General features: G+C 43.8%; 1 long non-coding RNA gene across 1 annotated transcript; it reads left to right on the top strand.

Annotated features, from left to right (window-relative positions):
- The first annotated feature begins 33,875 nt into the window (after positions 1-33,875).
- Positions 33,876-112,991, top strand: LOC141095918 (uncharacterized). Its single transcript, XR_012233500.1, has 2 exons — positions 33,876-34,066; positions 112,453-112,991. It is a non-coding gene; the product is annotated as an uncharacterized lncRNA (long non-coding RNA).
- Positions 112,992-144,179: the final 31,188 nt, after the last annotated feature.

The following is a 144,179-nucleotide window of genomic DNA, read 5'->3' as shown; positions in this document are numbered from 1 at the left end:
CCACATTACGCTGCTCTCAATTACAAAGCAAAAACCTGGTGACAAATTCCCTTTATGAAAACATTCTAGCATTTTAGGTTTACATTGATAGTTTTGCCCAAAGCATGTCAGGATGCATAAGCTCTTCTTTCGATGATCATTTAACAATTTGAGCTTTCCCCCTTAATTAAAGAAAATATAAAACTTACAGAGTTTCAGGCCTTGTAAAGAAATGTCAGAATATTGCCAATGATGTCTGTTTACACTTTACAAGGAATCTACAATTGTTTTATGGCTACTAGAGCATTGTTATACCGGCCTTGAATCTGTAATATATTATGTAGCAGCTCATAAAAGAGTCGTTTCTTTGTTAGAATGTTGTAAAATGGCTGAAAACTGTGATTCACATTGCTCGGTTCTTATTTATAGAGCTCAGAATGGCCTAAGGTCATTTAGATTATTACGTGTTGGTTATTTATATGTGCAGTATTGCTATGCTGGGGGGGAGCTATTTATGGGAACTTTGGTGTCAGATCAATGCTCTAAAGTAACTGCTTTTAGGAAGCATCTTACAGGATGCAGGCAGAATGCTGCACAGGGTATCCCCCGTATACAGTACCGGATACGGGGAGGGGGGGGAGTGTAATGCTACCCTCTGTAAAAATAATGCTGACAGCAGCAGACACGTACGCCATAGGATTATGCACTCTGCACACTGGGTTGTAGGACATTTCACCTGCATTCACTCGCAGAATCTGCTGCATAATACCGATATATGAAAATGTTAGGACTGATTGATAGATTGGCTGTGACCATTTTTAAGGTCCACTGTTTATAATTTGGAAACACTATGATCTCCTTGAGACGAGTGTATAATTGATTCACGCGCTGTCCGTATGCAAAACTGATACCCTACGGCCAGCACAAGGACCAATGCAAGCCAATGTAGCAGTTCGCATCAATGTTTTTATACCCTAATCGATTTTCTACCTGCAATAAATCGCAGCATGCACTATTTTGATCCGTTTTGCAGAACAGACTCAACAATTATAAATCAATGAATCACATACTGGTTGCCATCCGCATCATGTCACGGATCCCTTACAATTATTAAACTAGGAAACTGCAGTAGACCCTTAATATTTATAAGTTGTTCTTGAAAAACCTGAACTTCAAATGTTTGTAAAAAAAAATGGCCATACGGGTTGTATGTGGATGACAATATCGATAAAAAATCCATTATAATTTTGTATAACCTCGTGTGAACCTGGCATTTGTCAGACATATTGTTCTAATATCTAGATATAGAAAACAAAAGTTTTCGTCTTTTACTGTATGATTTGTGAATTTTTGGACTAGAAAACCAACAAAGCTGCTCATGGCACAAAGGAAAACAAAATAGCATTAATGCTTCGTGTGGAATCCATGTCTGCAACGTTGATCCTGTCTGATCGCCAATTGTAATCAGGAAGGGATTTTTCACTTTTAGGGCAAATTGGCTCATTTCTTTTAACATTTTATTCTTTTTTTGGCTCAACAGTGAAACCATAGTCCTAAAGTTTTACCCATAGCACAATAATAACATTGATAACTATACGTGGATACTTTCAGGCATGCGCTCAACCGCATAGGTAACCTTTGCTTTCCAGCGCTGGGGTCCTGGGTTCAAATCCCACCAAGGACAACATCTGCAAGGAGTTTGTATGTTCTCCCCGTGATTGCATGGGTCTCCTCTGGGTTCTCCAGTTTCCTCCCACACGCCAAAGACATACTGATAGGGAAACTAGATTGTGAACCCCAATGGGGACAGTGAAGAAACATGTCTGTAAAGCGCTGTGGAATTAATAACACTATATAAGTGAATAAAATAATAATATTACAGCAATTGTATAATAGCGCCCCATAAGAGAGACCAATTACTATTACTACTTTGAAGAAGTGAATCCAGCATTGATCATCCATATTCAGAGGCAGAATAACCAACTCCAGTGACTTACATTTGATGTCTTTTCGTGTTCCAGTTTTTACTTTCCTTTTATTTGCCATCTGACCGAGGCTGGTCTATAGACTTCTCTGCAGAATTTGCCCAACAGACATATTCCTTATGCATTGCTCGTCATAGACTAACTATTACTTTTTTTTGTTGTTGTTTCTATCTTCCAGGATAGAAAGCGCAGCAGAAGATGCTAGTTGGTCTTGATTGAAAACTAATACCGTTCTGCTAGTCATGGGATACACCCAGATAAAGGACTGACACCTCTGTAGATGCTTCACATAGTGACAGATTGGTGTCATGTAAGCTCCGTGTTTTCTTAATAAGTCTTTTCTTCCAGAAGAAAAATCTTTGTATAGGTTTTTTTGGTAGCACCAATTATTTGAAGGTAAATATTGCAAATGAAGCTCTTCTTCAACTAGAAGTCATTGCTACAAATTTGTATAAGCTTCTTAAAGGCAAACCAAAAAGAAAACCTGCATTTTGAGCCCTTTGTGTTCTAAAACATCACATGGCTATTGCCTTTAATAGGAGGTTTAGGCCATTTCAGAAGAGTCACAGGTGCCATTTTTTAATCCCTTTCCGACATTGGGCGTAATAGTACCCTGATGACGGACTCTGTCTGTTTGGTGCGGGCTCCGGCACTGAGTCCGCACCTTTCCGGGCACATGACAGCTGATCTATACAGCTGACATGTGCCCTCAACAGCCGCAGGTGGAATCGTGATCCACCTGCTGCTGTTAACTAGTTAAATGCCGCTGTCAATCTCTGACAGTGGCATTTAACTCGCACTTACCAGACGTGCATTGTAAATCCCGCCCATCCGTGAACCCGTTATATGGTCGCAGGTCACCAATGGGTCGGCATAACAACCAGAGGTTTCCAGCAGACCTCTATGGCTGACATTGTCAGATTGCTATGAGCTCCACTCCGTGGTTGGCACTCATAGCAAGTGAGCATTTCTGCTACACAGGCAATCTGATTATCACCTGTGTGTAGCAGAACCTATCAGACAACTGCAGCTTCTAGTCTCCCATGGAGACAATTGAAGCATGCAAAAAGTAAAAAATTTTTAAAAAATATAAAAAAGGTAAACAAATATAAAAGTTCAAAACACCCCCATTCAAAATAAAAAAAATTAATAAAAATCAAATATACACATATTCGATATCGCCGTATTCAGAATTGCTCAATCAATATAAAAAAAAGAATTAACCCAATCACTAAACGGCGCAATGAGAAAAAAATTCTAAACATCAGAATTATGGTTTTTTTGGTCGCCGCTACATTGCAATAAAATGCAATAATGGGCAATCAAAAGATCGTATCTACAGCAAAATGGTATCAATAAAAATGTCAGCTCGGCGGATACAAAATAAGCCCTCACCCAACCACAGATCATGAAAAATGGAGACACTCCAGGTCTCGGAAACTGGTGCCAATTTTTTTTTTTACCAAAGTTTGGAATTTTTTTCTACAACTTAAATAAAAAGGAACCTAAACATGTTTGGTGTCTATGAACTCAGAATGATCTGGAGAATCAAAATGGCAGGTCAGTTTTAGCATTTAGTGAATATGGTAAAAAAAAAGAAAAAACAACTGTGGAATTGCACTTTTTTTTGCAATTTCACCGCACTTGGATTTTATTTCCGGTTTTCCAGTACATGATATGTTAAAACCAATGGTGTCGCTCAAAAGCACAACTTTTCCGCAAAAAACAAGCCCTCACATGGCCATTTTGACTGAAAAATAAAAAAAAGTTATGGCTCTATGAAGATGGGGAGCAAAAAACGAAAGCGCCAAAACAGAACTACCTCTCATCGAGAACTGTGAGCATTATAGAGACTGAGCAATATTATGGTTTCGATATAGACATGTTTGATGGACAGTCTAATGTGCATGGGTACGGAGCCTCAGACAACCAGTAAAAGATCTGGCATGTTTGATTTCAGACTGCCGATCTATGCAGTGGCATGTAAAAGTGAGGGCACCCCTGGTCAAAATTACTTTTATTGTGAACAGTTAAGCAAGTAGAAGATGAAGTGATCTCTAAAAGGCCTAAAGTTAAAAATGGTATATTTCCTTTATATTTTAGGCAAAAAAAGTCTTTTTTTTTCATTTTTAAAAATTACAAAAGGGGAAATGGGCCAATTCAAAAGTTTGGGCACCCTTGGAGATTTGTCTGCTCAGATAACTTTGAGGAAGGTATCAAACTTAATTTTCTTGTCAGGGTTATGGCTTGTTCACGATCATCGTAAAGGTACTGTCACACTTAGCGATGCACCAGCGATCCCGACAAAGATATGACCCAGTCAGGATCGCTGGTGCATCGCTAAGTGGTCGCTAGTGAGCTGCCAAACAGGCAGATCTCACCAGCGACATAGCAGCGGTCGGCGGTCGCTACTTACCTGTCAGACGAGGCGATGAAGACGTCCTCCCACCCGCGTCCACGCGTCGCTCGTCGGCGCCAGCAGGAAGCCCAGCAGGAAGCAGCCGACGAGAAACGGCCCAGGACGTTCTCGCGCGATCAGCGATAACCAGCGGGGGAGCTGGTGGGAGGTAAGTATCACACATAGCGATATCGTGACGTTTTAGCGATATTGCTAGCGATATCGCTTAGTGTGACGGGCCCTTTAGGAAAGGCCAGGTGATGCAAATTAACCAGCTTTATAAAAACCCTGCCTCCTGTAACATTATGCCAAAAAAAGCAGCCATAGGTTCTTCTACGCAGCTGTCTATCATGCTGAAAATAAAAATGGTGGAGGCCAACAAAGCAGGAGAAGGCTTAAAGTAGATAGTAAAGCTCTTTCAAGTTGCCCTATCCTGAGTTCAAAATATAATTCAGAAATGGCCGCGAACAGGAACAATGGAGGTCAAGATAAGGTCTGGAAGACCAAGCAAGATCTCAGTGAGAGCTGCTTGTAGAATTGAAGAGAGGCAAATCAGAACCACAGCTTGACTGCAAAAGACCTTCAGAAAGATTTAGCAGACTCTGGAATTGTGGTACATTTTTCTACTGTTCAGAGACACCTGCACAAATGTAAGGGTTAATTACAGTTTACTGTATTGTTGGAGATTTATGATGTAATGTATGATGTATGATCTGGCTGTAGAGGGCAGCGGTGAGAAGCCGGAGTTGGAGCGTGGGAATTTTTGGCGGTTGGATGGAGTCGAAGGGGAGTCAGGGTTGAAGCAAAGCTGGAGATCCTTGGAGAAAGTCTGGAGGGAGGTGCAACTTCTGGGTCTGTTGTTGGTAACTTTAGGACTCGTTCGGCTTGACATGAGCAAAATGGCATTGCTGATCATTTGGGACTCAGCCCAGCAAGCACCCTTCTAAATCAGTTTCAGGGCGTACAAATACCATCTTACATCTGAATTGATATGCACCACTATAAATAGCCTTATAGAAGTCCAGTTAGTTAGGAAAAAAGGCTTCTTCCGTAACAGACACTTAAAAAACTGCTCTGAGTAGGCGTTTACTGGCACAATACTGCTGTTTTATTGATTTAGGCATAGAAAGGGTTATTCGTGTTGTATTTTGCTAGCATATAGCTGTTAATTCTGTTTACGTGTACCTGCACACAAACAGTTTTTTTTCTTCTAAATAATAGTTACAAAGAGGAATAGACCTTTAACACATAGTAGTTAAAGTAAAAGAGTTACACCGCTTTAATCTAGTTTTTACTCTGTTAATTCTCTTCACCTTAGTGTGATTTTCTCTGCTGTGTTTTTCACTGTGTTAACAGTCTGGATTTTATTCGTGATTGTCCAATTTAAAAATGTCCTTTTTGGTACGTGGGTCTCCCGAAAATAAACTGCTCCAAGGTCAACTGAATCACTTGAAGTTCTTGAGCCTCAACGTATTATTTGTGCCATTATAATACTGGTTCCTTTGACCACAGTGGATGCCCTTTAAAGGGAATCTGCCACCTATTTTTTGGCATATAAGATGCAGCCACCACCACCAGGGGCTTATCTACACCATTCTGTAATGCTGTAGATAAGCCCCCGATGTAACCTGAAAGAGAAGAAAAATGAGTTATATTATACTCACCCAGGGGCGGTCCGGTGCGGTCCGGGTCCGATGGGTGTCTTGGTCCAGGTCCGGCGCCTCCCATCTTCTAGTGATGACGTCCTCTTCTTTGCTTCGTGGCTCCGGCGCAGGCGTACTTTATCTGCTCTGTTGAGGGCAGAGCAGAGTACTGCAGTGCGCAGACGCCGGGAAAGATTAGAGAGGTATGGCGCCTGTGCGCTACAGTACTCTGCTCTGCCCTCAATAGGGCAGAGCAGTGCGCCTGCACTGAAGCCACAACGGAAAGCAAAGAAGAGGATGTCATCACTAGAAAATGGGAGGCGCCGAACCCGGACCAAGACACCCATCGGACCCGGACCGCCCCTGGGTGAGTATAATATAACTCATTTTTCTTATCTTTCAGGTAACATCAGGGGCTTATCTACAGCATTACAGAATGCTGTAGATAAGCCCCTGATGGCGGTGGCCGCATCTTATATGCCAAAAAATAAAAATAGGTGACAGGTTCCCTTTAAGTTTTCCCTTTTGTGAAAGTAGTAAAACATAAAAAAGTATCGCTATTACCTTAACCACTGTAAGAAAAATGCCCTAATTTATAACACACAGTAAACGCTATAATACAGTTTCTAAAAATAATTGGTAAATTGTTGCTTTTTCCTCCTTCTTTGAATCCGAAACTTCAACTGATTCCATAAAAAATCCCCTCATATACAGATAAAGAAAATGATGACTTGCTGAATGTTGAGATTAAATAAAAAAGATGGGTCTTCAATGGGTTAAACATTCAGTACTGAAAATGCATTATGTATTATGTAGGATGACTGCTTTTTAGCATATATAAAGAAAAAAAGTAGAAATATGAGCGCTTACATTTCTGGGGGGTTTTTTGGACACAATGTACTTTCTGTTTTACTTCAATGTCCCCGCCTGGCTCGGTTATATTCATTGATCACATTCTTCCTCATTCTTTTCCTATGGCTTTTCTTTCATTTTCTCTCCTTGGCGTGGCTTTCTTGTTCTGTGGCCTTTGCGTTTACTATGGCTCACGTAATTAGCATTATAACAAAGCTTGCAATGTTACGCTGCAGACAATCAGCCGTTTGTTCTTGGGACAGATATATTTCTCCGCAAACATTTTCAGCTGGTGTTTCCTAAACATAACTGTGTCAGGCACTATATCTGTATCACTTATGTACACAAGAGGGAAGAATTAACCAAGGAGATTGTAGGTGGTGTACGTATGACCCGTGGCATGCAAAGCGATGTGTTGGGTTCCGTGCAGCAATTACTTCCATCACATGAGTATTCGGTGTAGTAGATGTCACATCCCGAGACAACAGACGATAAACATATTTAGGATTTCATTTCCTTACTATTCTTGTTATTCTTCGCAGTGTCGTTAACGCTGGATGCATTGTAAAATGTGAATGGTCTGACATTTCCTACTGATCTGTTGATACCTGGAGAATTTGTATGCCTCCACCTTGAACTATTTGTCACATTCCTCAAACCTTTCCAAGAATATTGGAAAAATATATAGAAAAAAGAGGGAGTCAGCTCACCCACATTAGAAGTCCATCGCACGGAAGCCGGCAGTGCCACGGGAAATATCGGTGAACAGATTAAGAAATTCCAGCCAAAGAGTCATCGTAAAAATTCACAGTTTACTGCATATAAAAAGAGACGCATTTCGGATAGAAATCTTTATTCATTGCGATGAATAAGGATTTCTAGCCAAAACACATCCGCCCATAGTTGTGAAGGGTTAAAACTAAAATCAAAGCTGAAGTTTCGTTTTATCCATTCTCTAAAGGTTTCGTTTCTCCATTTTTGTTGCTGTAAGATACATTTTTGTAATTAGCATGAAAAGTTTAGGCTGTCATGAAACCAGACTGTTCCCATCAGGTGCAAGATAAGGGAACCGGGTGTGTAAAACTCTGAAGAATATGTCATTATACTACTTTCTATGCTATTTGGATACGGACATATATGTAGTTTCCGGTTTTCTTGCAATATTATTGGCTTATAAAGTGAAATGATGCTATTTGTAGTTGAGAACTTTGCATAATTAAGCAAAAGATTATAAAAGAAGTGACTAAAATAAAGAGGACTAGTGATCTGTTTCGATCCTCCCGTACAGAGACCCCCGTCTCCGTGTGGTCATTTAAGTTGCTAGCAACACTCTGTGGAATAATTTGGACATCACTGGCTCAACCGTGAAAGGTTAATTTAGCCCTCCCTCAATAGCTACCCCGACATAGTCTCCCTGCGATTGTGACATTCGTCTCTTTTTATACATATTTTGATATTGTGACGCTAGTCTCAACCCACGGAAAGGCCATGAATCAGCGCAGTTAGACGTTCCGGGGTCAATACCAAAAGATCACGTGGTAAACCAAGGGAAAATACGAAGTCGCAAGTCAGGTCACATGCCAGGGTCAGAATGCCAGAAAAATAGTGGATAAGCAAAAGGGGCAATAACAAACGAGTAGTCTGAACACAGTCCAAAGGTCAGCAGCAGAATATCAGATGCAAAGGGGCAAAAACAAACGGGTAGTCTGAACATTGTCCAAACATCAGCAACAGAATATCAGATACAAAGGGACCATAACCAAGAGCAAGGAGCACCTGTGGAAGTCTCTACACCTTCCAGTCAGATAGGTCAACAGAACTGTCAATCAAAGCACCGACAGCTCAGCATGCCCCAGCACAGGCTAGGATGACAGAACTGTCCATCACAGAGTCCCAGACACTCTGAGCAGAGGAATCATGACAGATACTCAATAAACTGTAATTTTTTTATGAAGATACAGTTTCTTCATCTATTCCAGAATATTATGTTACAGCCTGGCACAGAGTATTATCCTTCTGAAAAAGACTGCTGCCATTAGGGGATACTGTTCCCATAAAGGGGTGCACTTAGTAGCTGTCATATTAAAATCCACATAAATGCCAGAGCTTTATTTGCAGAGCAATGCTTGGAGCTCTGCCACCGTAGACCATGCCTGTGCCATCTGCTCCCTAGGTAAGAGATGTACATGCACCCAGACATCTATAAGATGCAAAAAAAAATGTGGTCCATCAGGTGAAGTCAGCTTCTTTTGCTGCTGCAGGGTCCAGTTCTAATGATGAGTATTGAGTTCTGACCAGTCTACATCTAAGCAGAAACAAGCTGTGATGCACTTATTTTCAGCAATTTTTTAAGCTCTTTTTTGCTTCCCATGCACATCTATGGCCTTGGGCACCTATGACCCTGTCGCCATTCACCAGTTAGGCCTCTTTCACACATCAGGTTTTCGCCGTCAGGCGCGATCCGGCGCTTTTGACAGAAACCGGATCCGGCGAAATGCAATGCCGGATCAGGTTCCCCCCCATTGACTTGCATTAGAGCCGGATCGAGCTGGATGGCCATGCGTTTCATCCGATTTTCGCCGGATCCGGCAATGTGACACGATCCGGCGTCTGGAAAAAACGGCTACTGTAACGTTTTTTGTCTCCGGCGAAAAAGCCGGACACGCCGAATCCGGCGTGTCCGGCTTTTTCATACAATGAAAGCCTATGAGCGCCGCAATGCGCCGGATCCGGTGGCCGGATCCGGTTTTTTTGGTCTGAGCATGCTCAGTAGCTCTGCCCACAAGACATATATAAAAGCAAGACAGTGGGACCCTCAGCCACACCCAACATGCCACCCAAGCCAAGAACCAGGAGAAGGAGAAGGCAGCAGACATCTGCAGCAGCACCATCAGCACCACCCCAAATGGAGCAGCATGCTGAACAATGGGAGGGGAGTCCAGCAGCAGATGAGAGACGGTAATTATCAAATCCCCCATTCCTCCAAACTAGGGCTATTGAATATCAAGATATTCATTGGCCCTTTGTTTCTCTTTATTCAACAGCCGCCCAATAGATGCAGCAGCAGCAATGGCAGCAGCTGGAACACCACCCACAGCCATGGAGTCTGGCCACCAGGAAGACAGCACATCATCTTCTGGGAGCCCTCCCTCGCATCGTCAGCGTTTGACGGTAAGTTTTTATTTCCAAAATCCATCATCTCTGTAATATATGTCTATTCATTGCCTTTTATTTCAAAACAGGAAGCACAAGATGAAGAGGAGCTCCCAGAAGAAGAAGAAAGGGGTGGACAGACACTTGGAGTGGGCTCACAATTGGTAAGTTTTTTGCATCAAACGCAGAAACACAACATCACACTACACACAACACATAGAAAACAATGTTCTGCAGACCACACACAGCAAACAAATGCCTATATCCAAAGACATAACATTTTTTGTTTTCTTCTCTAGTCTTCCCAATCTGGTGCTCGGCCAAGAGGTCCTCGCAGTGCCTCCCAGGGTCGTCGGCGACAGCAACGCGGCGGTCACCAGCGTGTAAGTATAAATATTTTTGCTTTGTTTTTTTGCACTTTTTATTTCATTTCTTTTGTGGAGGCTAATTATGTTATTTTTGTCTTTTTCTTTAACAGCCTTCACAGCGTGCTCCCGACTCTGACGGTGAGGATGGAGGACTCGATGTGGACTACCTCATCGATCTCGTCAGAGAAAGGGAGCCGCTCTGGAATATGGCTGACCGCCGCCATGCTGACCTTATCGTTACCCGACGACTCTGGGAGGAAATCTGTTCGCTCCTTGTGGACCGCTGGGAGGACCTCGAAGCTCGGGCCCAGATTAAAGAGCGTAAGTATATACAGTACCGGTTGCTTGATTTAAACCAGTGTTTCCCGAACTCCAGTCCTTGTGGTCCCCACGGATCATGTGTTCAGGATTTCTATTTACTTTGGAAATCCTGAAAACATGACCCCTGGGGACCATGAGGACTGGAGTTTGGGAAACACTGATGTTGTATACTAACCACTCCTTTCTCGTTTCAGGGAACAGAATTGTGAATCGGTGGCGGTCTGTGAGGGATCATTTCAAGAAGGAGTTCAATAAAGAGATGCGGGCCCCGAGTGGATCTGGAGGACGCAGGAGCAAGTACAAGTACGCACGAGCCCTGTCGTTCCTCCGGGAAACAATGCTCACCAGAAGGTAATTATTACACACCACATGTGACAAAAAAATGTTTAGATGTAACTTTTTTTTTTCAGCCAGGGCCATACCATGTCACTATTTTAATTGTTTTTTTTTCTCTTTATTCCACAGCACGGTGAGCAGCACTCGGGAGCCTGCACAATTGGACCCTTCTGAGGCGATCCCTGAGGAGACCAGCACCGAGGGACACTTCGACCGCCCCGATACATCTGCACCTTCCCAGCCTTCCCACACATTCGACCCATCTGTCCCATCCACCAGCACAGGAGCATCGTGGCCGCCTACATTACATGAAGCTGCTGGTGAGGAGATCGCTTTCCCTTTACCCCACCCTTCTGCCCCTGCCACCTCTAGTACACCTGCGGGAACTGGGCGGCAGCGGCAGAGGGGTCAGGAAAAGAGTTATGCGCCAGAGTTCTTGCATCTGAATGCATCTTTCCAGAACTGTCTAAAAGTCTTGTCAGAGCAAATCTCCGCAGGCTTTCAGCAGATCAACTCCAGCATTCTGGAGGTGAAGACACTTCTGCAAACCATGCATTCAGAAGCAAGATCTTCGCCAAACCACACCTTTTTCAGGTCTGTTGTGGAGCGCATGGCAACACTATCTCCTACACAGCAGATGCATGTAATGCATTCGTGCCACGGTGCTCTACAGCAGGTTACCTCCCAACCTCCACCTCCCACCACTGTAGTTCCTCCACCTGCACCCCCTCCAGCCACTTTCCATCCTCCCCCTCCTATTACATCTGCACCCCCTCCAGCCACTTTCCATCCTCCCCCTCCTATTACATACCAGCAACCTCACCAGTACCAGCAACCTCCCCAGTACCAGCAACCTCCCCAGTACCAGACATCTCCCCACTTCCAGCAACCTGCCCCGTACCAAACTCCTTCCCCGTACCAAACTCCTTCCCCGTACCAAACTCCTTCCCCATACAACTTTCCATCAACATCATCTGCTCCTACAGTCCCTGCCCAACCCTCCACTCCACCGCCCACCACCTCTTCTGCCTCCCACATGTCCACCCATTCTGTAGCTTTTTCCACACCATCACCTCTAACTGTTCCTTCCGCACCACGATCCCAGTCCTCTCTCCACACTCCCATTGTCGAAGTGTCCCGCAGCCCCTCCAGCAGTATTTCCACCCCACACTACACCGAGTTATAATGTTTTTTTTGTCCATTTGGTTGGTTTCAAACCTTTATTAAAAAAGTTTTTTTAACTTTAAAAACAGTTTACAAAAAAAAAATATTTTAAATAAAAGTTAAATTATTGTTTACACTGGTTGTCTGTCATTTCTTTCTGCGGCGAAATATGTTTAAAAAAAGGTTAAATACAGGGTATTTAAAAGGTAAAAAGGTATTCAAAACCAGGTATATAACTGTGGGTAAATTTTAGCTTTTTGCCACAGTTGTGTTCCTGGTTGTGTTTGAAGCAAAGTATTTCACCTGAAAAGTTGTGTTTATTGTTGGTGATTTCCTAACAATGTACACAACTTTTGTTAAAAGGTGAAATACTTTGCATAAAACACAACCAGGTACACACCTGTGGCCTAAAGCTAAAAATAGAGACCATGACAAGATAGCCAACTTTGGTTGGCAAAGGTATATACTGTTGGTACAGAAGGTACACAAGTTTGGTTAGGGCACAAATCTTTCACACTCTGTCATCCTGCCAGTGTACTCTGCCTTGAGGTGACATAAAGTATAGTGCAAAATTGTCCCTCATTACTGAAACCGTCACAGAACTTCTAGTGGTAATGTCATGGTAATCTTGCAAGGTGGTTTCTTCAGAGGTGTCCTCAATGGAAATGGGTTCCTTGCAGATAACAAAATTGTGGAGTACCACGCAAGCTTTGATCATCTCGTCCACAGTTTCTGTCTTGAGGTTGATCGCAGTCAATAGGACCCGCCATTTGGCTGTCAGAATACCAAAGGTACATTCAACCATTCTTCTTGCTCTTGTGAGGCGGTAATTAAAAATGCGTTTTGGTCTTGTCAATCCTCTGCTAGAGTACGGTTTCAAAAGGTGTTCTGACAGCTGGAAGGCTTCATCCCCTACACAGACAAATGGCATAGGTGGACCAGATGTTTGCGGCAGCGGTCTAGGTGGTGGGAACTGGAAGGTGTTTCCATACAGTTTACGCCCCATGGCAGACAGTTTGAAAACTTGAGAGTCATTGGAGCGGCCATAGGCCCCAATATCAACCGCAATAAATTTGTATTCCGCGTCAGCGATGGCCATGAGGACAATTGAAAAATATTTCTTGTAATTGAAATATTCCGATCCCGATCCGGCTGGCTTTACAATGCGGATATGTTTCCCGTCCACAGCGCCCAAGCAGTTGGGAAACTGACATATCTGTTGAAACTTGTCAGCAATTTCAATCCACCTCTCTGTTGTGGGCTCTGGTAAAAACTCTTCAGCTAAGGAGTCCCACAGTGCACGGCATGTGTACTTCACAATTCCAGATATGGTGGAAATCCCGAGTCTGTACTGGAAATGCAGTGACGAAAGGGATTCTCCAGTTGCAAGAAATCTGTGGGGAATTAAAAAACAATCAATTAGTTTTAAATCACAGCATTACATACCAAAACTGAGCTATAACACTTGGAGATACAAACTACCACCAACAAGATTGCAGTAAAAGTGTGCTCTGATGCGAGCATATCCAATAAATGTGGCTTACCTTAAAGTCACCATCAGACGCTCTGCGGGTGAAACAGAGAAGCGGCAATAGGTGTCCGCTTTTCTTATGAGGTGTGCAATGCGCTCCACCAAGTAATCAAAATTCTCCATTTTCATCCGAACATATCCAAAAAATTTATCCGGGTTTCGTCGAAGGTCCATGCAGAGTGTAGAATAGACCCCACGCGTCATTCTCTTGGCTGTGATGGGGTGGATCCACAAACGTCGTCTACGATGCCTGATGCGCTGCTGTCTCGCTCTCTCCTTCTCCAGAACAATCACCCTCAAACGATTCGCCTCCGCTATAAAATCCGCCAAATTCTTCAAAATATTTCCAATGACAACATCCATCTTCGCCAGTAACTTGCTCTTCTCTCCAACCTGCACTTTCTCCTCTACAACCTGTCAAATAAGGGCTGTAGGAACATGCTATATATAGTTTTCCAGTAGCCAATCCCGTTCGGAAGGCCACAAGGGTCAATTTTAAAAACCGCATCCGGCGTAATCCGTCGAAAAACGGATAGAAAAACGGATGAACCGGATGAGACGGATCCGGTTTTGTCTGTCAAGAACAAGAGGGATCCGGCAGAAAACCGGATCCGGCACATCAGGTTTTACAAAACATTTGCTGGATCCGGCATTCCGGCACGACGCCGGATCGCGCCTGACGCCGAAAACCTGATGTGTGAAAGTAGCCTTAGTCTTTCTTGGACCACTTTTGTCACTAACCATTGCATACCAGGAACTCTCCATAAGACCTGTCATTCTGGATATGTTCTGGCCCAGTTGTCCTTGAAGCACAATTTTGCCATCAAACAAACTTGTGCTTTCTCATTTTTCATTCTTAAGGCCCCGTCACACACAGCGATCTCGCTGATTTTGTGACGAATCAGCGATCTCGCCAGCAAGATCGCTGTGTGTGACGGGGATCAGCGACCGGCCCCCCTGCTGGGTATCGCTGATCATGCTCGAGCAGCCTGGGCCATTTTTCGATCGCTGGTCTCCCGCTGACCAGCACGCATCACTGCATGTGGCAGCGAGAGACCAGCGATCAGCGACGTTGGACGCTGGTTTCTAATGTAAACATCGGGTATCCAGGAGCTGCGGCTCCTGGATACCCGATGTTTACATTAGAAACCAGCTTGCAGTCTTCATTGGCCCCTATCTCCTGCCTCTCATGTCCTGATTCTGCATTGAAGCATTCCAATGAAACACTTCAAAGTGCCCTGGATGAATTTGCACCCCCTATAAATAGAACACCACAACACAGACGGCGACAACCCTGGCACACGGTGCAAACACGTTTCCTGCAGCGGTGCTCCAGGTGCGCCGAACGTCTGTGGAGAAAATCCAAAATACACGAAGATTTCATCCATTTTAAGTTTATGCTTAGAACATACAACACTGCCCTTCACCTCTCCAAACAAACCTATTTCAACACCCTCATCACCTCACTGTCCAATAACCCGAAACGTCTCTTTGACACTTTTCATTCTCTACTCAATCCAAGAGTACAGGCCCCAACCACGGAGCTCCGAGCTGACGATCTGGCCAATTACTTCAAAGAAAAAATTGACCAGATCCGACAGGAAATTATCTCCCAATCACCTCATACCATGCACTGTCCTCCTTCCCCCACTGCATCTAACTCACTCTCTGATTTTGAACCAGTCACAGAAGAAGAAGTAAGCAGGCTCCTTGCATCTTCTCGCCCAACTACTTGCACCAGTGACCCATTTCCGTCACATCTCCTCCAGTCCCTTTCCCCTGCTGTCACCCCTCACCTAACTAAAATATTTAACCTCTCTCTCTCTTCTGGTATTTTTCCCTCCTCATTTAAGCATGCCATCATACATCCACTACTTAAAAAACCATCCCTCGACCAAAACTGTGCCGCTAACTATAGACCTGTCTCTAATCTTCCCTTCATCTCTAAACTCCTGGAACGCCTGGTCCACTCCCGTCTTATCCGCTATCTCTCAGAAAACTCTGTTCTCGACCCTCTCCAATCCGGTTTCCGCTCTTTACACTCCACTGAAACTGCCCTCACTAAAGTCTCTAATGATCTGCTAACAGCTAAATCAAATGGTCATTACTCCATGCTAATTCTCTTGGATCTCTCTGCAGCATTCGACACTGTGGATCATCAGCTCCTCCTCACTATGCTCCATTCCATTGGCCTCAAGGACACCGTTCTCTCCTGGTTCTCCTCCTATCTCTCCGACCGCTCCTTTACTGTTTCTTTTGCCGGTTCCTCCTCCTCTCACCTTCCCCTTACTGTTGGGGTTCCTCAAGGATCAGTTCTAGGCCCCCTCCTCTTCTCCTTGTACACTGCCCCTATTGGTCAAACAATCAGTAGATTTGGTTTCCAGTACCATCTCTATGCTGATGACACCCAATTATACGCTTCTTCTCCTGACATCACGCCAGCCTTTCTAGAAAACACTGGCGATTGTCTAAACGCTGTGTCTAATATCATGTCCTCACTATATCTGAAACTGAACCTGTCAAAGACTGAACTCCTGGTGTTTCCTCCTGCTACTAATGTACCTATACCCGACATTGCTATTTCTGTGTGTGGTTCCACTATTACTCCCCAGCAACATGCCCGCTGTCTTGGGGTCATACTTGATTCCGAGCGTTCCTTTGCCCCCCACATTCGATCACTGGCTCGCTCTTGTCATCTGCACCTCAAAAACATTTCTAGAATTCGACCTTTTCTTACTTTTGACTCTGCAAAAACTCTTACTGTTTCTCTTATTCATTCTCGTCTCGACTATTGTAACTCTCTTCTAATCGGTCTCCCTCTTACCAAACTCTCCCCTCTCCAATCTGTCTTGAATGCTGCAGCCAGGATCATATTCCTCGCCAATCGTTACACCGATGCCTCTACCTTGTGCCAGTCATTACACTGGCTACCCATCCACTCCAGAATTCAGTATAAACTTATTACCCTCACCCACAAAGCCCTCCATGGCTCAGCACCACCCTACATCTCCTCCCTTGTTTCAGTATACCACCCTACCCGCGCCCTCCGTTCGGCTGATGACCTGAGGTTAGCATCCTCAATAGTCAGAACCTCCCACTCCCGTCTCCAAGACTTTACACGTGCGGCGCCAATTCTTTGGAATGCACTTCCCAGGTCAATACGATTAGTCCCCAATCCCCACAATTTTAAGCGTGTCCTGAAAACGCATTTATTCAGACTGGCCTATCGCCTCAACACATTAACCTAACCTATCCCTGTGTGGCAGAGCCAAAAGTTTTACCATAACCAGGTTCCCAGCATCATGTTCCCACATGCTTTATGCATCCATTAGCCCTCTGTGTCTGTACTGTTACACACTTAACATTATGGCTGGTCCATACAATCAGAGCAACTGTTACCACCCACCTTTCATGTCTCCCTCTTTCCTCATAGACTGTAAGCTTGCGAGCAGGGCCCTCACTCCTCTTGTTATTTGTTATAATCTACTGTATGTGATTATTGTTATGCTGTAATGTCTATTGTCTGTACAAATCCCCTCTGAAATGTAAAGTGCTGCGGAATATGTCGGCACTATAAAAATAAAATTTATTATTATTATTATTATTGCTCGCTGGTCCTGATCGCTGGAGGGGCTGTCTATGTGACAGCTCACCAGCGATCAGCCTAACGATGTCCCAGTGATCCCATCCATGCCGGATCGTTGGTGGGATTGCGGGGACATCGTTATGTGTAACGGGGTCTTTACACACCATTCGCATCAAGAACTGTTTATTCACTTGCTACCTAATAGATTGACAAACTCATTTTTTTCTATGTAATCTAAAGGGCCTGTCACACTAAGCGATATCGCTAGCAATATCGCTATAACTAGTGACGTTATAGCGATATTGCTAGCGATATTGCTGCGTGTGATACTTACCTACGACCGGCTCCCCCGCTGGTTATCGCTGATCGCGCGAGAACGTCCAGGACCGCTTCTCGTCGTCAGCTTCCTGCGGCGCTTCCTGTGGAGAGACGAGCGTGGAGCCGGGCGGGAGGACGCAGGATCGCCTGGTGTGACAGGTAAGTAGCGACCCCCGACCCCAGCGATGTCGCTGGTGAGATCTGCCTGTGTGGCAGCTCACTAGCGACCACTTAGCGATGTACCAGCGATCCTGACCGCGTCATATCGCTGGTCGGGATCGCTGGTACATCGCTAAGTGTGACAGTACCTTAAAGGCAGCAGGAGATAGAGGATGACATATAGATTTCAGGGATGTGCCGCTTATTAGGCTGCTGTTTACATACAATAAGTGTTTTATCATCAGGAGATAAAGTGTTTTTTTCTTATCACTGCCGCACTGACTGCCCCTGTGCCTCCTGGTCCAACCACGGCATCAGCACTATCAGCTTACTATCAATATATAATGTACATAGGAAGCTGTGGTAGGACGGAAGCAGCTTTTGAGCTCTGGTACATCTACAGCAGAGAAGAAAATGGAAACGAAGAGCACCATTAAAACATTAATTAAATTGGGGGTTCTCCTGGAGCATACTGTATAGCAATGGATTAGGCAAAATAAGAAAAATGCTGTAGGGAACACCCAAAAATAAATAACAAAATATTTTAATATTGTATGCAAAAAACACATGCAATGAGACTGAATATTAAAAACATTTAAAAAAAATAAAAACAAAACAATGGTTGAATACCTGATTATGCCCATAATGTGACAATAACCAACCTCCACTGAATTCAGTTAGCAAAATTTCAATATATCAATATATGGCTCCAGTATCAGCATAGGAGAAAAGATTATATAGGAATTAAGATACCAGAGAAAAACATATATGCATGCAATCTAATTATATGGGTAAATCAACAAACCAATGGATATGCAAGGAAAACAGTATTAGACGGCCAAACAACTAAATGTCAGCTATTCACAGCATCATGGTACAACTAAATAAAGTAGACAATTAGTAGTTTGATATACAACAGATAGTGCTCGAGCGCATAAGTGCAGCTGGTGTGGGTTGTACAAAGGTTACCCCGAAAAAAATAATAATGATAGGAATCCCAGATACAGAAAAATATAAGGAATCTTGCATGCAAAAAACATTGCTTGCAAAAAATAGAATCTGTAGGCTCCCTACAGATTCTATTTTTTGCAAGCAATGTTTTTTGCATGCAAGATTCCTCCAATCAGGGTTCAAACCTGCTGCTATAAAGATATAAAAGTTCCTGTCTGGAGCCATGTTGGCCAAAGAGAACTTCAGGGAGGAGCAAATCCCACGCGTTTCGCCACCAACATCCATGGTTTCTTCAGGGGAAATGTCTGAGACAATAGGAATACATTGCTAGAATCAGGGTCTCTTTCCTTACATTATGCTGCTCCCAGATAAGGTAGCAAAAACCTGCTGACAGATTCCCTTTAACTGTCAGTGATTTTAATGTTATGGCTGATTTGTGTGTGTGTATATATTGTATATTCCTATCAATTACACAAGTATCAGATTAATATACAAGCACCTTTTGTACATTTTAAAGGAATTATATATTTCATTAAAAAAAGACTTACAATCAACTCCTATGTTAGTTTAGGTAATTCATTAGTTTCACTTTCCTCTGTAACAATATGTTCACAAGTGTTAGATTTTCTATAGCCTCAGTTCTGCTGTGAATATATCAGTACATCTCCAGGTAAGATTAGCCACATTTTTATTCAACCTGTGAATTTCTGGTGACATCCATAAAATACTGAAAGTTTTAAAATCAGCACAATTTTTCTGTGTGCGAAAGGAGCATGAAATCACTTATTAATTTGCATTAGCTACATTATTTTACTAGAATAGAGGATGAATCTACCAGAATCCTGAATGTGTAAATGTGGCCCAAAGGCCCCATATACAATAGACTAACTTTGACCAAACCTGCTGATATCAGAGTCTAATCTGTATGGCCGCCTCCTTCTGTCCCTCAACAACAAAAGGATCTGCTTTCAATGGATGATCCTCTTGTTTGATCAGCTGTTGATCCTCCAATTTCAATGGTTGATCCTCTTGTTTGGTCGGATTTCTCATAGAGAGCACAGAAGGGCTCAGACAAAACCTAAAAGGGGTTGTCTGGGACTTTAACATTGATGGCCTATCCTTAGGATAGATCATCAATGTATGATAAGCTGGAGTGTGACACCCGGCACCCCCGCCGATCAGCTGTTGTCAGTGTTGGTGGAGGCTCGACTTGCTGAGCTGTCGAGCCGCACAGCTCAGTCGATGGAATAGTGGCCATGACCGGGTACTGCACATCTGCCCCCTATTGATTTGAATAGGTGGCAGATGTGCAGTAACTGGCCGTTGCAATTATACAGTCGACATAGCTGTGTTGTACATTTCCGCAACCGAGCAGTTCTGGACACTGCTGACGCTGGAAACAGCTATTCGGCGGGGGTGCCGGGTGTCGCATCCCCTCCAATCAGACATTGATGACCTATCCTTAGGATAAAAAGTCCCAGACAATCCCTTTAATGTTGCAAAGGAGCTGGAAGAGATAGCTGTGGTTCACATAACACCTACTTAATGTGCATGGGCGCCTTCTATTTTTCAAAAGATATTTCAGCTTTTGATTAGATTCACTTTAAAGTGGAATTTTCTCTAAAATGTTTCCTAATATATTCTATAAATTATTTGGATGATAATATTAGAGTGGAATCCTTATACCCCTAGGCTTCAATGGGCACTCTAATAATGATGGGCTAATGACTATCAGGCCGGGGTCACACTTGTGTGTGTGATGCAAGAAACTTGCACGAGTCTTTCGCATCAACACCCGGCACTTCCACCGGCATTCGGACCGGAGCGTGTGGCTGCATGTATTTCTAGGGTGTTGATGCGAGAGACTCATGCGAGTTTCTCTCATCACACACGCAAGTGTAGACCCCAGACTTACGGGGAATCTTGGGCTGTAGCTCCGGGACCACCACCGACAGTATCTAGGGATGTGATCACGTTTCTCGTGTCTAACGCTTCCTCCTCGTGTCTTTTGCCTTCATGTTTAGCTGAATTACATGTGCATGAAAGTTGTGCGTGCACCTGGTCAAAATCTTCAAACATCTCGGGGCAACATCAGCTTTCGCAGGACTTTCCCTTTAATTGTGTAACGGTTTTTGCTACTGGAAATATCAGTGTTTAAAAAGCTTTCAGTCAGGGATAATAACCTTGACCTTACATTCCGCAGACTCTGTAAAAGTTCCCAACAATATTGAATTGAAAATTTAGCACACAGGACGTGAATACTTTACTGAGCCAAACAGATGCGTGACACAAATTGTGCCAAGCAAACAAGTAGCTGATTGTTACTTCTTAATGCAGAGTATACAACATGTAGAAAACAGCAAAATCCACCTGCAGGCTGCGCGGACGCTCCAATACTGACTCCAATACCCGTACGGGTCCCTTTTATTTACTGCACATTATTGTTATTATTATTATTATTATTATTATTATTATTATTATTATTATTATGTTTTAAATTTCATTTATTATGGTAATAGAATAGCACTACTAGGAATTATATATATTATTATGACTTTATATGTATATATACTGTACATACTGTTTTTTCTTAACCTCTTCTAAGTCCTGAAAACGCATTCCCGTTATATTTTTATTCATTCTTGGGAATAATAAGAAGTCACAGGGGACTAGGTCGGGCGGGTACCCCTTTAATTTGGCAGCATTTTCTAACCAGACGTAAAACCTGGATCCCTTCCAGGGCTACTAAACTAAATCAGAAGCATTTCTGTAACAAAACCTTCAGTAAAATTTACACAATTTGTTGCATATATTGCCAATACACCTTTACTAGAGCTTTTCTGTTGTGTTTGGGCATACCCTAAGTCTATGTTCACATGTCACGGTTTTGCTGTTTTTTTTCTGCAGGCAGAGCCCGCTCTCTTGGCAGTAAAGAAGCTGCTTACAAAAAGCAGGTTTTTGCTGCGTACTTGCTGTTTTTTTGTTGTTGTTGTTGGGTTTTTATCAGGTACATTTGTCTCTTGAGTATGCTGATAAATTTTAGTGCATAAAAAAAATGCTGCAACTTCCCAAACTTTTTGCACCAAAACGTAGCAAAAAAAAGCAGGCATCAGGCTTTGCTGCGTTTTTGCACTTACTCTTTGCTTATTATGGGTGAAAAAACGCTGAAAGAAGTGACATGCTCCAGCTTTAAAAAACGTAGCAATTTTCCAATTCAGTCAGAAAAATAAAACCCAATGTGTGGGCATGAGATTTCTGAAATCTGAAATTTGCATTAAAAAACATAGCAAAAACGCAACATGTGAACATAGCCTAAGATCACCACAGAGTCTTAGGATAGAGCCAGACAGCGCAGTGCAAGTGCATACACAGTGGACCAATAATTGCACCGTTATGAAACAAAATCACGCTGTGAGCAGAGTTTTGTTCACACCATTTGGCCCTACCCTTAGGGTATGTTTCCACTTAGTGCATTCCTTGCGCTTTGGATGGAGCGCCTCCCCCTTCAGTACGCGCGGTGATTCCGAATGTGTTCATTGAACACATCTGGAATCGCCGCATCGTATACATAGAGTAGGCTATTTACCTTGTGGAGACTGAGCGTCTCCGCAAGGTAAACAGACATGCTGCCGTCTAAAAAGACGTGCCGCATGTCCGGAAACGCAGGGCCGCCGGATGCGTGTTTGCACGCATAGTGGAGACGGGATTTTGTAAGATCTCCTCAACTATGCTGTAACATCTGAATGCTGCGGATTGAACGCTGCGGCTGTACACAGCGTTCAACCATCAGGTAATCCGGATGTAATCGGCAAGTGGAAACATACCCTTATACTAACTCCTTATCACCATATGAAACTGGTGGCGCTTGCAAATTTTGGTTTAAAATAATAAGGGTATTTAATAAAATAATCCAAAAATTTGGACCCACTAACAACATTTTTGACCACTATCATTGGACTGTGGAATAGGTTTCAATAGGAGAAATTTTCTGTAAAATTCATTACGTCCTGGTAGAATTTTTTTTGTACGTGAATGTGCAGGTCCGACAATCCCGGTAATGAAGAATTAAACTCTAATGTACTAAGTCTTCCATTTTTTACATCTACGGTAATCATGATTACTGCATAACAGCAGTGTCTGCTCCTCATAGAACAACCAGAAGGAGCATCATTAGGCCATAACACGGGAGGTAATTTTAACTAACCGGGATTATCAACCAGTAAATGCAGTCTGTGTTCAATTACAGCTCATGGAAAACTATTGTGTAAGTGTAGAATTACTACTTGCACCTTCTCGAAATACAAGCTATATTTAGAGCTCCGTTGTAATACGCACTGCTGGCAAATTGCCTTGGATGAGAACCATCTCGCTGTACAGAGCAGAAGGATGAGTTCACAACATGGATGTGGAGTCAAACGCTAAAAACGAGACATGACACACTTTCCGTTCTTTACTCCAAAAAGGGGATGTGGTAAAAGAAAAGAGGTTGTGGAGTAAACTTGTGATGAATATATTCAGATCATGACACCAAATCACTGCGGACACCGTCAGCGTCGGACTAGATTGCCTTGGGCCCAACAGAGAAAATCGTTCTTGGAGCTCGGTGTGTAGCTACATAGAAATAAATATGAGGGTATAATATAAGATAGTACACCTAATGTTATAGAATGAGCTGGTCCCCATATTTTGGTGCAAACTTAATGATAAATGTCCCCTGATGTTTATTAACCACTAAACCAATGTTTTAAAGCCATGGCGCAGTGGTGGGATTTTATGACATCTCATCCATACGCTGAGAAAATCCACAGAGTGAAATGACCGGTGCTGCAGATTTGACATGAACTTTGTGTCAATTCATGCTGCGGATTTTCACCACTGATTTCATCCTTTGCCATATAAAGAATCAGGTCAGTGGTAAAGGTTCGTCATTGCATAGTAGTAAGCGCAGCAACGCCTGCACAGCATCTATGTGGATATGACTGCTGGGAATTTGCAATGAGATTTCCATTGTAGAAATTCTGCAGCAAATACATAATGTTACTGTCCCCACTGATAGTGGTGGGGGCCCAAATCACTTATGTATTACATGATTAGTGATATCGAATAAAAACATTCCCTCACATTCTCCCATACACTTTTTACAGAAATATCTCTGCTGCCTATGGGGCCATAACTTTTTATGAAAAGTCACATTTTCTTAGTGGTGGGTGAAGAAAACTTTTGGTCAGTCAGGGGTGATCAAGGGGAACAAACTCAGTCAATCATTGGTGATACAGGGGGAAAGGGGCTCAGTCAGGTTTGATACTGGGGGAGAGGGGCTCAGTCAGGGGTGATACAGGGGGAGAGGGACCCAGTCAGTCAGGGGTGATATGGGGGAAGGGGCTCAGTCAGGAGCGATATAGGGGGAAGGGGCTCAGTCAGGGGTGATACAGGGAGGGAGTGCAGTCAGGGGTGATATAGGGGAAGGGACTCAGTCAGGGGTGATACAGGGGGAGAGGGACCCAGTCAGTCAGGGGTGATATGGGGAAGGGGGTGCAGTCAGGAGTGATATAGGGAGGGGCTCAGTCAGGGGTGATACAGGGGGAGAGGGACCCAGTCAGTCAGGGGTGATATGAGTGAAGGGGGTGCAGTCAGGAGTGATATAGGGAGGGACTCAGTCAGGGGTGATACAGGGGGAGAGGGACCCAGTCAGTCAGGGGTGATATGGGGGAAGGGGGTGCAGTCAGGAGTGATATAGGGGGAAGGGGCTCAGTCAGGGGTGATACAGGGAGGGAGTGCAGTCAGGGGTGATATAGGGGAAGGGACTCAGGGGTGATACAGGGGGAGAGGGACCCAGTCAGTCAGGGGTGATATGGGGGAAGGGGCTCAGTCAGGGGTGATACAGGGAGGGGCTCAGTCAGGGGTGATACAGGGAGGGGGTGCAGTCCGGGGTGATAAATGGGAGGGTATGCAATCAAGTCAGGGGTGAGAGAGATGAGGGAATGGAGCCCTCATTCATTACCTGAGCTGTGCTGTACAGTTTGGGAGTAGAGGACATAAAGCTAACACTGATTGGCTGCGCTGCTTATTCAATGCAGGGAAGAGCGGGGACATAAAAATTAAATTAAGTACTCACGGCGCAACAACGCTCTGTTACTTAAAAATAGTGAACTGCAGTCTGCAGTAGGCGAGCGTGTCATCAATGCCACGTGCGCACTGCTCCCCCGGGTTTTCTACTTCTGGGAGGAGCCGTGAGGAGTAGCGATGTACACGCTGAGAGAATGCTCAACCATTAAAATTCTAATAGACTATCCCTCCCCTGATATCATGTCAGGAGTTGGGAGGCCCCCATACACGGTCCAATCGAAATTGGTGCGTTCAGACAATTTTCTTCTAATGTGTATTGGGTCTTTAGAATATATTTTCCCCTTGCAAACACTTTACAGATTTTCCTTATAACATTTAACAAACTCCATGAACTTGAAAAAGAATCTGACAAGGATTCTAGGAATACTACAAATTTCCACAGAAATACCCTACCTATTAAAGAAATGCCACAAATTTTTGCTAAATGAAATACGCAGCTCAGTCTGCACCAAAATCAAAAGTAGAATCCGTATGTAAAGCGCGCAGATTTCATTATGTAAGTTGTGGCAGTTTTCTAGGTCAGGTTCTCACTGTTATTTTCATGCAGGGTGTGGGCACAGAACCTTCAGAAATGTTCCTTAGTAGCAATTTTTCTAGATTTTCATTAAATTTCATGCACAAAATGCAGAGAACATAAATTTACCTCCTCTGTGGATTTGGATTCTATCCACTTATGCAGAAGGTGTCAGCGCGCATTCCTGTTCTTGCACTGAAAATGGCATAAATCCACAGCCTTTTTGTATTGACCTGGGTACAAATATTTTAAATGGGTTGTCTCTTGACAGGCTTAAAGGGAATCTGCTACCTCATCTGAGTGCAGCATAATGTAGGAAAAGAAACCCTGATTCCGGCAATGTATCACTTAGATTGCTGGGTGCAGCAGTTGTGATTTTTACACCACAGCTTTCCATTGTCTATTGACACTGAGCTACTTATCAGAGCAGGGGAGGAGTTTGTTTCGAGATGCACATGGGCAGCTAGCCCAGCAGTGATAATCTCCTGTTGATAAAACACTTATTATTGTGTTGGACACAGCACACAGGCTAATAAGTGCCACTTCACTGAAATCAATGTCTGAGCCCCTGCCTCATTCTGCCCTCAGATTACATAACAAAAACCTGCTGATAAATTCATAGATCCAAAAGGATATGCCATGAATGTATAGTAGATGAAAGTCCCACGTCTTAGGCCTGTTTCACACATCCGTCTGTTACCATCAGTCAAAATCCGCCGTTTTGCAAAAAAAACGGATCCGCCATTTTGCTTGGCGGATCCATTTTTTTTCCCATTGAGTTGCATTACCGGCGGATCTTGATGGATGGCCATCCGTTCGGTCCTTTTTTTTGCGTATCTGCCAAAATTTTCGCGTCCGCCGAAATGCCTGGACGGACAATGGACGGCAACGTTTTTTCGGCCGGCCGGATCCGCATTTTACATTGCGCATGCCCGGAGGACTTGCCTCAGCCGCAAATTTAACCCTAAACTCTGTTATGGCGGCTGAAAAATTCTCTCTCTCTCTCTTTATTTAGAAGCGGCCAGAGGTGACCATAAGAAATGGAGAGCAGACCCTGATGACACAGGGGACAGAGAGGCAAGTAAGCTGACAGTGGAGCGTGATTTTTATGTATTGGAAGGCCAAGGCACACAAGGCCCGATGAACTCAGCCACGACTACGGCCCTGGCTGACCTCTACACTCACATTCATCACAAAACATTGCACCTTACAATGTATTAATGTCGATTATTATTATATTACCTATGCCCAATGATACAACATTTTTTTATGAATCGATGTGCACAAAGGAAAATCAGTCACCAACAGATTTATTACATTTTCATTGTGTGACCAGTGACTGAGAAAACTGTCTGCTAATATAGGACAGAAAAAGAAAGCCATATAAAGTATGTGACATAGAAATGAAATAGGATCCACATTTACACACAATCAACATCAAATTATGCCCATTATTGGTTCACTCGGTGCATAGCATCCACCGTCCTGATACAGATTTTACTATCCGCTTTTTGCTTTGGGCTCAAAAATGCCATAAAACATATGCAATTGCATCAAAATGGCAAATCTAGAGCCCCTCATGGTATAGCTCCTCTAAATACAACTGCGACCTCTGTGTTACATTTACACCTGTGTGATGTGTCCATAACATATACCATGAGGAATAGCATTCATAGACCCTCGTCCGTTCACTCCTTCCTATCGTGCAGTTCTTCATCATACACCTTATAATACTGAAAGCCACTGAGGTACACACAGTGTCAGCCAAAGCAAACATAAGCCTGGCTTCGACCCAATGTACCCAGCCAAAATCCAGCAGCACTGAATATGCAGGGCACAGTCCACCTGCTGTACAGGGAGCTGCACCACATCCCACGCAAACGAATATGGCCAGCCAAGTGGCCGGAAGTAACACTATGCCAGAGGATCTCAGAGGGAAAACCATATTCACCTCCTCCTAGCTCCCATGGTATATAGGAATTGTTACCATTTAAATAAACATAATCATTTATAAATATTTACTATTTATTTATTTTAAATTATTACATTTAGGCTGTGTGCCCACGTAGCGATTTTTAAGCGTTTTTGCCGCAATTTTCGGCGCGAAAACGCTGCAAAAATGTTTAAAAATCTTGTACATGACGCACCCCATGCATTCCTATGGCATTCCGCACATGCTGTGCTAATGCTGCGCTTTTTTCCGCGGCGGAATCGTCTCATGTGCGGTTGGTATCCACGGTGTGGAGGAGAGGATACTGTCCTCCAGGCCCTGGGTACCATACCCCTGTAAAAAAAGAATAAAAAATCGGGGTATGTTTACCTTCCGACGTCCCGTGCTGGATTCCCGGGCCTCAGCGTTCCCAGTAATGCCTTGCGGCAAGGTCCTGTGATGACGTAGTCTCGCGTGACTCTAGCGGTCTCGCGAGATCGCTATAGTAACGCGAGACCAGCGTCATCACAGGTCTCGCAAGGCATCGCTGGAAACGCTGAGGCCCGGGATGGCAGCGCGGGACGCCGGAAGGTAAATATACACCGATTTTTTATTTTTTTATCATTTTTAGCATTCTATCTTTTACTATTGAGGCCGCATAGGCGGCCTCAATAGTAAAATCCTGGTCACACTTCTCAAACACAATGTTTGACGAATGTGACCAACCTGTCAATCACTTTCCAAGCAATGCTTCAAATCACTTGGAAAGTGCTTGAGAAAATCGCGGCAAAATCGCAAACAGAATCGCGGTAAAATCGCGGTGAAATCGCGTGGAAAAAGCAGGGCGATTTCTTGGAAGGAGTCCGGTTTTCACTGTGCGTTTTAAAACGTTACATGGGCACATAGCCTTATAAATGTAAATGAAAAAAAATACATTTAGAAATTCATTTATATGATGCATGCACTGTATACAGTTGCCATACTCACCATAACAGTGAGGTGGGAACATCCGGAGAGTTCATGCCCCTGGCGCCGCTATATAATCCCTGAGCCGAGAGATCTCCGCTATTAATGTAAGATTTCATCGCTCCGGCTGAAAACAGCACTGGTCTATCCTCAGTGCATACTGTATGGCGTCTTAGTCAGTTTGTATCCATAAGGTCAAGTTATTCTTACATAAAATGACAGTATCGGTCGCCAAATAATTGTGCCACCTGCCGTGTTACACCGATTTAACCCCTATAACATAAGTGTTAGATGCCCTGGTTATAGTTCTTTTATTTATTTTAGTTGAGACCTCCAAATATCCTCCTCCACTGTAGACGAAATCTACATTCTGCTTTGGATACTGTAGTCTCTTCATTCAACTGTACGGTTGTAAGAAAAGTAAGTGAACCCTCATCACCTCACTGTCCAATAACCCTAAACGTCTCTTTGACACTTTTCATTCTCTACTCAACCCAAGAGTACAGACCCCAACCACGGAGCTTCGAGCTGATGATCTGGCCAATTACTTCAAAGAAAAAATTGACCAGATCCGACAGGAAATTATCTCCCAATCACCTCATACTATGCACTGTCCTCCCTCCCCCACTGCATCTAGCTCACTCTCTGATTTTGAACCAGTCACAGAAGAAGAAGCAGGCTCCTTGCATCTTCTCGCCCAACCACTTGCACCAGTGACCCATTTCCATCACGTCTCCTCCCAGTCCCTTTCCCCTGCTGTCACCCCTCACCTAACTAAAATATTTAACCTCTCTCTCTCTTCTGGTGTCTTTCCCTCCTCATTTAAGCATGCCATCATACATCTACTACTTAAAAAAACCATCCCTCCACCTAGCTAACTATAGACCTGTCTCTAATCTTCCCTTCATCTCTAAACTCCTGGAATGCCTGGTCCACTCCCATCTTATCTGCTATCTCTTTGATAACTCTCTTCTCGACCCTCTCCAATATGGTTTCCGCTCTTTACACTCTACTGAAACTGCCCTCACTAAAGTCTCTAATGATCTACTAACAGCTAAATCAAATGGTCATTACTCCATGCTAATTCTCTTGGATCTCTCTGCAGCATTCGACACTGTGGATCATCAGCTCCTCCACACTATGCTCCATTCCATTGGCCTCAAGGACACCGTTCTCTCCTGGTTCTCCTCCTATCTCTCTGACCGCTCCTTTACTGTATCTTTTGCTGGCTCCTCCTCCTCTCATCTTCCCCTTACTGTTGGGGTTCCTCAAGGATCAGTCCTAGGCCCCTCCTCTTCTTTTTGTACACTGCCCCTATTGGTCAAACAATCAGTAGATTTGGTTTCCAGTACCATCTGTATGCTGATGACACCCAATTATACGCTTCTTCTCCTGACATCACGCCTGCCTTTCTAGAAAACACCAGCGATTGTCTAAACACTGTGTCTAACATCATGTCCTCACTATATCTGAAACTGAACCTGTTAAAGACTGAACTCCTTGTGTTTCCTCCCGCTACTAATGTACCTATACCTGACATTGCCATTTCCGTGTGTGGTTCCACTATTACTCCTCAGCAACATGCCCGCTGTCTTGGGGTCATACTTGACTCCGAGCTTTCCTTTGTCCCCCACATACAATCACTGGCTCGCTCTTGTTATCTGCACCTCAAAAACATTTCTAGAATTCGACCTTTTCTTACTTTTGACTCCGCAAAAACTCTTACTGTTTCTCTTATTCATTCTCGTCTCGACTATTGTAACTCTCTTCTAATTGGTCTCCCTCTTACCAAACTCTTCCCCCTCCAATCTGTCTTGAATTCTGCTGCCAGGATCATATTCCTCGCCAATCGTTACACTGATGCCTCTACCTTGTGCCAGTCATTACACTGGCTACCCATCCACTCCAGAATCCAGTACAAACTTATTACCCTCACCCACAAAGCTCTCCATGGCTCAGCACCACCCTACATCTCCTCCCTTGTTTCAGTGTACCATCCTACCCACGCCCTCCATTCTGCTGATGACCTGAGGTTAGCATCCACAATAATCAGAACCTCCCACTCCCGTCTCCAAGACTATACACGTGCTGCACCAATTCTTTGGAATGTACTTCCCAGGTCAATACGATTAGTCCCCATCCCCCACAATTTTAAGCTTGCCCTGAAAACTCATTTATTCAGACTGGCCTGCTGCCTCAACACATTAACCTAACCTATCCCTGTGTGGCACAGCCAAAAGTTTTTACCATAACCAGGTTCCCCGCATCATGTTCCCACATTCTTTATACATCCATTAGCCCTCTGTGTCTGTACTGTTACACACTTAACATTATGGCTGGTCCATACAATCAGGGCAACTGTTACCACCCACCTTTTGTGTCTCCCTTTTTTTTTTTTCCTCATAGATTGTAAGCTTGCGAGCAGGGCCCTCATTCCTCTTGGTATCTGTTATGATCTATGTGATTATTGTTAGGCTGTAATGTCTATTGTCTGTAAATGCCCCCCTGAAATGTAAAGTGCTGCGGAATATGTCGGCGCTATAGAAATAAAATTTATTATTATTATATTATTATTATTTGGATATGTGGCGCCCCTGAGGCTCAGTCGCCACAGAGATACTGCACCTTCTCCTAAGGTGTGGTGCCCCACCAACTAGGTAAGTTGGGAACGCCTTCCACACTCCAACATCTGCATCCCACACACAGGATAGTTCAGTAGATCCACATAGCAGCTTCAGGCTGGGGGTAGCAGAGCACCCTTCGTGGATCCCTGCTTCGTAACACGAGATGTGCTGGGAGGTGGATGGAGTTAGTATAAAAGAGAGGGAAAGTCGAGAATTGTAGGTCAGTCTGGGGTGAGTCCCAGAGAAGGAGAGCAGGCTGACAGAAGGTCAGCCTGACGGGAGGTCAGGCGGGGGGAAGACAGTCAGTCAGGAGAGGCGGAGGACTGGTCTTAGTGGAAAGATCTCCCGTGGAGAGGAATAGAAGAAGGAGTGCTGCAGCTGCCTCAGTGATCTGAGCCAGCTGGCACAGGAAAGAGAAGAGAAGGAGAGAGACGTAGAACTGCAACCTAAGCTTCCATAAGAGAGAGAAGGAACAGCGCGGAACGAAGGAGCAGGAGAACAGAGAGGAGTTGTGGGTTGGAAGAGGAACCCCGCCTATAGGTTCTCAGCGCAAGGCTGGGGCCCGGTCCCAGAGTTCGTATGGACACTTATGGTTCTGCAGCAGACACCGGTGGAGTAGTTGACTGTAAATGCACTACTCCCATCAAAGACTTGGGACACAACTGCAACTGGATAGAGAGCCAGGACTTCTGAGAAGGGAGTCCCCGATAAAGGCTACAGCTGTCTGTCATACAAGTAAGGTTCTAGGAACATCTGACAGGAGGAATTCCAGAGAACTACGGTACTGGAGTTCTTCACACTAAAAGGCGCAATAGAGGAGTCGTTCAGGAAAGGCACATGTTGGCGGAGTGTTGGAGAGGAGAACCCTGACTTGCCCAGGAGGTTGATTGAGTCTCTACCCGGAGGACACGGCACGGAGGCAGGCACCAGTGGGTACCACGAACTGTGAGTAAAGTGTTGAGACTACAAGCCCTGGTGTCCTCCATTCATTCGTCGCTAACACCTCCAGCACCGCTACATCTGGGTAACAGCATCTATACCATTCTGCGCCTCTCCTCGTTCATTGCACCTACACTACCCTGGGACTACAGCTCCACCTGTGGGGAGCTATACCATCTTTGCTGCACCACACCATCAGTCCCAGCGGATCTGCATGCAGCGTTGGCTTACCATCTCCCTTGCCAAACACCACGGGTGGCGTCACGAACTATTCAAATAAACTTTAACACCATTAACATCACCGCCATTGATATTGGGCGCCCAGGGCCACGGACCGGGTCACTGCTGCTGTGACACCTTCCCCCTGACACTGGCCTGGTACCGGGTACCCCGCTGCCCTTGGTGTGAGGGCGACCCAGATACACCAGGATTGCTGCACTTATAAATAATAAAAAAAATGTACTATAAGTCACTGTTAGACCTTGTACACATGACCAATTTTCTCTTCAAAATGCTATTTGTGGTTTTCACGGATAGCACTCGTACCCATGATATTCTATGGGGATGTGCACATGTCCAATATTTTCCTTCAGACTGAGTGGTCCATGGAAAAAATCAGAAACATGTCTGATTTTGAGCCAAGTGGTGGAAGGGCCTGTGAAAAAAATTGGACCTCACATGGATGACATCTAGGAGCGGTCTGTTCACACAACTGTATTAACGGTTCAAGTGCTGACTGTGGAAAAAAACAGGCAACACTCAGACCAATGTAATTCAATGGGACAGTGCCGATGCATGATTTTTTTGTGTGAAAAAAAATCGCAGCATACATTAGTTTCTTCTGTAAGTTGGATGACACTCAATCATTCAAGTCTATGGGTGCTGTAAGCTGGACACCTGGACAGGTCCTGGATGAGAGAAATGTGTCACTGAGATGCCAATCCTCAGTGATGTAGGTTCCGGAAAAGCATTCTTCAGCCCGGATTTTGGGTCTGGGTTTTAGGAAAGGCCATAGAGCTGGAAGGGACTGGCTTGTTCCCATACCTACAGGTTGTAGGCCTTGGAATGGCTTGGCTGTCTCATTCAATGTCTGTGTCTGGGAGTAGAAGTGGAAACACCTCTGGGACTTGGGCCTGTGTGTGGAGATGGGAAGACTTGTGTATATTACTTAATCTCTGACAGAGGTTCAGAACTGAACTTTATTCTGTTCAGGTGAGCCCCATATTGACATACCTATACAGACTGCATGGACTCTTTCTTTTCTATGTGTCTTTCTGCAGGAAAGGCTGTTTTGTTTGGAGTCCTATGGAATCTTATGTCCTTTAATAAATCTCCCTGCTGCACCATGAGACTTTGTACCCAGTTACCTGTTGGTGAGCAAAACCCTACAGTGCGTAAAAAAAAAATACTGAATGCCATACACAGCTATGGAATATCAGATGTCATACAGAGACACCACTTACGCGCGTGACCGTACATACACCAGCAGCATTCAGACAGCATCGCGCTGGAAAGTGGACATTATCAATCAGAAGTGGCGGAAGGACCCCAATATGTAAATGAGGAGGCATAACGGTGCACCAAACTCATATCCACACCAAGGGTGCACCAAAGCCTCCTTTTTTGCATTTGAATTAAGTTATTTTCTCAGGCACTGTACCAGTAACAGAGACAGTGATACTGTATAGCCCAATTAAAAGGCATTTTGGGGGTGACGGACTCCATTTAAATTCAAGGGTTCACTTTCTTTTTGTCTATCCACTGTGGATGTTTACTCAATGTCCTGAATAAAAGAAATGAAGGATATATCCGGAATGGCATTAGTTTAATTGTATTGTATTTGTCTTGAACTGTGACGTAGATAACAATCAGACCACATTTTGTTAGTAATTAGTGCAGGAACAGGAGCCCACGAGCCTCACTTACCTCTTCTTGTGTATATTTATATATCACTAATGTGTCTGTGTTCGTCTCATTGAAGAAGAAGCGAAGTGAAACTGTAATGTGTCTCTTCAGGAATGTGAACCTGCTGCTCCACCTTCACTGATGGATCTGTGTGACTGTCACTGCGGCCATGATTTATGGCTGTCTGTTATTATAACCTTCTAAGTGAGTTATTATAACGTGGATCCAGCGAGGGACAGGATGTCCCATATTTTACTCCTTTTACTTCTCCTCCTCATGTTACCTGAAAGCAGCAACACAGCAAAAAGCTACATTCAGGTATGTACCGAAATGTGATAAAACAGATCAAGTTAACCCCTTAATGACCGCCAATGCATCTTTTCATTGACCTGTGATATAAGAGACTGGCATCCCCGTACAGGTGACAATCCAGCAGCTGTCGGCTGTACACTATAGCTGACAACTTGCTGTATCTGCCACTATCAGTGTTGGCACCGTCCATATCTGTTTAACCCCTTAGATGCTGCTGTCAAAATGGACTACATCATATAAATGGTTAACAGAGTGTGGGGTCTTCCTATTTATAACCTCATCAGCACTCTGCGATCACGATTGTGTGGTCCTGATTTTGCCATGGCAGTTCATAGCCAAATAGGGCCTTAGGCTGGCGTCACACTAGCTAGAAATACAGACGAGTGCTATGGGAAAAGAAATTGCATTGCACTCGTCCCAATGTTAATCTATGGGGCAGCTCCCATCATCCGATTTTTTTCTCGCCCGTTTTATACGGGCTGAAAAAATCGCAGCATGCTGCGATTGTCAGCAATTCTCGGCTGAGACTTGCCAATGCAAGTCTATGGGTGCGAGAAAAAAACGGATTACACACGGACCACAAGTGTGACTTGTGGGAAATACGCACCGGTGGCCTTTAACAAAAGCCGGCAAATTCATTTTGCGATACAGTAAAATCACACTGACATGTTTAATAAAGAATAGAAAGAATTAGATAATAATTAGATTAAGGTATGTGTGTAAAATTTTGGACATGTAGGTGTTAAATTAACAGGTAAATTTGTTGAAAAAAATTGCTTGGGTTCCCGTGGTAATTTCTCCACCATAGAGAGGGAAAGCCAGTGAGTGAGGGCAGATATTAATAGCCTAGAAAGGGACCATTGTTTTTGACCCCCCTGGCTAAAAAAATCTGCCCCCAGCCACCCCAGAAAAGGCGCATAAGATGCACCTTTTCTGGCACTTAGCCTCTCTATTACAATTGCCTTTAGCAGTGGCTCATGGGTAAATAATAATGGGTTAATGTCACCTTGCTATTGAAAGATGACATTAAGCCAGGTTAATAATGGAGAGTTGTCAATAAGACACCTATCCATTATTAATCCTATAGTATTAAGGGGTTAAAAAAGACACACACATTTATAAAAAATTCTTTTAATGAAATAATCACACAAAGTTTTTGACCAAATGTATTATTCTGCTAATCCAACAGAATCCCTTGTTGTCCTGTAAAAAAACAAAAAAATAAAAAGCCAACAATATCCATACCTCTCCGCCGTTCAGTCAGGTCCCCTGCTGCAATCCATCACAAGGAGTTGACTAGTTTACAACAGGGACCGGTGCTAATGCTACCGGCCCTGCTGTAAACCACTGCATAATGAATGAAATCATGTCTGTGCAGGCGCCTCGGCTGACCGGAGATGAACTAATAAGCGTGAGAAAGTTTCTTAACTTTTTCCCACGCTCCTGAGTTCATCTCAGGTCAGCCGGGGACTCCGCGCAGCCTCAGTGATGACAGCTGACGTCTTATTGACATCGCTCCATTATTAACCCGGCTTAATATCACCTTTAAATAGCAAGGTGACATTAACTCGTTATTAACCCATGAGTCACCACTAAAGGCAATGGGAATAGAGAGGCTAAGTACCAGAATAGGCACATCTTATAGATGCGCCTTTTCTGGGGTTGCTGGGGCAGATTTTTTAGCCGGGGGGGGGGAAACAATGGTCCCTCTCACTGGCTTTCCCTGTCTGATGGGAAAATTACCGCGGGAGTCATTTCATGTCGAGTTTTGTATTCTATTGATTTTACAGAATTGATTTAGCGGCTATTACGCTTTGTAGAACGCTATGAAATATAAATATATATATATATGTATGAGTCTCAATCACATGTGTGTATAAATATATGTATTCTATGTGTATATATCTATTCTTTCATTTGTGTTTTAACCTGTCATCAGGCTCCATTATATGTCCATTTTGCAAGCCGGCTAGAAAATCTTGTCATACGGATGTCACATGGATGCTTAGATGCGAGAAAATCGCATCCTCGCATGACAATCAGATGACATACAGATCACTGTTCATGAAACATTTGTGCGATTCTGGTCCGTGAAAAATGGACCGTTTTTATACGTTGTGTGTGACTTCAGCCTTAGAGTCTGCCAGCTATTGTAACATGTTCAAAAGTTAGCGACATTTGGTAAAAATACACTTTTCCGTTTCTGTTATGCCAATTTGCGTTAATTCATGAAAATCACCTGACAGCAGTTTTCAATATATCAGGGGGTGCTGTTTTTCCAATATATAGAACCCCCAAAGCCACTTCAAACATGGAAAGGTGCCTAAAAAAATAAATTTTTTAAATTTCCTTGAAAAAAATGAAAAATTACTGCTACATTTTTAAACCTCCTAAAATGCTAACAAAATAAAATAACATTTTACAAATGGTGCTGTTGTAAAGCAGACATGAGGAAAATGTTATTTATTCATGCTTTTCTGTGGTATGACTATCAGAATTGAAGATATAATCATTCAAAGTTTGAAAATTTGCACTTTTTTACATTTTTGTAATTTTTGGGATATTTTTCATAAATGAATACAAAATACCAAAATTTAGCATTATCATTAGTGTTGAGCGATACCGTCCGATACTTAAAAGTATCGTATCAGATGGTATTGGCCGATCTAAAAAAAATATCGGGTATTGCCGATTCCAATACCGGAAGTCCCATTCAAGTCTATGGGACTTCCGGTATCGGAATAAGAAAAACCCTATTTTTGCCTTGTACAGCCTCTCTGGGGTCTGTACGGGCCTTTCGGGGGGCTGTGCCGGCCTGCCGGGGGGTCTGTGCAGGCTCCGGTGGTCTGTGCAGGCCTGCCGGTGGTCTGTGCAGGCTCCGGTGGTCTGTGCAGGCCTGCCGGGGGGCTGTGCCGGCCTGCCGGTGGTCTGTGCTGGCTCCGGTGGTCTGTGCCGGCCTGCCGGTGGGCTGTGCAGGCTCCGGTGGTCTGTGCCGGCCTGCCGGGGGGCTGTGCCGGCCTGCCGGTGGGCTGTGCAGGCTCCGGGGGTCTGTGCAGGCATCGTCCGATGGGACTACAAGTCCCATCGGACGATGCCTGCTACCATGACAGTGATTGACACATTAGCCAATGATGGGACAACAGTAGTCCCATCATCCGGCTAATGTGTTGAATGTAAAAAAAAAAAAAAAAAATTTACATGCTACATACATGCTACATACATGCTACATACATACTACATACATACTACATGCATACAACATATATACTACATGCATACTACATATATACTATATATACTACATGTAACATACATACTACATATATACTACATGCTACATACATACTACATACATGCTACATACATGCTACATACCACATGCATGCAACATGCATACTACATATATACTGCATATATACTACATGCATGCAACATACATATATACTACATACAATACATACATATAGACATACAGTACATATAACATAGAGTACATACTCACCGTCACTTGTCACTTTGATCCACGAAGCCATTGTCCCCTTGAGGAATAAATATCAAAATAAAAAAACACCAATATACTTACCCCGATCCGCAGAAGTCCACGAGGGTCCCACGTCGATCTTGCGTGGAGAACAGCAGCATCAGCTGATGCTACCGTTCTCTACCAGCTCCAGGAATACAATGACGGAAGGTAGGTATCCTTCCGCACTGTATTCCTCCACCACTGTAAAAAAAAGTCCCTAGTCTCACTTTATGCCATTGCTGCGTGGGAATTTCCCACGCAGCAATGGCATAAAGTGAGACTAGGGACTTTTTTTTTTTTTAAAGTGGTGGAGGAATACAGTGCGGAAGGATACCTACCTTCCGTCATTGTATTCCTGGAGCTGGTAGAGAACGGTAGCATCAGCTGATGCTGCTGTTCTCCACGCAAGATCGACGTGGGACCCTCGTGGACTTCTGCGGATCGGGGTAAGTATATTGGTGTTTTTTTATTTTGATATTTATTCCTCAAGGGGACAATGGCTTCGTGGATCAAAGTGACAAGTGACGGTGAGTATGTACTCTATGTTATATGTACTGTATGTCTATATGTATGTATTGTATGTAGTATATATGTATGTTGCATGCATGTAGTATATATGCAGTATATATGTAGTATGCATGTTGCATGCATGTGGTATGTAGCATGTATGTAGCATGTATGTAGTATGTATGTAGCATGTAGTATGTATGTTACATGTAGTATATATAGTATATATGTAGTATGCATGTTGCATGCATGTAGTATATATGTTGTATGCATGTTGCATGCATGTAGTATATATGTATTATGTATGTAGTATGTATGTAGCATGTATGTAGTATGTATGTTGCATGTATGTAGCATGTAGTATATATGTAGTATGTATGTTACATGTAGTATATATAGTATATATGTAGTATGCATGTAGTATATATAGTATATATGTAGTATGCATGTAGTATATATGTTGTATGTATGTTGCATGCATGTAGTATATATGTATTATGTATGTAGTATGTAGCATGTATGTAGCATGTATGTAGCATGTAGTATATATGTAGTATGTATGTTACATGTAGTATATACAGTATATATGTAGTATGCATGTTGCATGCATGTAGTATATATGTTGTATGTATGTTGCATGCATGTAGTATATATGTATTATGTGTGTAGTATGTAGCATGTATGTAGCATGTATGTAGCATGTATGTAGCATGTAGTATATATGTAGTATGTATGTTACATGTAGTATATATAGTATATATGTAGTATGCATGTTGCATGCATGTAGTATATATGTTGTATGTATGTTGCATGCATGTAGTATATATGTAGTATGTATGTAGCATGTATGTAGTATGTAGCATGTATGTAGCATGCATGTAGTATGTATGTAGTATGCATGTTGCATGTAGTATGTATGTTACATGTAGTATGTATGTAGTATGTATGTAGTATGTATGTAGTATGTAGCATGTATGTAGCATGCATGTTGCATGTAGTATGTATGTTACATGTAGTATGTATGTAGTATGTATGTAGTATGTAGCATGTATGTAGCATGCATGTAGTATATAGCATGTATGTAGTATGCATGTTGCATGTAGTATGTATGTTACATGTAGTATGTATGTAGTATGTATGTAGCATGTATGTAGCATGTACATTTTTTTTTTTTGCATTCAACACATTAGCCGGATGATGGGACTACTACTGTCCCATCATTGGCTAATGTGTCAATCACTGTCATGGTAGCAGGCATCGCCCGATGGGACTTGTAGTCCCATCGGACGATGCCTGCACAGACCCCCGGAGCCTGCACAGCCCACCGGCAGGCCGGCACAGCTCCCCCGGCAGGCCGGCACAGACCCCCGGAGCCTGCACAGCCCACCGGCAGGCCGACACAGCTCCCCCGGCAGGCCGGCACAGACCACCGGCAGGCCGGCACAGCTCCACCGGCAGGCTGGCACAGACCCCCGGAGCCTGCACAGCCCACCGGCAGGCCGGTACAGCTCCCCCGGCAGGCCGGCACAGACCCCCGGAGCCTGCACAGTCCACCGGCAGGCCGGCACAGACCCCCGGACAGTCAGCACAGCCCCCCCGAAGGCCCGAACTGACGGCGCATCATGATGCGCACAGACAGCGCATCATGATGACGTCATTTCGGCAGCCAATCAGAGCCACAAAAGTGGCTCATTGCATTTTGGACTTCCGATTCCGGTATCCGATACGAAAAAAGTATCGGTACTCGGTATCGGAATTCCGATACGGCAAATATCGGCCGATACCCGATACTTGCGGTATCGGAAAGCTCAACACTAATTATCATACATTATAATGTGCCACGAAAAAATCACTGGGTTACGGTGAAGTGTTCAAGAGTTATTACCACATAAAGTGACACTGGTCACATTTCAAAAATTTGGCCCGGTCACTAAGGAGCCCCAATGGGGACAGTGCAATAATGTCTGTAAAGCGCTGTGGAATAAGATAGCGCTATATAAATTAGTAAAATAAATACTTTTTAATAACAGACAGAAAACTAAAATAATATAATTATACTCTGAAATGGATTTTCAAAATAAATACACCAGTTTTACCAGGTTTAATACAGTAGATCTATGTAATACTAAAATATATTATAATAGATTATTATATATTATATTAATATAATATGTTATTTAATTATTATTTATTAATAAATAAAATTTACATATATTATACATACTATATATGTATTTTATTTATTATATTATATTTTATATATAGATAATATATATTAATGTAGTAAATAATTATTTATATTATTTAATGACTGATATTTATTATTGTTTAATTATTCATTAATAATTATATTATTATATATAATATAACATTCATAAAGGAAAAAGTTGTCACAAATGTCAGGGGCCCCCACCATCTCTGTGGAAGCAGCAGTCCAGTCTGGCCTGAGGTCTGTATTCACCTGGGGGCTGTTTAAAAGGTCTGGTGTCTACATCTTTATTTAGGGGTCTGGTGAGTTCTATATTTGTTAAAAGCATTTTTGACAGACTTGTTACATCTGGACTCTATTTGCATTTTGTTCACAAAACAATATTTGACACATTTTTACATATTTATTGTGAGAATATGTACTTTCCTTCTCCAAAAGATCAATAATACACTGCGTTGACTCCACTCATAAGGGTTCTGCAAGAATAGAAAAAATATAAGTAACTAAATATATAAATTCCTATATACCTTTAATTAACAAATCTCAATCGTTTTGTCTAGGGAAGTAATCACTATAGAAATAAAATGACCACTGCCTTTTTATAGGGAAACCTGTTCTGGAATATTAGTAGGACAGGAGCCAGTGCACATGTGCAGTAGGAAGCTCCAATGATGTGACCTGGAAATAATCTACCGTGTATGTTACCGAAATCTCCCTGCTCTAAAATCGGTCCTTAATCCCTTCCCCTATGACTTCCTCCTTTTGCTAACCTATAATCTCCTCTGCTACTTCTGACCTCCATACTACAGCCAGCATTGTTTTCAAGCTGAGTTCAGGTTACTATAAGCTGTCTTCACCTACCTCTCAGCAAGCAAGGTATCAACATTTCGCAACTCTTCTTGGAGCTGTTCACGCCTGGCCTCTCAATCAAGGTAACCATCTCTTCAAGAGAATTTGTCTGTACTTCAGTACTAAAAATCAATACGTACTGACGTTAGTAATGTACTTGTCACCTGCTGTCTCCTGCTCTTCCCAGGGTTGCTCCAGTCCTCTTCTGCCATCTTTTGACTGCAACTTCTGACTGATCGAAAGTCAGAGGTAGCGGCCACAAGTTCTGAGTGTAAGTCTGTGAGGGCCTCGTTCTTGCCTCATTCTAGCTATTATAGACTTACATTGAGTAGTAGCAGTGACTTCCGGCTCGCTCAGCAAACACTGGAGCCATCCAGCAGGTCACAACCTACAGAAGACCAACCAGAGAGGCGCCAATAACAGATGAAGACAGGAGCTGGTCAGTATAATACTAGGGTCAAGGGACTTAGATTAATGACACCGCTCCAGCGGTAAAAGTAAAAAATGCTGGAGTGGAGGTATAATACTATATTGAATCTTGTGAAGCCATCTCCAGGGCACAGCAGCGGAGCTTCTTACTGCACATGCTCAGTTATCTATCAGTGAAACACCGTATTGGCCTATTATTGTATCCCTAGATAAATCGTGTGTGACTTGTAAGTGTGATTAAAGTTATTTTTGGAATTTATTTATAATGACATTTCCTTTAGTTCTTTAAATTTTCATGGAGAACCCCTTTAAGCAGAAGGACATGATTAATCATTGTTTAATAAGACCAATCGGTACATATATAAATGTCAGCACACTAACCTATAGAGTCCTGTGAACACAATGCGCTGCGTCCCAGGCTTTCGTGAATTGCAGACATGGCACTTCCTCTCTCCTAATGCCTGACTTGCGCAGTTTTGCCTTGAGAGCCCATTAATCCAGCTTGTCAATAAAAAAACAAAAAATGCCTCTCTGATTGATCATTATTGCTTACATAAAAATAACTATTCAGTGCCATTAAACAATCCAGAGGTGGTAGAAAAGGCTGAAGTCCATGGGCAGAATTTAATGGAAATAGATATACCATGCAGGCTTTAATGCCAGAAGTAATAGTGGTTAAAATAAGTATGAAGTTACCTGCAGCTAAGCTCCAGAACTACTGGAGTCTTCACTCAATCCTATGACCTACATATTAACAAACGGAAACTGCAAGACCGAATCAATAGATGTCAGGCCACATTAGTTATTATCAAGGGATGGAGAAATTATCCTTTCGAGGGATACAGTTACTATAAGTTTAAGAACAAAAAGAAGAAAACCAAACCCTGAATCAGCTCCATGTTTTATGCCAACTTTCTGTGCCATAGTATGAGCATCAATGTTATGGCTACTTGGCCCAGCCAAGTTATATTACCATCCACTGTTGTGTGCAGGTTGTCACATGGAGAATACGAAGCAGAAACGTACATAGTTGACAATTATCACTTATCAGCTAATGTACCCAAATATCTATGTCCACCACAACAGGGGCTAATCTTGCAGAGAAGCTCTCCATTCTGGCTCATAAATAGGGTCCAGAGCAGAGCTCCTGCTCTATAACAGCCCTAGTATATAGTAGAATTGAAGGAAAAGTTTGGGAAAGACTAAACAGTTTCCCTCATTTGGTGGATCTGTTCAAAGGATCTAATCGGTACAGTCCAAGAATACAAGATGCTAAAATGTATTTGTTGGGCATGAGAACTTTAAAGCCATGAAGTAAAAGGGACCTATTTTAATAAGACAGTGAGGTCAAAGCCTCGCCCTCACCATGGTGTTCCTTATTTCACATAAGTATGTATGGCCAGCTACCAATTAATAATTTATTTCCATTCCCTTATGGACCCACTAATTTCTATACTGGCTTTAGAACCTGCATAAAGGTTGCTCCACTTCATTTTAAAAGCAGTGTTGATGAAGATTGATAGATGTGGTAGATGGCTCAGGCCTTGACAATGTGCCTGTAAATGCTGCCACCTGGATAAATTCAGAAAAATTTGTGGCACCAAGTAATCCTTAAAAAAAAAAAATTGACCTTTATTTCAGTATTTAAAAAGACATCACAAAAGTAAGGAGACAAAAAAATGAGGCAACGTTTGAGCTATATCTGGCTTTTCTCAAGCCTAAAATATACAGCAGTATGTAATATAGACTGCTGTATATTTTAGGCTTGAGAAAAGCCAAATCTGGCCAAAATGTTGCCTCATGTTTTTCGTTTCCTCAGTTTTGGGTTATATTTTTAAATATTGGAATAAAGGTTGATTTTTTTTAAAGAATTAATTTATGGTGCCACGGATTTTTCTGAATTTCTACAGCCTTTGGAACTAGTAGAAGGACCTACCGAGCAAGCACAATTTTATCAATGGTGCATTGCAACAACACATTGGACTGCTGCCACCTGGATAATCTGCCGATTGGCACCCTCAGCAGCTATTTTTTTTTAGGGAAAACTGTGCAACTTCAATGGAAATGTAATATTGCATACTCCACCAAAGTCCACAACAAGGGCTGATCTTAGAAAACAGCTCCCCATTCCAGCTCATAGCGTCTAGAGCAGGAGTGGGCAATTTTCCCGAGGGGCCACATGAGAGACCATGACTGTTGTGGAGGGCTGAACCAATAGTTTGAAATTAATTCTACTCAATATTTATTAATATTAATTGTATCACTTAATATTGCGCACAATTAAGTATGCTGACACCCCCTATATATCTTTACACCCCCCCACCAAGCCCCTTATATACAGTATGAGCCTCACACAACCTTCTACATATGTGGCATGAGCCCCACAAAGCCTCCCAATGTACAGCATGAGCCCCACACAGCCTCTCCCTGTACAGCATGAGCCCGGCACAGCCTCCCCATATACTGCATGAGGCCCCACACAGCCTCCCCATATACTGCATGAGCCCCACATAGCCTTCTTATATACAGCATGAGCCCTACAATCTCTCCACATACTGATTGAGGCCCCACACAGCCTCCCATATACTGATTGAGCCACACAAAGCCTCACAATATATATTGCATGAGCCCCACATGGCCTCCCTATATACTGCATGAGCCCCACACAGCCTTCTCATATACTGCATGACAGTATACAGACTTCCCATAGCCTCCCCATGTGCTGCATGTCACACCCATAGCCTCTCCATGTGCTGCATGTCACCCCCATAGAATCCCCATGTGCTGCATGTCACCCACATTGAATCCCCATATGCTGCACTTCACCCCCATAGGACCCCCATGTGCTGTACGTCACCCCCATAGAATCCCCATATTCACTTCCATAGAATCCCCATGTTCACCCCCATAGAACCCCAATGTTCACCCCCATAGAATCCTCATGTTCACCCCATAGTATCCCCATGTTCACTTCCATAGAATCCCCATGTCCACCCCCATAGAATCCCCATGTTCACTCCCATAGAATCCCCATGTTCACCCCCATATTCACACACATGAAAAAAAAAAAAACACCACATACTCACCTCAGTCCCGTTCCCTGGTGCTCTACTCTCTTTGCCTCCGGTGCGCTGACTCTCCGACGGTACGCAGCTGACGCGAAGAAATGACGTCATCGTGTCAGCTGATTCACACGCTGATTGGTGGAGGAAATGGCCGGAGGCTCCTCCTCCACCAATGCTGACTGCAGGAGACAACGAGCAAGCGGGCGGGCCCAAGTCTGGTCTAGAGCAAAGACCCCATGTTGTCCATATTCCTTAGTAGACCATATGCACATGGTTATACTTATGAAACAACTCCTGTAGGCTTTGTGTCAAATGACACTGGATGAGGTGTTGCCAGATCAGAGGGCATGTAAGGAAAGCAGTGGTAATCTCCCAAATAGAGATGGCTGAGCCTAAACAGTAAAGTTTAACGTCCGCACTGAACACCTACTATTCGGACACGGACATCAAACATGGACTTAATCAGGAAGTCCGTGTTACTATTTGGGTTCGTCCCCAATGGACAGCGGGTGTTCCAGAACAGTACTTGGACCCAAACCCGGACCCCATTCACTTGAAAGGAGGTCCCAAACATCCAGTGTTTACCATGCTGTCATGCACCAGAGCGCTAGATAAATATTTGAATAAAAAAAATGGCGCTGTATTTTTGATAACCAGCCAGACAAAACTGACAGCTGTGGTGCTGCATTAGCAAGGTTGGTTAACAAAAATAGAGGGGTCCCCACACTATTTTTTAATTATTTAAATAATTTTTAAAAAATGGTGTGGGGTCCTCCCATTTTTAACAACCAGCCAAGTTAAAGCAGACAGCTGGGTGCTGGTATTCTCAGGCTGGTAAGGGCCATGGATATTGGCATCACAGCTTAAAAATAGCAGCCCACAGCTGCCAATAAAAGGTGCATTTATTAGATTCACCCATTCCTTTTGCTTTACCCAGTTATTCCCACTTGCTACAGGGCTGGCACCTTTTGTTCATATTTGTGGGGTTGATGTCACCTTTGTATTATCCAGTAATATTAAGCCCATGTGTTAATAATGGGGAGGAGTCTATAAGACACATATCCATTACTAATCCTATAGTTGTATGGTAAATAAACACACAGCAAGTATAAAATATTTTATTTGAAATAAAAACAAAACACAATTTTCTTTTTTATTTAAAAATAACAAGCACAGTAAAGGCCCCTTTACATTTAGCGATGCACCAGTGATCCCGACCACGATACGACCCGGTCAGGATCACTGGTGCATCACTAAATGGTCGCTAGTGAGCTGCCACACAGGCAGATCTCACAGCGACGTAGCGATGCAGCAGCGGTCGTTACTTACCTTTCAGACGCGGCGATCCTGACGTCCTCCCGCTCGCGTCCACGCGTCGCTCGTCGGCGCCAGCAGGAAGCCCAGCAGGGAGCGCCCGATGAGAAATGGAGCTGCACGATCTCGTGCGATCAGCGACAGACAGCGGGGGAGCCGGTCGGAGGTAAGTATCACACAGCGATATCGCTAGCAATATCGCTGCTGCATCACAAAATCGGTGACGCTTTAGCGATATTGCTAGCGATGTCACTATGTGTAAAGCCCCCTATATACTCACCTAACTCCAATTGCATTGAAGCACTTGTCTCCTATAATAAATGTCCATGTCTGAGGATAAACACTTTTCAACCTGGACGGTGCCAAGATGTGATTGTCCAGGCAGAGAACCACTGAGAGAATGAGCGCTGCATCAGTGATTAGCGATGACGTCATCGAGGTTACCGTCGGTCACTGAGGCTGTGTGGGATGGAGGGATGGCTGGCTGGATGGATGGATGAGGGATGGATGGATGGAGGGATGGGCTGGATGAGGGATATATGCAAGTATGGCTGGAAAAGGGATGAATGAGGGGTGCAGGGATGGCGGGATGAGGGATGGATGGAGGGATGGCTGGATAGCTTTATGAGGGATGGTTGAGAAATGGATGAGGGATGGATGGATTATAGATGAGGGATAGACAGATGGATGGATGGCTGGCTGGATGAGAGATGGTTGGAGGAGTGGTTGGATGGAGGGATGGCTGGAATCCACAGTGTCCATTTTATTCCATTTGTGCGACATGTGCTCTTCAGCATGAATGGTGGCATCATGCAACTGTTCATACTGAGAATCAAGGAAGAATAAACTGCAGTGAGTGGGCCCCTTAACTACAGTGATCACCGCTAGAGTTGAGCGAAACGGGTCGAAAAAATTCAAAAGTCGCCGACTTTTGGCAAAGTCGGGTTTCATGAAACGAAACCCGACCCTAGGATGAGGTCGGCCACGAGGTCAGCGACTTACGTGCCAAAGTCGCGTTTCAAAAGTTTGTTTTGCGCTCTTTTTCAGCCAATCAGGATCCACGGACACTGTGGGCAACGTGATGACATAGGCACGGGTCATCACCATCTTTCAGAAGGGCATGCAAGTGATTGGCTTGCTTTGGTGGGCGTCACAGGGGGTATAAAAGGGCGTGCACGCCGACCGCCATCTTACTTCTGCCGATCTTAGTATAGGGAGAGGTTGCTGCTGATTCTGTAGGGAGAGCGTTAGGCAGGGAAGAAGACAAAAAAACTGCTTCTGCTGCTAGCGATTTGGCCTGCACAACACACAAGTCACTGTGTGTGCAGTGCAAGGGGAGGCTATATTGTGGTGTATCAGTGGTGTTGGTTGTTGGGCTGCCTTTTAAGGCTTCCTGACACGCTGGCATTGCTGTTTACCCACTGCTCCGCAAACTGCTTTTTTAAAAGCAATCCAATCTCCCTTATCCTCTCGTCACTTTGGTCACAGGCAGCTGTGCCATCGAGCGTGTCACATAGCGCTCAGATATCAGTGGGCCGCACACAATCCACAAGTGTCCACTGTCCACAAGTGTACGCAGAGATTCAAAATCTCCATTATCCTCTCGTCACTTTGGTCACAGGCAGCTGTGCCATCGAGCGTGTCACATAGCGCTCAGATATCAGTGGGCCGCACACAATCCACAAGTGTCCAGTGTCCAAAAGTGTACGCAGAGATTCAAAATCTCCATTATCCTCTCGTCACTTTGGTCACAGGCAGCTGTGCCATCGAGCGTGTCACATAGCGCTCAGATATCAGTGGGCCGCACACAATCCACAAGTGTCCAGTGTCCAAAAGTGTACGCAGAGATTCAAAATCTCCATTATCCTCTCGTCACTTTGGTCACAGGCAGCTGTGCCATCGAGCGTGTCACATAGCGCTCAGATATCAGTGGGCCGCACACAATCCACAAGTGTCCAGTGTCCAAAAGTGTACGCAGAGATTCAAAATCTCCATTATCCTCTCGTCACTTTGGTCACAGGCAGCTGTGCCATCGAGCGTGTCACATAGCGCTCAGATATCAGTGGGCCGCACACAATCCACAAGTGTCCAGTGTCCAAAAGTGTACGCAGAGATTCAAAATCTCCATTATCCTCTCGTCACTTTGGTCACAGGCAGCTGTGCCATCGAGCGTGTCACATAGCGCTCAGATATCAGTGGGCCGCACACAATCCACAAGTGTCCAGTGTCCAAAAGTGTACGCAGAGATTCAAAATCTCCATTATCCTCTCGTCACTTTGGTCACAGGCAGCTGTGCCATCGAGCGTGTCACATAGCGCTCAGATATCAGTGGGCCGCACACAATCCACAAGTGTCCAGTGTCCAAAAGTGTACGCAGAGATTCAAAATCTCCATTATCCTCTCGTCACTTTGGTCACAGGCAGCTGTGCCATCGAGCGTGTCACATAGCGCTCAGATATCAGTGGGCCGCACACAATCCACAAGTGTCCACTGTCCACAAGTGTGTGCAGAAATTCTAAAACTCCCCTGTCCTATAGACACCTTGTACCTTGTTTTACATTACTATATAGTTTGTTGGATTTTGTCTACATTTCTACCAAAAATGAGGAAGGCTGGTGGAAGAGGCCGTGGAATTGGGCGGGGGTTGGCAGCTGGTAATGATGGTGTTGGTGGTGGATCTGATGGTAGTGGCAAGAGCAAAATAGGACTGAATGCAGGAGGTGCTGACCCTGCGTCATCGTCTGGCTACATAAGGCCTCGAACGCTTAGTTTTCTAGGAGTTGGCAAACCGCTTTTAAAGGCAGAGCATCAGGAAAAAGTTTTGTCTTACATTGCTGACTCAGCCTCCAGCTCTATCGCCTCCTCTTCTTCAGTTGTAAAAAGTAAAAGCACTGAGTCGTCATTGGAGGCTCATGTTCATGAACCACACCTTTCCTTGTGTCCTTCACCCCAACCAAGATTGAAGGATGACGCAGGCCATACTACTGATTACTCCATGGAGCTGTTTTCACATACCAAGCCTGGATTATCAAGTCAAATGGTGAATTACCCAGGCCAAGATGAATCTGACATGGAGTGCACTGATGCACAGCCGCTGATGGATGATTCTGCTGGTACATTCACTCAGAGCACTACATTGTCCTCGCAGTGTACAGAGCCAGATTTTGACCCTGATGAGACTCAGGTGCCCCTTCCCGCACACTATACCACCATACACGGTGACACAGAGAAAGGTGCACATGACATAGAAGAGGAGGTGATGGATGACCCAGTTGTTGACCCAGATTGGCATCCATTGGGGGAAGAGGGTGCTGCTTCCAATAGCTCAGATGAGGAGCATCCACAGCAGACATCGACATCGCAACAGCTGTTATCTGGCAGGCCCGGAGCACTCCAAAGACAGGTTCCAAACATCAAAAGAGTTGCTGGACAGCTTGTCCAGAGGGTCAAAAGATCACAGCGTGCTAGGCCGCAAAATGTCTGCCAAAGTAGGAAGAGTGCAGTGTGGCACTTTTTTGAACAAAATCCTCATGATCAGGCCAAGGTTATCTGTAAGAAGTGCGCAAAGACCTTTAGCCGAGGGAAAAATCAGAAAAATTTGAATACCAGTTGCATGCTTAGACATTTAACCAGCATGCACTTGCAAGCGTGGACACAACACCAAACCTCAAGTGCCACATGTGCAACTGATCACAACGAAGGTAGTCAGCAACGCTACATTGTTTCCCCCACTGTAAGCCCACCGGTTAGCACAGCAGCAAATGTTGAAGTGTCGTTGCAAGGCCACAGCAGTCAGGGAATCCCACTGTTATATCAACGAAAGACTGATTCTAGGCCATCAGAAAGAACACCAACTCCATCACCATCATCAACCCTCTCTCAGTCCGCCCTGTCCACCGCTACTTCCACCATATGCAGCTCTCAAGTCCAGCTCACCCTCCCAGACACTATGAGTAGGTCAAGAAAGTACTCAGTCTCTCATCCGCGTACACTGGGTTTGAACGCCCACATTGCCAAACTAATCTCGTTTGAGATGATGCCCTTTCGGTTGGTGGAAAGCACAGCTTTCCGCGAACTCATGGCCTATGCAGTACCACGCTATGACCTACCCAGTCGCCACTTCTCTCACAAAGCCATCCCAGCCCTCCACCATCATGTGAAAGACCGCATTGTCCATGCACTCAAGCAGTCAGTGAGCGGAAAGGTGCACCTCACAACTGATGCATGGTCCAGTCGGCATGGCCAGGGCCGTTACGTGTCCATCACTGCGCACTGGGTTAATGTGGTGGATGCAGGGTCCACAGGGGACAGCGGTGGTGGGACAGTGCTGCCTAGCCCACGGTATAGGAAACAGTTGGCTGTAGGCGTTCGACCCTCCTCCTCCTCCTCCTCCTCCAGAAGCGACAGCTCGTCCACAGAGCGCAGTCGTACGAGCACTCCATCTGCAGCTGCCACTGTTGCACACGATGTGTCCCCCTATCGAGCAGCTAGTGGAAAGCATCAGCAGGCTGTGTTGCAGATGATGTGTTTGGGCGACAGACACACCGCCGAGGTGCTGGCCGAGTACTTGAAGCGACAAACTGAGTCATGGCTGGGCAGTGTACATCTTGAGGCAGGCAAGGTAGTTAGTGATAACGGCCGTAATTTTGTGGCAGCCATAGCCCTTTCAAAACTCAGCCACATACCTTGCTTGGCTCACACCTTGAACCTGGTGGTGCAGTGCTTCCTCAAAAATTATCCGGAGTTAACAGCCCTGCTCCAGAAGGTGCGAAGACTGTGCGCGCACATCCGCCGGTCGCCTGTACACTCCGTTCGTATGCAGAAGCTGCAGCGATTGCTCCACCTTCCCAACCACTGCCTCATTATCGACATTGCAACAAGGTGGAACTCCACCCTGCACATGGTGGAGCGGCTGTGCGAGCAGAGGCAGGCCATAATGCATTTGTGGGAGGATACACGGCCAGGCACTTTGAGAGCAGACATGGAGTTGACAGGCGTGCAGTGGTCGAAGCTGAAAGACCTTTGTAAAGTCCTTCAGTGTTTTGAGGAATGCACACGGCTGGTAAGCGCAGACGACGCCATCCTAAGCATGAGCATCCCACTTATGCGTCTGCTCATGCAAACTTTGACGCACCTTAAGGAGCAGGCGTCTGCAGCCAATGTTGATGAGGAGGAAGAGGAGGAGGGAATCCTTGATGACATTCAGCCATTGTCTGCTCAGGGACCTCTCCTGGACGAGGTGGAGGAAGAAGAGGAGGAGGAGGAGGAGGATGATGGGGATGATTACTTAGGGGAGGAGGATGCATCTCGTGGGGCAAGTGAAAATGTTGGCGTGGCAAGGTCTGGTACAGGGTTTGTGCGTGACTGGAGGGATGTGGATTTGCCAGAAAGTGCTCCTCCACCCAGCACTCGCAGTGCATCATTGACACCGGGAACATTGGCCCACATGTCAGATTATGCCTTGCGGATCCTAAAAAGGGACCCCCGCGTTGCCAAAATGATGAACGATGACGACTACTGGTTGGCCAGCATCCTGGATCCACGCTATAAAGGCAAATTACAAAACATCATGCCACAGGAGAACCTTGACCTAATATTGGCTAATAAACAAGCAACTCTGGTAAATCGGTTGCTTGAGGCATTCCCAGCACACAGCAGCGGTGATGGTTCTCACACGAGCCGTACGGGCCGGGGGCAGCTTGGCAGAGGTGTTCGTGGTGCACACAGCAGAAGTGGCGTTGGAGACAGGGGTTTCATGACAATGTTGTGGACTGATTTTTCAAATACCGCTCACACAACTGGTAATACTGCATCGATGGAAAGTGACAGGAGACAGCAGTTGTCAACTATGGTTACAAACTACTTTTCCTCCCATATCGATGTTCTCCCACACAGGTCATTCCCCTTTGACTATTGGGCCGCTAAACTGGACACCTGGCCTGAATTGGCCCAATATGCCTTACAGGAGCTCGCTTGCCCAGCTGCAAGTGTGCTATCGGAAAGAGTCTTCAGTGCAGCTGGATCAATCCTGACAGAAAAAAGGACCCGTCTGTCAACCCAAAATGTGGATGATCTAACCTTCATTAAAATGAACCACGCATGGGTTTCCAAGGATTTTGTCCCACCTTCCCCTGATGACACATAGGGTGACAGAAAAATGGCTTGCTTTGGTCCACCTCTTCCTGGTACTTCACCTATTTCGCCTTTTGCATCAGTTGAATGTCCACCATCAACATATGCCACTTTCTAAAACTCCCTAACTGTGCTGCCTCCCCCCCATGGCCGGGGTCACCACCTAGCGCACGACACCGTGCGAGTGCCGTTGCCCTGGACAGGTGGGTAGGCCGACTCTTGGGCGCGGGCACTGGCACAGGGTCCCTCATAGTGCAATCAAGTGTCTCTGACGGCGGTGGTGCACACCCGCCGTCAGACACACCGCTGTACTATGAGGGGCCCAGTGCCAGTACCGACGCCCACGAGTGGGCCCCCCTTGCTTAGCCAGGGCCCCAGCATTTGCAATCTTTACCTCTCCCTGCTACTCTGCTGTGTAATCTGGGCCGTCAAATCCATACTGTGCCTGACACCGTCTGAGCCTGCCTCCTGAGACATATATTTTGAATGTGTACGCTATCCATACATGTTATCCGGGGATTCGGTACCCCTTCTAACCTTTGTGCAATGACGTGCAATCCATACTGGGCCTAACACCGTCTGAGCCTGCCTCATGCTGTATAGACATATATTTTGAATGTGTACGCTATCCATACATGTTATCCGGGGATACGGTACCCTTTCTAACCTTTGTGCAATGACATGCAATCCATACTGGGCCTAACACTGTCTGAGCCTGCCTCATGATGTATAGACATATATTTTGAATGTGTACGCTATCCATACATGTTATCCGGGGATACGGTACCCTTTCTAACCTTTGTGCAATGACGTGCAATCCATACTGGGCCTAACACCGTCTGAGCCTGCCTCATGCTGTATAGACATATATTTTGAATGTGTACGCTATCCATACATGTTATCCGGGGATACGGTACCCCTTCTAACCTTTGTGCAATGACGTGCAATCCATACTGGGCCTAACACCGTCTGAGCCTGCCTCATGCTGTATAGACATATATTTTGAATGTGTACGCTATCCATACATGTTATCCGGGGATACGGTACCCCTTCTAACCTTTGTGCAATGACGTGCAATCCATACTGGGCCTAACACCGTCTGAGCCTGCCTCATGCTGTATAGACATATATTTTGAATGTGTACGCTATCCATACATGTTATCCAGGGATACGGTACCCTTTCTAACCTTTGTGCAATGACGTGCAATCCATACTGGGCCTAACACCGTCTGAGCCTGCCTCATGCTGTATAGACATATATTTTGAATGTGTACACTATCCATACATGTTATCCGGGGATACGGTACCCCTTCTAACCTTTGTGCAATGACGTGCAATCCATACTGGGCCTAACACCGTCTGAGCCTGCCTCATGCTGTATAGACATATATTTTGAATGTGTACGCTATCCATACATGTTATCCGGGGATACGGTACCCCTTCTAACCTTTGTGCAATGACGTGCAATCCATACTGGGCCTAACACCGTCTGAGCCTGCCTCATGCTGTATAGACATATATTTTGAATGTGTACGCTATCCATACATGTTATCCAGGGATACGGTACCCTTTCTAACCTTTGTGCAATCACGTGCAATCCATACTGGGCGTGAGAACGGCTGGCGAGCTGTTAAGCAAGCTACAGCACCTGTCCAGACAAGTACAGGGATTCCCTAGCGAGGAGACTTATTTGATTGTTTTCTATGTTGGGACAGCAATTTTTGGGGAGCACTATACTCTGGAGAATGATAGATGGGGCCCACCATACACTGGAACATTCCAAAGGTGGACATCAGACACTGGAGCAGCATTTACAGGGCCCATTATACACTAGAGCAGTAGAAATGGGGCCCATTATGTTTGGAGCATTATTTGGGCCCATAAGACAGTGAAGCTTCATCCATGGGGACCAACATATACTGTAGCATTATGTGGAGCTCATCATATACTGTTTCAAACATTATATGGGACCAATGATTTTGTATGGAGAAATAGATGGGCCTCGTCATGAGATGTAAAAAGTGAGGTATTTTTCATTGTACTATACCGCTATTTCTCTGCCGTATCGGAGCATGATGAGTTGTGGTATGTGTTAAAGGGGCGCTCTTTCGCCCAGGGCACATGAAAACCTGCAGCCAGCCCTCCCCCCCCACAAATTTAGCCAAATAACCCCCATTTTTCAGTGCGTAACTTGTATTATGAAGTTAATTAAGGTTGACAAGCTTAAGTAAGAAGAATTGATGCTTTTGGCATTCAAATGGGCACTGTAGGTGTGTTTCCTGTCCTCCTCTCACTGCCGACTTTTATTCCCCATTGACTTACATTGGGTTTCGTGTTTCGGGACGACCCCGACTTTTCCCTATAATCGGACGATCTTGCTCGACCCGACTTTTGGAAAAGTCGGGTTTCACGAAACGAAACGCGACCCTAAAAAAGCAAAAGTCGCTCAACTCTAATCACCGCTAGCACAATGAGAAAGTTTCATGGTGCAAGTTGCAGAAATTTCTCCCAACAAACTGGGGTGAACTCACAGCTGCACTGTGAAACTTTTTCTCTGTGTGGGAGTAGTCATCTCACCGAGGTCATCGCAGTTCTTTGTCCCAGCAGGGAACGCAGCCTCAGTGACCTGCGGTAACCTCCATGATGACACCACTAGTAACTGATGCTGTGCTCACAGCCGCTCATTCATCAGTGGTTTTCAGCCTGGACGGTCGCATCTTGGCACTGTCCAGGTTGAAAACTCTTCATCCCCAGACATGGATTACGGTGTGGGATAGAACGACAGATGTTTTTTATTTTTGTTTCATTACAGGAGACGAGGGCTTAAATGGAATGGGAGTTAGGTGAGATGTGCAGTTGTTGGCTGTTTTTTAGGCTGGGGTGGTCAATATCCATGGCCCCTTACCAGCCTGAGAATACCAGCCCTCAGCTATCTTCTTTAGCTTGGCTGGTTGGCTGGTTGTCAAAAAATGTGTGGGACACCACACCGTTTCTTTTAATTATTTAAGTAATTAAAAAAACAGTGTGGAGACCGTTCTGTTCTGGATAACCAGCCTTGCTAATGCTGACAGCTGAGGGTTGCAGCCCCCAGCTGACAGTTTTACCTGGCTGGTTATCAAACCTACAGAGGAACTCAAGTTGATGTTTTTTTTATATAGTTACATAGGTTGAAAAAAGATCTAGGTCCATCAAGTTCAACCTTTCTCCACCAATTGTTTTTTTTTTGTCATTAAATTAACTATAACATGCAATGTTATGTGTATTGAGGAAATCGTCCAGCCCTTTTTTAAAGGCTGTTATAGTGTCTGCCATTACTACCTCTTGTGGTCGGGCATTCCACATTCTGACTGCTGTAACTATAAAGAACCCTTTCCTATTTAGCTATCGGAATCACCTTTCTTCCACTCGCAATGAGTGCCCCCTAGCATTGGAAGGAATAAGTCATGCACCAGTCCTTTGTACTGACCACACATATATTTATACATATAAATGAGATCCCGTCTGAGGGTTTTTTTTTCTAAGCTAAGCAAGTTCAGCTTTTTCAACCTCTCATCATATGAAATGTCTTCCATTCCTTGTAATAGTCTAGTTGCCCGCCTTTGAACTGACTCTAATTTCTGAATGTCCTTTTCTAAATGTGGGGCCCAAAACTTGATCTCATGTTCTAGATGTGGCCTCACAAGCGATTTATAAAGGGGTAACAATACATTTGGATCACTGAATTTAATCTCTTTTTTTCTATACTCTAAAATCTTGTTTGCTTTTGCAGCTGCTGCCTGACATTGAGTACTACTGCTCAGCTTACTTGTAACCAGAATACCCAAGTCCTTTTCCCTGTTCTTTTGTCCCAAGTGTAGTACCATTTAATGTTTATGCAGCAATATGATTACTACGTCCCAGGTGCATTACTCTACATTTATCTACATTAAACGTAATTTGCCAATTGTTTGTCCATTCAGACATCTTATCCAGATCATTTTGCAAAATTGTTATGTCAAGGTCAGATTCTAGTATCCTACATAGTTTTGTGTCATCAGCAAAGACTGACACTTTACTCTCAATCTCTTCCAAAATAAAGAGGTTAAAAAGAATCGGTCCTAGCACAGATCCCTGTGGTCCCCACTGCTGACTATATCCCATTTAGAGAATGTATCATTTATGATGACTCTTTGTTTCCGGTCATTTAGCCAATTCCTCACCCAATCTGCATATAGTTTCCCCCAGTCCATGCCTTTGGATCTTTAGCATAAGTCTGTTATGTGGTACTGTATCAAATACCTTTGTAAGTGGGTTAAGAGTTGCCTCAGGGATAGGAAACAAAGGGTGGTTATTAATGGAGCACACTTGGACTGGGTCACGGTTAGCAGTTGGGTACCACAGGGGTCAGTATTGGGCCCGCTTCTTTTTAACATATTTCTTAAAGACCTTGTAGGGGGCATACAGAGTAGAATTTTAATATTTGCAGATAACACTAAACTCTGCAGGGTAATCAATACAGAGGAGGACAATTTTATATTACAGGAGGATTTATGTAAACTAGAAGCTTGGGCTGATAAATGGCAAATGAGCTTTAATGGGGATAAATGTAAGGTCATACATTTGGGTAGAACAAACAAGATGTATAATTATGTGCTTAATTGTAAAACACTGGGCAAGACTGTCACTGAATAAAACCTCGGTGTATGGGTGGACGACAAACTCACATTTAGTGGCCAGTGTCAGGCAGCTGCTGCAAAGGCAAATAAAATAATGGGGTGCACTTAAAGAGGTATAGATGCTCATGAGAACATAATTTTACCTCTATATAAGTCGCTAGTGCGATCACACTTAGAATACTGTGTATAGTTCTGGTCTCCGGTGTATAAGAAAGACATAGCTGAACTACAGCGGGTGCAGAGAAAAGCGACCAAGGTTATATGAGTACTGGGAGGTCTGCAATACCAAGACAGGTTATTACACTTGGGTTATTTAATTTGGAAAAACGAAGGCTAAGGGGTGATCTTATTTTAATGTTTAAATATATGAGGGGACAGTATAAAGACCTTTCTAATGACCTTTTTACACATAGTCCTGAGACAGGGACAAGGGGATATCCTCTACGTCTGGAGGAAAGAAGGTTTAAGTATAATCACAGATGCAGATTCTTTACTGTAAGAGCAGTGAGACTATGGATCTCTCCATATAATATTGTAATGAGTGATTCCCTACTAAAATTTAAGAGGGGACTGGATGCCTTTCTTGAAAAATATATTACAGGTTATTATATACACTAGTTTCCTTGATATTGCGTTGATCCAGGGAACTAGTCTGATTGCCGTACGTGGAGTCGGGAAGGGATTTTTTTCCCCAATGTGGAGCTTACTGTTTGCCACATGGGTTTTTTTTTTGCCTTCCTCTGGATCATTATGTTAGGGCATGTAGCTTAGGATATGGGTTGAACTAGATGGACTTAAGGGCCTGTCACACTAAGCGATATCGCTAGCAATATCGCTATAACGTCACTGGTTTTTGTGACATTATAGCAATATTGCTAGCGATATCGCTATATCTGATACTTACCTCCGACCGCTCCCCCGCTGGTTATCGCTGATTGCGCGAGAACATCCTCGACCGTTTCTCGTCGTCAGCTTCCTGCTGGGCTTCCTGCTGTGGAGACGAGCGACACATGGACGCGGGCGGGAGGACGTCAGGATCGCCTCGTCTGACAGGTAAGTAGCGACCCCCGACCCCTGCGATGTCGCTGGTGAGAGCTGCCTGTGTGGCAGCTCACTAGCGACCACTTAGTGATGTACCAGTGATCCTGACCGCGTCATATCGCTGGTCGGGATCGCTGGTACGTCGCTAAGTGTGACAGTACCTTTAAATTCTTCCTTCAACCTTAATAACTATGTTACTATGTAAAGTCCAGATAAATCACATCAGCCGTATTACCAACATCCAGACTTGCACTTACCTCCTCATAGAACCCCAGCATGTTAGTAAGACACAACCTAACTTTCATGAATCCATGCTGGTTGTCAGTTATTATATTATTCTCTGCAATATATCTCTGCAGGTCATCTCTTATAATGCCCTCAAAAATTTTGCACACTACTACAGTGATGACACATGGATGTTATCCGTGTGTCATCACTGTGCACATGTGTAGCATGCATTTTGTATGTGCCACGTGGCAATAAAGAACATATCTGTGGGTTTTTCATGCACATGTAAGGAGGTGGCCGGTCCCATCAGTTGTGCCTTTTCCTCCTTCCATATGACCCCCCTATGCACTTCATGTACATATATCCAGCACCTGTATGTACTATGTGTTATTATGCTGTATCTGTATTATAGTATAATGTATTGTGTTGTTTCCCCTTTAATGTATTAGAGTTAGGGCAAGAAATGGTTAATGTGAGGGGTTGGGTCAGCAGCATCAGAGAGAGGAAGCTGCGGTTTCCCTCCAGTTCTGCCTGGATCCTTGCCAAGTGCAGACAGATGGGGCATTGCCAAACCCCCAGATGGGAAAGGTCTGTTGCCCCGGTATTCTGACTCATGGATATGTAGAACGTATGGTGCCTGGATAGACCTCTCTTTCTGGGCCCCTTCCGTATCGACCTGTACTCACGTTCATACCGATTAATCAGACAGCTTAACTCAGCCACGATCTCATGTAAGAAGACTCCAGGAAAAGAGGGATGCTTTAACTGAAATTCTTGTATTATGATGAAAGCAGCAGGTAAAAAGGAATATTCTTCAGAGAACATGTAACAGGATGCATACAGATGGAGGGACGATCACAAAATGGAGAATGAAGGAGGGAACAAACATACATCACAGGACTACAGGGAGAGAGTTGGGACAAAATACAGAGAAAGGCAAACTTCTGCCTAGCAACAGATGATGCAACACAAGTAATGCAAATATTAAATGATTTCCCAAGTCGTGGGACATGACACTCCCCGTCTGAAATCCTTGGATTTCACGATGTCCTTAATTCTTCGAAGTCGTTCGAACCTGAAAAACAAGAGAAAAGAAAAACATGCATGCAATAATAAACATCAAACATTTTTAAAGTCCAACTCGTTGTTGTTGACCCGTAGATCACACCGGAAGATAAGTCCAAGTCTATTAAACCCATCTTCGGATTGGGGAAGCTGCAAACATGCCAACTCTTCCACCAACCCAGCAATCCAATGGCAATGTTCAAAGTTCAATCCAATGGAAAATGTCAATGTTCAATAAAACTGGGGGATGAGGAGGTATGCTCCCCGCCGTGAGCAACGTCCAGGAGCAATGTTCAGTTCATGTGACGTCCTCCTTTGACAGTAGCAGCACGAGATCGGTGACCGGAGGGAGGAAGGTTTGGGTAGAGCCCCCTTTTGTTACCTTAACTTCTGTCTTACGAGTCTTTCCGCCCTCGCTGGGCATGACCTTGGTGATAAGACCCATTGGCCAGTCGTTACGATGTGCCTCTTTGTCTTTTAAGAGGACAAGGTCTCCTTCTTGGAGATTGGGACTGGGTGTCTGCCATTTGTGACGGTTTTGAAGCAGGTGCAAGTATTCGGTCTTCCAATGGTGCCAAAACACGTTAGCTATGTGTTGTACTTGCTTCCACTGACGTTTGTAAATGTCCTTGTTATCGAAATTCCCGGGAGGAACTGTAGCAGCTCCAATCTTCTGTGTAAGAAGTGTAGCTGGGGTAAGCATCATTGGAGAATAACAACGTGGGACTTAGAGCAACTCCAAGAACTTCAAGGACTTCTTCCATGTCTCCCACCTTTGCTGTTTCTGAGTCAGAAGCGGGGTGTCCCAATCAGTGTTCTCGGCAGTGAGCTGTCTTAACAGTATCTTGCCTTGAATAGTGATGGATGCTACAAACCCGAGAGGATCGTAGATGCTGTTTATGACAGATAGGACTCCTCGTTTGGTAAAGGGTTTGTCACAGGGCGACACTTGGAAGGTGAAGGTGTCCTGTTTGATATCCCACAGTAGACCAAGGGTGCGCTGTGTGGGAGGAACATCAGAACCTAGGTTGAGGTCCTTTAGGTTCGTGGCATGGTCCTCAGATGGAAACGCGCTCATTACCTCTTGACTGTTAGAGATGATCTTGTAGAGTCTGAGGTTTGATGTGGATAGCATTTCTGTGTCCTGGAGAGTAGGTCAATTGCCTCTTCACTTGTGGGCAAGGACTTGAGCCCGTCGTCTACGTAGAGGTTCTTCTCTACGAATTGACGAGCATCGGATCCGTACTCTCTCTCACCTTCCTGGGCTGTCCGTCTCAGTCCGTAGATCGCCACAGCAGGTGAAGGACTGTTGCCGAAGACATGGACCTTCATCCGGTAGTCTATGACTTGATTGTTGACATTGTTGTCTTTGTGCCATATGAACCTAAGATAGTTTCTGCTGTCTTCCTTCATGATGAAGCAATGAAACATCTGCTGAATGTCGGCCATTATAGCAACTGGTTCTTGTCTGAAGCGGATCAATACTCCAAGGAGGCTGTTGTTCAGGTTGGGTCCAGTTAATAGCAGGTTGTTGAGAGAGAGGCCTTCATACTGAGCACTGGAGTCAAACACCACTCTGATCTGGTTAGGCTTGTGAGGGTGATAGACACCAAAGGATGGAAGGTACCAACATTCTTCTCCTTCCTTCAGTGGTGGCGCAGGTTCAGCATGATCTCTGTCAAAGATGTTCTGCATAAAGTCAATGAAATGCTTCTCCATCTCTGGTTTCCTCTTTAGGGTACGTTTTAAGGATGAGAACCTTGCAGTTGCTTGCTGCAGGTTGTTTGGCAATCTCGCTCTTGGGAAACGAAAGGGTAAAGGAGCTACCCAACTGTTGGAGTCATCTTGAACAAATTCTTTGTTCATAACCTTTATGAATTCTTTATCTTCCCTTGTGGGTGCTAACTTGTTGTCTTCACTTGTGGAATCGAACACTGTTGACCCGAGGTTTTCGTCCCAGGGCTGGAGCGTGTTCATGTTGTTGAAGGATTCCTGTTGCCTCTTGGTGTTGCTCACTTTCTCTTTCACCCAGTAATGATGTGGGCATGGCTGAAAATGAGTGCTGCGACCATTTGGCAAGATGTGTGTTTTGTAAGAGGAGATGTTACTAGGTCTCTTCATCTTGTGTATGCAAACATCGCCTATAATTACCCAGCCTAGATCAAAGCGTTGGGGAAATGGTGCGTCGTGTGGTCCGTTAATTTGCTGACGTACGTTGTGCAGCCGGAGAATGTCTCTGCCAAGCAGAATCAGGATATCTGCGCTGTTGTTGAGGGCTGGTATCTTGTTTGCTATCCCCTTGAGATGTGGGTGATGAAGAGCAGCCTCTGGCGTTGGGATCTCTTCTCGATTGGATGGAATCTGGTTGCACTCGACAAGTGTAGGTAAGGGTATCTCCACGGTGTTGTCAAGGGATGTCGCTATGAGACCACTGGCCCTTCTCCCAGAGACCTTTGTAACACCGCTGCAGGTACCTAAGGTGTAAGGGTAAGCATTTCCCTTTAAGTTAAACATATCAAAGAGTTCTGACCTTGCAAGTGATCGGTTGCTCTGATCATCCAAGAGGACGTACACCTTCGCGGCTTTCTCTGGGTGACCGTTGGGATATACGCTCACCAGGCAAATCTTCGCACAGGACTTGTCCCAGAGACCTTCTCCGCAGACTTCTGTGCATGAAGAAGATATTGTGGTATGACTTGCAGTTTGAGCTGCGTCCTCCCCGCCATGGCTCGTGGTGGGGGAAGGAGTACGTGTAGAGTCAGGACGGTATGGGTGGAGTGCTTGTACGTGATCCTCACTGTCACACTCCATACAATTAATTGTAGTTTTACAGTCTTTAGCAAGGTGTTCAGTAGAAGCACAACATCTGTAGCATACCCCAAACTTCTTTAGAAGTTCCTTGCGTTCTTGGAGCGGTTTCTTCCTGAAGCCGATGCACTTTTTTAAGGGATGTGGTTTCTTGTGGATGGGACACTCACGATTTGGGTTCTCTATCTTTTCACCCTTGTTGCTCTTGCCTGGGGCTGATGTTGGTAAGGGAAGAATATCCGTCTTCTTCACTGACACTGGACCCCTGGGGTTTCTGTCATTCGAGCGTGTGCTCACGTATTTAGAATTAGGTGAAGCTGGGCCACTGGATTCTCCGTAGGAAAAGCTTGGGTCGTTCTTACGCTCTGCAATGTTTTTTATAAACTCACAGAAGTAGGAGAACGGAGGAAATGACACTTGATGGTCTTTCTTGTATTTTGACCCTATTGCAGTCCACTTCTCTTGTACATTGTATGGCAGCATGGAGATAATGGGGTTTACTTCACGAGCAGTGTCCAGGTAGCTGAGGCCAGGTACGTGGGTGTCTGCCTTGGCCAGCTGGAGCTCTAACAGCAGGTCACTGAGCTCTAGGAACTTTGAACTGTCCTTGCTTGATATCTTTGGAAAACTCTGTAGTCGCTTGAACAGTACATCCTCTATGGCTTCTGGACTGCCAAAGTTTCTCTCTAGTCTTTCCCATGCAGCCATGAGACCAGCCGTTGGATTACTGATATGTACAGACCTGAGTCTCTTGACACGCTCTGTGGATTGTGGTCCTAACCATCTGATCAGCAGGTCCAGCTCTTCCGCAGCAGTGATGCCGAGGTCACTAGTTACGGTTCTAAAGGCACTTTTCCAACCTCTGTAATTTTCAGGTTGGTCGTCGAACCTTGTGAGACCGGTTTTAGTAAGTTCACGGCGAATCATGTACCTTGCGAAGTCGGACATGTCTGTTCTTTCTGACTTAGGATGCACAATTGTAGGCTGAGCGGTGTTGTACATAGGGGTGGAGACTTCTTGGCCTTGAAACATGGGGAAGTATGGAGTGGCATATGCATTTAGTCCAGCAACTGGTTTGGTGGGTATAGTTTCTGCTACCTGCGGAGGTGGCACTGTGTGGTTGTCGAGGGTATAATGACCTGCCGGCATATTGGGTTGCATGTAGGTATTAGCCTGTGGAGTTTGGTGAGATGCAGGGTTTTGGCGCATACTGGAATATGAAGGAAGTTCAAGTTTGGGAGCATTGTACTGACCTTGAATGCAGGATTCTGTAAGTGGATCGGCATCCTGGTGCTCTGGAGAAGCGTCAACACCATCAGGAGTGTTAGTGATGATCTGCGGTTCGCCATCTTGGCTTAGCACGTAGTCTCTTGTGCGTTCAATAGGGTCTTCTGCCTCCATTTCACACAAACTGACGCTGTCTCTTTGACTCCCACTGATAGCCTGCTCGAGTACCTTTAATTCTGCCGTGGCTGTTGCATGCTCACATTCCTTCTCTAGAGCTTCCATGCGTGCCGCTTCAGCATCCATTTCTGCTCTATTTTGTGCAGCAGCTGCATCCATTTCTGCTCTCTTTTGTGCAGCAGCTGCATCCATTTCTGCTCTTTTGTGCAGCAGCTGTATCCATTTCTGCTCTCTTTTGTGCAGCAGCTGCATCCATTTCTGCTCTCTTTTGTGCAGCAGCTGCATCCATTTCTGCTCTCTTTTGTGCAAAGGCAGCTTGTACCTTAGTAGTTTCAGCCTTAGCACGTGCTCTTATAAGCTGCTCTGTAAGAGTAGAATATTTTGATGAACTTGACCTAGATGAACGTTTTGAGTGCTTACACGATTTGGAAGAGCGAGTTGATGCATCTGGTGTCCGTGTGATTCTAGCCTCTATCTTGGCTTTAATGTCACGTACAGTGCAGTCTCTTTCAGAATTAAGCTGCTGGAAACCTTGCAATTCGTTTAAAGTCTCTGGGAGATTCAGTTTCTTCAGGAGAATAATATATTGGTCACTCTTCTGCATGTACATTTGGTATGCTGTGCATAATTGTTCTAGAACTCCCTCTGGTGGTAACTCATGAGAAGCAGGCCTTGATGCAGTGTCTATATGACTCAGCACTTTCTTCCATACTGAAGACACATCACTATATAATTCACATTTTGCAGTCTCGAAATTCTCCATGACTTTCCATGTGGGTTTGACTGTACGTTTTCCCCTTTCGCTAGATGGTGGATGGGGGTCTGGGTCTCTTTCCTGTGCTTGTAAGTCTGGTAGGGACATTGTATTCCTTGCTTCAGACATGATTAGATTGCAGGCAGGAAGACTGGATGATGAGGGTTATACTTCTCACTGTTCAGCAACAGGAAATACACAGACTCTGCACAGAGTTGATACTTTGTATCTATTGCTGGAGCAGCTGCAGGGTCCTGTGTAATGATGGGAGTTATATTCCTCTCTGTTCAGCTGCAGTGTGGCTTCTATGCACGCTGGGGTCTGGCTGGAACTGGGTTACAGTCTATCTGGAAAATGTCTTTTTCCACTGAGATTCAGCACAGACCTTGAGTTACTGTCTCTGAAGGCAGGTTATTCCTTTTTACTGTTCTGACTCATGGATATGTAGAACGTATGGTGCCTGGATAGACCTCTCTTTCTGGGCCCCTTCCGTATCGACATGTACTCACGTTCATACCGATTAATCAGACAGCTTAACTCAGCCACGATCTCATGTAAGAAGACTCCAGGAAAAGAGGGATGCTTTAACTGAAATTCTTGTATTATGATGAAAGCAGCAGGTAAAAAGGAATATTCTTCAGAGAACATGTAACAGGATGCATACAGATGGAGGGACGATCACAAAATGGAGAATGAAGGAGGGAACAAACATACATCACAGGACTACAGGGAGAGAGTTGGGACAAAATACAGAGAAAGGCAAACTTCTGCCTAGCAACAGATGATGCAACACAAGTAATGCAAATATTAAATGATTTCCCAAGTCGTGGGACATGACACCCGGACTAAGGAATGCCATGGACTAAAGAGGACTTTGATACAGGCTCTCTGGACTATAGAGTGGCCTCCGCCGAAGGGGTCTCAGGCACCCAGATACCAGCGGATTGGATGACTGGGATTCTCGGCTGCTGCAGCAGTAGTGGGTGCGACTGCAGCTCATGTCAGGGAAAGAAAAGGAAATCCAGTGTTTGGGATTGTCGTTGATGTCCATTCTTCACTACCTCGTGAGACCGCTACGTCAGAGGTCATTGTCACAAGGCATCCCTGGAAACAGAAGATTCCGGCAGCGTGGCTCACAGGCGGGAGGACTCTGGGGGCCGACAGAAGGTGAGTATATCCCTATTTTTTATTATTTTTAACATTCTATTAATGCTGCATAGGCAGCATCAATAGTAAAAAGTTGGTCACACTTGTCAAGCACTATGCTTGACAAGTGTGTCCAACCTGTCAATCACTTTTCCAAGCGATACTTTAAATCGCTTGGAAAAGCACAAGCATTCTGCAAGCTAAAACGCTTGCTAAACAACTGTGTTTTGCGGGAAAATGCATGCGAATTCCGCATGTGTTTTACCCGCAGCGGGGAGTTATGGAAATGCTGCGGACATTCCGTGGGCACATAGCCTTACACTCACACATGGTCCGTGTGAAAAACTTGACGTGCATATCACCATGCAACACATTGGATGTGCGTATATACCTGTATTTGCAATCCTTAAAAAACGAAAGGCATACGAACATAGAAAAAACAGACATGTGAAGAAGGCCTTAGTATTACTTGTTCACAATTAGCTTAATTGTACAATTTCGTAAAATTGGGCTATTTAAAAAAAATAGGTTCTATAAGTAACAACAGTTAAACTGTGGATTGGCCACGTGTCTACCTTTAGGTTTTTCAATCAACAATGAAATGAAAATAATTATCTATGAGTAGGGACTAATAAGTAAACCTATTCTGAAGGTCAATAAAGATGGTGGAAAGGGCAATCAAACATGGAAATAAGAAACACGATTTAATTAGAAGATAGGTGCGGAAAAGTAGAGGATAAAATCAAGCACATAAAGCTGCAAATAGAGATTAGATTTTTGTTGGTGGATCCATAAATTAGAGTCACCGTATTATTTTCCATGGTTTATGGCAATCCCTTCACAATTCAGGAGTGATTATGTCTGGCATAAAACAAATACATTTCACTGTATGAACTTTAGCTTATACTAAAAGTTATACTAGAGTTGAACAAATCTGTCAAAATTCAATTCGCCAGATTCACTTAAATCTGCCTGGGAAATTCTATTCATCTCGAATGTATTGAAACCAAATCAAATTCACATTTATTATGCTCCAAAGTCTCTCCAAACCTCCAAACCCCAGAGAATAATAAACAAAGGGGTTAAAATATTTAAAAATGTTATACTCACTTCATCTGTCCTAGCATTGCATCTCCCAGCCAGGTCCTCCGCTAGCTCCCTACCTCCTTCCAACTCCAGTCTTCTGTCTTTGGTGCCTCCATTGTGACACCCCACAATGTCATGATGTTACTTGAGGTTTAGGTCAGTGTTGCAGCAAAGGACAGAAGACTAAACTGGGAAAAGTAAGCCTTAAGAGCACATGCTGGGGAGCTTTCTTTTTTTAAAATATTTTTTATTGAATTGCAAAAAAAAATGTATTTTGCTAATCTGATTTTATTTTTAATTACGAAGCAATTCGATTTATATTTGCTCATCTCAAAGTAATACTAATACTAATATCAATGATAATTTAACATGCTACTTTCAGTTACTACTCTTTATTCATGTTTTTTATCCTGCTATCTGGGGAAATAAATTAATAACTGTTTAGTGTATATTTCTACTTCATATAGGCCCTCTATGATTAATGTCTTGCCTACAGGAATGACTTTGGAGCGTCAGTCTTTCCAAGAAACCAATGGCAGCTACTCAGCTGTGTCTAAACCAGATCCCCAATGATCTAGAGAACAGCTGGGTTATTCCTATCCTATGATCTCTCCTGATTTGCACGGCCCATGCTGCCATCATTAACATATTTATCCACCCAGTGATTCTCATAACGTGGTGAATTTTCTTTTCTACGTGCTGCAGGTTCAATGTTAAGGAGTGTACTGTATGTGTGTATGTATGTGTATGTATAAATAGAGAGAGGGGAAAGAAAGTGAGTTGCACCAGTCTTGCAAAATGTGTGTGCGCTCCTCCAAATCCACTGGTGGATGGATAAAATATAGGAGAAAGAGTGGTTGCACTCCAAATATAGAAAAGAAACGTGAAAAAATGTATTCCATGCCAAAGATACTCAACATTTCAACTCAAGTTGTAAGCCTTCATCAACTGATTTTTTTTTCAAGTTTGTTTGCTATGTTTGGAACGTGAGTCCCTCTCTTCTGTCTCCTACATACAAGTGCTTCTCACAAAATTAGAATATCATCAAAAAAATTAATTTATTTCAGTTCTTCAATACAAAAAGTGAAACTCTATATAGAGTCATTACAAACAGAGTGATCTATTTCACGTCTTTATTTCTGCTAATGTTGATGATTATGGCTTACAGCCAATGAAAACCCAAAAGTCCTTATCTCAGTTAATTAGAATACTTTTTAACACCAGCTTGAAAAATGATTTTAAAATCTGAAATGTTGGCTTACTGAAATGTATGGTCAGTAAATGCACTCAGTGGTTGGTCGGGGCTCCTTTTGCATCAATTACTGCATCAATGCGGCGTGGCATGGAGGCGATCAGTCTGTGGCACTGCTGAGGTGTTATGGAAGCCCAGGTTGCTTTGATAGCAGCCTTCAGTTCATCTGCATTGTTGGGTCTGGTGTCTCATCTTCCTCTTGACAATACCACATAGAGAATCTAATCTTAAGGCGAGCTTGCTGGTCAATCAAGCACAGTGATACTGTTGTTTTTAAACCAGGCATTTTTTACTTTTGGCAGTGTGGACAGGTGCAAAGTCCTGCTGTAGAATGACATTTCCATCTCCAAAAAGCTTGTCGGCAGAGGGAAGCACGAAGTGCTCTAAAATGCCCTGACTTTGATCTTGATAAAACACAGTGGACCTACACCAGCAGATGACATGGCTCCCCAAACCATCACTGATTGTGGAAACTTCACACTAGACCTCAAGCAGCTTGGATTGTGGCCTCTCCACTCTTCCTGCAGACTCTGGGACCTTGATTTCCAAATTAAATGCAAAATTTACTTTCATTTGAAAACAACACCTTGGACCACTGAGCAACAGTCCAGTTCTTTTTTTACTTGGCCCAGGTAAGACACTTCTGGTGTTGTCTATTGGCCATGATTCGCTTGACACAAGGAATGCGACACTTGTAGCCCATGTCCTGGATACGTCTGTGTGTGATGGCTCTTAAAGCAATGACTCCAGCAGCAGTCCACTCTTTGTGAATCTCCCCCAAATTTTTTAATGGTCTTTTCTTAACAATCCTTTCAAGGCTGTGGTTATCCCGGTTGCTTGTGCACCTTTTTCTACCACACTTTTTCCTTCCACTCAACTTTCCATTAATATTCTTGGATACAGTGCTCTGAACAGCTAGCAATGACCTTTTGTGGCTTTCCCCCCTTGTGGAGTGTGTCAGTGACTGCCTTCTGGACATCTGTCAAGTCAGCAGTCTTCCCCATGATTGTGGAGCCTACTGAAACAGACTAAGGGACCTTTTAAAGGCTTAGGCCTCTTTCACACATCAGGTTTTCGCCGTCAGGCGCGATCCGGCGCTTTTGACAAAAACCGGATCCGGCGAAATGCAATGCCGGATCCGGTTTCCCCCCCCATTGACTTGCATTAGAGCCGGATCGAGCTGGATGGCCATGCGTTTCATCCGATTTTCGCCGGATCCGGCAATGTGACGCAATCCGGCGTCTGGAAAAAACGGCTACTGTAACGTTTTTTGTCTCCGGCGAAAAAGCCGGACACGCCGGATCCGGAGTGTCCGGCTTTTTCATACAATGAAAGCCTATGAGCGCCGCAATGCGCCTGATCCGGCGACAGCCGGATCCGGTGGCCGGATCCGTTTTTTTTGGTCTGAGCATGCTCAGTAGCTCTGCCCACAAGACATATATAAAAGCAAGACAGTGGGACCCTCAGCCACACCCAATATGCCACCCAAGCCAAGAACCAGGAGCAGGAGAAGGCAGCAGACATCTGCAGCAGCACTATCAGCACCACCCCAAATGGAGCAGCATGCTGAACAACGGGAGGGGAGTCCAGCAGCAGATGAGAGACGGTAATTATCAAATCCCCCATTCCTCCAAACTAGGGCTATGGAATATCAAGATATTCATTGGCCCTTTGTTTCTCTTTATTCAACAGCCACCCAATAGATGCAGCAGCAGCAGCAATGGCAGCAGCAGGAACACCACCCACAGCCATGGAGTCTGGCCAGCAGGAAGACAGCACATCTTCTTCTGGGAGCCCTCCCTCGCATCGTCAGCGTTTGACGGTAAGTTTTTATTTCCAAAATCCATCATCTCTGTAATATATGTCTATTCATTGCCTTTTATTTCAAAACAGGAATCACAAGATGAAGAGGAGCTCCCAGAAGAAGAAGGAAGGGGTGGACAGACACTTGGAGTGGGCTCACAATTGGTAAGTTTTTTGCATCAAACGCAGAAACACAACATCACACTACACACAACACATAGAAAACAATGTTCTGCAGACCACACACAGCAAACAAATGCCTACATCCAAAGACATAACATTTTTTGTTTTCTTCTCTAGTCTTCCCAATCTGGTGCTCGGCCAAGAGGTCCTCGCAGTGCCTCCCAGGGTCGTCGGCGACAGCAACGCGGCGGTCACCAGCGTGTAAGTATAAATATTTTTGCTTTGTTTTTTTGCACTTTTTATTTCATTTCTTTTGTGGAGGCTAATTATGTTATTTTTGTCTTTTTCTTTAACAGACTTCACAGCGTGCTCCCGACTCTGATGGTGAGGATGGAGGAATCGATGTGGACCACCTCATCGATCTCGTCAGAGAAAGGGAGCCGCTCTGGAATATGGCTGACCGCCGCCACGCTGACCTTATCGTTACCCGACGACTCTGGGAGGAAATCTGTTCGCTCCTTGTGGACCACTGGGAGGACCTCGAAGCTCGGGCCCAGATTAAAGAGCGTAAGTATATACAGTACCGGTTGCTTGATTTAAACCAGTGTTTCCCGAACTCCAGTCCTCGTGGTCCCCACGGATCATGTGTTCAGGATTTCTATTTACTTTGGAAATCCTGAAAACATGACCCCTGGGGACCATGAGGACTGGAGTTTGGGAAACACTGATGTTGTATACTAACCACTTTGTCCTTTCTCGTTTCAGGGGAGAGAATTGTGAAGCGGTGGCGGTCTGTGAGGGATCGTTTCAAGAAGGAGTTCAATAAAGAGATGCGGGCCCCGAGTGGATCTGGAGGACGCAGGAGCAAGTACAAGTACGCACGAGCCCTGTCGTTCCTCCGGGATACAATGCTCACCAGAAGGTAAATATTACACACCACATGTGACAAAAAAAATGTTTAGATGTAACTTTTTTTTTTCAGCCAGGGCCATACCATGTCACTATTTTAATTGTTTTTTTTTCTCTTTATTCCACAGCACGGTGAGCAGCACTCGGGAGCCTGCACGATTGGACCCTTCTGAGGCGATCCCTGAGGAGACCGGCACCGAGGGACACTTCGACCGCCCCGGTACATCTGCACCTTCCCAGCCTTCCCACACATTCGACCCATCTGTCCCATCCACCAGCACAGGAGCATCGTGGCCGCCTACATTACATGAAGCTGCTGGTGAGGAGATCGCTTTCCCTTTACCCCACCCTTCTGCCCCTGCCACCTCTAGTACACCTGCGGGAACTGGGCGGCAGCGGCAGAGGGGTCAGGAAAAGAGTTATGCACCAGAGTTCTTGCATCTGAATGCATCTTTCCAGAACTGTCTAAAAGTCTTGTCAGAGCAAATCTCCGCAGGCTTTCAGCAGATCAACTCCAGCATTCTGGAGGTGAAGACACTTCTGCAAACCATGCATTCAGAAGCAAGATCTTCGCCAAACCACACCATTTTCAGGTCTGTTGTGGAGCGCATGGCAACACTATCTCCTACCCAGCAGATGCATGTAATGCATTCGTGCCACGGTGCTCTACAGCAGGTTACCTCCCAACCTCCACCTCCCACCACTGTAGTTCCTCCACCTGCACCCCCTCCAGCCACTTTCCATCCTCCCCCTCCTATTACATCTGCACCCCCTCCAGCCACTTTCCATCCTCCCCCTCCTATTACATCTACACCCCCTCCAGCCACTTTCCATCCTCCCCCTCCTATTACATACCAGCAACCTCCCCAGTACCAGCAACCTCCCCAGTACCAGACATCTCCCCACTTCCAGCAACCTGCCCCGTACCAAACTCCTTCCCCGTACCAAACTCCTTCCCCGTACCAAACTCCTTCCCCATACAACTTTCCATCAACATCATCTGCTCCTACAGTCCCTGCCCAACCCTCCACTCCACCGCCCACCACCTCTTCTGCCTCCCACATGTCCACCCATTCTGTAGCTTTTTCCACACCATCACCTCTAACTGTACCTTCCCCACCACGATCCCAGTCCGCTCTCCACACTCCCATTGTCGAAGTGTCCCGCAGCCCCTCCAGCAGTATTTCCACCCCACACTACACAGATTTATGATGTGTTTTGTAATAAAAATGCCCAGTTGGTTTCAAACCTTTATTAAAAAAGTTTTTTTAACTTTAAAAACAGTTTACAAAAAAAAATATTTTAAATAAAAGTTAAATTATTGTTTACACTGGTTGTCTGTCATTTCTTTCTGCGGCGAAATATGTTTAAAAAAAAAGGTTAAATACAGGGTATTTAAAAGGTAAAAAGGTATTCAAAACCAGGTATATAACTGTGGGTAAATTTTAGCTTTTTGCCACAGTTGTGTTCCTGGTTGTGTTTGAAGCAAAGTATTTCACCTAAAAAGTTGTGTTTATTGTTGGTGATTTCCTACCAATGTACACAACTTTTGTTAAAAGGTGAAATACTTTGCATAAAACACAACCAGGTACACACCTGTGGCCTAAAGCTAAAAATAGAGACCATGAGAAGATAGCCAACTTTGGTTGGCAAAGGTATATACTGTTGGCACAGAAGGTACACAAGTTTGGTTAGGGCACAAATCTTTCACACTCTGTCATCCTGCCAGTGTACTCTGCCTTGAGGTGACATAAAGTATAGTGCAAAATTGTCCCTCATTACTGAAACCGTCACAGAACTTCTAGTGGTAATGTCATGGTAATCTTGCAAGGTGGTTTCTTCAGAGGTGTCCTCAATGGAAATGGGTTCCTTGCAGATAACAAAATTGTGGAGTACCACGCAAGCTTTGATCACCTCGTCCACAGTTTCTGTCTTGAGGTTGATCGCAGTCAATAGGACCCGCCATTTGGCTGTCAGAATACCAAAGGTACATTCAACCATTCTTCTTGCTCTTGTGAGGCGGTAATTAAAAATGCGTTTTGTTCTTGTCAATCCTCTGCTAGAGTACGGTTTCAAAAGGTGTTCTGACAGCTGGAAGGCTTCATCCCCTACACAGACAAATGGCATAGGTGGACCAGATGTTTGCGGCAGCGGTCTAGGGGGTGGGAACTGGAAGGTGTTTCCATACAGTTTACGCCCCATGGCAGACAGTTTGAAAACTTGAGAGTCATTGGAGCGGCCATAGGCCCCGATATCAACAGCAATAAATTTGTATTCCGCGTCAGCGATGGCCATGAGGACAATTGAAAAATATTTCTTGTAATTGAAATATTCCGATCCCGATCCGGCTGGCTTTACAATGCGGATATGTTTCCCGTCCACAGCGCCCAAGCAGTTGGGAAACTGACATATCTGTTGAAACTTGTCAGCAATTTCAATCCACCTCTCTGTTGTGGGCTCTGGTAAAAACTCTTCAGCTAAGGAGTCCCACAGTGCACGGCATGTGTACTTCACTATTCCAGATATGGTGGAAATCCCGAGTCTGTACTGGAAATGCAGTGACGAAAGGGATTCTCCAGTTGCAAGAAATCTGTGGGGAATTAAAAAACAATGAATTAGTTTTAAATCACAGCATTACATACCAAAACTCAGCTATAACACTTGGAGATACAAACTACCACCAGCAAGATTGCAGTGAAAGTGTGCTCTGATGCGATCACATCCAATAAATGTGGCTTACCTTAAAGTCACCATCAGACGCTCTGCAGTTGAAACAGAGAAGCGGCAATAGGTGTCCGCTTTTCTTATGAGGTGTGCAATGCGCTCCACCAAGTAATCAAAATTCTCCATTTTCATCCGAACATATCCAAAACATTTATCCGGGTTTCGTCGAAGGTCCATGCAGAGTGTAGAATAGACCCCACGCGTCATTCTCTTGGCTGTGATGGGGTGGATCCACAAACGTCGTCTACGATGCCTGATGCGCTGCTGTCTCGCTCTCTCCTTCTCCAGAACAATCACCCTCAAACGATTCGCCTCCGCTATAAAATCCGCCAAATTCTTCAAAATATTTTCAATGACAACATCCATCTTCGCCAGTAACTTGCTCTTCTCTCCAACCTGCACTTTCTCCTCTACAACCTGTCAAAGAAGGGCTGTAGGAACACGCTATATATAGTTTTCCAGTAGCCAATCCCGTTCGGAAGGCCACAAGGGTCAATTTTAAAAACCGGATCCGGTGTAATCCGTCGAAAAACAGATAGAAAAACGGATGAACCGGATGAGACGGATCCGGTTTTGTCTGTCAAGAAGACGGATCCGGCAGAAAACCGGATCCGTCACATCAGGTTTTACAAAACATTTGCCGAATCCGGCGTTCCGGCACGACGCCGGATCGCGCCTGACGCCGAAAACCTGATGTGTGAAAGTAGCCTAAGGAAGTCTTTGCAGGTTTTTTTGTTAATTATTCTAATTTACTGAGATAATGACTTTTGGGTTTTCATTGGCTGTAAGCCATAATCATCAACATTTACAGAAATAAACACGTGAAATAGATCACTCTGTTTGTAATGACTCTATATAATATGAGTTTCACTTTTTGTATTGAAGAACTGAAATAAATTAACTTTTTGATGATATTCTAATTTTGTGAGAAGCACCTGTGTATGTGAATGCTACTTAATGCATACCTGAGAGAGTAAAATTCTACCATATACAATATATATGGAAAATCTTTCAATTACTCATGTTTTGGTATGTAGTATTGAAAAAAAAAAAAAGATTTTCCTTTTCGGTGCTTCCGGAGGATGGATAATTCGTGAAAATTTTTTATTTTTTTATTAAAACACTTTACTGACAGAAGACAACACGTTTCAGCCTGCAACGGCCTTCATCAGGTATATTATGCATTTTCTGGGGGGAAAAAAAGTTTGTCTTTATAATTAATTAATTTTTTTTTTTAAAGAAAATTACTTTTAAGTGCAAAATATACCTGATGAATGCCGTTGCAGGCTGAAATGCCTTGTTTTATTGCAGTAAAGTGTTTTTTTAATAAAAATAAATTTTCACGAATTATCCTTGTCCTCCGGAAGCACCGAAAAGGAAAATCCTTTTTTTTTTTTTTCAATGCTACATTCACAAGCAAATCTTGCATCAAGGCTGATTTAGTTCCCCTCATTGTGCTGCAGACTGGAGGATTACAAAGATTCGATCCATCACCTGGTCCTTTTGAGTGAATATACAAGACATCTAAAGTGCAATAATCAGAATCGTTCACTGCGGATATTATCATACACCTGCACTTAGATTCTGCACCCCTTGTCTCCTCTTTTATTTCCTCCAATACCCCTGTGACATGCTTTGTATACAAATGTTTATTTCTTTTGTGTGTATTGGAACAACATAAAAACTGAGAAAAAAGGTAAACTGGAAATAACTTCATGGCAAACCCTCAAAATGGGCAGGACAAATTTGCTGGCAGACTAAGTTTAATATTTGGTTGCACACCCTTTGGAATAAATAACTGCAATCAATCGCTTCCTATAACTATCCCATCTACAAGCTCCTTACACCTTTCAACTCGAATTTTGGACCACTCTTCTTTTGCAATCTGCTCCAGGTCGCTCATATTTGAAGGGTGCTTCTCCCAAAAGCAATTTTAAGATCTCTCCACAGGTGTTCAACCGGAATTCGATCTGGATCCATTGCTTTCCACTTCAGAACTCTACAGCATTTTGTTTCTAGCCATTTCTGGGTGCTTCTTGAAGTATGTTTGGGGTCATGGTCCTGTTGGAAGGCCCATGATCAAGGACGCAAACCCAGCATTCTTACACTGGCACAACATTGTGACCCAAAATCCTTTGGTAATCTTCAGATTTCATGATGCCTTGCACACAGTCAAGGCACCCAGTACCAGAGGAAGTAAAATAATAACAAAACATCACTGAACCTCCACCATAGTTGACTGTAGGTACTGTGTTCTTTTCTTTGTAGGCCTCATTCTATTTTCGGTAAAGTGTAGAATGATAAGCTTTACCAAAAAGCTCTATCTTGGTCTCATCTGTCCACAGGATTCTTTTCCAGAAGGATTTTGGCTTACTCACATACATTTTGCAAACTGCAGTCTAACTTTTTCATGTCTCTGTGTCAGCAGTGGGGTCCTCCTGGATCTCCTGCCATAGTGTTTCATTTCATTTAAATGTTGACAGATAGTTTGCGCTAACACTCATGCACCATGAGCCTGCAGGACAGCTTTAATTTTTTTGGAGCTTGATTGGGGCTGCATATCCACCATCTGGACTATCCTGCGTTGCAACTTTTCATCAATCTGCTGTCCACATCCACGGAGTTTAACTTCAGTGCCATGGGTTGTAAACTTCTTGATTATGCTGCTCATTGTGAATAAAGAAACAACAAGATCTCTGTAGATGAACTTGTAACCTTGATATTGTTGATATTTTTCAACTGTTTTGGTTCTCAAGTCCTCAGACCGTTCTCTTCTCTCTGCTCTCCATGCTTAGGCTGGTTTCACATTAGCACGCACGGCCGGGGGTAGCTCCGCCCCCGAGCCGGCTCTCTGCCCGGCGTGCCCGCCCCTTGCTTGTAGCGCCGCCTCCTAGCGGACAGCGGCGCCTGCGATCGGCGCACCCTATCTTTAGCATAGGGTGCGCAGATCGTGCGCAGGCCGTGCGCTAGTTGCGCTTTGACCTGCGCTGCGCACTTTTGACGGTGCGCCGTGCGCGCCAAAATCCGAAAAGTTCGATTTTGGCGCGCACGGCGCACCGTCAAAAGTGCGCGGCGCAGGTCAAAGCGCAACTAGCGCACGGCCTGCGCACGATCTGCACACCCTATGCTAAAGATAGGGTGCGCCGATCGCAGGCGCCGCTGTCCGCTAGGAGGCGGCGCTACAAGCAAGGGGCGGGCACGCCGGGCAGAGAGCCAGCTCGGGGGCGGAGCTACCCCCGGCCGTGCGTGCGCTTAAAAAGCGCTAATGTGAAACCAGCCTTAGTGTGGCAAACACAGACACACAATGCAAAGATTAAGTCAACTTCTCACCCTTTTATCTGATTTTAGTTGTAATTTTCATATTTCCCACACTTATTACTCGCCACAAGTGAGTTTGAATGAACATCACATGCTTGAAACAAAGTTGTTTACCCACAAATTTGGAAAGGTGCCAACAATTTTGTCCATCCCATTTTTTTTTTTTTTGTGAAATGATGTCCAGTTTGCCTTTTTTTCTCATTTTTTTGTACTGTTCCAATACACAAAGGAAATAAAAATGCAAATAGTAGTGATGAGCGATCGTGCTCAGACAAGGTCTTATCCAAGCATGCTTGTGTTCTAATCAAGCATTTTTGGCGTGCTTGAAAAAAATGGTCGAGTCACCGCAGTTGCATGTCTCGTGGCTGTTCGACAGACGCAATACCTGCATGTGCTGCAGCTGTTGAACAGCCTTGAGACATTCGGCCGTGGCGACTCAAGAATTTTTTTTTAGCATGTCGAAAATAATCGATTAGAACACGAGCATGCTTGGATAACACCGTATCCAAGAATGTTCGTTCAGCAGACAGTATCACACAGAATAGGATTAGATATGCGGCTCAGCAGTCAGTATCACACAGGCTAGGATTAGATACACGGCTGAGCAGTCAGTAACACACATGATAGGAGTAGGAACATGGCTCAGCAGTCAGTATCACACAGGATAGGGTTAGATACATGGCTCAGCAGAAGGCATCACACAGGATAGGATTAGATACACAGCTCAGCAGACATTATCACACAGGATAGGGTTAGATACACAGCTCAGAAACAGGATGTGCCAAAGGAGAGGACATTTTCATTTCAAGAATTCCACTCATTCCATCTGATTTGTTTTTCGATTTTAAACGCCTCCAGTTTCCAGTTCAACTGTTATTTGCAATGTCCATTAACAATGCTCAGGGACAGTCCTTGAAAGTAGCAGGGATCGATTTAAGTTGTACGGATCGATTTGCAATCTCCATGCTTTTCTCATGGTCAACTTTACATGATCTGTTCAAGAGTTGGAACTGCTAAAAATCTGTTCATCTTTGCAACGAAAGGAAAAACCAAAAATGTTGTTTATCAAAAGGCTCTTGAATGAGTTGAAAATAAAATACTATCTATACTTGGGTAATCATTTAGTTAATTTGTGTTGCAAATCTGTAGTGTTGAATATATTATGTGAAATGTTTTTATGTGCAATATAATCATTATAATTTTTTATAATTAACCACAGTTGGTTACTATGCCCAGACAACGCCAGGCTCTTCAACTAGTATATATATATATATATTTACTGTATATATATATATCAACACATGCAGGTCAATGATAATAATTAATTGCAGGTTATGCTGTATAATTGTTGGTTATGAAGAAATGATATGGATATATTGGTATAAGTTATATAAAAAAAACTTGCTGTGAAATAGTAATTGCAGATCATAATGGTATTACTTAAGGAGCATAAAGTTACTTTAAGGTCAGCTGTGAAGCCTTCATGCCGTCAGTCAGTGCAGATCTGTTAGTTTTACGGCTGTCAGGAGCATCTGTCCTTGTACATCATATCACCAGTGATGCAAGTTTTGTAATATGTGAGGGTAAACGTGAACCTCGACTAGTAATACATGCACAAGAAAATCCTCTTTACTTGCATGAAACAAAACAGCCAAAAGCTTTTATTACAATAACACTGTAATATAAAATACACAAAGAGCTGAAAGCTGGGGGCATAAGGAAGGCCAGATGTATCAGATGTTTTCTTACACTGACCTCTCTAGCCAAACAGTGTTATTACATGAGCGATGGCTTGTGTAACTTATGATATTAGGCCTACATAAATTAGAGTGTGAGCCAGTCACATTAGCATCGGCTGATTAGGGTACTACTCTCATCATTACATGCCTGCTTTCGCTGATGATGAAAATATTCGTCAGCCGGCACCTGTGCAATAAAAAATAAATAACTAAAAAGGCGTGGGGCTTCCTCTATTTTTGACAACCAGCTCAGGCAAAACCGATAGTTGTGGGCTGCGGCTCACGACTGTCAGCATTATCTTGGCTGGTTATCAAATATAGAGGGGTCCCCACACCATTTTTTTAAAATTATTTAAATAAATAATAATTGTGTTATTTTACTTTGTGTGCTATTTGTGTGATATAACTATCTGGTTTAAGGGCATAAAAATTCAAAGTTAAAAAAAAATGCTCGCGTATAAGCTGAGATTTTCAGCCCATTTTTTGGGGGCTGAAAGTCCCCCTCTCGGCTTATATGCGAGTCATATACCGGGGGGTGCGGGGGTGTCAGAGATCAGAGATCATACTCACCTCTCCTGGCACTTCTCTGCAGCCTCTGCGTCTCCCTTTGCCGTTTGCTTCCTGCATTCAGCGGTCACGTGGTACCGCTCATTAAACTCATGAATATGTGCATATTTAATGAGCGGTACCACGTGACCAGCTGAATGCAGGAAGCAGACGGCAGAGGGAGAAGCAGGGGCTGCCACTGCAGAGAAGACCTTTCACTAGGAGGGGTGAGTATGACCGGGCAGAGTGATATTCATCTGTCCCCGTTCCAAGCTGTGCACCGCTATGTCTCCGGGTCCTCCTGCTGTGACGGCAGAGGGCACGATGATGTAGTCAGTGCGCGTCCTCTGCTGTCAATGCAGAGATCCGGGAGACACAGCGGTGCACAGCTTGGAATGGGGACAGGTGAATATCGCCACTGCCAGGGGCTCAGGACATCGGCACCTGGCCCCCAGCAACAGAGCGGTGAGTATGTCATTTTTTTTATTGCAGCAGCAGCAAATAAGGGGTATATATGGAGCATCTTATGGGGCAGCATTAACCTTTGTGGAGCAGCATATGGTGGTATTTATGGGGCAGCATTAACCCCTGTGGAGCAGCATATGGGGGGTATTTATGGGGCAGCATTAACCCTTGTGGAGCAGCATATGGGGGGTATTAATGGGGCAGCATTAACCCTTGTGGTGCAGCATATGGGGGTATTTATGGGGCAGAATTAACCCTTGTGGAGCAGCATATTGGGGGTATTTATGGGGCAGTATTAACCCTTGTGGAGCAGCATATGGGGGGTATTTATGGGGCAGCATTAACCCTTGTGCAACAGCATATGGGGGGTATTTATGGAGCATCTTCTTGGGACAGCATTAACCCTTGTGGAGCAGCATATGGGGGTTTTTATGGGGCAGCATTAACTCTTGTGCAGCAGCATATGGAGGGAATTTATTGGGGCATCTTCTTGGGCCAGCATTAACCCTTGTGCAGCAGCATATGTGGGGGTTTATCTATGGAGCATCTTCTCGGACCACCATTTAACCCTAGGCTTATACGCGAGTCAATAAGTTTTCTCAGGTTTTTGTGGCAAAATTAGGGGGTCGGCTTATACACGGGTCGGCTTATACACGAGTATATACGGTAATTTTTCTGCTTTGTTGTTAAATTTTCAATATTTACATAAAAAAAACAGAATTCATATTGACCAAAATTTACAACTAACACGAAGTACAATGTGTCACGAAAAAATATTCTCAGAATCAATGGGATTCGTTGAAGCGTTTCAGAGTAGTTACCACATAAAGTGACAGTGGTCAGAATTTAGAAAATTGGCCTGGTCAGGAAGATGAAAACAGGCTGGGAGGTGAATGGGTTAACTTATTTCCAAAATTAGTAAATTGTTTTAATTATGTCAGAAATAAAATGTACAATAACTGTTATTATTAAACTAGTATTGCAAGATTCTGTAAATCTAAAAAAAGTTAAAAAAAATTAGAAAAAAAAATACAACTTCACTTAGGTACTCAGTATTTGGTTTACAGGTTCATTTGATGTGATGTCAGCCTTTTATGTCACAAGTCAATGGGAGCCAATCTTACTACCGCACGTTCTTGTCTTCATGGTTGATACCATTAGATAGACATGCACTATCATATTGCAATGCTGACTTTCCTGAGTCGGATTTATGGTTGAAAGCAGGTGTCAAGTCAGCAGAGGTCACGTCAAGTCTCCAGCCCTGAATATTTCACTAATTGGCAAAATTGACCTTTGAGGCACCAGACATCACTATGGCGTCATTTCAAGATAATTTTAACATACAGTGGGGAAAAAAAGTATTTAGTCAGTCAGCAATAGTGCAAGTTCCACCACTTAAAAAGATGAGAGGCGTCTGTAATTTACATCATAGGTAGACCTCAACTATGGGAGACAAACTGAGAAAAAAAAATCCAGAAAATCACATTGTCTGTTTTTTTTTCATTTTATTTGCATATTATGGTGGAAAATAAGTATTTGGTCAGAAACAAAATTTCATCTCAATACTTTGTGATATATCCTTTGTTGGCAATGACAGAGGTCAAACGTTTTCTGTAAGTCTTCACAAGGTTGCCACACACTGTTGTTGGTATGTTGGCCCATTCCTCCATGCAGATCTCCTCTAGAGCAGTGATGTTTTTGGCTTTTCGCTTGGCAACACGGACTTTCAACTCCCTCCAAAGGTTTTCTATAGGGTTGAGATCTGGAGACTGGCTAGGCCACTCCAGGACCTTGAAATGCTTCTTACGAAGCCACTCCTTCGTTGCCCTGGCGGTGTGCTTTGGATCATTGTCATGTTGAAAGACCCAGCCACGTTTCATCTTCAATGCCCTTGCTGATGGAAGGAGGTTTGCACTCAAAATCTCACGATACATGGCCCCATTCATTCTTTCATGTACCCGGATCAGTCGTCCTTGCCCCTTTGCAGAGAAACAGCCCCAAAGCATGATGTTTCCACCACCATGCTTTACAGTAGGTATGGTGTTTGATGGATGCAACTCAGTATTCTTTTTCCTCCAAACACGACAAGTTGTGTTTCTACCAAACAGTTCCAGTTTGGTTTCATCAGACCATAGGACATTCTCCCAAAACTCCTCTGGATCATCCAAATGCTCTCTAGCAAACTTCAGACGGGCCCGGACATGTACAGGCTTAAGCAGTGGGACACGTCTGGCACTGCAGGATCTGAGTCCATGGTGGCGTAGTGTGTTACTTATGGTAGGCCTTGTTACATTGGTCCCAGCTCTCTGCAGTTCATTCACTAGGTCCCCCCGCGTGGTTCTGGGATTTTTGCTCACTGTTCTTGTGATCATTCTGACCCCACGGGGTGGGATTTTGCATGGAGCACCAGATCGAGGGAGATTATCAGTGGTCTTGTATGTCTTCCATTTTCTAATTATTGCTCCCACAGTTGATTTCTTCACTCCAAGCTGGTTGGCTATTGCAGATTCAGTCTTCCCAGCCTGGTGCAGGGCTACAATTTTGTTTCTGGTGTCCTTTGACAGCTCTTTGGTCTTCACCATAGTGGAGTTTGGAGTCAGACTGTTTGAGGGTGTGCACAGGTGTCTTTTTATACTGATAACAAGTTTAAACAGGTGCCATTACTACAGGTAATGAGTGGAGGAAAGAGGAGACTCTTAAAGAAGAAGTTACAGGTCTGTGAGAGCCAGAAATCTTGATTGCTTGTTTCTGACCAAATACTTATTTTCCACCATAATATGCAAATAAAATGAAAAAAAAACAGACAATGTGATTTTCTGGATTTTTTTTTCTCAGTTTGTCTCCCATAATTGAGGTCTACCTATGATGTAAATTACAGACGCCTCTCATCTTTTTAAGTGGTGGAACTTGCACTATTGCTGACTGACTAAATACTTTTTTTCCCCACTGTATATTCCATCACGTGTTGCTTGTGTCGTCGTGGCTGGTGACTTTTTCTCCTACACCCTAACCTACAATCACCAAAGATAATCAAAACGCCTTTTCTTGGATAATTTTTGGGATCCAAAAACGGAGATAGCATAATAAAGCCTGGATAAATTGAGTTGAATGCTTTCTTTAAAAAAAAACAAAAAAGCATTTAGGTTATTTAATAAAGGTTTAAAGTGAACCTGACAGCAAATTTATGGCGCATAAAGCAGTCACTGGCTCCATCATTTCAGGCAGGTATGATTTATTTTAAACGCTGCAGCATTTCAGAAAAAACGTACAGTACATGTAACGGCTGTCCAGGGAATTCACAGCTTTGGTGACTTGTGTGTAAATGGAATGATCAGGTAATGAAGTCAAGTGGGGTGGGGTGAGGTTGACCTCTTAAACTAGTCACCCCTTTATCCCCTGCCAGATGTGAACTGTATGTTTAACCCATTCAACTCCGAGCCTGTTTTCACCTTCATGGTCAGGCCAAATTTTACAATTCTGACCAGTGTCCCTTTATGAGGCAGTAACTCTGGAACGCGTCAACGTTTCCAGTGCTTATGAGAATGTTTTTTCATGACATATTGTACTTCAAAATAGTGGTTAAATTTTTTCGATATGATGTGAAAAAATTGGAAATTTGGTCAAAATTTAGCAATTTTCAAACCTTTTATTTTTACGCCTTTAAAGTTATATCACACAAAAGAATTATTTCCCACATGTCTACTTTACATCAGCACACATTTTGAAGCATAATTTTTTTGTTAGGAAGTTAGAAGGGTTAAAAGTTGACCAGCGATTTCTCATTTTTCCAACAAAATTTACAAAACCATTTTTGTTAGTGATCACATCACATTTGAAGTGACTTTGAGGGGTCTATACAACAGAAAATACCCAAAAGGGACACCATTCTAAAAATTGCACCCCATAAGGTGCTCACAACCCCATTCAAAGAAGTTTATTAACCCTTCAGGTGCTTCACAGGAATTTTTGCAACGTGGAAGGAAAAAATGAACATTTAACTTTTTCTTCACAAAAAAATTAATTTAGACCCAAATGTCTTTATTTTCACAAGGGTAACAGGAGAAAATGGATCCCAAAATGTTTTGAGCAATTTCTCCTGAGCACGCCGATACCCCATTTATGGGGGAAATTTAAGCCTCTGTCTCTTGATGACAACAGATCTCTGGTGAAACATGTTGTGTTAATGGCAACCATATTAGAGAGCATTTGGTAGCGGCCATACTAAGCTAATATTTATCAAAATTCACTAGTGTGAGATATAGGGAATTACTATATTGTGAGAATAGCGGAAAAGGGGTTACCGTATTTTTCGGATTATAAGACGCACTTTTATTCCCCCAAGTTTACGGATATACCTTACCGGTACCGTTGCTGCAGGCCGCAGGCTGGGATGATGGGGTGTCCGGCGGTGCTGCAGGTGTCTCCGATGCTGATGTGGGAGTCTCCGATGCTGCCGGGGCTCTGACATCACTTTGTGAAAGGTCAGAGCCCCCGCAGTTTCATGGTTTCCTGTGCGGTGGACTCAGGGAAAATGGCCACCGGGGGCGGCGCATGCACAGATGGAGATGTTGATACCAAGATCTCGGGAGATGAGGCCTTTTTTGAGCCTGGGTGTAATGTGTATTAATGATTGGAGCTAATTTGCTCCGTAGTATGAATTTAATAAATCGGGTCAGATAAATATGATATTTATCTTGATCTCATGCCCAGTACATATCCTCAAAGAAGATAACGGATCTGGCTGGTTTCAAGATTAACACTGTACGTACATTGATCAGCATATAAGCAATCAGTGACCTAGAGCAATTGAGTGCAGAGTACCAAAAAACAGGCAACTTTTTGGTGTTACGTTAATTGTTGGCACATGTGCACTTTGTCTCGTTTGTGATTTTTTTCAGTGTTCAACGTTTTTGACTAATATGTAATAAAAGTTATAATTTAAGATTCCAGGTCACTACTATCAACTTTCCTTTTTTTTAGTGTGCATACAGAGATGGCTGTCAGTCACTGATAGGACCGCCCACTGGACAAAAAAAAGCAGAAAGCGCAAAGGATTAAGTGATGAAAACATAAGTTATACTGAATCTTGTCTCATAAAACTAATATATTAATCTGCTCAGCTCCTTCTGCTCTATAATATGGGGCCCGCAGATTAGTCTTCATATTCCTGGTGACAGGTATCCCTTTAAGGGATTTTATTGCACTCTAAAGTTCCAGATCCAAAAGGGAGCACATCGATTACACCAGTAGACACATGGTCCAGGGTGCTTTACTCTTGAAGAAGACCAGTGAGCTGGGCGCATCTTTAGAGGAATATCTGCTGCGTGTGTCACTCAGGCTGAATACATGTGAGAAATGCCTGTTTGTTAGGGAATCCCCACATGTATTCAGGCTGTCTAGCAGCCACAAATCATGCAGCTGTGTCAACACAAACTAAATCTCCGAGCATGCCAAAATACTCGGAGGACACCCGAGCATGCTCGGAAATACCAGAGCAACGAGTATACTCGCTCATCGCTAATCTAAAGCCATAACACCACTTCGGGTAACATCTTTTTTTTTTTCCTATTGTCTTTTAAACAATTGTCTGCTGTAAAAGCCTTTGGTCAGATATTAGCGATTTAAATGCGGCTAGAGCATTCATCTCTAAAATAGTCAATGCAACAATTCTCCTACAACCACGCAAAATATTCTCAACAGATACACTCATCACATTTGTAAGTCAATGTGCTCCTCATCCTTCCTCTTCTTTTTTGGGTGATTAATATATATTTGCTTCGTTCCCGTTCTTTCTTTATTTTAAGGAAAGGAGAAGGGGGGAGGACTTATTTCAATTATCTTATTAAAAAATCCTAACAGTCCTTGATGTATTATGTGAATTGAAAGACAATTATTACTACTGCAGATTGCTAAACACATTTTCTAAAAAGCTTTTCATGTACATTAAATGATTTGATTTGTGATAAACTGGTATAATACAGGAGAGAAATTACACTGAATAAAAAGGATAAAATAATTTTAGCATGCGGAGAGAACCTAAGGCGTTATATCATTTCATTCAGGCTAACACATGATTTTTTTTGTTCTTCAGAGCACAGATTTTATCAGGAAATCCGTATGTCTCACTATGAGCTAAAAATGAATTTTATTTCATGAATTTAATTTTATATCATAAATATTGAAATATACTTTGAGGCGTTTTTTTTTTTTACAATAACTTAATTGTAAGTGATTCTGTATAAATAGACTTTAATGTTAGAGGCCTATTTAAGGCTAATAATAGATTATATTTTATGTTGAAGTAAAATCTAGTTATTTGAAAGGATGATATAAGGACAAATAGCTGGCAAACCTAGGCATTGTTAGCATATCATAAGATAATTCCTTAGAATTTAAACCAGTTTTTACTGTGCACATAGTATAATGTATGGAGCATTATGTTGCTTCTATATACATTAAAAAAATCCTACAGTATTTCAGTTTTTTACACTGGCCATGAGAGCAGACAAGCTAACTCAATTTCTTTTCTGCAGCTTATCTATCAGCTGTACTGTATAGACTGAGATAGAATAAGCAGAGTCATCTCATTATTATTATTATTATTATTAAATAGCGGGTGAGTTAACAGCTCTATATTACTCCTGGATGCCTGAGACGAAAGGGGGTTTTACACATAGCGATCTCTCTAGCAATATCGCTAAAACGTCACTGATTTTGTGACGTTATAGCGATATTGCTAGCGATATCACTATGTGTGATACTTACCTCCGACCGGCTCCCCCGCTGTCCGTCGCTGATCGCGCAAGATCGGGCGGCTCCATTTCTCGTCGTCCGCTTCCTGCTGGGCTTCCTGTTGTGTGGAGACAAGCGACGCTGGACGCGGGTGGGAGGGCGTCAGGATCACTGTGTGTGAAAGGTGAGTATCGTGCGCTGCATCGCTGCTGCATCTCTGTGAGATCGTTCTCTGTGAAAGCTCACTAGCGATCATTTAGCGATGCACCAGCGATCCTGACCGGGTCGTATCGCTGGTGCATCGCTAAATGTAAAAGGGCCTTAAGGCAGGGAAGTAACACTATAGAATTAGTGTTTTATGAAGTTTACTAATCGGCTTCCTTATATAGACTGGGACAGAATAAGCTGAGTTCTTTCATTATCTTTATTACCATTACAAGGCGGTTGGGTTGTGACAGGTCTTGTACAGCTAAATGTATTCCCACCTCTCCTTTTGATTAGCAGGTCTGGTGCAAGATCATGTGTGCGACACATATGGCTGATCAAAAGAAGAGCAGAGAATGCCAGGAGGTACAGAAATTCTCAGTGTCCAGCAGTCAAAGATTACCGACCTGGCCAATGGAGTCCTGCGAATTTATTCTTCCAGCTTTAATAGTCACTGTTACTACCATGGAGACCAGGAAGTCTCTATACTCCAGGGGTTGGGAACCTCAGGCCCCAGGGCCATTTACGGCCCTCGATGACCTTTTATCCGGCCCACAGGCAGATTCTCAGGGACCACAGTGCTTTGGCAGGGAGTTGCATTTTGATTGTCACCAGCTCATTAATTTCTTCTTGCTCTGTGAGCACACACATGCAGTGTCCACTACTGAACACTGAAGGGCATGCAATGAAAGATTACGTCCTGAAACCAGTGCCAGAGTCAGGAACTACTTTGTGGGTGGAGTTTGTGCGGCCCCCGAAGTGTGGCATAAATATTCAAATGACCCTTGGAAGAAAAAAGATTACCCACCCCTGCTATACTCCATCACTTCCTGGAGACTATAAAATCCTTGATATTTCTCCATCAATTTCAAAATTAAAAACTAGCTGCACAGTTTGTTGCAAAGGGAACTATAACAGTATTTCTAAATATTTTCTAAATAATAGACATATTTCCTTCAACTGCGTTATACTCTGTCTCTAACATCATGTCCTCCCTGTATATGAAACTGAATATGCCAAAAACGTAACTCCTTGTATTTCCTCCCTCTACTAACCTTCCCAAATCCAATATTGCCATTTGTGTGTGTGGTTCTACCAGTGCTCCCTAGCAGCACTCCCCCTGTCTTGGGGTTATATTTGACTTAGATCTATCTTTCACTAACCACAACCAGTCACTCACTCGTGCATGTCACCTACACCTCAAAGCCATTCCTAGAATATGACCTTTTCTTACGGTTGACTCTAACTGTTGCTTATTCATTCTCGTCAGGACTACTGCAACTCTATACTTATCGGTCTCCCTCTTACTAAACCCTCCTCTTTCCAATCCATCCTGAATGCAACAGCCACTATCATATTCCTCTCCAACAGCTACACCGATGCCTCTATCCTTTGCCAGTCATTGCACTGGTTGCCCATCTGCTATAGAGTCCAATATAAACTTAGCACTCTCACTAACAAAACTCTCTACGGCTCTGCATCACCCTACATCTCCTCCTTCATCTCTGTCTATCACCCTACCTATGCCCTCCGTTCCTCTAATGACCTATTACTAGCATGCTTAATAATTCGAACCTCCCTCTGCTGTGTCCAAGACTTCTCATGTGCTGCGCCATCTTTCTGGAATGCATTACCCATGACAATTTGATTAATTCCCAATACCTACAGTTTTAAGTGTGCCCTTAAAATGAACTTCTTTAGACTGGTTACCCACCTTCCATGCACTTAATAGTCATCTGTATTTGTACTTGTACACATACTGGCTGGTGACCAGTTCATGCACCATTATGTGAACACCCTATTTATTACATTGATGGTTAGATCATACATGATAAGCACTTTTTACCATTTACCTTTCGTGTCTCCCCTACTTCCTCAGAGATTGTAGCTTGCAAGCAGGGCCCTCACTCCGCTTGGTATCTGGTAAATTATGTGTTACTCTGTAACGTCTGATATTGTCAGTACAAGTCCCCTCTGATATGTAAAGTGCTGTGGAATATGTTGGAGCTATAGAAATAAAAATTATTATTATTATTCTCATCAGTTCATGTAACGTATATTTTAATCAAGCTGTCCGAAGCTCATTATATAACTCGAATGAGTGCTATCTAATGTTATATCGGATAGCACTCGGACCAATGTTATTCTATGGGGCAGTGCTAATGAGCATTTTTTTCCTCATACCAATTCGGCATGAGAAAAAAATCGCAGCATGCTGCGAGTCGATCTGCAAATCGAATCACGCACATCCATACAAGTCTATGGGTGAGCGTAAAACATTGGACTGCGATTACCGCAGACTCAGACAATGGAGAAAATGGAGAAATTAAGTTCTCCGACTTCTCGTCACATGTGCCGCAATTCTCTGTCCATGGAGTCTGTCAGTTTCTTAATCTGTTGACGATCAACTTTTTGTGCAGCACCAACCACAGTTTCCCAGACAATGTTCAGAGATCTGACTGTTTTCCTTCACCATAAATCTCCCATTTAAGTGGGGCCCACAAGTTCTCAATAGGGTTTAGGTCAGATGAGTTAGGGGCCTTGTCATTATTCTTTCATCTTTAAGTCCTTTACTGGCAGCCAAGCGGTGGAGACTTCGATGCTGCGATGGAGCAATGTCCTACATAAATAACTTGCTTTTTTTAAAAGATAATTACTTTTTCCTGTACTACTGCTTGAAGAAAGTGTATTTATAAATTGGCAGTGGATTTGGGAGTTGATTTTGAGTACATTTTCTACCCGAAAAGGTCCAAGTTAGCTCACATTTAATAATACCAGCCCGTAGCAGTACCCCATCGCCACCTTGCTGGCATCTGAGTCGAAGTGGAGGTGTGTGCCTAATATGATTCAGCCACGGGTCCAGCCATCCGTTCCGTCAAGAGCCACGCTTATCTCAACAGTCCAAAAAATCTTTGAAAAATCAGTCTTCAGATATTTTTTGGCCCATTCTTGACAGTTCAACTTCTGTGTCTTGTTCCGTGGGGTCGGCTTCCAGCCTACCTTACCTCGGCCATGTCTGTGAGCACTGATAACCTTGTACTTCTGGGCCTCAAGGGAGGTTGCAGTTCTGGAATATGACAGCTCTGGAGGATAATGGCTTCCTGGTTGCTTCATGTTTGATTCTTCTCAAATCTTTGGCAGTTAATGTGTGTCTTTTTTTCTCAACACGTTTCTTGAGACCCTGTTGACTATTTGCAACACAATTTTGATGGTTCTATGATCACTTTCCAATATCTCAGCAATTTCAATTTGTGACTTCTCAGAATCAGCAAAATTTCATTTTTGTCCCATTTTGCCTGAGGGAAAACAAACTGTCTACTAATTTTGCACACCTTGATAAACAGTGTTGAATCCTTAGGCCACACCTCTCTCATTATACAAATACACATCACCTGATCTGCTTCATCCAATAAACATTCAAGGGTATACAGCTTGTAGGTGGAAAATCTGCATAAAAAATGATGATATAGTCAAAATACTCACTTGCCTAATAATTGTGCACACAGTGTACTGTAGTTTCTAGTATGAAAACTGGAATGTTTCAATGTTTCTTATAAAAAATAAATAAATGTACTTGATATGTCATGTACTCACAATACAATAAGACGTATCTTGCATCATGTGAAATTGACAATTTTCTGCTAGCCCAAACTATGTTTCCATCTGCTTAAAAATATCTGTTCCTCTTTTGAGACATTATAGTAGACATCAAGGGGAACGTAGCCTGCTCACGTCTTCTCACTTTCTCTTAGAATCTTGTTTTCAGCACCTGACTATGGTAACAAGTGCCTTTGTATGACAGCTCTTAAGTGTTATCATAGTTTTGTGGTTAAAATAATTGTTTTGTCACTGGTATGAATGGCCTGGATTCAGAAGTGGTTCAATGGCACGTTCCCTCAAACAACTTTTCACCTTCAAACATTTCACATAGCATTCTTTATAATAACATTTAATTGTTGCCAAATCCAAACATTGTAAAACCGACTTCTAAACTTAGGCTGAATACAACAACAAATGTACTAATATGTATGTCTGATGTATCATGAAGTGCTGCTCTGTGTAACAAGTGAAAATTCCTTGACAGCAAAGTGTAGCAAAAATGGGGCAACAACATAGAAGGTCAACTTGAAAATGGAACTTTTACTAAAATTTGCAGCAAAGAAAGCAAAATGCTGTTCACAACAAAAGTCTTTACAGATAAGGCACAATAACTGATGGTTACTACATCTCTAAAGGTTGATTTACGCTAACCGATGGCAGCTGTTAAATGACTGCCAATTAGCTACATGATTACTGCTTCGCAGTTGTTTAATAGTGTTTTTAGACATGCCGACCACACTCTTAAAGAGCAAAGAATAATACATAATTCATTTATAAGCTTCACATTTAAAAGCTTCCCCTGGCTGGTGTCCTTAGGTTGGGACCTGGTCCTTTTGTCTGCCCTTATTCACACACTGAGGTCGACTTCGACACATGGTAAGGTTTTAATATTAGACAGTGTAGGACTGTCTCGATCAGGGTCACTTTGGCAATGGTGAGATGGCTTTCATGCTTTTTTGATCAAAAATCGTATTTCTAAGAACCCTGTGCTATTAAAATTCACTTGCTTTTTACTTAATTAGCTATAGCAGGGTTTTTGTTTGTTTTGCTTCTTGTAGGTTTTTTCATAGTTCCACGTGCATAGACTTTCATTTTTATAAGCAGCCCATGTTGTGTTTACCCAGGATGTTGTGCTCCCGAGAACAATAATTTTTAAGCAAGCTTAAAATTACGAGTATTTAACTTGACAAACAAGCTGTTTGGTCGTTTGTCGAAATATTGGCAACCTGTTTATACTGGCCTTTTATTGGAAACTGAGAATTCTTTGGAACACCCTTTTGTGATAATCAGTCAGTGTAAATGCAACCCAAGGTACATAGTTTCAAATCCAAAGAGGTAGACATGAGTGGCGGAACAAATTCAGAGGCAACTCAAAACTTCAATAGTCTCACTGGCATTTTGAGTTCCACTTCTCCAGTCACCCAAAAATGGAAAATTGATTGATGACAAAATGGATGCAAAATCAAGCAGAAGGGCATCACTAACTATAAAAATGGTCAGTCTGGTTTCATTTTTGCTTCTATTTTTTTGCATAAAACAAATAAATGCACCATGCAGTACTTTTTGTTCATGAACAGACCCAAGACTGTAAGGGGTCATACAGTGGGGGAAATAAGTATTTGATCCCTTGCTGATTTTGTAAGTTTGCCCACTGACAAAGACATGAACAGTCTATAATTTTAAGGGTAGGTTAATTTTAACATTGAGGGATAGTACAGTGCCTTGCGAAAGTATTCGGCCCCCTGGAAATTTTCAACCTTTTGCCACATATCATGCTTCAAACATAAAGATACCAAATGTAAATTTTGGGTGAAGAATCAACAAGTGGAACACAATTGTGAAGTTGAGTGAAATGTATTGGTTATTTTAAATTTTTGTGGAAATTCAAAAACTAAAAAGTGGAGCGTGCAATATTATTCAGCCCCTTTACTTTCAGTGCAGCAAACTCACTCCAGAAGTTCATTGTGGATCTCTGAATGATCCAATGTTGTCCTAAATGACTAATGATGATAAATGCAATCCAGCTGTGTGTAATCAAGTCTCCGAATAAATGCACCTGCTCTGTGATCGTCTCATGGTTCTGTTTGAAGCCCAGAGCGCATCATGAAGACCAAGGAACACAACAGGCAGGTCCGTGATACTGTTGTGGAGAAGTCTAAAGCCGGATTTGGATACAAAATGATTTCCAAAATTTTAAACATCCCAAGGAGCACTGTGCAAGCGATCATATTGAAATGGAGGGAGTATCATTATCATACCACTGCTAATCTTCCAAGACCCGGCCGTCCCTCTAAACTTTTATCTCAAACAAGGAAAAGACTGATCAGAGATGCAGCCAAGAGGCCCATGATCACTCTGGATGAACTGCAGAGATCTATAGCAGAGGTGGGACAGTCTGTCCATAGGACAACAATCAGTCGTACACTGCACAAATCTGGCCATTATGGAATAGTGGCAAGAAGAAAGCCATTTCTCAAAGATATCCATAAAAAGTGTTGTTTAAAGTTTGCAACAAGCCACCTGGGAGACACACCAAACATGTGGAATAAGGTGCTCTGGTCAGATGAAACCAAAATCGAACTATATGTTTGGCGTAATGGCAACACAGCTCATCACCCTGAACACACCATCCCCACTGTCAAACATGGTGGTGGCAGCATCATGGTTTGGGCCTGCTTTTCTTCAGCAGGGACAGGGAAGATGGTTAAAATTGATGGGAAGATGGATGGAGCCAAATACAGGACCATTCTTGAAGAAAACCTGTTGGTCTGCAAAAGACCTGAGACTGGGACAGAGATTTGTCTTCCAACAAGACAATGATCCCAAACATAAAGCAAAATCTACAATGGAATGGTTCACAAATAAACGCATCCAGGTGTTAGAATGGCCAAGTCAAAGTCCAGACCTGAATCCAATCAAGAATCTGTGGAAAGAGCTGAAAACTGTTGTTCACAAACGATCTCCATCAAACCTCACTGAGCTTGAGCTGTTTTCCAAGGAAGAATGGGCAAGAATTTCAGTCTCTCGATGTACAAAACTGATAGAGGCATACCCCAAGCGACTTGCAGCTGTAATCACAGCAAAAGGTGGCGCAACAAAGTATTAAGTTAAAGGGGTCGAATAATATTACACGCCACACTTTTCAGTTTTTTAATTTCCACAAAAATGTAAAATAACCAATAAATTTAGTTCAACTTCACAATTGTGTCTCACTTGTTGTTGATTCTTCACCAAAAATTTACATGTGGTATCTTTATGTTTGAAGCATGATATGTGGGAAAAGGTTGAAAAGTTCCAGGGGGCCGAATACTTTCGCAAGGCACTGTATATCAAAAATAAAATCCAGAAAATCACATTGTATAAATTATATAATTTTTTTTTGCATTTTTCAGTGAGAAATAAGTATTTGATCCTTCTGGCAAACAAGACTTAATAATTGGTGGCAAAACCCTTGTTGGCAAGCACAGCAATTAGACGTTTTTTGTAGTTGATTTGTGAGGTTTGCGTATGTAAAGGGGACGACGAGATAGCAGGTACCTGCGTGCCTGGTCCGGAACTCGAGAGGCTGCATCCACTGTTCCCAGGGAAAGCATTGCTGACCGAGGGGGGTGGAGAAAGAGGAAAAAAGTGCGCGCAGCAGAGCAGTTTGGCGCGAACTGAGGGCAGCACGCAGTCAGGTGAGCGGTGCGCTCCGCTCCCCGTCCCAACACAGAGTACCGGCGCTGCGACAGGCTGTGCTTCAGCAGACCAGAAGGACAGGGACTGCTGCATGGATGGAAGCAGTGTGCCCAGCAGCAATCAAGAGATAGGGCCCGCTGCAGAGTGTTCAGAGCCAGGTGAGCACAGCAGCAGGCAGGAAGAGAAGTGCTCCATCCCAGGAGCATTAGCATTACACAGGCCCATGTCCGTACAGCCAGCAGCACCGCCGAAAGCAGTGGGGACCAGAGAGTGAGAGAGATGTGCAGTGTGTGCCCGGTGGCTAATCTAGAGAAAGGCGCCGCACACTAAGTGTCCTTGAGTACTGCACACGCGCCACATAAGAGGGACCACATACGAGACTGACACTTGCGCCCTGACTTTGATAGCTAATATTTGCCCAGACACTTGAGACCTGACTTCACCTGTAATATAGTTGCAGAGCCACGTTGGGCTCATACATGATTGTGGCTCGTACCCTTGTTAGCCACTGCAGCATATGGACTAGGGGCAGTGGAAGGTACCGGAGACCAACCACTGTCACCAGAAGACTAAGTATTGTTGCTTATCGGAACCCATCAGAAAGGACACTGTTGTTGGCGCTATCCACTTCATGGACTGAGGAACCAGTGACTTTCGTCAGAAATGCCGTGATTTGTACCGTTGTTCTTCAACTCACCATATCCTTTTGCCATTTAAACTGTTTACCTTTTTAAATCCTTGCGTGGAGTTTTCCCCTGTAAATAAACCTGTTAACGCTTGCTCTACCTCCTGTCCATCACTGCATCCTGCGAACCTGCGATTCTACATGCACATGTCAGGAGGAATTTTGGCCCAATCCTCTTTGCAGATCATCTCTAAATTATTAAGATTTTGAGGCTGTCGCTTGACAACTCGGAGTTTCATCTCCCTCCATAAGTTTTCTATGGGATTAAGGTCTGGAGACCGGCTAGGCCACTCCATGACCTTAATGTGCTTCTTTTTGAGCCATTCCTTTGTTGCCTTGTCTGTATGTTTTGGGTCATTGTCTTGCTGGAAGACCCAGCCATGACCCATTTTTAATGTCCTGGCAGAGGGATGGAGGTTGTCACTCAGGATTTTACGGTACATGGTTCCATCTATTCTGTCATTGATGCGGTGAAGTAGTCCTGTGCCCTTAGCAGAGAAACACCTCCAAAACATGTTTCCACATCCATGCTTGACAGTGGAGACGGTGTTCTTTGGGTCATAGGCAGCATTTCTCTTCCTCCAAACACGGTAGAGTTGAGTTAATGTCAAAGACCTCAATTTTTGCCTCATCTTACCACAGCACCTTCTCCCAATCACTCACAGAATCATTCAGGTGTTCATTGGCAAACTTCAGACAGGCCTGCGCATGTGCCTTCTTGAAACACAGAACCACTCTAGGAGAGAAAAGCCAAATAGGGTCTTATCCGATGATAGCTTCAAAATAAATTTCAGCTTGCACTCACCTAGTCTTCCATATTATAAAAGGACATAGGACTTATCAGAGCCAACAGCTGCCGCAGATCCACAGGTCAAACCATTTGACCGATTCACAATAGCAGATAGAAGGAAACATGGATATTGACCACGCTGCTGTACAAATCACAATCCCAGTATATGGATAAAAAAAATGGTATTTTATTCACTATTCTCTCAACAAGTTTTCAAGTTCACATAACTTCTTCCTCAGGAGATGCATAAGACTTATGCATCTCCTGAGGTAGAAGTTATGTGAACTGGGATTGTGATTTCTACAGCAGCGCGGTCAGTATCCACTTTTCATTCTATCTGCTACATATGCCTTCTTGAGCATGGGGACCTTGCGGGCACTGCATGATTTTAAACCTTTACGGCGTAATGCGTTCCCAATGGTTTTCTTGGTGACTGTGGTCCAAGCTATCTTGAGATCATTAACAAGTTCCCCCTGTGTAGTTTTAGGCTGATCTCTCACCTTCCTCATGATCAAGGACACCCCACGAGGTGAAATTTTGCATGGTGCCCCAGATCGATGTCGATTGACAGTCATTTTGTATTTCTTCAATTTTCTTACTATTGTACCAACAGTTGTCTCCTTTTCACCCAGCGTCTTACTTATGGTTTTGTAGCCCATTCCAGTTTTGTGCAGGTCTATTAGCTTGTCCCTAACATCCTTATAAAGCTCTTTGGTCTTGCCCATGTTGTAGAGGTTAGAGTCTGACTGATTATTCGAGTCTGTGGACAGGAGTCTTTTATAAAGGTGACTATGTAAGACAGCTGTCTTTAATGCAGGTAACGAGTTGATTAGCAGCGTCTAACTGGTCTGTAGGAGCCAGAAATCTTAGTGGTTGGTAGGGGATTAAATACTTATTTCTCACTGCAAAATGCAAATTTATATAATTTTTACAATGTGATTTTCTGGATTTTATTTTTGATATTCTATCTCTCAATGTTAAAATTAACCTACCCTTAAAATTATACAGTAGACTGTTCATGTCTTTGTCAGTGGGCAAACTTACAAAATCAGCAAGGGATCAAATACTTATTTCCCCCACTGTATGTGCGCAAGTAAGGATGTAGCGCAATGGATGGAAGGCTCTGTAGAACTGTCACTAGTGAGACTTCACAGGTGTGAAAGAGTGGCTTTGCTGAATCTCATAGAATATACCGGATGAGTATGTGCAAATGTAAGGGACTACAGAAACTGTTCCACATCCTTTAAAGTAGAGAATAATGTTTTACTGCTGTGTATATATGTTACTCTGCTATGTGGTATGTTTGTAAATAGAGATTGGGTAAGTGTAGTACCCCGAATTGGACGCTACATGGGGCACATTAGTGTACATAGTCATTTAGGAGGAGCTAACCGTGGTTAAGAGTAGAAGTCTTCCTGTTGTAAGGGAGTAGGGGCCCAGGTGCCCATATAGGGTGCATAGCTCTGCAACGTTAAAGCAAAGTACCCAGCCATCCAGAGTCCGGATGGACAGAAGTTCAGCTGAAGCAGAAGTGTGACAGCAGTGTGGAGCAGATGTGAGAGAAGAGGTCCTAAACAGTACGGGGACGCAGGTCGCTCATCATGTGGCAGAGCATCGCAGGGGCTGATGCCCTCAGATATGGGGCGAAACAGGCGAGGGAACCCCCAAGCATAGTGAGTCTGGACAGGGTGGACGCTGCAACACCGCAAGAGGCAGTACGACCAGGGCATGTACTGAGGGACATAGAAAGAAGTGCAAGGAAAGTAGAGAATGTGGACTGTATGGAATGCTATAATGATGCTGTATCTGAAAAGGATGTGCTGCGAAAAGTGGAAAGTAAAGTTTTACGTTTTAAGTTTGAAATGGATTCTGTCTCTTTATATGCAACAACGCCAGCAGCGGAACTTCAGCCAGCTCGATGGAACCCTGACGGTGCAGAAGGTGAAGCAGAACGTATGCTGCAGAGGGGACATTATATTTATGTGACAGGAGACCAGGGCACGTTAAAGCACATACTCTCAGCCACGACTACGGCCCTGGCCGTCCCTCACACACACATTTAGTATTTACAGCAGATTTTTTCTGCTGTAAAAGTGTTGGCAGAAAAAAATGTGCATAAAATATGAACATTTTTGCCACTTTTTTTGTGTGCATAATTTACATGTTTTTACCTGTACTTTTTTCTTATTCATGTGAATGGGTGAAAATCACTGCAAAAGTGCTGAAATAATGGATGTGCTGAATATTTAAAAAAAAAAAAATAACTTTGAGGGTTCAAAGCTGTAAGTAAAAAAATAGGCAGCATGTGCATGAGAGTTCAGAAATTTCATAGAATTTGCTGGTACTGTAAAATGCCGGTATGGCAAAAATGCAACGTGTGAACAAGTGCTAATAGTACTATAGCAAGTGCTGCCATGTGCAGGATTTTGCTAGTAATGATGGGTTTAGATTATCAGCTCAGGCCAGTGCAGCATTAGGAAAACATTATGGAAGAATTTCTCTCACTGACAAATTAAAATAGTCTAAAATAAATGTTCAACCAATCTTAGGAGAATACATATAATAACATCTCTTTTTAATTCCTGGCCACAATGATGTAAAATAAATGGCTTTAGCTAAGCCTAAGCCTAACCCATCTATCTATATACACAAATACTGTAATACCTCTATGGTTTTAAATCTGTTGTGAGTTGAGACATCTCCATTTCAATACCATAAAGTGCAATGGAAAGTGATGGGTTGTGACTTTGTTAATGACCCTTTAACTGCCAAGTGGAGCCGTCAGAGTATGAATGTTCACTGCTCTGCAAAACAATTTTCAGACAATTAGCGCTTTGTCTGCTACTTGGTGTATCATAACAAAAAATGCATTTATTACAAGACACGCTCAGCTTTCAGTCCCCTGTGGAAGTTTAGTCATATGACCATACCTAATTGTTAGACAAGAAATCTTTCTTCCTTTCAGGTTTTTGGGCTGTCAGTTCAGATTTATCCATGTTAGATCATGGAACAAATAATCTTTACTAAAATACTATATACCCATAAGAGTATTTTTTTTTGTAAATGTGGAAATATCTGTTGGATCTTGATAGTGAGCACTTTAAAGTGAAAAGATGTGTGTAACTTACACCCAGGAGTTCTCAGAGAGCTTAGTTCAGTTATTTTTGTAACCGTATTTGTAAAATATTTATAGACTCTATTCACTTGCATAGAACCAGAGAATTGACTCAGAGCAAATACAATGTTCATATTAAATAAGGGACTAGGTCTTTCCCAGTTAAAAGGTAACTATTTTTTTTATAAATCAATAGTATACATGAAAATAAGAAATTTCTGCAATATATTTTATTAAAAGAAATCTGCTTATTTTTCCTCCTGAATTGATATTTCACTCTCAATTCATGGGTAAAATCTTTGAAATATGTCTTCAATGGTGACAGATTTTCCCATTAATGAGATAGGAGATGACAGTTGGTGCTTTTAAAATTCTATGAAGAGGTGGAGAGGAAGGAGTGAGGAGCTGGAGGCAAACAGACATTCTGCTGCCAGTTCTCCTGATCTCCTATCTCAGTAAAGGGAAAATCTATTTTCACTGAAGATTTTAACTGTGAATTGAGAATTTTGCGGAATATAAGATTTGTCCAGAAAGAGAAAGAGGTGGATTTCTCTAGTAAAGGGCCCATTACACATAGCGATATCATTAAAGCGTCACCGATATCGCTACATGTGATACTCACCTCACCTCCTATCGGTTTCCCCGCTGGCTATCGCTGATCGCGCGAGATCGGCCTGGTCCATTTCTCATCGGCGGCTTCCTGCTGGCGCCGACGAGCGAGCCATGGACGCGGGTGGAAGACGGCCACCCTCGCCGCGTCTGACAGGTGAGTATCGACCGCCGACCGCTGCTGCATCGCTAGTGAGATCTGCCTGTGTGGCAGCTCACTAGCGACCATTTAGCGATGCACCAGCGATCCTGACCGGGTCATATCACGGTTGGGATCGCTGGTGCATCGCTAAATGTAACGGGGCCTTAAGATATATCGAAAAGTTTCTTAATTTTACATGCACTGTTAATTAAAAAAAATAAAAATAAAACGGTGGTTACTCGTTAGCGTCGCCACCTGTTGTAGCAAATGTATTTGAGAGGTATACTAAGAGAATAAATGCGGGATAGAAAAATATTATGATACGCAATAGCCCGCATTAGTTGAAGTTGTCAAAACCTGAGGAAGTTAGCAGAACTTTAAGCGTGGAGGATATGTCATTACGGTACTTGCTAACATTGGAAAATTGTCTTTAGCTGAAATTCACTAATGCGATGCGTGCAGCACGCCATGGCAAAATTTTTGTAGTAAACCATGCCATTTGTGTAAGCCATACTCTTTTTGAATGCGAAACCCATTTACTTGTGCCATCTTTTTTCATAAAATAAAGTAACGCTAACAAAAATTAAAGGTGCGTTACCCTGTCACCAGCACTCCTATGTAACACTTCAGATAACTCACAGTGATACCTCTGAGCACAGACTAAGTAATAAAGGTTACCTGCAGTTCTATGTATACGGAGGCTGATGTATTGTTTTGTTTGTATATTATGCAGTTATAGAAGCTTGCACCTGTTCTCACTTGCTTTATTCTGTTCCGAGGTGCTGGTCATTTTTTTTTTTTTTTTAATACATTATTGGAGGTGATGACTGCCTCCATATTTGACTGAGCACTCCTCCGAATATTTTGATCAGACTTTGTTCAGCGTTTGATAAGAGTTTTGTCCAAGTGTCATGAGTTTTTCTCATTTTTCTGATAGTCTGTGAAAATTGGACTGCACTTGGACCTCATCTGAATGTGGTCCGCTTTTTTTCACAAACCCATAAACATGTGTTGCCAATTTTGATCTGACCCTCGGATCCAAATCGGACATGTCACCGCGATTTTCCGTGAACGGCTCAGTCAAAGAAGAATTACAGGCATGTGAAAGACACCATAGACTATCACAGGTACGAGTGCTATTCGTGAAGACCACAGATAGTACTTGTACGTGAAAAATGGATGTCTCAATGAGGCCTTACGCTGGTTTTAACTACTGCTGGATCCTACTTGCCCTTTAAATTTGTAGGCTTTTAGCCCAGGAGAAGTGTGCTTGATAAATATTAAGTTTGGGTTCATACCAGAGAAAGGTCACCTTGTCGCAGCTGGGGGCATACATGAAATAATTAATATATGAGTACATTTTTTATTGGTATATCGTATATTGCAGTAATGCAGTGCAAATTTCATATATTCACTGTTTGCACATCTTAGTGCTTCCAGAGGCTGCTGTATTCTCTTTTAAGTTTATTATGTAGCCTAAGCAGCTTACACCGTTCACACTTAAGCCCCCGTTACACATAGCGATATCGCTAGCAATATCGCTGTAAAGTCACCGATTTTGTGACGTAGCAGCGATATTGCTAGCGATATCGCTGAATGTGATACTTACCTCCGACCGGCTCCCCCGCTGGTTATCGCTGGTCGCGCGAGAACGTCCTGGATCATTTCTCGTCAGGCGCTTCCTGCTGGGCTTCCTGTGGCGCCGATGAGCGACGCGTGGACGCGGGTGGGAGGACGTCTGGATCACCGCGTCTGACAGGTAAGTAGCGACCCACGACCCTGCTATGTCGCTGGTGAGATCTGCCTGTGTGGCAGCTCACTAGCGACCACCTAGCGATGCACCAGCGATCCATATCGTTGTCGGGATCGCTGGTGCATGGCTAAGTGTAACGGTACCCTTACTTTATCCTGTTCGATGGTGCTGGACAGTTTTTTTTGTAGATAGATATATAATACATAGATAGCACACTAAGTAGTACTAGCTCGATATGCTTAAAGCGTATTAGTGACACTGATAGCTGCAGCCCTGACTCTCTTGCTTGATAGCTGATTCATTAGCATACTAAGTAGCTTGATTAGCATATTAATCAACAAAGACACAAAACCCAAACAGGTGAGTAAGGCCCCTTTCACACATCAGTTTTTTGCCATCAGGCACAATCCTTTGTTTTTTGAAAAAACGGATCCGACTTGTAATAGTGATGGATTGCGATGGATGGCCTCATGTTTCGTCTGTCTTTCACCGGACCCATCAAAAAATTTTTGTCCGGCGGACGGACACGACTCACAAAGCAACGTTTTTTGTGTCCGTTGATGAGCTTCAAGAGGTAGTCACCGAAAATGGTCTTCCAACTTTTTGTTAGGGTGATCAATAAGTGGATAAGGCTGCCACGAGAGGTGGTGAGTTCTCCTTCAATTGAGGTCTTCAAACAGAGGCTGGACAGACATCTGTCTGGGATGATTAAGTGAATCCTGCTTTGAGCAGGTGGTTGGACCAGATGGCCCAGGTGGTCCCTTCCAATTCTACCATTCTATGATTCTATAAGTATCACCAACACTAAATCCAGGTACTGCCAACATTAAGTAGCCGCCCCAAAACCAAAGAGAGGTGGACTGAATTAACCCTGACCTGACCAGGATGGAGGCGGAACCATCCTGTCCAGAGCCATGACAATATATACGGACATATCAAATTCTTTCATAATTTGACGTTTATTTGTAAATTATAACCATTCTTTTAATGAAGACTGTTCACCTTTCCAGATATAACTTCTAGCCCCATCAAATAACAAATAACAGACCAAATGCATTTTTCCTTTTGTTGTAGAAGCAGAAAAGTCTGTGAATATCACATTCAGACTTCGAGAAATATATTGCTTGATAGAAAGAAAAAATTAGATGAATGGAACTGATTGTTAGAGGATTGTTATGGATTTTATGCCAACAGAATTGCGTTCAGAAAATCTGCAGTGTATTACTGTATCAGCAGAATAAAAGGGAGGTCATGGGTCAGACCGTATGTCACTGCAGCCTCTGAAGTATGCATATATTGGATCCCTGAAAGGATGCCTTCTGGTAACACTCGGTAGCACTCTCTCTCAGTCCTGTTAACTCAGAATTTGGCTGTGACAGCCACAATGAGCAGCATAGATTCTCCCTCCTTCCTCAGCTTCTATCTCTCCTCAGGCGGGACACTCTCTTATCGGGGCTTTCTATTCTTCCTCTCAACAGGCCCTCTGCAACTGACACAGGCCCTCTGCAACTGACACAGGCCCTCTGCAACTGACATAGGCCCTCTGCAACTGACACAGGCCTTCTGCAACTGACATAGGCCCTCTGCAACTGACACGGGCCCTCTACAACTGACACGAGCCCTCTGCAACTGACACGGGCCCTCTGCAACTGACACAGGCCCTCTGCAACTGACACAGGCCATCTGCAACTGACACAGGCCCTCTGCAACTGACACAGGCCCTCTGCAACTGACACGGGCCCTCTGCAACTGACACGGGCCCTCTGCAACTGACACGGGCCCTCTGCAACTGACACAGGCCATCTGCAACTGACACAGGCTCTCTGCAACTGACACAGGCCCTCTGCAACTGCCACAGGCCCTCTGCAACTGACACGGGCCCTCTGCAACTGACACGGGCCCTCTGCAACTGACATGGGCCCGTTGCAAATGACACAGGCCCTCTGCAACTGACACAGGCCCTCTGCAACTGACACAGGCTCTCTGCAACTGACACAGGCCCTCTGCAACTGACACAGGCCCTCTGCAACTGACACAGGCCATCTGCAACTGACACAGGCTCTCTGCAACTGACACAGGCCCTCTGCAACGGACACAGGCCTTCTGCAACTGACACAGGCCCTCTGCAACTGACAGAGGCCCTCTGCAACTGACACAGGCCCTCTGCAACTGACACAGGCCTTCTGCAACTGACACAGGCCTTCTGCAACTGACACAGGCTCTCTGCAATTGACAATTGACATAACCCCTCTGCAACTGACACAGGCCCTCTGCAACTGACAGGCCCTCTGCAACTGACACAGGCCCTCTTCAACTGACACAGGCTTTCTGCAACTGACACAGGCCCTCTGCAACTGACACAGCCCCTCTGCAACTGACACAGCCCCTCTGCAACTGACACAGCCCCTCTGCAACTGACACAGGCTCTCTGCAACTAACACAGGCCCTCTGCAACTAACACAGGCCCTCTGCAACTGACACAGGCCCTCTGCAACTGACACAGGCCCTCTGCAACTGACACAGACTCTCTGCAATTGACACAGGCCCTGTGCAACTGACATGGGTCGCTCTCCCAGGGCTGTGGGGTACTCGGTACCGGGCCGGTGTCAGCGGGATGTGTCACAGCAGCAGTGACCCGGTCCATGGCCCTGGGCGCCCAATGTAAAAAAGGGGAGATTGAATGGTGGAATATAGTTAATGGAATAGTTTGTGACGCCACCTGTGGTGTTCAGCAAGTGAGATGTTAGGCCAACGCTGCATGCAGATCCTCTGGGGCTGGTGGCGTGTTGCAGCCAAGATGGTGAAGCTCCCCACAGGTGGAGCTGTAGTCCCAGGGCAGTGTAGATGTAGGGGCAGAGGAGAGGCACAAGCGGTGTAGGAGCTGGTACCCAGATGTAGCGGTGCTGGGTGCGTTGGTGCAGGAATGAATGGAGGACACCAGGGCTTATAGTTCCAAAGCTTTACTCACAGTATGTAGTACACACAGGTGCCTGCCTCCGTGCTGTGTCCTCCGGGTCAGGGATCCAGTCAACCTCCAGGCCAAATGGAATGCTCCCTTCCCACACTCCGCCAACATGTGCCTTTCTGAACGTCTCCTCTTATAGCGCCTTTAAGTGTGAAGTACTCCTAGTACTGAGTTACACTGGAGTGCCTCCTGACAGATGTTCCCAAGAACTCTACTTGTACGGCAGACAGCTGTAGCCTGCTTCGGGGACTCCTTACTCCTGAGTCCCGGCTCACTATCAATGTTGCTGTGTGCCCCCAAGTCTTAGATGGGAGTAGTGCATTTACAGCCCACTACTCCACCGGTGTCTGCTGTAGAACCATTAGTGTCCATACAACCTCGGGGACCGGACCCCGGCCTTGCGCTTAGAACTTCTAGGCAGGGTTCTTCCTCTAACCCACGTCCTCTGCTCCCTTTTACTCCTACGTTCCGTACTAGTCTTTCCTTCTTATGGAAGATCAGGTTTCGGTTCAATGTCTTTCTCCTTTCCTTTCCCGTGCCAGCAGACCCAGGTCACTGAGATCTGCTGCAGTACCTCCTTCCTCCATCCCTCTTCCAGGGATCTTCTTTCCTCACTCCTCTCTGAGTGTCTCTCTCCGACTGACCTCGAACTAACTAACTGAAATTCTAAACCTTCCCACTCTTTTATGTATTCTAACTCCACCCGCCTCCCAGCACGTTTCGTGTTCCAAGCAGGGAACCACCAAAGGTGCTCTGCTGCACTCCAAGCAGGGAGCCGCAATGTGACTTTGCTGAACTACCGTGTTGTGTGGAATGCAGGTGTTGGAGCGTGGTCAGGAGCCTCCAACTTACCTGGATGGTGGGGTACCACACCTCAGGAGGAGGTACAGTACCTCTGTGGCGACTGAGCCTCAGGGGCGCCACAGACACAGACCCTCTGCTAATGACACAGACCCTCTGCTAATGACACAGGCCCTCTGCAACTGACATAGACCCTCTGCAACTGACACAGACTCTGCAATTGACACAGGCCCTCTGCTACTGACAGGTCTTCTTCAACTGACACAGGTTCTCTGCCACTGACACAGTTGCTCTGCCACTGACACAGATGCTCTGCCACTGACACAGGCGCTGTGCCACTGATACAAGCCTTCTGCAACTGACACTGAATAAACGGAGGTCAGACCCTAAATAATCGCTGTATGTCATCGACACACTATCTGCCCAGCCTCACTCAATCTCTTGGACAACAGACTCATAAACTGCTTCAGCTCTACTTACAGGACTTACAAGCACAGAACACAGACACAGAATGAAATCTATAGCATTTCGACATTGAAATCTGTAATAGAAATTTAGTGCATTTTTGTAAATGCTATTTTTTCTTTGGATTTGTGAAAAATCTGCAGCATATGAGCCCCATGTGATATACTCATACCATTCCACTAGTATATGGGTTCTTTCCCTACACATTTTGATAAAGAAAATGGCAGCAGCCAATTATCTAAAATATTATTACATTATTTTTTCATTATTATTACATTATTGCTTCTTTTAATATTGTAGGCTTATAGCCCAGGAGAGACATGTTTGTTCATCTAACTGTAGGCTCATAACATGAGAGTGGCATGTTCAGTAGGATAGGACCTATCAGAGGGAGGTCACCTTGCCTTGTTGATGGGCATACTTAAATTGGGCAATTTAGGCTGTGTGCACACGATGCAGATTTGCAGCGGATCCGCAGCGGATTTTACCACGCAGAAACGTTGCATATCCACATTGTGATGTACAGTAGCCTTAAAATCAATGAAAAAAAAAACCACTGTGCAGACGCTGCGGATTTTTCCGCGCGGTTTTCCTGCGGTACAAAATCCGCAACATGTTACTTCTTTTGTGCGGTTTTCCATCTCCCCTGTCACCAAATCTGCAGAGGGAAATCCGCACAAAAACCACAAGAAAACTGCATTAAAAATGGAAGAAATCCGCAGGAAAAATGTAGGTCATTTGACCTGCGGATTTCTTCCATTCTGCGCGGAAAAATCCGCAGGGCCAAAAAGTACGTCTGCACTCAGCCTTATGCTCTAAGCACCTTCATTTTTTTCTATGTACAATACAGCTTAGATTTAATGTTTCCAGTGTTTTCATATATTTTGGCCCTTACAGAGTGCTGCTGTTTGTTTGTTTTTTTTATATCATGCAGTTATTGCAGCTTGCACCTGTTCACATTAAGGAGATGCTAGTCGGGTTTTTACTATACTTTTAATGTTATACATATTTATTAATATTATATATAATTATTACTACACCATTGCTCCATTATTATTACATTTTCCTAGAGCGGCAACAGAAGAAGTCCACAACCCAGACTTCCATAAAACGTTACTGCTCCAGGATTGTCATTTTATGGTCATTACAAGTTTTTACTGAATCCAGTGTGTCAGGAGGCCTTTTTAACAAAGCAACGTTTGTCGTCTTACACTTTGCACAAGGTGTCTACCAATCTATAATACATATAGGGACTGTGTATGTGCCACTATACTGAGTCTATGAAAATGTGTGATGAGTCCTAATAAGTGATTTCATTCTCTTTTTCTTTTTCAACTTTTGATTCTTCTCTCACTTTTTACTAATATCCTGACCCATACTTCATTCTATCCTTTAAAGGTCTTGCAATATTTTTTCTTAAGTTTAAGTACAGTAATAATCTAGACAACTAATGCTATGGTTAATGACCAGTTGCCAAGGTTTAACCCCTTCACTACCAAGGGTGATTTGCACGTTAACTCCCGGGCCAATTTTTACAATTCTGACCACTGTCCCTTTATGAGATAATAACTCTGGAATGCTACTATGGATCCCGGTGATTCTGACACTGTTTTCTCGTGACATATTTTACTTCATGTTAGTGGTAAAATTTCATTCATGTATAAATGGAAATTTGGTGAAAATTTCGCAATTTTCCAACTTTGAATTTTTATGCCCTTAAATCACAGAGATATGGCACTCAAAAAACTTAATAGATAACATTTCCCACATGTTTATTTTACATTAGCACAATTTGGGAACCAAAATTTTTTTTTGTTAGGAAGTTATAAGGGTTAAAATTTGACCAGCGATTTCTCATTTTTACAACACCATTTTATTTTTAGGGACCACATCACATTTGAAGCCACTTTGAGAAGTCTATATGATAGAAAATACCCAAAAGTGACACAATTCTAAAAACTGCACCCCTCAAGGTGCTCAAAACCACATTCAAGAAGTTTATTAACCCTTCAGGTGCTTCACAGGAATTTTTTGAATGTTTAAAAAAAAATGAACATTTAACATTTTTTCACAAAAAAATTACTTCAGGTTCAATTTTTTTATTTTACCAAGGGTAACAGGAGAAATTGTACTGCAGAAGTTATTGTGCAATTTGTCCTGAGTACACGGATACCTGATATGTGGGGGGAACCACTGTTTGGGCGCATGGCAGAGCTCGGAAGGGAAGGAGCGCCGTTTGACTTTTTCACTGCAAAATTGGCTGGAATTCAGATTGGACGCCATGCCACGTTTGGAGAGCCCCTGATATGCCTAAACAGTGGAAACCCCCACAAGTGAACCCATTTTGGAAACTAGACCCCCCAAGGAACTTATCTAGATATGTGGTGGGCACTTTGAACCCCCAAGGGCTTCACAGAAGTTTATAACGTACAGCCGTACAATTAAAAAAATTATATTTTTTCCACAAAAATGATCTTTTCACCCCCAATTTTTATTTTCCCAAAAGTAACAGGCCCCCAAAAGTTATTGTGCAATTTGTCCTGAGTACGCTGATACCCCATATATGGGGGTAAACCACTATTTGTGCACATGGCAGAGCTCGGAAGGGAAGCAGCGCCATTTAACTTTTTTGGCTGGAATTGAGATAGGACGCCATGTCGCGTTTGGAAAGCCCCTGATGTGCCAAAACAGTGGAAATCCCCCAATTCTAACTCCAAACCTAATCCTAACCCTAGCCCTAACCCTAACCCTAGTCCTAACCCTAGCCCTAACCCTAGCTCTGACCCTAGCCCTAACCCTAGCCCTAATGGGAAAATGGAAATAAATAAAAAAATAAATATTTTATTATTTTTCCCTAACTAAGGGGGTGATAACGGGGGGTTTGATTTAATATTTATGGCGGGTTTTTATTTTTGGCAGCTGTCATACGCTAAAAGACGCTTTTTATTGTAAAAATAGTTTATGCATCACCACATTTTGAGAGCTATAATTTTTCCATATTTTCAATATTTTGACCCACCGAGTCATGTGAGGTCTTATTTTTTGCGGGACGAGTTGACGTTTTTATTGGTACCATTTTCGGGCCTGTGACATTTTTTGATAGGTTTTTATTCCGATTTTTGGGACGCAGAATGAATAAAAACCAGCGTTTCATGAATTTCTTTTGGGGGGGTGCGTTTACACCGTTCTGCGTGTGGTAAAATTGATAAAGCGGTTTTATTCTTTGGGTCAGTACGGTTACAGCGATACCTCATTTATGTCATTTTTTTATGTTTTGTCGGTTTTATGCAATGAAAACAATTTCTATATAAAAATAATTATTTTTGCATCGCTTTATTCTGCGAGCTATAACTTTTTTATTTTTTTGCTGATGACGCTGTATGGTGGCTCGTTTTTTGCAGGACAAGATGACGTTTTCAGCGGTACCATGGATATTTATATGCGTTTTTTTGATCGTGCGTTATTGCACTTTTTGTTCGGCGGTATGATAAGAAATCATTATTTTTTGCTTCGTTTTTTTTTTTTATGGGTTCGCTAAAGGGGTTAACTAATGGAACAGTTTTATAGGGTGGGTCATTACAGACGCGGTGATACCAAATATGTGTACTTTTATTGTTTTTTTGATATTTTATCTTCAAAAAATGAATTTATTAGGGAATATTTTTTTTTTAATTATTTTTACACTTTTTTTTTTTTTTTTTACTTTATTATAATGGCCCATGGGGGACACCACTGTCCTGTGACAGATCGCTGATCTGTCACATTATAGATCACTGTGACATATCAGCGATCTGTCACAGACACTGCTGCAGGCTTCCTCATGCCTGCGCTCTGCGGGCAGTGAGGAAGCCAGCTCCCTGCAGGCCCCCGAAGATCCCCGTCGCCATATTGGATCCGGGGACCAGCAGGGAAGGCGACCCCCGCAGCGGCGCTGCACATCGAGCTGCTGTGGGGGTCACAGGGAAGCACGGAGGAATCCCCCTCACTGCCGATGCTTCCTTTAATCCCCGGTACACTGCGATCATGTTTGATCGCGGTGTGCCAGGGGTTAGCATGTCGGGGGCGGTCCGTGACCGCCCCTGACACATTGTGCTGGGTGTCAGCTGTGATAATCAGCTGACACCCGGCCGCGATCAGCGGCGCTCACCACGTGAGCGCCGTTGATCGCATTAGACGTAATATTCCGTTCTTGGGACTTAGGTCCCAGGTCACATGGACGGAATAGTACGTCCAATGTAGGAAAGGGGTTAAATGGAATCTGTCACCAGGTTTTTGCTCTGTATGTATTCTAAGAGCAGCATAATATAGAGTCCTTGATTCCAGCGATGTATCACTTACTGGTCTGCATGCTGTAGTTTTGATGCAATTATTGTTTTCTCTGCTGCAGATCTGCTAGTTCTCTGAATGTTGAACCATGTATAACCGGAACACACCACTGATTGACATTGATAAAAAGCTGCTGGGGCGGGGTTACACAGAGCAATTCACTAGGAGGCACAAGACACCTAATCCTGTACTGATAATCTCCTGCTGAAAAAACCCTGATTTTATTGAAATGGCAACACACAGTCTAGTAAGTGACACATCACTGAAAACCCACTGACAGATTCCCTTTAATAGTAATAAAAGGTTTATCCTTCATTATTTAACTTTTTTTTTTTATTTCCCAACAATTCTTGGGTTTCCTTTGTCTTTTATAATGCATCCCTATAAATAATGTCTACACACAGATGTAATAGAACTATCCACTATATCCTGGAGCACATGGGAATATAAACCAATGCAGCATTTACAGTATGTCCCGTAATGCTCTTATATTTTTCAATGGGATTGCGGCATTATTTAGGAGGAATCCAGTGAGCCAGGGTGAACACAGGGCAGACATTTACTGACCCACTGAATGGCACAGAGACACATTGTTTAGTGCAGTGAACTGAACACAAATACATATCTCCAGTGCAGATGGTATTTAATCTCTCCGCCCCCGGTGAGTCTCAGGAACAGGACATTTCCAGTACCTGGTCACCGACCTACACTGGTTCCACATCACCTACACTTCTCAGATGCTCTACAAGACGAGGTTAGAGCCAAACAGAATTAGCCTTCGACGTTCTGGCACTGTTATCTATTCCTGATCCTTCAGGATTGTCGTAACCTAGTTTCTAATAGATGGCTCCCTTGACTCAGCTGGGACTGCCCTAGTTTTCCTCCATAATTATATATAGCCTGGCCTCTTTCAGTGGCCTGCTGTTCAGCTGTCTTTAACATCACTCAAAGATATTTCCTGCGGGCCAGCAAAAAACCTGAACAGCTTCTGGCACTTGGCCATCTCCCGGACGTCTCGATGTGTCCTAAGCCACAGACAGTGCGGCTGAACCGACTTTAATCCCATGTGCTCCAATCAACTTTTAATCCCTTTGTTGACTCGTTCCATGTGTTGTGTTGGTGATAACAGAGATCACTAAGCAGGCATTACGCGTGTAAGCATACTCGCTTGTGAAAAAAAAAATATACATTTTGTTGTCTGCCTGGTGGCTATTGAGTATTAGGAGGTTACGCTCAACAATTCCCTTACTTTAAATTTCATTATTTGTTAAGCATTGATGATTAAATTAGTAAATTAGTAATAAGGGAATCTAAGGCTTCCATGCTTTCTCCTTGCAAGACTAGTCGTCTGATCTGGCACATTGTGCGAGCACAGGTGGTGGGTATTGTTAGTCCATAAATTCACAGACAGTCCATAAAAGGATTTTTGGTAGTCCCAATAATATTTTGTTTTCATCTGGGAAAAGTTGTGATTGGAATAATTATGATTTTACAATTTACATTAAATGGCTCTAGTGTATTGATGTAAGTATTGAAACAATAAAATACATCAAGTATAATCATTAGCATTTAATTTGTTGCTAAAGGGAATCTGTCAACTGGTTTTTGCCATGTAATCTTAGGCAACATGATGTCTGGGCCCAGACACAGATTTTAGCGCTGTGTCACTTATTAGACTCTGTGCTGTTGTTTCAATACAATGAGTGTTTTATCAGCATGAGATTATCACTGCCTGGACTATGGCTCAAGTGCTTTCTTGTCCAGCTCCGTGGCCACCACAGATCAGCATCTTGCTATAAATATACAATGACCACAGAAAGTTGTGGTGTGGGCGGGGGCAGCTTTCTGAGCTCTGCTACAAGCTCCATCTAAAATCTCTGATTATATCATAACTGCTTCACCCAGTAAACTAAGTGACACATCGCTAGAATCAAGGTCTCTTTTCCTATGTTATGCTGGTCTTAGATGAGGCAGAAAAAACCTGGTGACAGATTCCCTTTGAGACAACATTGGGTCGTAGGCATGTAATACTGTAACTTACAAAATAAGCATAATTTACCTGTTGATTGGTACAGTGCTGCCCCCCACTGTTTTGCATTAGAAAGGCACGACTACAGACTAATCATTGGCCTCACAAGTGGAGAACATCAGACAGGATACTGGAGTGGCAGGAGATTCTACACACATGATCAGGTCACCTGACTGACCACCAATGATATTTGAAGGTCCTTGCGGCGATTAGTCCAATATCCCCTTGAGAAAGTTGTTCTACTCTAGGCGAAATGCGCATCAGGGGTCCTTTTGCGAGTCCAAACCTGGTGCCCCATACCTGCCTTCCATAGGTATGTGCCGTTCCACTCTATTTATATACCCACAAGGGTTTTCATTTGATTTATTGTGGACGACACTCTGCCAATTAGATACCTGTGGCCGGTATAGCACTCCAGGCTTGGAGATTGTTTGGTTCTTCCCTGGCTCCCCTTGTCAGCTACTATATATGGGTTTCTGCTGCCCCTATTTTTCACTTTTACAGAAGCCTTGTCATTTAGGAACATAAGCACTATATTGATTTTGGGGGTTGGCACACCTAATTATTATCATTTGTGCTGCACGGGGTCCCGGGAGACAATGTCTCTTCCCCCATTTTTCTCCACCCATGTATCATGTACTATGTTTTTTTGTACGACTTTTACTACTATTTTGAACTTTTCTGATATATGATTAGTAAAGTTTGCCGCTTTATACATATATGCTCCTTTGTTCTCCTTATTATAGGATACTGGAGATTCTACAGGGAAGTAATTCTTAGTTTTGTTATTTTACAGCATTATCTGCCTCCGGTCCAATTTTGTCTGGAATCAAACAATCCCATTAAAATTTTGCCTGTGATCTTTCGGTAACCGGATATATAAAAAAGAAGGTTGTCAACAATGCCACCCATGAGTCCACTTCCAGGTTTGAATTGGAAATTTAGGGTGCATTTACACCTGCCAACTGCGACCCTTAACCAGCTGCTGATCGGCCACATGCCAGCCGATCGACGGTCGTTTAATAGCTGGTTTGAGCAGGCCAACCATACCTTCATGTGGACAGAACATTTATTAATAGGATTGTTGTAAGCGCATAGAATATAATTGTTCTCGGCAGCACTTCACCCGTTTACACAGGATGATGACTTGCCGAGAACAATGATTTTTAAACTTGCTGAAAAATCATTTCCTCTACTGAACGAGCGTTTTGCTCACTCGTCAAGTGATAGGAAGCCCATTTAGATAGGTTGATAAAAAATGAGCATCCTTAGGAACACCTCTTCCCAATTATCGACTTACATAAAAGGGTATTTAAACACAACTTCCATAAGAAAGAAATAACGTATCATTAGTCCATACAGTAGGTGTGATGGATCTGACTGTAAACTATTCTCATTCTCTAGGAGAAAAGAAGCTAGACATGTGCGACTTGGTCAACAATTTTTCGTCATTGGGACGTCTCTGACTTCTAACATCAATAAATGAAACGGTTTGTTAAACTCAAACCATCTTGAAGACCTGTAGAACAGTCAGAAGTTTAGAGGATGCGTAGAAAAATCAACTTATCCATGTTCTATGAACTGGTAGATGCGGCAGATTAGGGATTCAGAAATGTAACAAAAATCAACCAATGTACCGTAATTTAAATTTTTCTTTTTTGAGGTTTCAGAATAAATGATTATTTTCGGACGCTGAGTCTGAAAATTTGAGCTGTTATTCTAATAGTAAATATTAAAATATATCAGCTTGATATTTGGGGCTTATAAGTGACTTGGGTTAAAAGATGGACTCTTCCTTAGGCTGTGTAGAGTGTAACTGTTATCTCTTGATTTCAATGGAACCTTAATGCAACGAGAATAATTCCTACATAACTATATTACTGAAATGTTGTTATTATTATTGTTTTTGATGTTATGTTGAATTATAGGTTGATCAGCTTCAAGCTTTTCTGTTAGTCGTTTATACATTTAGTAAATTGATAAGTTTCAGTATACCTCTGTATATGACCCAGTTAATACATTGTTTAACTAAAATATAATTTTATAACAAAAAAAAAAACACTTTTCCTTTTATGCCCCTGGAAAGACTTCTGGTGGTTTACGCAGATATATTAGCCAGTTGCTTCACTTTAGAGACTCTCTTACAGTGAGAACAGCTGCCTTACAGAATGAGGATGGTTTAAATGAATGTAATTCTCACTAATTAAAAGTCTATAAAAGGATAATTAAAGTAACCAAGTCCAAACGCCATTAAATTAGTCTTCCTGTCATGCCCTGGGCAGCATCATACAGCAATCACTGCTCTTTATAATTGTCCTATCTATTGTCTATACATCACCAAACTATTCATTTGGAAAGTGAGATTTTAGCATTAGAACCTCTAGGGGTTTCTGAGAATATATACAAAATAGAAATGAGCGCATATTTAAGATTCTTTTCCTAGCTGATTTTTCAGGGGTACCCTTTGGGGCCTGTCACACTAAGCGATATCGCTAGCAATATCGCTATAACTTGTGACGTTATAGCAATATTGCTAGCGATATCGCTGTGTCTGATACTTACCTACGACCCGCTCCCCCGCTGGTTACCGCTGATCGCGCGAGAACGTCTAGGACCGTTTCTCGTCGTCAGCTTCCTGCGGCGCTTCCTGTGGAGAGACGAGCGACGAGCGTGGAGCCGGGCGGGAGGACGTCAGGATCGCCTAGTGTGACAGGTAAGTAGTGACCCCCGACCCCTGCGATGTTGCTGGTGAGATCTGCCTGTGTGGCAGCTCACTAGCGACCACTTAGCGATGCACATGTACTTTTAAATATGACCACATACCATGCATTGTGGTGAGTAGCCTCATAAACAGTGCAGAGGTTACCATTTAAAGTGTCAGATAGTGCCCCCACCACTAAGCCATCCACTGCTCTCCCTATCAACAGTGCCAGATAGTGTCCCTGCTACTAGCTGTCATCCACTGCTCTCCCTATAAATAGTACCAGATAGTGCCCCTTTAGGGAAGGTGACCTGACGGACGGACGGACGGACTAGTCAGAGTGAAGAAGGAAAGGTTTGCACAGTGTAGGTAGGTGTCAGTTATGACAGTGGGGAAACAGCTAGGAAAGTGTAGTGGACGTGCAGTACCTTGGGTGGACATTAGATGGCAGGGAGGAGTGTGAGCAAAGGACTTGACAGCAGCTTAGGGCTTTAGAAATCGTTGGTCATGGGGGGCGTGGTTGGAGTGACTGTTTCAAGGAACCGGGTGAGCTATAAATTCTGAGGGAGGGTTCCAGAAGATTCCAGTCCCCAGGGGGAGCTCAGGTGACAGGAGGACTGCGCCAGTCTGTGCGCTCTGAGGAGAATCCGACCAGGGGGACTGAGGAGAGAGAACGTCAGGGGGGTGGTCCTGACAGAAAGGTACCGCAGAAGAGACGTGGCAGTGGGTGAAAGATACTGTATTTAACACGACGACTGACCAGTGGAAGCGCTGTTGGTTTACGGGCCTAGGGCGGCCACAGTGACGGACCTGTCAGGAACGTCAAACAGTGAAGGAGGGACGTTACATACAAATACGTCCCTGGTGAAAAGTACAGTGTGAAAACGGCTCTGAAAACGAAGGGCCGACAAGTGAAGAGAAGTGCGGTGTGTTGCGGAGGCCGTCAGTCGGACGGCAAGTAAAGAAATAAACTTGGACCTGTTGTACCCAGTACCTGCCTCCATCTTGTCTCTGTGTCATCTCTGCGCGGTATAAAAGAGGGATCACCCCCCCAGCTCGCCCGACCCACACCTCTACACCCCCACTACTAACAGTCATCCACTGGTCTCCCTATAAACAGTACCAGATAGTGCCCCCACTACAGTCATCCAGTGCTCTCCCTATAAACTGTGCCAGATAGTGCCCCCACTACTAGCAGTCATCTACTGGTCTTCCTATAAACAGTGCCAGGTAGTGTTCCCACTACTAGCAGTCATCCACTGGTCTCCCTATAATCAGTGCCAGATAGTGCCCCCATTACAGTCATCCACTGCTCTCCCTATAAACAGTGCCAGATAGTGCCCCCACTACTAGCAGTCATCCACTGCTCTCCCTATAAACAGTGCCAGATAGTGCCCCCACAACAGTCATCCACTGTTCTCCCTATAAACAGTGCCAGTAGTGCCCCCACCACTAAGTCATCAGCTGCTCTCCCTATAAACATTGCCAGATAGTGCCCCCACTACATACAGTTATCTACCATTCTCCCTGTACACAGTGCCAGACAATGGCCCTTACAGGCATCTGATGCTCTCCCTATCAACAGTGTCAGGTAGTGCCCCACTAAAAGCTTAGGATCGTATTTTTTTTTGCAAAACTCCTTATATCCTCTGACTGCTATTGACTATAGAATCTAGTGGTTAACAATTTGGGGGTGAAAGGATTTTGTGATCCCAACCATTACAGTTAGAACCCAATAGTCAATTCAAACCCAACCTTCTCTGTTGATCCCCGAGCGCATGGGATTCATCAGGACATAATTGTATGTAATGGAACTTCTGTGTAAAGCATTTCATAATGTAAACTAAGGTCATGGCACATTGAGGGTATTCAGCCAAGCAATCTTTGACAATTCACTACTTCCCACTTGCGCTAAACAAATTTAGTAACATTAGGAAGCAGAATTTATTTTTATACATTTATGGGAAGTGAAAGAAAAGTCACTTATATAGTCCAAGCAACCATACTGTTATGATGTCAACATCATCCCATGTGGATGACTCATGGGTCACGGCGGATGATCACCACTGAATGCACTTTTTTAAACGTTGATTTCTTTTTTATGAATAGATTAGGGATGAGTGAGCACTAAAATGCTCCGGTGAAGTGAACTTAAAATGTAACTTTTATATACCGTATATACTCGTGTATAAGCCGGCCTGTGTCTAAGCCGACCCCCCTAATTTTGCCACAAAAAGCTGGGAAAACTTATTGACTCGTGTATAAGCCTAGGGTGGAAAATGCAGCAGCTACTGGTAATTTTCAAAAATAAAAATAAATACCAATAAAAGTAAAATTAATTGAGACATCAGTAGGTTAAATGTTTTTGAATATCCATATTGAATCAGGAGCCCCATATAATGCTCCATACAATTCATGATGGCCCCATAAGATGCTCCATACAAAATACGCCCCATATAATGCTGCACAAAGGTTAATAATGCCCCCATAAGATGCTCCATAGAATAATATGCCTCATATGCTGCTCCATAAAGCTTATGGCCCCATAAGATGCTCCATAGATTATTGCCCCATAAGATGCTCCATAAAGGTTTTGGCCCATAAGATGCTCCATAGATTATGCCCCATATGCTGCTCCATAGATTATGCCCCCATATGCTGCTCCATAGATTAATTCCCATAAAATGCTCCATAGATTATGCCCCAATAGGATGCTCCATAGATTATGCCCCCATAAGATGCTCCATAGAATATGCCCCCATATGCTGCTCCATAGATTATGCCCCCATATGCTGCTCCATAGATTAATTCCCATAAAATGCTCCATAGATTATGCCCCAATAGGATGCTCCATAGATTATGCCCCCATAAGATGCTCCATAGAATATGCCCCCATATGCTGCTCCATAGAATATGCCCCCATATGCTGCTCCATAGAATATGCATAGAATATGCCCCCATATGCTGCCCCATAGAATATGCCCCCATATGCTGCTCCATAGACTATGCCCCCATAGAATATGCCCCCATATGCTGCCCCATAGAATATGCCCCCATATGCTGCTCCATAGACTATGCCCCCATAGAATATGCCCCCATATGCTGCCCCATAGAATATGCCCCCATATGCTGCTCCATAGAATATGCCCCCATATGCTGCTCCATAGAATATGCCCCCATATCCTTCCCCCATAAGATGCTCCATATATTATGCCCCCATATGCTGCAAAAAAAATGCCATACTCACCTCTCCTGCTCAGGACCCGGCACCTAAGATATTCACATGTCCCCCAGTTCATCGCTGCTCACCGCTGTCTGCCACGTCATCTGTCAGTGACTGTTCAGCCAGCAGAGGGCACAGCGAGCACTAATAACATCACCGCGCCCTCTGCTGGCTAAACGTCACTGACACATGATGCAGCAGACAGCGGTGAGCAGCAGTGGACCGGGGGACAGGTGAATATTGCTATACTTACCCCCTCCTGGCGCGGTCTCTGCAGCCCGGCTTCTCCACGGTCTCCCTTCTTGCCTTCAGCGGTCACGTGATACCGCTCATTAGACTCATGAATATGCACATATTCATGAGTTTAATGAGCGGTACCACGTGACCGCTGAAGGCAGGAAGGGAGACCTGGAGAAGCATGGGGCTGCAGAGACCGTGCCGGGGGGTCAGTATGATCTCTGACACCCCCACTCCCCCTCCCCCGCATGGGCTGAGAATATCATCTTATACACGAGTATATACGGTATATATCTGTATCTATAAGGGCTATCTTGAGTAACCGAAAAGCTAACAACAGTTATCCTCACAGGGATTAGAGCAATAATACACAGGTAACTCGAACACGACTACCCGGTCAGAAGCAGTAACTATGGGGCCGCGGTGTGGCCGACTACGAGTCCAATAACTATAGGTTATCAACTACAACATGTCACTTATCTTCCTCTGACATCCGGCAGAGTGGTGGTCGTTATCTCTTCGGTGTCTCAGCCGCTGGGCCCTGCCGATGAAGATCTGACACAGGCTTCTGGCATTCCTACGCCCAGGTGGTGTGTGGGCGCAACAGGCCCTTGTAGAGTTCCTCTGCGTTGCGCCTCCCGGAGGAGGTGGGATGGCGGCAGCCGGGGCCCAAGACATGTGGGCCACAGCCGCAGGCTGGGGCCAGACAGCGGCGGACAGGCTGCAGCCGGACACGGGCGGCCGCGGGTGAGGAAGAGCAGCCCGCAACCGCGAGCTGGATTTGGGCAGCAGTGGCCACGGGTGGCGACGAGCGGGTTGCAATCGCGGGCTGGATCTGGGCAGCAGCGGTCGCGGGTGGTAGCAGGCAGGCCGCAGCCGTAGGATGGAGTCGGGCTGTGGCGACCGGGGTAGCAGCGGGTAGGCCGCAGACGCGGGCTGGAGTTGGGCTGTGGTAGCCACGGGCGGCAGTGGGTAGGCCGCAGCCACGGGCTGGAGTTGGGCAGTGACGGCAGTGGGTAGACTGCAGCCGCAGGCTGGAGTTGGGTAGTGACGGCCTCAGGAAGCGCAGTCATGCAGGTGGGATCCTTCTGCTGGTCGGCTTGGTGCCATCTCCTTCCTGCCCGTGGTGAGTCTCTCTCCAGTCCCTCTAGTCATCTCCTTCTAGCTCTGGCTCTCTAGCGCACTCCAGTCTTCCTGCTCCTTCTTCCCCGCTCTGTCAAGTTTCAAGTCCTGGCATCCTCAGCTCCTTTTATATTGGCCCTGCCCCCACTCCTTCTAGAACTCTCTCCGGCCTGTCCTCTAATTACGTCCCCCGGAAACAGTCTCCCTAGGAACCTTGGTGACAGTCCCCTTGGTTCTGGTCCAGGTACAAAGCAGGGACTCTACCTCCTACACTGGTGTAAGGGATTACAATGACCAGTATCGGTAGCTAACCCCTTTTAAAGCACATCCTGGTACAATGTAAATATAGTTTGTTGGGATTGTATAATTCTCTTTGTCTAGGTTGTGTATATGTATAGTATTTTAGCTTCTGCTGCACAATGTTTAATGTGAGATTATAGGGAAAGTGCAGTGCTAAACATAGCCACTAGATGGGGGCACAGAGATCATTGAACTGTAAACACTATAGTAGGAACAAGGGGATTAGTATGTGAATAGTTAAGATAGGAGGGGCACGATGGGTACAGCAGGAAGGACTTCATGATAGAGTTAGTTGGTGCCAGGGCGCCCGTTTAGCTCGATTGGGCTAGCTAGCCCCGGGCAATACCGTGCCACGCAACGTTGACAAGAACTAGGCCCAGCCATCTAGTATTGGTGGCCAGGACATCATCAGAGGAAGCAGCGGCAACCGTGCTAGCAGTGCAGCTTTAGTGGGAACTGCAGTTGCTAGGGAAGACTAAGCACTACAGGCAGGTCACTCACCATGTGGCAGCTTATTGCATGGGCTGGTGCCACCAGGACCGGAGCGAAACGATGGAGGAAACCCCCAAGCGGAGTAAGCCTGCACAGGGAGGATTCTGAAGAACCAAAAGGTATGGTCCGTCCCGGAAGCGAGCTTAGTGACACAGAGAGAAGGACAGGGGCAGAGGAAGAGTTGTATTATGTGAAAACTGATGCTGGTGTTGGAACGAATATAGATGTGCTGTGTACAAATATCAGTAAAGATTTTTATTTGAAAGTTGATTTGGACTGTGACTCATTTTGTGAAAAACCGGACCAAGGAAACCTCCAGAAATGTACAGAGGGCCCTGACAGTGCAGGTGATGAAGCCACAGGTATGCAGAGCTATGGACAGTGTGAGCATGTGATGGGATGTCAGGGCTCTAACGCAAATGCTCTCAGCCACGACTTCCGCCCAGGAACACTGTCTCTTAAAATCTTCTGTTGGTTTATTGGACAGATGGAATAAACCAACATGAAGGGAAAAATAACTACAGCCCTTTGGGGCAACGCAGGAAAGCAATACACTGCAACAGTCCATACAAATGTGGGGAGTGGCCCACTGGGGGGCAGTGAAAGTGTTCAGATGAATGGAAAACGTGCTAACTGGAAGGAGAACACTTATTTCCTGTATAATGACTTGCATATAAGGCAAAATTTAACCCCTTCACCCCCAAGGGTGGTTTGCACGTTCATGACCGGGCCAATTTTTACAATTCTGACCACTGTACCTTTATGAGGTCATAACTCTGGAACGCTTCCATGGATCCCGGTGATTCTGACATTGTTTTCTCGTGACATATTGTACTTCATGTTAGTGGTAAAATTTCATTCAAATAACTTGCGTTTATTTGTGAGAAAAACGGAAATTTGGCGAAAATTTTGAAAATTTCGCGATTTTCCAACTTTGAATTTTTATGCCCTTAAATCACAGAGATACAGCACACAAAAAACTTGATAACTAACATTTCCCACATGTTTACATTACATCAGCACAATTTTGGAACCAAAATTTTTTTTTGTTAGGAAGTTATAAGGGTTAAAAGTTGACCAGCGATTTCTCATTTTTACAACACCATTTTATTTTTAGGACCACATCACATTTGAAGCCACTTTGAGGGGTCTATATGATAGAAAATACCCAAAAGTGACACCATTCTAAAAACTGCACCCCTTAAGGTGCTCAAAACCACATTCAAGAAGTTTATTAACCCTTTAGGTGCATCACAGGAATTTTTTTGAATATTTAAAAAAAAATGAACATCTAACTTTTTTTCATAAAAAAAATACTTCAGGTTCAATTTTTTTTATTTTACCAAGGGTAACAGGAGAAATTGAACTGCAAAAGTTATTGTGCAATTTGTCCTGAGTATGCAGATACCTGATATGTGGGGGGGAACGACTGTTTCGGCGCATGGCAGAGCTCAGAATGGAAGGAGCGCCGTTTGACTTTTTCAATGCAAAATTGGCTGGAATTCAGATTGGACGCCATGTCAAGTTTGGAGAGTCCCTGATGTACCTAAACAGTGGAAACCCCCTACAAGTGACCCCATTTTGGAAACTAGACCCCCCAAGGAACTTATCTAGATATGTGGTGAGAACTTTGAACCCACAAGGGCTTTACAGAAGTTTATAACGTACAGCGGTACAATTAAAAAATCATATTTTTTCCACAAAAATGATCTTTTCACCCCAATTTTTATTTTCCCAAGGGTAACAGGACCCTAAAAGTTATTGTGCAATTTGTCCTGAGTACGCTGATACCCCACATGTGGGGGTAAACCACTATTTGGGCGCATGGCAGAGCTCGGAAGGGAAGCAGCGCCATTTGACGTTTTTGGCTGGAATTGAGATCGGACACGATGTCGCGTTTGGAAAACCCCTGATGTACCAAAACAGTGGAAACCCCCCACAAATGACACCATTTTGGAAACTAGACCCCCTAAGGAACTTATCTAGATGTGTGGTGAGCACTTTGACCCCCCCAGTGCTTCACAGAAGTTTATAACACCCGGGCGTGAAAATAAAAAATTCGTATTTTTTCCACAAACATGATCTTTTAATCACCATTTTTTTTATTTTCCCAAGGGTACCAGGAGAAATTGGATCCCAAAAGTTGTTGTCCAATTTGTCCTGAGTATGCTGATACCCCATATGTGGGAGAAAACTACTGTATGGGCACACGTCGGGGCTCGGAAGGGAAGTAGTGACGTTTTGGAATGCAGACTTTGATGGAATGGTCTGCGGGTGTCATGTTGCCTTTGGAGAGCCCCTAATGTACCTAAACAGTGGAAACCCCCCACAAATGACACCATTTTGTATACTAGACCCCCCAAGGAACTTATCTAGATGTGTGGTGAGCACTTTGAACCCCCTAGTGCTTCACAGAAGTTTACAACGCCCGGGCGTGAAAATAAAAAAATTTGTATTTTTTCCACAAACATGATCTTTTAGTCACCATTTTTTTATTTTCCCAAGGGTACCAGGAGAAATTGGACCCCAAAAGTTGTTGTCCAATTTGTCCTGAGTATGCTGATACCCCATATGTGGGAGAAAACTACTGTATGGGCACACGTCGGGGCTCGGAAGGGAAGTAGTGACGTTTTGGAATGCAGACTTTGATGGAATGGTCTGCGGGTGTCATGTTGCCTTTGGAGAGCCCCTAATGTACCTAAACAGTGGAAACCCCCCACAAATGACCCCATTTTGAAAACTAGACCCACTAAGGAACGTATCTAGATGTGAGGTGAGCACTTTGAACCCCCAAGGGCTTCACAGAAGTTTATAATGCCAGGGCATGAAAATAAAAAAATCGTATTTTTTCCACAAACATGATCAATTAGTCCCCAATTTTTTCATTTTCCCAAGGGTAACAGGAGAAATTGGACCCCAAAAGTTGTTGTCCAATTTGTCCTGAGTACGCTGACACCCCATATGTGGGAGAAAACTACTGTATGGACACACGTCGGGGCTCGGAAGGGAAGCAGTGACGTTTTGGAATGCAGACTTTGATGGAATGGTCTGCGGGTATCATGTGCGTTTGGAGAGCCCCTGATGTACCTAAACTATTGAAACTCCCCACAAGTGACCCCATTTTGGACACTAGACCCCCACGGAACTTATCTAGATGTGTGGTGAGCACTTTGAACCCCCAAGTGCTTCACAGAAGTTTATAACACTCGGACGTGAAAATAAAAAAATCATTTTTTTCCACAAAAATGATATTTTTGCCCCAAATTTTTTATTCTCCTAAAGGTAACAGGAGAAATTGGACCCCCAAAATTGTTTTGCAATTTGTCCTGAGTAGGCTGATACCCTACATGTGGGGGTAAAACACTGTTTGGGCGCATAGCAGAGCTTGGAAGGGAAGGAGCACCATTTGACTTTTTCAACTCAGAATTGGCTGGAATTGAGATCAGACGCCATGTTGCATTTGGAGAGCCCCTGATGTGCCCAAACAGTGGAAACCCCCAATTCTAACTCCAACCCGAACCCCAACACGCCCCTAGCCCTAACCCTAGCCCTAACCCTAACCCTAGCCCTAACCCTAACCCTAGCCCTAGCCCTAACCCTAACCCTACCCTAACCCTAACCCTACCCCAACACACCCCTAGCCCTAACCCTAGCCCTAATGGAAATATGGAAATAAATACATTTTTTTAATTTTATTATTTTTCCCTAACTAAGGGGGTGATAACGGGGGGTTTGATTTACTATTTATGGCGGTTTTTATGTTTGGCGGCTGTCGCACGCTAAAAGACGCTTTTTATTGTAAAAATAGTTTTTGCATCACCACATATTGAGAGCTATAATTTTTCCGTATTTTGACCCACCAAGTCATGTGATGTCTTATTTTTTGCGGGACAAGTTGACGTTTTTATTGGTACCATTTTCGGGCACGTGAAATTTTTTGATCGCTTTTTATTCCGATTTTTGGGACGCAGAATGAACAAAAACCAGCGTTTCATGAATTTCTTTTGGGGGGGTGCGTTTACACCGTTCCGCGTGCGGTAAAATTGATAAAGCGGTTTTATTCTTCGGGTCAGTACGGTTACAGCGATACCTCATTTAGGTCGTTTTTTATGTTTTTGTCGGTTTTATGCAATGAAAACTATTTTATATAAAAAATAATTATTTTTGCATCGCTTTATTCAGCGAGCTATAACTTTTTTATTTTTTCGCTGATGATGCTGTGTGGCAGCTCGTTTTTTGCGGGACAAGATGACGTTTTCAGCGGTACCATGGCTATTTATATGCGTCTTTTTGATCGCGCGTTATTACACTTTTTGTTTGGCGGTATGATAATAAATCATTATTTTTTGCTTCGTTTTTTATTTTTATTTTTTAAGGGGTTCGCTAAAGGGGTTAACTAATGGGACAGTTTTATAGGGCGGGTCGTTACGGACGCGGCGATACCTAATATGTGTACTTTTATTGTTTGTTATTTTTATTATTTCCAAAAAATGGATTTATTGGGGGAATTTTTTTTTTTTTTTTCTAATTTATTTGGCGATTTTTTTTTAATTATTTTTACACTTTTTTTTATTTTTTTTTTTACTTTATTAAATAGTCCCAGGTGGGACATCACTGTCCTGTGACAGATCGCTGATCTGTCACATCACAGATCACTGTGACAGATCAGCGATCTGACACAGGCACTGCAGAAGGCTTCCTCATGCCTGCGCTTTGCAGGCACTGAGGAAGCCAGCTTCCGCAGGCCCCCGAAGGCCCCCGTCGCCATCTTGGATTCGGGGGCCTGGAGGAAGGGAGTCCCCCGCAGCAGCGCTGCACATTGCGCTGCCGTGGGGGGCTCAGGGAAGCACGGAGGGAGCCCCCTCCCTGCCGATGCTTCCCTTTAACCCCCGGTACACCGCGATCGTGTTTGATCGCGGTGTGCAAGGGGTTAACGTGTCGGGGGCGGTCCGTGACCGCCCCTGACACATTGTGCCGGGTGTCAGCTGTGATAATCCACTGACACCCGGGGGCGATCAGAGGCGACGTACTATCCCGTCCCCGGTCATATGGGCCTGGGTACCGTGGACGGGATAGTACGTCGGATGGCAGGAAGGGGTTAAAAAGGAAAAAAAAATTGAAGTAAACCAAAATTGATTTTTTTTTAATCAAAATATAGGAAATTTCAGTTTAATTCATGAAGGAAGCAAGAACTGCCAAAATAAGGGACTCAGCTACACCCTCTATTAGACCATTTCTGCATCTCTTGGCAGGAAAAACATGCATTTTTAGTGCGTTTTGTCGCATCTTTGCCTGCGTTTTTGTTTGATTTGAATAAAGTGAATGTTGAAAAACGCAGGGCAAAAACGCACAGAGAACTGACATACTGCAGATTTTTTTCTGCACCAAATCTGCTAGTCAAAAATACTAAACATGTGAATGACACATCAGGTTTTTTATTTGCTTTGCTAGCATCAGGATTTGCTTCAGGTTTTGTCACAAATCCGAGCAGAAAAAGCACGTCAAACACACCAAATCTGCAATGCGTGCACACAGCCTAAATTTTTGAAAATAATTTTTGAGGGTTATATGAGCAACTTAATACTGATAAGGTTTGTGAACAAGTTTTGGGAGGTTTATATGCAAACAATATGTACTCCAGACCACGGAATAGTCTATGGATGAGCAATATAATACCCATAAATTTTTGTACAATTTTTTGAAGCTTACATAGCAACGACATTTACCCAACAAGATGTAATGCCCTATGGATGAGCAATATCATGCCAATAAATTTTGAAGAAGTTTTTGAGGGTTATATACCAAGGAAATGTGCACTAGAGCACGGAACAGTTTATGGGTGATCAATATAATAATAATAAAATTTTGAACAAGTTTTTTGAGGGTTATATATCAATGAAATGTACCCAAGAGCATATAATACTGTATGGCTGAGAAATGTAACCCAGTAAAATTTTTACACTTTTTTGTGCTATATATCACAAAAATGTACCCCAGAACACAAAATAGTGTATGGGTAAGAAATGTGAAGATATAGGCAAGACTTTCAAATGCTTTATTCTACTGTTATATACCACCAAAATGTGACAGAAAGCATGTAATACTGTATGGATGAGTAATCTAATCCTGAAATAGTTTCCAACTCTTTTTGTAAGGTTTACATACCACCGTTATGCAACAATAACCATGTTAAACTGTATGGATGAGTCATTGAATTCATAAAAAAATGTAAACAAAAATATTTTGATAGTGTAGTTGATGTACTTATACAGTCATAAAGGCTTGGCAGAAAGTGCAAAACCAGACAAAAATTGAGTAGCGTCATCCATAGATCCCTGAAAGGTAACTGTCAGTCCTCATTAAAATATCAATATTACAAATACTATATGTGCTGTTGTCATCTGGTGGTGTGGAAAAGTGTGGGCTAATCCAGGGTTTGTTCATTTTTATTAGAGTGAGCCTGTTTGGGACTGACTTAATGTAAGGGCAATGTATGGAACCGTTACCGTAATCAGATTCATTAGGCCAGGTACACACATTAGTATTTGGTCAGTATTTTACATTAGTGTTTGTAAACCAAAATCTTTAGTGGAACAATCAGAGGAAAAATATAATAGAAACACGTCACTACTTCGGTATTTTTCACCAACTCCTGGTTTTGGCTTACACAAACTGATGAAAAATACTGAACGTGGAACGTGGCCTTAGGCCGGGGTCACACTAACCGACACAAAATACGGTCCGTAGTTTACAGGCGTAATACGGATGAATGACCCCTAAATAGTGCTCCGTATGTCATCCGTAAGCAAGGTGCGGTTGCGTATTTTGCGCATGTCTGCATCCGTATGTAATCCGTATGGCATCCGTATGCAATCCGTATGCTGAGATTTTCTCGCAGCCTTGCAAAATGGACATTTAACGGATTTGAGGCCTGCTAACTATTTAAATAATTAGCCTGCACCCTATTTATTGCCTCAGGAACAGGTGGCTGCCTCCATTCTGTCCATTTGTGACCTTGCCTTCACTAGGTGTGTTGGTGTTGTATGTGCAACATGGCAGAGGGTCTGACTTTCAACACAACTGAGCAGGTTCTCTTCAACTGGCTTTTGTCACGCCGCTTTGGTCACCCATACCCAGTGATAGTGGATCCGCGGAGGCAGAGAAGCATGTGGGTCCATCCACTTTTGAGGCAACGACTCACAAGAGGTCATTTCCACTGCCTCTATTCTTCTCTGCGGGAGCATCCTGTTAAATTTTTCCAATACTGTCGCATGAGCATTGCCACATTTGATCGACTCTTGGAGACAGTGCGCCCTGGGATAACCTTTCAGGACACAAGGATGCGCAAAGCTATATCTGCAGAGAGGCGACTTCTACTCACAATACGGTATGTACTACAAAACCACATTCTCTATGTTCATAATGTGTGGGCCAAAGTATGTATTTTTGGCTTATTGGACTAAGTTTAATGCCCTCATCTTAGTCCACATATGTTTAAACTTACAGACCAGAATGTTAGGTCTAATATGTACTGAATATCACTTAGTCATTGTGCAACCAAATATGTGTGTGTTATTCTATCTCAATTCCTACCAAGTTTGGTCGGCATGTAACTGATTTTTTTGGACTTTCTGCATTCTAAAATTATCCATTTCTGTTGTTCTTCAGCTTCCTGTCCACTGGCCTGTCTTATGCCGCCCTCCACCATGAGTTTCTCATTGGAAGAGCGACCATTTCTGGCATAGTCAGGTCAACATGTATAGAAATCTGGACAAGACTCCATCAAGTTGTCATGCCCGAGCCCAGGATGGAAGACTGGTTGAGGATATCAAGGGACTTTGAGGAGGAATGCCAGTTTCCTAATTGTATTGGAGCCCTTGATGGCAAATATATCCGGGTGCGTAAGCCGCCGAACTCTGGCTCCCAATTCTTCAATTATAAACAATACTTTTCTGTTGTATTGTTGGCTCTGGCAGACCCTCAATACAAGTTTATAATTGTTGACATTGGGGCCTATGGAAGGAGGGGAGACTCTAGAGTCTTCAATACTTCCATAATGGCTCGGTGGCTACGCACCATCCAGTTGGATCTACCACCACCACGCCAGCTACCAGGCTCCATTGAAGAATCAGTCCCTTATGTCCTTGTGGCAGATGAGGCGTTTCAGTTAACGCGCAATGTCATGAGGCCATATCCCCGGCGCAACCTTGACCACAGGCGCAGAATTTTTAACTTGCGCCTATCATGTGCTAGGCGACTGGTGGAGTGTTCCTTTGGCATTCTTTGTGCCAAATGGCGGGTACTCCAGTCTGCCATTCAGCTGAGTGAACAAAATGTTAATGAAGTTGTAAAAGCCTGTGTGGTTCTTCATAACTTCACCAGAATACACGATTGTTCCTCCTCTGCTGGTGTTGTGCGTAGGCCGGACAATGTGCGTAGGGTGAGACCACCTATCAACCCTCAACGTAGACCGCTCTCTGGGATCAAAGTGCGTGATATTTTCACTAATTACTTTATCTCACCTGAGGGGGAAACTTCTTGGCAAGAGCATGCTGTGTCTATGTTATAATTTTTGGTTTTATGTGTGTCAAAATATATATATTTATACCCCTTCTGATTCTATTACTGTTTCATTGCATTGCTAAGCGTATGTTAGTATGCTGACACTGTTTTTCATAAATCACACAGATACGTAAACTGTAGTAGACAAATTTTTACTTTTGCCTTTTTTTGTTTGTTTTTTTAATGGCAATTATTATTGCCATATGAAGACTGTGGCAATGGGACAAATTGGCCTTTTTGCATAAGAAAACTTTTTTGAAAAGTAACATTTTCAAACAGAACACAAAATAACATTATGCAATAACAACATTGCTACATGAGAAATTTTCAATCAAAAGGAAAAAAGAGGTGGTCTCCAGCACCAAAATCATTGATAAAAGATAACACTCACATTTCTTCTGAATGTTTTCCAATCATATTAATAATCCACCATGACAGGCAAGGCTACCTTACGCCTTTCAGACAGATTTTACATGTCTGTACAAAATAGAATATTTCACCGCGCTATACTGTAAAGTGAAAGGATGAAAATACACTACTCACTTGCTAATGCCTAGAAAAGGCGTGCTGGCCTTAGTGAAGTAGTCACTTTTTTGCCAGCTATCTATAGTCACAAATCAAGGCGACCAGCCTTAAGAACATCACGCTCTCTCTATGTCTTAACAAGTGAGTAGTGTATTTTCATCCTTTCACTTGACCAGTATAGCATGGTTAAATATTCTCTTTTGTACATGTAATATCTGTCTGAAAGGCGTAAGGTAGCCTTGCCTGTCATGGTGGATTATTAATATGATTGGAAAACATTCTGGAAAAATGTGAGTTTTCACTTTTTTCATACATTTTGGTGATGGAGACCACCTGTTTTTTCCTTTGGATTAGTATTTGTATCACCAGTGAAACCGCACTGGACATCTCCTGGCATCAGACTGATTATGGACACAGAATTATAAATTCTCATACGCTGGGGAAGGAGAAGGCGGAAGAGCAGCCTGTGGTTGCTGCTGGCTACTCTGCCCAACATCGCCCTGTGTGGGGCCATACTGTTGCCCATGATGTGGGTAGTGTCCTGCCTCCTGTGATTGTTGGTGGTACTGGCCAGAGTAATAATGAGGAGGGGCATCTTGTTGGCTGTGGTAGGCACGTGTCTCATACCCACCAAGATAGCCATATCATCCCCAACCAGGTTGGGACCAGCCTCCAACACTGAGTGGGAACAAGTGGCCATATTGGTGTGGTTGGCTAGAGGCAGACATTTGTGGCTGCTGTATTGAAGGTTGGGTAGTGGGAGGAAGGGGGTGAGGTGTAGGCCCACGAATTTGAGGATCCTCAGATCCTGCTTGAGCATGCATTTGTGGGGGGTGCCTAAGGCGCATGAGATTTCTTGGGGAAAGCTGCCACCTCTCAATATATTCAAATAATTTGTAGGGGGTATTGGGGTATGTGCACGCATCAAGCAGGATCTGAAAACATCCTCGAATACGGAGCCTGACCTCACAGGAAAGGGCACGGAGATAAAGGGCCAGGCTGTGTGAGTATGCCTCCTCCCCATCATCACTATTTACATTTACTCTGGATAAATAATTTAGGACCCCAGTGTCCACACTAGTGCGGGTATCAGTGGCAGGTATTAGCCGCCTTCGGCTTCTTCCTCGCCGGGATGTGGCAGCAGGCTGTGGGGAGCCCCGGATGTGGCCAGTTGGGCTGCTGCTGATGTTGCCCTGCTCCTCTGCTCTAGCTGATGCTGCAGCAGCACCAGATGGTCCTTGTGGTGGGCTTTGGGGCGCAGGCAATGGCACTTCCTGACTAGAATCTTCAGCCATGCTCCTAGAAGGTGGAGAAGATGGGCCAGCCACCTCTTCCCCTGCAGACACAGGATCGATGATGGGGTCGGTTTCGGAGCCAGTTCCTCTGTCTGTAAGGTTGGACTGAGTTCTGTTATGAAATAGAACAGAGCCAAAAATAACTAAATATTTTTGGCCCTGCAAAGTATCTGTGTAATGTGATGTGAGGTATCTACTTACGGTCTGAGATCCAGAATTGGGGCGAGGAAGGAGAGGCGGTCATAGTATATGTACTTTCTCTTGACGTAGCCCGCATCCCCACTCCAGGACCGCTGCTGACGTTCCCGGCGGTATTGGTCCCAGATGCTTCACCAGCGTCTCATCACATCTTCCACTGCAATGTGACAGGAAATATTGTCAAATTCACATATTTGATAGGTCACATTTGCTACCAGTAGTCTAGGCATGGGGCCTTCTGGGGTGTGCTTTTTACCCATGGTGGCATATGTAATTGGGGCATACAGGCCAGATACACAGGGTCACATTAGTTGATGTATCAAGTGACTTGTTTGGCTAGGAGGATGAGGAGCTTGTGGCCTGGCCCAAATGATGGCAGTGTCAAACCACGTGTCACATCAAAATCTAACGGCCTCATGAGGAAAAAAGTACAAGCACAGGAAGGGGGGGGGCTGATTCTATATTCATTTTTTGTTGTGCGGTAATTTTACTAATTTTTTGGTTTGTACTTACTCAGTTTCTGCTGCACATCACGTGGCCGATCACCAAAGTCATGGAACATCTGCCTACATATGCGCCTCCATGACGCCTCCTTTCTTGCCCGGTTGGCATAATGGGCATCACGTTATTCCCATAGTTCGGGACGCTCCTGCACCAGGACAATTAGCATTTCCACATTCAGATAAAATGTCGCCATGACGCTGCTGTACTCCGTGGAGGCTGACTTCCTGGATGTCTGGAGCGCTATTTGAGGTGATTTGCATGAATCAGCTTCCTGATGATGGATTGGGCCATTTCCTGGCAGCAGCCAAAAGACCTGCGTATTTCTCGCAGGTCACATGTGTGGTCCGTGTGTAATCCGTATTTTTTGCGCACCCATAGACTTGCATTGGCGTACTACGGCCGTAGTACGCTGACAATCGCAGCATGCTGCGATTGGCACGGACCGTAGAATACGGATGAGAAATATACGGCTGGTGCGAGGGACCCCATAGAGAATCATTTGTCCGTGTCTAATGCGTGCTTTTAACGCCTCTCACTCGTCCGTATTCCTCTCTAGTGTGACCCCGGCCTAATACTTGCAGTGGAAAACCTCTTTAATCATAAATTAATGCTGGAGCTTAACTTGCTCATGCTATTGCTCTGTCATTTGTAAAGCAAATTTATGAACAAGTACACTTCTAGAAGTTTCAGTCCCCCTTGTCAAGGGCCATGTCCCTTAATTGGCTAATAATGTCCAATCATTGTGGAATTAATATGGACACACCCAGGAAGAGTAACAGGGAAAGATCACTAAGAATTGTTCTTCTTGGTTGTTCTATGAAAAATACAAGTTTTTACCCTAAGGGTATGTGCACACGCTGCGGTTCCGCAGCGTTTTTGGTCCTGCGGGTCCGCCGCAGTTCTGCAGACATGGTACAATACCATGTTATCCTATTGGTTTATCAAAACCGCTGTGCTCACGCTGCGATTTTTTCCGCGCCGTTTTGCTGCGGTTTACAAACCGCAGCATGTCAATTCTTTCTGCGGATTCCGCAGCGGTTTGGCATCTGTTCCATTGTCCAGGTGTCAAACCGCAGGGGAAAACCACAGGTAAATCCGTAGGAAAACCGCAGGTCACTTTACCTGCGGTTTTACCTGCGGATCCGCGCAGGAGAAAAAAATCTGCAGTGTGTGCACATAGCCTAATAGTTCTTAATAGGGTAGATAATTATTTTGCAACAAAAAAATCACAAAGTTTATCCACATACTTGTACATACAAGATGTTGTTATGATGCTTTGGCTTCCTGTTTTTTTACTCTTGTTTTCACTTTTAGGATGGGTTAAGAAGCTAATTATACCAAAATCTCTGAATCCACAAGTGTGTTTTCTTTTTATATTGCGCATCAATGTGTGTAATTATCTGGCAATGCTGTAATTATCAAGTCTAGACAAAGGCATAGACTTAGGGGACCACATTACCTGCCAGGTATAATGTGTCTGACATCATTTGCATCTACTGCTGCCTGATTTCACAGGACAGCTGCTCACAGACACTGAGCTAATTGGCCAAAATCGTGCAAGTGGTGACCAAATTGATCATTTGTCTGCAGTTTTCACGTTGTGCAAATGTTACATAGAGCTGAAAATATTATGAGTCTATCACCTTTTAGGAATGAGAAACCATTGGTTCCTAAATTTTGTTTTCCAGTTTAAACCAAAAAATATAAATGGTATACTATAAAAATATATAATTTAGTTAGTTAAAGGGTTGAGCTTAGCATTCAACATGTAGTGGCAAGAACTGCAAATCAGGGTAAATTACAATATAATAATCATTACAAATGGTTTTAGCCTAGGTTCATGTCACATTTAGTAGGGTTGTTAAGAAAGGTTCACTGAAAATATTGCCCAAGACGCATATAGCCGGGGCCTTTGTAGCTGTGTGCCTATATAATTTTATACATCATAAAAGATAAAATTGCTTCTAAAAGTGCAGTTGACATCCGTTACCTCCATTTTAAATATGTAAATTGTCTATTAAAAGAGGAAGAGTTCTTGATCTCTCTAGTGTCACCTATTGGAAGTAGCAATCCTCAAAGTCAATATCAACCCTTTAATGAGCCCTGGCATATGACTTAGGATAATGGTCCCGTTACATTTAGCGATGCACCAGCGATCCCGACAACGATACGAGCCGGTCAGGATCGCTGGTGCATCGCTAAATGGTCACTAGTGAGCTGCCAAACAGGCATATCCCACCAGAGACGCAGCAACGAAATGCAATCCGTCGGTGGTCACTCTTACCTGTCACACCGCAGTGATGATGACGATTTCCGCCTGAGTCCATGCGTCGCTAGTTGGACGCCAACGAGGAAAAAATGGCCCAGGCACTTCGAGCGCAACAGCGATATCCAGTGGGTGGGCCGGTCACAGGTACATGTCACATCTAGCGAGATCGCTAGCGATATCGCTGTTGCGTCACAAAATCGGTGACGCTTTAGCGATATCGCTAGTGATCTTGCTATGTGTGAAAAGCCCGTATGAAGCCAAACTAGAATCTCAGTTTTCAGACAAGTGTTTCGAGATGTCTTCCCTTCCTCAGTGTAAGGGCGCAAACTCATTTGCGAGAAAAACGGACAAGTGCAATCTAATAAAAAATCAGATTGCACTCTGACAAAGGTTATTCAATGGGTTACATCTTATCCACGATTTTTTTCTCAGCTGAAATCGGACTGAGAAAAAAAATCACGAGACGTGCCAAAGCAAGCCTATGGTTGCGAGAAAAAAAAATCGCACAGCACTCAGACCACGCGAGTGCTGTCCGATTTTTACTCACAGATATCCTTGGAAAGGCCGGCAATTCATCTGCTGAGTACAGTAAAATCACAGAGTGACAGGTTAGAATAGAATAGAAAGAATAGATATATACATATAGAATACATAGATATATTGATATCAGTAACACACACACACATATATATACAGTGAAGGAAATAAGTATTTGATCCCTTGCTGATTTTGTAAGTTTGCCCACTGACAAAGACATGAACAGTCTATAATTTTAAAGCTAGGTTAATTTTAACATTGAGAGAATATCAAAAATAAAATCCAGAAAATCACATTGTATAAATTATATAAATTTATTTGCATTTTGCAGTGAGAAATAAGTATTTGATCCCCTACCAACCATTAAGAGTTCTGGCTCATACAGACCAGTTAGACGCTCCTAATCAACTCATTACTTGCATTAAAGACAGATGTCTTACATAGTCACCTTTATAAGACTCCTGTCTACAGACTCAATTAATCAGTCAGACTCTAACCTCTGCAAGCTCTAATCACCTGCAAGCTGAGATTTCTTACAACCGTCAGCCTGTCCCAGCAAATCCATAGAGCGAGATTGGGAAAGAATGGTCTACGACATCCAGAATGTCATCATAGGACCTACAGGTAGCTCTCGGTACTATTCATGTCCATGTGCGTAAGGCTGGAGTCACACTAACCTGCGCAAAATACGCTCCGTATTTTACATGCGTAATACGGATCAATGACCACTAAATAGTGGTCCGTAGGTCATCCGTAAGCAAGGTGAGGTCGCGTATTTTGCGCATGTGTGTCTCCGTATGCAATCCGTATGCAATCTGTATGGCGAGATTTTCTCGCAGCCTTGCAAAATGGACATTTAACGGTTTTGAGGCCTGCAAACAATTTAAATCATTAGCCTGCACCCTATTTAGACACTCAGAAACAGGTGGATGCCTACATTCTGTACATTTGTCACCTTGCTTTCACGAGGTGTGTTGGTGTTCTTTGTGCAGCATGGCAGAGGGTCTGCGATTCAATACAACCGAGCAGGTTCTCTTTACCTGGCTTTTGTCACGGCGCTTTGGCCAACCATATCCTGTGATAGTGGATCCGCGGAGGAGGAGACGCATGTGGGTCCATCCACTTTTGAGGCAACGACTCACAAGAGGGCATTTTCACCGCCTCTATTCGTCTCTGCGGGAGCATCCGGACAAATTTTACCAGTACTGTCGAATGAGCATTTCCACATTTGATCGCCTCTTGGAGACAGTGCGCCCTGGGATCACATTTCAGGACACTAGGATGCGCCAAGCCATATCTGCAGAGGAGCGACTTCTACTCACAATACGGTATGTACTCCACAACCACATTCTCTATGTTCATAATGTGTGTGTTAATTTTTTTTTTTTGGCCTTCTTGGACAATGTTTAATACCCTCATCTTACTCAAAATATGTTTCACCTGACACAGCACAATGTTACATCTAATATGTACTGCATATCACTTATTCATTGTGCCACCAAATACAGTATGTGTGTGTTGTTCTCTCTCATTTCCTACCAAGTTTGGTCGGCATGTAACTGATTTTTTTTTACTTTAGCCATTCTAACCTGGACTATTTCTGTTGTTCTACAGCTTCCTGTCCACTGGCCTGTCTTATGCCGCCCTCCACCATGAGTTTCTCATTGGAAAGTCCACCATTTCAGGCATAGTGAGGTCTACATGTGCACAAATCTGGACAAGACTCCATCAGGTGTTCCTACCCGAGCCCAGGATGGAAGACTGGTTAAGGATTTCAAGGGACTTTGAGGAGGACTGCCAGTTTCCAAATTGTATTGGGGCCCTGGATGGCAAACATATCAGGGTGCGTAAGCCGCAGAACTCAGGGTCCCAATTCTTCAATTATAAGCAATACTTTTCTGTTGTATTGTTGGCTCTGGTAGACCCTCAATACAAGTTTATAATTGTTGACATTGGGGCCTATGGAAGGACGGGAGACTCTAGAGTCTTCAATACTTCCATAATGGGTCGGCGGCTACGCACCAACCAGTTGGATCTACCACCACCACGCCAGCTACCAGGCTCCCCCGAACAATCAGTCCCTTATGTCCTTGTGGCAGATGAGGCCTTTCAGTTATCACGTAATGTCATGAGGCCATATCCCCGGCACAACCTTGACCACAGGCGCAGAATTTTTAACTTGCGCCTATCACGTGCTAGGCGACTGTTGGAGTGTTCCTTTGGGATTCTTTGTGCCAAATGGCGGGTACTCCAGTCTGCCATTCAGTTGAGTGAGCAAAATGTGAATGAAGTTGTGAAAGCCTGTGTTATTCTGCATAACTTCACCAGGATACATGATTGCTCCTCCTCTGATGGTGTTGTGCGTAGGCCGGACAATGTGCGCAGGGTGAGACCACCTATCATCCCTCAACGTAGACCGCTCTCTGGCCTCAAAGTGCGTGATATATTCACTAATTACTTTATCTCACCTGAGGGGGCTACTTCTTGGCAAGAGAATGCTGTGTCTATGTTCTAATTTTTTTTTGGTCAAAGTGTGTCTAAATATATATTACTCAAGCCTTTTTATGATTCTATGAGTGTTTCTTTGCATTGGTTGGTGTCTGTTAGTATGTTGTGAGGGATAGTGAGAAATCACACAGAGACATTAACTAGAGTAGACAAATTTTTAGTTTTGCCTTTTTTTTTTTGGGTTTTGCTTAAAGGCAAACATAAATTTGCCATAACACAAATTTGGCAATGGCCAAAATGACCCTTTGGGCCTTCGTTAACTTGATGTAACATTAACATACCAGAAAAAAACTGCAACAAACATTATGCAATAACAACATTGCTGCATGCCTACATTAACCTGGATTAGGCAACAAAGGGTGAGCTCCATCACCAAAATAAAGTCAATAAGATAACACTCACATTTCCTCATAATGTTTTCCAAAAATAGAAAGATTCCACCATGACAGGCAAGGCTACCTCACATCTTTCACACAGATATTACCTGTCTGTAGAACAGACAATATTTAAGCATGCTATACTGGAAAGGATGAAAATACAAAACTCACTTGTTAAGACATAGAGAATGCTGGTCGCATCAAATTGGTTTACTAGAGAATGCTAATAACAAAGTTGACTACTTAACTAAAGGCAAGCACACCTTTCCTATGCATTAACAAGTGATTAGTGTATTTTCATCCTTTCAGGTAACAGTATAGCGCATTTAAATATTCTCTTTTATACACACATGTAATATCTGTGTGAAAGGCGTGAGGTAGCGTTGCCTGTCATGATGGATTGTTTCATATGTTTGGAAAACATTGTTTACAAATGTGAGTGTTAAATTATGTTCTAAATGTTGGTGAAGGAGAACACCTGTTTTTTTGTCTAGATTAGAAGCACCGGTTACATGTCACTGGACATCTCCAAAGTTTTGATTCATAAATCCTCATATGTAGGGGAAGGGGAACGGGGAGGAACAGCCTGTGGGTGCTGCTGGACATTGTGGCCAACATCGCCCTGTGTGGGGCCATACTGTTGCCCATGATGCAGTTGTTGTCCAGCCTCCTGGGCCTGTTGGTGATACTGGCCAGAGTAATAATGATGATGGTGAGGGGCTTCTTGTTGGCTATGGTAGGCCCGTGGCTCATACCCACCAAGATAGCCAGATCGTCCCCAACCAGGTTGGGACCAGCCTCCAACACTGGGTGGGTACAAGTGGCCATATTGGTGGGGTTGGCTTGATGAAGACATTTGGGGCTGCGGAATAGAAGGATGGGTAGGGGGAGGAAGGGGTTGAGGTGTTGGCCCACGTATTAGGGGCTGTTCAGACCCTGCTTGAGCAAGCATCTGTGTGGATGGTCTCATGCGCATTAAATTTCTTGGTGACAGCTGCCACCTCTCCAGAAATTCAAACACCTCATATGGGGTATTGGGGGGGTGCTTGCATCAAGCAGGATCTGAATACACCCCCTAATACGGAGCCTGACCTCACGGGTAAGGGCACGGAGATAAAGGGTGAGGCTACGTGCATAGGCCTCCTCACCATCATCTGTAGTGACTCTGGACAAGTAATTCAGCACCCCAGTGTCCACATTGGTCCTGCTCTCTTGAATGGTGACCTGGCGCCTTCTTCTTATTCGCCGTGTTGCTAGAGCAGCCTGTGGGGAGGGCCTGATCTGGGCAGTTGGGCTGCTGCTCAAGTTGCCCATCTCTTCCAGGATGGGTGAGGTTGCAGCTGCAGACCGTCCTGGTGGTGTGTTGTGTCGGGCAGCCATTGTGTGCTCTTGTGATGCCTCCTCTTCAGACATCCTTCTTGTAGGGGGAAAAGATGGGCCAGCCACCTCATCCCCTACAGGATCAATAACGGGCTCTGCCTCTGAGGCCGTTCCTCGATCCGTAAGGTTGGATTGAGTTCTGTTATGAAATAGAACAGAGGCAAAAATACATCAATATTTTTGTCCCTGTAAAGTATTTGTGTAATGTTTTTGTGTCATGTGGTGTGAGGTATGTACTTACGGTCTCAGAGCCAGAATTGGGGTGAGGAAGTTCAGCCGGTCATAGTAGATATATTTTCTCTTGACATGCCCAGCATCCCCACTCCTGGACCGCTGCTGGCGTTCCCGGCGGTACTGGTCCCGGATGCTTCTCCACCGTTTCATCACATCTTCCACTGCAATGTGACAGGAAAGATTGTCAAAATCACATATTTGAGAGGTCACATTTTCAAACAGTAGTCTAGGCATTGGGCCTTCTGAGGTGTGCGTTCTACCCATGGTGGCATATGTAATTGGGCCGATACCCAGGGTCTCATTAGCTACCATGAAACTAATTTTTGTGGCTAGGAGGATGAGGAGCTTGTGGACTAAACCCCTAATTATGGCTGTGTGAAGCCACGTGTCACATCCTAATGTAACGGCCTCATGAGGCTAAAATTACATGCCCAGGAAGGGGGGGGGGCTGATTGTAGAGTCATTTTATAGCGCGCGCTAACGTTAATTACATTTTTATGGGTGCACTTACGAATTTTCTGCTGCTCATCACGTGGTCTGTCACCGAAGTCATGGTACATCTGGCGACAGATGCGCCTCCATGACGCCTCCTTTCTTGTGCGGTTCGCATAGTTTGCGTCGCGTGGGTCCCATATTTCTGGACGCTCCTGCACCAGCACAATTAGCATCTCCACATTTATGTAAGTGGACGCCATGCTGCTGCTGTACTCCGTGGAGGCGTATTTCCTGGATGTCTGGAGCGCTTTTTGAGCTCATTTGCATGTCTACGCTTCCTGATGATGGATTGGCCCATTTCCTGTTCACCAGCCAAAAGACCAGCGTATTGCTCGCAGGTCACACGTGTGTTCAGTGTGTAATCCGTATTTTTTGCGCACCCATAGACTTGCATTGGCGTGCTACGGGCGTAGTACGATGACAATCGCAGCATGCTGCGAGTGGCACGGAGCGGAGGATACGGAGGAGAAATATACGCCTGGTGCGAGTGACCCCATAGAGAATCATTGGTCCGTGTCTAATGCGTGCTTTTTGCGCCTCTCACGCACCCGTATTCCTCGCCAGTGTGACTCCGGCCTAAGTCTTCTGTTAGGCTAAGTTGAAATTAGCGTTCGGGGGCTTTGCAGAGGGCTGCATACTTCCTCTGCTAAGCTCTGCCTACTTCCACATACCTCTACATGCATCCTGCGTACCTATCTTTAACATTGGGTATGTAGGACACACGGATGTATGCGGATGCGTAATTTTGACGTGCCTGCCGACCGCACGGGAACGCAACAAGTTGTGTTTTGTGCGGACGACGGGCGCGTCAAAACTACGCGTCCGCATACATCCACATGTCCTGCGTACCCAATGTTAAAGATAGGTATGCAGGACGCATGCAGAAGTATGCGGAAGTAGGTGGAGCTTAACGGAGGAAGTATGCAACCCTCTGCAAAGCCCCGGAACGCTAATTTGAACGTAGCCTATGGGGGTGTTTTTCAGCAGCAGGGATAGGACGACTGGTTGCAATTGAAGGAAACATGAATGTGGCCAAGTACAGAGATATCCTGGATGAAAACCTCTTCCAGAGTGCTCTGGACCTCAGACTTGGCTAAAGGTTCACCTTCCAACAAGACAATGACTCTAAGCACACAGCTAAAATAAAGGAGTGGCTTCAGAACAACTCTGTGACCATTCTTTACTGGCCCAGCCAGAGCCCTGACCTATACCCAATTGAGCATCTCTGGAGAGACCTGAAAATGGCTGTTCACCAACGTTCACCATCCAACCTGACGGAACTAGAAAGGATCTACAAGGAAGAATGGAAGAGGATCCCCAAATCCAGGTGTGAAAAACTTGTTGCATCATTCCCAAGAAGACTCATGGCTGTGATATTTCAGTTTTCTTTTTTAATAAATTTGCAAAAATGTCTACGTTTCTGTTTTTTTCCAGTCAAGATGGGGTGCAGAGTGTACATTAATGAGAAAAAATGAACTTTATTGAGTTTACCAAATGGTTGCAATGAAACAAAGAGTGAAAAATTTAAAGGGGTCTGAATACTTTCTGCACCCACTGTATGTATTTATAACAGAGTAGCCCAGCAATGGAGCTTAATCAGGTAATATTGGCTAACAAAAATAAACTTTTAGATATAAACAGTTGAAGAACAAATAAAATAACATACTACATAAGGTAATTATACATTCAAAATATAAAGAGAAATCCATAGGAGGATATACAGTATGTAACAATTGTGTCAGAATTAGGGATGAGCCTACCCGTGGATGTTCGGGTTCAAGCGAACTTTAGTCCAAAGTTGGGTTCGGATACCAGAACTCTACTCGAACCCCATAGAAGTCAATGGGGACCCAAACTTTGGTGCTGTAAAAAGGTTGTAGTAAAGACTAGGAGGCTGCAAATATCTCTCGCCCTCTCTCTCTCATCTCTAGTTAGAATTCCTATTGGAGGGGAAATTGTTCATTCCAACAGTTCCATTTATTATATTTGTGTATTTTAGCATTAATATATTCTTATAAATAATGTAAAGATACTTTTCTATAATTTTGGAGATGATGGCAAGGATGGTGGCAATGCTCCATTAAATAATTACCCCCTTAAAACACCAGGACCTGTTTAACAATATGTAAAACATGGAAAAGACAGAAACGATTTGGCCACAATACCAGAAATCATGTTCATTGAAAAACAAATTGGATTTTCTGTAGATGAACCGGACATGGCAGAGTGCGGTGATGGGATGTTATGGTGAGGAGCTGCCTTGTTGCATCAAGGGCTGGATGACTTACAGTTATCAGATAATGCTTTAGGATCATATGAGACCATCAGTTAAAAAAATAGACACTGAAACGTTCAGGCTATGTGCACACGGTGCGGATCCTCCCGCGGATTTTTCCGTGCGGATTTTACTAAATCCGGAGGTCAAATGACCTGCATTTTTCCTGCGGATTTTACTAAATCCGGAGGTCAAATGACCTGCATTTTTCCTGCGGATTTCTTCCTTTTTTTGCAGTTTTACTGCTGTTTTTGTGCGGTTTTCCACTGTGGTTTTCCACCTGCGGATTTGATTTGTAGAATGGAGCAGGTGGAAAACTGCAGCAAAACCGCACAAAAGAAGTGACATGCTGCTTTTTTTTTCCGCACAAAAACAGCGCGGAAAAATCCACAGCATGTGTACAGCGTTTTTTTTTTTACATAGGCAATAATGGTACTGTACACCACCTGCAGTTCTGCTGCAGATCCGCAGTGGCAAATCCGCTGCAGATCCGCAGTAGAAACCGCACCGTGTACACAGAGCCTCAAAGTCACAATAACCATAAATGCACCAAGTCATGGCTGAACTTAGGGAAGGATATGGCAGAGCTATCAATTCTTTCACTGATTAAAAAATACTTTATTGATTTATATTTGTTCAGTTTTTTTTTCTTATCGAGCCAAGTAACAGGTGTGTAGTAATAAAACAACCTTATTTTACTGTTGTTAGCAACAATTTACAACATGAATAGGTGAAGCTCAAAGTTTTTACCAATATAAATTACACCTCAATAGTAAAGAATTCAAGAAATGCCTTTCTTTCTATGTATTTATTTCAAAAGCCACATCAACATCATTTTATGATGGCGCACAGTTATGACAGTACAGTTTTGATATATTCACCTCAACGATGCCGGTCTTTTGATTGTTCATAGACCATGTGTCACAGGTTTACCGTGACAAAGAGGAGCCAAAAGACTGCACTGTCTGATTTCTCCTTCTCCTGCTCTTCACCTTCATATTAAACTATGCAAGATTTTTTTCTAGCAGTGCAGAGGGTAATCTGCTCAGTTGAGAGCTCCTGGAAGCTCGCTAGCTGTTAAGTGTTGATCACTCCCCTCTCCTATATATATATAGATTTGGTTTCCAGTACCATCTCTATGCTGATGACACCCAATTATACGCTTCTTCTCCTGACATCACGACAGCCTTTCTAGAAAACACTGGCGATTGTCTAAACGCTGTGTCTAATATCATGTCCTCACTATATCTGAAACTGAACCTATCAAAGACTGAACTCCTTGTGTTTCCTCCCGCTACTAATGTACCTACACCCGACATTGCCATTTCCGTGTGTGGTTCCACTATTACTCCCCAGCAACATGCCCGCTGTCTTGGGGTCATACTTGATTCCGAGCTTTCCTTTGCCCCCCACATTCGATCACTGGCTCGCTCTTGTCATCTGCACCTCAAAAACATTTCTAGAATTCGACCTTTTCTTACTTTTGACTCTGCAAAAACTCTTACTGTTTCTCTTATTCATTCTCGTCTCGACTATTGTAACTCTCTTCTAATCGGTCTCCCTCTTACCAAACTCTCCCCTCTCCAATCTGTCTTGAATGCTGCAGCCAGGATCATATTCCTCACCAATCGTTACACCGATGCCTCTACCTTGTGCCAGTTATTACACTGGCTACCCATCCACTCCAGAATTCAGTATAAACTTATTACCCTCACCCACAAAGCCCTCAATGGCTCAGCACCACCCTACATCTCCTCCCTTGTTTCAGTATACCACCCTACCCGCGCCCTCCGTTCTGCTGATGACCTGAGGTTGGTATCCTCAATAGTCAGAACCTCCCACTCCCGTCTCCAAGACTTTACACGTGCGGCGCCAATTCTTTGGAATGCACTTCCCAGGTCAATACGATTAGTCCCCAATCCCCACAATTTTAAGCGTGTCCTGAAAACACATTTATTCAGACTGGCCTATCGCCTCAACACATTAACCTAACCTATCCCTGTGTGGCAGAGCCAAAAGTTTTACCATAACCAGGTTCCCAGCAACATGTTCCCACATGCTTTATGCATCCATTAGCCCTCTGTGTCTGTACTGTTACACACTTAACATTATGGCTGGTCCATACAATCAGGGCAACTGTTACCACCCACCTTTCGTGTCTACCTCTTTCCTCATAGACTGTAAGCTTGCGAGCAGGGCCCTCACTCCTCTTGGTATTTGTTATAATCTACTGTATGTGATTATTGTTATGCTGTAATGTCTATTGTCTGTACAAATCCCCTCTGAAATGTAAAGTGCTGCGGAATATGTCGGCGCTATAAAAATAAAATTTATTATTATTATTATTATTATATACAGGCCTCTGGCAATAAGTAAGTGCCAGAGCTAGCTTCTTGCTGCATGGTTCAGGAGCTTGGAGGAGTTTTGTTGTTTGAGGAGGCGTTTGGATTTATCTAGTGACTGTTGCCTGGCTTTGGTTGTGTACAAATCCATTTCTTCTTCTTCTTTGGTTCTTGCCTTCCTTCACTCCCTGGTGTATCCTACTGTTGTTTGTGTTAGGTTATTTGTATGATTGGTATTTTTCTTTATCCCTGTACATATTCCCTTGTTAGCCTGGTTGGTGTATTATGGTATACTACTACTCCCTGATTCCCTGAGTGGGGGAAGGGAACAGTCTAAGGGCGGATTCAGAAGCTCAGCAAGGTACGTGGCCCTGGCATCTTCACCATTACAAGTAATCCAGTGAAAAGGAATAAATAGGGCACCCCCTAGCGCTAGAGACAGGGTAGAAGCCCCTGGCCCTGGAATACCTAACAACAAACAGAGTCATGATACTATTGTAGACCATAAGACACCACACAGAGTGATTGCAAGAAGGATCAGCACAACTAAATGTGTCTGAGACAGACCCCTTTCCTAAAGCTTCTCCATTCCTCCGTCTTATGAATCACAATGGACTATGTCTATGAACAATCAAATGACCGACATCGAAGCAGTGAATAAATTGAAGTTGTACTCTCATAACTGTTTGCCATCATAAAATGTTGTTGATGTGGCTTTTGAAATGAATATATAAAAAGAAAGTCATTTCCTGAATTCTTTATCCTCGTGGTCCTAATGCAATTTGTGTTGGTGATTGCTGGGTTTGGTGAGATCCAAATGCCTTTGCCAGTATTGTATTCTCAATATTCTTTGAAAGAGCACAAGGTCTTTATGCAATCAATCGTAAACCGCATGTGGTTTTGCCACATGGTAATTACCATGCCACAACCACTTCATAAATGAGCAGCCAGAGGATTCAGTTAATTATCTTTTTTTTTAGTTATTTTATCTGCTCAATGACATGTTAAATAACAAGCCTAGCAAAAGTATGTAATATACATAAAAGCACACTTAGTTTATCAAAAATGATTGTATGGTAAGAGAAAGGCTGAGTGGAAAAGGAAGAATTTCATGATCTTAAGTTATTACTTTGGAGCTGTGGGGGACCCGATATATTAAACCAGCCAATTCATAGCGAGCAGCAGGAGGGGAGATAATTAATACAGTCATCTAACAGCCTCTGTCAAGCTCAGTGTGCTCAGTTTTTGCGAATGAAAACGCTACAAGACACATTGAGTGTGTGAATGTCCCTGTTAACTAAACACCTGCAAAGACAAAAAAGAAGCTGCCTGTCGTTTCCACATGGATAGAGTGTGTCCAGTATACACAAATACCAGGCCGGGGACATAAAGCCCTATTGTAGGCTGGCACGGACAAGGGCATCTTTGCATCTCTTTGTGCTTTTGTTTTTTTGTTATTCTTTCATCAATTAGCATTCTGCTGTGTGGTCCTGTAGATCTTATATTCAGCATCCAATAGGCAATTTTCTATATTACAACATTTATGTTGTCTCCT

The sequence above is a fragment of the Dendrobates tinctorius genome, unplaced genomic scaffold (assembly GCF_039654945.1).
Source record: "Dendrobates tinctorius isolate UK_male_01 unplaced genomic scaffold, ASM3965494v1 ptg000070l, whole genome shotgun sequence".
Lineage (NCBI taxonomy): Eukaryota > Metazoa > Chordata > Amphibia > Anura > Dendrobatidae > Dendrobates > Dendrobates tinctorius.
This window is presented reverse-complemented; position numbering and strand designations above follow the sequence as displayed.